The 133,511-nt window shown below is 51.7% G+C and overlaps 23 protein-coding genes across 25 annotated transcripts in view; 13 read left to right on the forward strand and 10 right to left on the reverse strand.

Moving 5' to 3' along the window:
- The first annotated feature begins 11,850 nt into the window (after nucleotides 1–11,850).
- On the forward strand, nucleotides 11,851–35,848 carry LOC131211253 (uncharacterized). The gene is made up of 3 exons (XM_058204656.1): nucleotides 11,851–12,544; nucleotides 32,253–32,554; nucleotides 32,617–35,848. The coding sequence occupies exons 1-3, from the start codon at nucleotides 11,851–11,853 to the stop codon at nucleotides 34,411–34,413; spliced, it is 2,793 nt and encodes a 930-aa protein (XP_058060639.1). The 3' UTR covers nucleotides 34,414–35,848.
- A 771-nt stretch (nucleotides 35,849–36,619) lies between these two features.
- On the forward strand, nucleotides 36,620–40,362 carry LOC131208300 (E3 ubiquitin-protein ligase Iruka). Of its 3 annotated transcripts, none has more exons than XM_058200980.1 (6): nucleotides 36,620–36,925; nucleotides 36,995–37,198; nucleotides 37,280–37,426; nucleotides 37,518–38,156; nucleotides 38,226–38,529; nucleotides 38,608–40,362. In XM_058200980.1, the coding sequence occupies exons 2-6, from the start codon at nucleotides 37,112–37,114 to the stop codon at nucleotides 38,889–38,891; spliced, it is 1,461 nt and encodes a 486-aa protein (XP_058056963.1). In that variant the 5' UTR covers nucleotides 36,620–36,925; nucleotides 36,995–37,111; the 3' UTR covers nucleotides 38,892–40,362. The 3 variants fall into 3 exon arrangements, with proteins under 3 accessions (XP_058056963.1, XP_058056965.1, XP_058056964.1); XM_058200982.1 differs by having other exon boundaries at nucleotides 38,632–40,362; XM_058200981.1 differs by having other exon boundaries at nucleotides 36,620–36,921.
- Nucleotides 40,363–40,493: 131 nt separating this feature from the next.
- Nucleotides 40,494–42,561, reverse strand: LOC131208724 (T-complex protein 1 subunit gamma). The gene is made up of 3 exons (XM_058201558.1): nucleotides 42,471–42,561; nucleotides 42,346–42,407; nucleotides 40,494–42,267 (listed from the first exon to the last, which is right to left on the reverse strand). Exons 1-3 carry the CDS (start codon nucleotides 42,502–42,504, stop codon nucleotides 40,732–40,734), a joined length of 1,632 nt encoding a protein of 543 aa, XP_058057541.1. The 5' UTR covers nucleotides 42,505–42,561; the 3' UTR covers nucleotides 40,494–40,731.
- A 607-nt stretch (nucleotides 42,562–43,168) lies between these two features.
- Nucleotides 43,169–48,279, forward strand: LOC131212073 (DNA topoisomerase 2-binding protein 1-A). The gene is made up of 4 exons (XM_058205802.1): nucleotides 43,169–43,267; nucleotides 43,339–47,065; nucleotides 47,330–47,781; nucleotides 47,851–48,279. Exons 1-4 carry the CDS (start codon nucleotides 43,169–43,171, stop codon nucleotides 48,277–48,279), a joined length of 4,707 nt encoding a protein of 1,568 aa, XP_058061785.1.
- A 248-nt stretch (nucleotides 48,280–48,527) lies between these two features.
- LOC131211477 (probable methylcrotonoyl-CoA carboxylase beta chain, mitochondrial) lies at nucleotides 48,528–50,702 on the reverse strand. The gene is made up of 2 exons (XM_058204959.1): nucleotides 50,522–50,702; nucleotides 48,528–50,451 (listed from the first exon to the last, which is right to left on the reverse strand). The coding sequence occupies exons 1-2, from the start codon at nucleotides 50,651–50,653 to the stop codon at nucleotides 48,835–48,837; spliced, it is 1,749 nt and encodes a 582-aa protein (XP_058060942.1). The 5' UTR covers nucleotides 50,654–50,702; the 3' UTR covers nucleotides 48,528–48,834.
- Nucleotides 50,703–51,144: 442 nt separating this feature from the next.
- Nucleotides 51,145–70,606, forward strand: LOC131209461 (G-patch domain and KOW motifs-containing protein). The gene is made up of 4 exons (XM_058202537.1): nucleotides 51,145–51,315; nucleotides 51,384–52,047; nucleotides 69,838–69,970; nucleotides 70,059–70,606. The coding sequence occupies exons 1-4, from the start codon at nucleotides 51,167–51,169 to the stop codon at nucleotides 70,604–70,606; spliced, it is 1,494 nt and encodes a 497-aa protein (XP_058058520.1). The 5' UTR covers nucleotides 51,145–51,166.
- Nucleotides 52,116–53,397, reverse strand: LOC131209466 (uncharacterized). Its single transcript, XM_058202543.1, has one exon. The coding sequence runs from the start codon at nucleotides 53,343–53,345 to the stop codon at nucleotides 52,116–52,118; it is 1,230 nt and encodes a 409-aa protein (XP_058058526.1). The 5' UTR covers nucleotides 53,346–53,397.
- Nucleotides 56,602–58,254, reverse strand: LOC131209465 (uncharacterized). The gene is made up of 2 exons (XM_058202542.1): nucleotides 57,275–58,254; nucleotides 56,602–57,202 (listed from the first exon to the last, which is right to left on the reverse strand). Exons 1-2 carry the CDS (start codon nucleotides 58,091–58,093, stop codon nucleotides 56,741–56,743), a joined length of 1,281 nt encoding a protein of 426 aa, XP_058058525.1. The 5' UTR covers nucleotides 58,094–58,254; the 3' UTR covers nucleotides 56,602–56,740.
- LOC131209463 (uncharacterized) lies at nucleotides 62,574–64,269 on the reverse strand. The gene is made up of 2 exons (XM_058202539.1): nucleotides 63,352–64,269; nucleotides 62,574–63,289 (listed from the first exon to the last, which is right to left on the reverse strand). Exons 1-2 carry the CDS (start codon nucleotides 64,207–64,209, stop codon nucleotides 62,837–62,839), a joined length of 1,311 nt encoding a protein of 436 aa, XP_058058522.1. The 5' UTR covers nucleotides 64,210–64,269; the 3' UTR covers nucleotides 62,574–62,836.
- On the forward strand, nucleotides 65,476–67,955 carry LOC131209462 (uncharacterized oxidoreductase dhs-27-like). The gene is made up of 2 exons (XM_058202538.1): nucleotides 65,476–67,013; nucleotides 67,098–67,955. Exons 1-2 carry the CDS (start codon nucleotides 65,985–65,987, stop codon nucleotides 67,545–67,547), a joined length of 1,479 nt encoding a protein of 492 aa, XP_058058521.1. The 5' UTR covers nucleotides 65,476–65,984; the 3' UTR covers nucleotides 67,548–67,955.
- LOC131209464 (uncharacterized) lies at nucleotides 68,330–69,694 on the forward strand. Its single transcript, XM_058202541.1, has 2 exons — nucleotides 68,330–69,169; nucleotides 69,248–69,694. Exons 1-2 carry the CDS (start codon nucleotides 68,330–68,332, stop codon nucleotides 69,692–69,694), a joined length of 1,287 nt encoding a protein of 428 aa, XP_058058524.1.
- A 115-nt stretch (nucleotides 70,607–70,721) lies between the features above and the next one.
- Nucleotides 70,722–74,509, reverse strand: LOC131209459 (sodium-coupled monocarboxylate transporter 1). The gene is made up of 9 exons (XM_058202536.1): nucleotides 74,127–74,509; nucleotides 73,894–74,053; nucleotides 72,714–72,779; nucleotides 72,585–72,636; nucleotides 72,387–72,454; nucleotides 72,140–72,294; nucleotides 71,438–72,068; nucleotides 71,179–71,360; nucleotides 70,722–71,107 (listed from the first exon to the last, which is right to left on the reverse strand). Exons 1-9 carry the CDS (start codon nucleotides 74,330–74,332, stop codon nucleotides 70,834–70,836), a joined length of 1,794 nt encoding a protein of 597 aa, XP_058058519.1. The 5' UTR covers nucleotides 74,333–74,509; the 3' UTR covers nucleotides 70,722–70,833.
- A 2,454-nt stretch (nucleotides 74,510–76,963) lies between these two features.
- Nucleotides 76,964–80,227, reverse strand: LOC131209298 (exonuclease 3'-5' domain-containing protein 2). The gene is made up of 6 exons (XM_058202333.1): nucleotides 79,716–80,227; nucleotides 79,158–79,634; nucleotides 78,944–79,084; nucleotides 78,530–78,852; nucleotides 77,936–78,467; nucleotides 76,964–77,870 (listed from the first exon to the last, which is right to left on the reverse strand). Exons 1-6 carry the CDS (start codon nucleotides 79,919–79,921, stop codon nucleotides 77,120–77,122), a joined length of 2,430 nt encoding a protein of 809 aa, XP_058058316.1. The 5' UTR covers nucleotides 79,922–80,227; the 3' UTR covers nucleotides 76,964–77,119.
- A 1,973-nt stretch (nucleotides 80,228–82,200) lies between these two features.
- Nucleotides 82,201–82,860, forward strand: LOC131212662 (small ribosomal subunit protein uS12). Its single transcript, XM_058206606.1, has one exon. The coding sequence runs from the start codon at nucleotides 82,253–82,255 to the stop codon at nucleotides 82,682–82,684; it is 432 nt and encodes a 143-aa protein (XP_058062589.1). The 5' UTR covers nucleotides 82,201–82,252; the 3' UTR covers nucleotides 82,685–82,860.
- Nucleotides 82,861–83,766: 906 nt separating this feature from the next.
- On the forward strand, nucleotides 83,767–85,632 carry LOC131208845 (stress-associated endoplasmic reticulum protein 2). Its single transcript, XM_058201754.1, has 3 exons — nucleotides 83,767–83,914; nucleotides 84,254–84,315; nucleotides 84,393–85,632. Exon 3 carries the CDS (start codon nucleotides 84,457–84,459, stop codon nucleotides 84,649–84,651), a length of 195 nt encoding a protein of 64 aa, XP_058057737.1. The 5' UTR covers nucleotides 83,767–83,914; nucleotides 84,254–84,315; nucleotides 84,393–84,456; the 3' UTR covers nucleotides 84,652–85,632.
- A 328-nt stretch (nucleotides 85,633–85,960) lies between these two features.
- On the reverse strand, nucleotides 85,961–88,505 carry LOC131212228 (neither inactivation nor afterpotential protein G). The gene is made up of 5 exons (XM_058206010.1): nucleotides 88,337–88,505; nucleotides 88,073–88,275; nucleotides 87,768–88,013; nucleotides 86,492–87,702; nucleotides 85,961–86,414 (listed from the first exon to the last, which is right to left on the reverse strand). Exons 1-5 carry the CDS (start codon nucleotides 88,494–88,496, stop codon nucleotides 86,282–86,284), a joined length of 1,953 nt encoding a protein of 650 aa, XP_058061993.1. The 5' UTR covers nucleotides 88,497–88,505; the 3' UTR covers nucleotides 85,961–86,281.
- Nucleotides 88,506–88,660: 155 nt separating this feature from the next.
- Nucleotides 88,661–89,478, reverse strand: LOC131212229 (probable ribosome biogenesis protein RLP24). The gene is made up of 2 exons (XM_058206011.1): nucleotides 89,330–89,478; nucleotides 88,661–89,265 (listed from the first exon to the last, which is right to left on the reverse strand). Exons 1-2 carry the CDS (start codon nucleotides 89,408–89,410, stop codon nucleotides 88,756–88,758), a joined length of 591 nt encoding a protein of 196 aa, XP_058061994.1. The 5' UTR covers nucleotides 89,411–89,478; the 3' UTR covers nucleotides 88,661–88,755.
- A 2,243-nt stretch (nucleotides 89,479–91,721) lies between these two features.
- On the forward strand, nucleotides 91,722–93,565 carry LOC131211742 (E3 ubiquitin-protein ligase TRIM37-like). The gene is made up of 4 exons (XM_058205335.1): nucleotides 91,722–91,802; nucleotides 91,886–92,947; nucleotides 93,009–93,194; nucleotides 93,255–93,565. The coding sequence occupies exons 1-4, from the start codon at nucleotides 91,798–91,800 to the stop codon at nucleotides 93,508–93,510; spliced, it is 1,509 nt and encodes a 502-aa protein (XP_058061318.1). The 5' UTR covers nucleotides 91,722–91,797; the 3' UTR covers nucleotides 93,511–93,565.
- Nucleotides 93,566–103,188: 9,623 nt separating this feature from the next.
- Nucleotides 103,189–103,855, forward strand: LOC131212080 (uncharacterized). The gene is made up of 2 exons (XM_058205813.1): nucleotides 103,189–103,306; nucleotides 103,428–103,855. Exons 1-2 carry the CDS (start codon nucleotides 103,189–103,191, stop codon nucleotides 103,853–103,855), a joined length of 546 nt encoding a protein of 181 aa, XP_058061796.1.
- Nucleotides 103,856–107,211: 3,356 nt separating this feature from the next.
- On the forward strand, nucleotides 107,212–108,404 carry LOC131211743 (exonuclease 3'-5' domain-containing protein 2-like). The gene is made up of 4 exons (XM_058205336.1): nucleotides 107,212–107,312; nucleotides 107,380–107,494; nucleotides 107,580–108,050; nucleotides 108,118–108,404. Exons 2-4 carry the CDS (start codon nucleotides 107,385–107,387, stop codon nucleotides 108,176–108,178), a joined length of 642 nt encoding a protein of 213 aa, XP_058061319.1. The 5' UTR covers nucleotides 107,212–107,312; nucleotides 107,380–107,384; the 3' UTR covers nucleotides 108,179–108,404.
- Nucleotides 108,405–109,735: 1,331 nt separating this feature from the next.
- LOC131212083 (pyrroline-5-carboxylate reductase 1-like) lies at nucleotides 109,736–110,989 on the reverse strand. Its single transcript, XM_058205817.1, has one exon. The coding sequence runs from the start codon at nucleotides 110,987–110,989 to the stop codon at nucleotides 109,736–109,738; it is 1,254 nt and encodes a 417-aa protein (XP_058061800.1).
- A 9,556-nt stretch (nucleotides 110,990–120,545) lies between these two features.
- Nucleotides 120,546–130,103, forward strand: LOC131212085 (uncharacterized). The gene is made up of 9 exons (XM_058205819.1): nucleotides 120,546–122,128; nucleotides 122,196–122,381; nucleotides 122,446–122,700; nucleotides 128,323–128,508; nucleotides 128,568–128,831; nucleotides 128,893–129,162; nucleotides 129,233–129,496; nucleotides 129,567–129,773; nucleotides 129,842–130,103. Exons 1-9 carry the CDS (start codon nucleotides 120,546–120,548, stop codon nucleotides 130,101–130,103), a joined length of 3,477 nt encoding a protein of 1,158 aa, XP_058061802.1.
- Nucleotides 130,104–132,190: 2,087 nt separating this feature from the next.
- Nucleotides 132,191–133,511, forward strand: part of LOC131206862 (histone acetyltransferase Tip60) — a 2,406-nt gene continuing 1,085 nt past the window's right edge. Inside the window, exons 1-3 of the mRNA XM_058199444.1 lie at nucleotides 132,191–132,294; nucleotides 132,558–132,687; nucleotides 132,759–133,511. The exon at nucleotides 132,759–133,511 is cut by the window's right edge and continues 72 nt beyond it. Coding sequence (XP_058055427.1) covers nucleotides 132,253–132,294; nucleotides 132,558–132,687; nucleotides 132,759–133,511 — 925 coding nt within the window. The 5' untranslated portion in view covers nucleotides 132,191–132,252. The remainder of the gene's footprint in view (nucleotides 132,295–132,557; nucleotides 132,688–132,758) is intronic.

The following is a 133,511-nucleotide window of genomic DNA, read 5'->3' on the forward strand; positions in this document are numbered from 1 at the left end:
GGTGTCCGGTGATGGGCGTCAAGCTCGGCACCGAGCGACATTAAAGCGTTCCTGGCCCCTGGTGAAGTTCAAGCGAAGTCGTTCGTTGTTTGTGGAGAAGTAAAACTAATTTTCCAAACCATTTTCTTCTCTCGCCCGTGTTGGTGGCGGTCGATATGTTTCACTGCTTCTCCATTTCATGCCACCAGCATTCGCGCGAAGTTTCACCTCTGCGCGCTTTTTGGCGGCACTGGTTAACCTCGGGGCCGGAAGTGCGCCATTTAGCTCCCTTTCTTCGCCATTTACACGCGTTCCTTTTACGCTCTCCGTGAGTGCGGTCGCTAAAAGCGAAACTAAGTGGCGCTCGCTTTCGGCCGCCGAGCTTGGGAAGGCCGATTCTGGAAGTCGGCGATACTTCCTTTAAAACTCCTCGCTCAAAGTAAACATTCTCCAGCGGAACTTCAGCGTGTGCTCCTCTGGTTTACAAACACACGCGCGTGGCAGAAATCACAACCCCAGCATTCGGCCGACAATCGAAAGCACTCGGGGAGCATAAAAGCATGGCTCTGGGTGCTTATGCTTCGCCCTCGATGGCTCGACACACCACCACCACCTATTAAATTGTTCGGGCAACCAGTAAAAAGGCCCTCAGGGGGCCGAGATCGAGCTGAGAGCAAGATGGAAAAGCAGAGAGAAAAAAGGCGATTGGTCCTGCCAAAGGCAGCGGTCTCGGTTGGAGATGTGCTCGAAATGTTTCCCACGGGCCCCCGGGGGCCGAAAGAATGTTCTGCTGCTGCTGGATGGTTGTGATGGTTGTAGGTGCCGCCATGTGCAGCGATCTCAATCAACAGAGAGAGAGAGAGACCGAGACAGAGAGAAGGTATTTTGATCGGTATTTTTGTTATTTTTGACCACACGGGCCGTCCCAAAACCGGTACACGGCGCGGCCAGTTCTATGGCTGGGCATACGACCGCTGGTTGATGTTATTTTTCCACAGCCGTGGCCAGGAAAACCGGTCTCCTCTCCGACGGTGCGGTGGCGGCGGCGGTGGTCAGCACGCGCGATAGCAAAAACACACGCCGAAAGTGGGACAGCTCGAAAGCTTTGGCGTCCGACGAGTGGCTTTAGACGAGATCGAGAATCGACAAAGAGAGAAAGAAAACGGCAGAGAGCGTAGAGAGGAAACGAAAAGAGAGAAAAACAAAACATAAGGGAAAGAGGAAAATTGTGTGCCGCCGTTAGCATAGGCACATAAGAAGCGGGGTCGATGCTGCAATGAAACAAGTTTGAAAGACTCAATCAGAGGACCGTTAAAGAAGCGGTCATATGTAAACATATGCAAAGAAGACTGGAAAATGTAGTAAAACGTGAGAAGATCATACTCAAAGTATGATGAAATCATTTTTACAACAGTAGAAAGATGAAATAAGAATAAAGTTGACAATGAAACTTGAAAAGAAGATGAACGAAGTGTGTGAAAAACATGCCCCAAACCCAAGTTGATAAAATCACCATCGAAAACAGAACAGTGATCCAATAGACAACATTCCCTCGTATAGAGTTATGGAGAAGCAAATTGGCCCACGAAGAAGCGGAACGGACCGAGACAGAGTGCGGCCATCCATGCCGAAACTGGCCGCTAGAGGTCGCTCCCCACACATACACGGGGGGTGGCAGCAAAACAGAAAAGAAAAGGGCGGCTCGTCCACCGACTCCAACTACCATCATCATCATCGTCATCATCGTCATCGTCCATTTTGTGTTTCCTGCGTCGTTGTTGTGGCGCGCGAACACTACAATGGAAAAAAGTGAAAGTTTGACCTGTCGCGGCGTGGCGCGGCGCGGTTCACATTCTTGTCCGCGGCGGTCGGTGGGGGCTTGAAACAAATTTGTTCACATGAGGAGAGGACCCTTCACGGGCGGAGAGTTGGCGGTGCTTTTGGCGCTGTCAATGAACTTTCCTCCGCTCTCCGACCGAGAGTGAGCGGTTGTGGAATGTGTGCCCTTTCTGCGATTCGGCAGCCCTTTAAAGGGGAGTTCAGTTTACTCACTTACCATCAGTGACTGTCTCTTTCTCTCTCTCTCGGTCTCTCTCTCCGAGTGTGGGTTTAGTCCATCCTTACGGATCCTTGCTGCCAACATCATAAGCATTTTGATTGGAGGATTAATGGAATACCCCGATTGCCCCATCTCGTACTCTGGGTTACTCTTGGCCAAAATTAGCCAATTTGGGATGTTTGTTCTCTTGTAACTGTTACTTGCACAGAGCCATAACAGCAGCAGCAGCAGCAGCCTGGAGCGTGTTCAATCGGGGCCTACTATGCTGGGATATGTGTACTGTCAAATTCAGGAACTGTTCACTTTATTTTATTGAGGTGTCACTTCCATTTCACGTTCGTGGTTTTTGAACTATGAACGTGGGCTCTTCTTAGCAGACCGCAAGGTACACCAAATGGACGGACTTGTTAATAAGTTAATTTGAGGCTCTATTATAAGGTGTGCAAGTTTATGCTCGTTCTAATGGTGACATCTCACTCTAAAAGACATTCTTGAGCTGGTTTTGTTTGCTACATGTTAAACTCAGTACATTTTACAATGTTTACTTTGATAAAGACGAAAGTTCAATCTAAGCCGCTGAAATTTTAAATGGGGTTTTATGGAGCCGGAAATTATTACTGTTAATTACGTGCAATGCTCAAAACGGGGCTCTATGTTTGACGTTTGACGACAAAGATTGTGGGAAAACAATCGTGGTCATAGCTTGGTGAAACAGCTCAACCGGTGACGAAATCAGGACTAACTGTCAGCAAGGTTTAACTGTGAATTTGGTGGAACTTGCAGGGAATCATTTATTATGAGTTGCTTCCATATGGCTAAGCACCAAATTCAGATCTCTAATGTCAATGTGTCAATGTAATGTGTTCCATGAGGACAACGCAACGGCACACACGTATGTAGTAACTCGCCAAAAACTCAGGGAGATTGGTTGGGTTTCGCGCACTGCAGAATTTCCTGACTTATAAGGAATTTGAAGAAGATTGTGGAATAGATTACGATTCATGCAGTTTCAGTTCTGAGATATCTATGTACGAAAACTTGCTCGAGTTCTCAAACTGCTCTAAAGTTCCCATAAACTTCACCAGCTATTGAAGGCAGCCCCGGGTCAAGTTGGTCCACAGTGTCCTTGTCTGTGGGGTCTACGAAATGTAGACCAACAAATCAGTTACCATACAAGCCTACGGACAATCCTCAAGTTTAAGTTCCAACATCAGGTCCACAGTGTCCTCTGTTCTCGGAGGTTTACTAGAGATGGACCATGAGCCAACAACATTGTCCCCGCGTTCAGGGCCGCCAGTTCGTGTGATGTTGTTGGTTTCCTGATCATCATTCGTTTGGCGTCGGTGGTCATCGGCAACCGGATCCTCCGCCTTGAGTCTTCCCGCCCGCCTGCGAGCCAGTCAAGGCAGAACAATAGAATTGCGAAAACAAGCGACCAGAGAATTCCGAACGTGCCGTTTTCGTGCAGCCGCCACCACCACACCGCCTACATCCCGCTATCCCGCGGGACGTGCTGAATTAACGAAATGGCACATCCAACGCCCGTTACATGCGAGCTTCGGCTTCGACTGCGATTAACATTTTATTTACTGTGCACGCTCATTAGCGTACGCGCGCGCGCGCGCCGCCGATGCCAATTCCCGGCACGCCATGTTTCTAGGTTAATCACGGAACATGCAGAAAGTTGCATGCCCTCCCCCTAAGCCTTGGCCACCTGGATTTATCGCCGCAGCTCGCGCCCCTGTGGCCTATGTCCGGTCCGGTCGGTTTTGGGGAGAAACCGGTCCGACCGCTCCGCGACGATCGATTGTCCGCGACTCTGGCGGCGCAATCCCAGGGCGGCCAACGATGGCGACGTTGTTGGTGGTGAAATTTCCTGGAAAAATCCCACCAAGAGCTATCTAATTCCCTTCTAAATCACTTCTCGATTCACTTGACACGCCGCAAACTGCTGCTCCCGGATAAACCGAATAGCACCCGGACCCCTGCGAAAGGGTGTACTTTACCTGGAGTCGGGCAGGAGGAACTACAGGCAGCGGTCGTTGCCGACGTCACCACGCGCGCCGCGTAGTAGTATCAGCCCGCGCTGATTCGTGATTACCGTCACGTACGTCCTCATAAAAACTAGTTACTATTCATACCACCGAGACGCCCCCGGGTCCTCTCCCCGGAGCTCCTAGACACCGCCGGTGATCAGGTCGATCGTGGCGACTTCTCCGGCTCACGTTCCCCCTTTCGTCAGTAAGGCTTTCGTGGACCATTGGCAATTTGCATGCGGCGCTCCTCCGCGAACTGGGGAACTCGAGGATGTTGGCGACTCTCTCTTGCTCACTCGCTCTGGCGGACTGACAGACAGGAAGCACACTCGTGAAGGTTATAGTGCTCATCATCATGCTGCAGGTGATTCTTCAAAATAGCGGAGACACATTCGCGACTCGGCACGATCGTCTACGGCGAACTAGCAGTTTGGTGTCCGGAGTCAAGAATCGCCAAGTCCATTATCCCTCGGGGGGCAGCTCTCATGTTTGACCTTTCTTTTCATGATTTGAAAACCTGATCAGATTACGGAAACGGAGATAGCGCGAGGTTAGTCCGGCGAGTTCACGTAGCGTAGCTGGAGATCCGCCGGTATCCGCGAATTGATATCCGCCTTCGGGATGACCCTCCTCGGAGTCAGGCCATCATCATCCAGCATTATCGGGGGCAGACCCCTTTGACGACTTCCATCCCCAGACACGCACACGCCTGGGCAGCAGTGTTAAGTGAGTCTCAACGTGAGGGCAACGTTGTCACATGTCCAGGAACATGCGCCTCGGCGACGGCGGCGAGCGCGGAAATTTATGGTCTAGATGGCCCACGGCGATACACTCTCGGGCGCGCGAGTCAAGAGGTCGGCCACAGCGCTGTTAGAGGATCTGTTACGGCCACGTGACTGCATTCTCGCGCCGAACGGTCAGCCGGCGACAATTAACAAGATCGAAGAAAAACGTCAGATTAAGACGGCTCTCTCGACGGCGCATCGGCCGCGGACGTGCGCCCAGCGGCCCGCTGATGGCCGCATTTCCTCGTCGTCTCGTGGCAATTGTCAATCGTAAACCTTGGCAAAGGTCGTTGGGATCGTGAAAGATAATGGTGCCGGAACTACCGCCCGGTGCTGCTGCCGTGGCGGAGGTACGCAAATCACTTCCCACATACCCTATCGCGATCGGGCCGCGCGTGTGCAGTCCATGGCGGCGGGAGTCCTCGTGAGCGCCACAGATATCATCTACTTAGCGTAAGCTCCGCCTCACATTTCACCTTCAGCCCTCGAACTCTCGGGCTGCGTTACGTAAGCGCTCGGCCGGAGCCCGAGTCTCGAGCGTCCTGTGCCGCCAGCATGGAGAACGACGCCACGACGACAATGGGCTAACGGAGTCAATTATTGGTAATGATCATGCAAATTGTTGCACCCTGTGTATGCGTGTGTCTAGCATCCATAGAGCACCGTCGTCAGGGTGGTTGTACGCACGTGTACACTACCCCGGTCCGAAGGGGATCCGAAGTTCCGGAGAAAAAACGGACGAATCCAGCTCCTCCGAGACCTCGGAGTTGAAAGTCGTGCGGATTTTCTGGGAACCGCGGCGCTATCAGCCACGGGGAAAGGCTGGAAAGTATCAAGAAATGATTGGAGAAGGTGGATCAGTGATAAATATAGGGTGTTCCATCGAGTGTTTGGATTCCAAAGATCGGAGCGCAAAATATCGATTGTGGCTGTCGCTGTATGGCTCGTGGTGGGTGCATTGGCTTCTCTTGCACGACGTGTGGGTTTTGTGTGCTCATTAACATAACCACCGAGGTGGAAATGGGCTATTCAAATATTGTACAGATTGAGTTGAAGACTCACGCACTTTGGAAATAAGTTTTTAAATATTTCCCAATTTTCTATCGTTGGATCTGGCCTTGAAGGGAGGTCACAATTTGTCCAGGCGATCGTGCGTGGAGATCTCACTCGACGCTGAGACTTGAATCCGAAGAAGTGCCAGTTTCTCCACTTGACTCGCCACCTTGAAGCCTTTCGTGAGCAGTAAATTTTATGGCCGCGCCTCCGAATCGCCGTGTTTCGGGACCAATTTTATGCCTGACTCGCCCATTATCGCCTGCATTGACTAATCGTATTACCCTCAGCACCAATTAGCAGCAGCAGCCAATAATCAATAGAAACACACTCAAAGACTATTGTGTTGGTTTCACGTGCGGCCAATAAATCGGGGCCACTAAATTGATAATGACCGCCGCCGGGTTGGTTGGTGGTGAATTTTAATTACGAATGCTAATTTGTCGCCAAAAATAGGACTACAGCGCAGCAGATTGGTGGCGTAGCAGTGGATGTAGGTGATGAATTAGCGGCGTTCATTAGAGTGTTTGCTTTCCGCACGAGAAGGATGTCCAGTTCGGCATCCTAATTTTTTCGCTCAAACTGCGCATAACTCGCCGGTAATTTTCCATATTGACCGTTCCATCCTGAACTGGTTCCTCAGTTGTTGTTAATGAGTTCTTGTCTTTTGGGACAAATTTGGGTCGGTCCTTAGCAATGTTAATTCGATGCTATTTTTGGTATGAATTTCGCGGTGACCTGTCTCGTGCTCAAATTATTGGTAAAAATTGAATGTTCGAATCGGCCAATCGATATGTTTAGGTCCTGAGCAACTTCTCTAACGGTATCGAATATATTCAAAATTCGCGTAGCTCGTATTTCGCCAAGTGTTGTGGGCTGCGCAGCTTGGTTGGGGACTTCACGACTACTGTCGTGTTGCGACATGTCCTGATCACTATTGATGTCCTGTTTTTTAAATATAAATCTAGCTTCAGTTAACTCGCTTTGAACATTAGAGTTGTGAACAATTGGTTGGGCCCAATGAACGCTGTTACCGCACTGATTCCGCCCTGATTGATCGCCAGTGGCCGTGTCCTATACAGGAGTTTGACTAATGGTAGGCCGCGCGGCATGATAAAGCAACCCGCACCCGAGTGTTCATTGAATGGTGCCGACCGCCCATTCTTCGGCGGTCTCCGCTCTGTCGCACCCATTTCTCTTCCCGAGGACTTCCGCCATTACGCCAGCGCAGCCAGCGACGCCCTTCCAAAACGGCGTCGTCGTCGTCGTCGTCGTCGCGGCCGTCTCCTCATCAAAGCCCTTTTGCAGTGTTAGCGCCGCGCGCTACTTCTTCAATCGAACTTTCCAATAATTATCTCACACGCGGCAGAGCGCCGCCCCTAGTACCAGCCCCGAGCGCCCTAAAATCGAACCGGACTACAAAGCGCGGATCTCGCGTGGGCCGGCCTGCACTGCATTTCCGGTGTTGGGTGTTGTGCTTCGATGATCGCGCGCCACAAAGAGACATGCGCGCCCGCCCGTCAGTTCTTCAATAAAAATTGTTCCAATCGCAGTGGCGCAGGTGGATCAAGAAAGCAGTGGCTTCTTATGCTCCCTTTCTCCCATGCTGGTCCCATTTCCAACGCGAGTTTCTTCCAAAGCGCGCGCGATCAGCGGCACGGAATTGCACAACGTTTCCGGTTGCCGGCCACCGCCTCCCGATGAAGAAGCGATTAGTTATTGGAGAACAATTTTAATTAAAGCCTCCTAAAAGTAATGGGATTTTGCGTTGCGTCGTGCGCCGTTGGCCGGCCGGCCGGTGTTGGGTGTGGCCACGCGAAATGCAGGGCCAATTTTCCCGTTGCTTCGCTTCGTCGGCATTAGCATTGGTTCACGGTGGCCTGCCAGTGCCAGTTTCGAATGGACGGAACCGTGCACCATCGTTCGAAGGTGGTACGTAATGGTCCCTTTGTCAACCCGAGAAAGGGGTACGTTTTGCCTATTCCGTGCACGTGCGCCACCGTGCAGCGGTCGTCGGATGGTGCATGCCACGATTGATTGCAATTTTGAATACTTTATTTGCGTCACAATTCCTTTTTCGCTTTTCGGGCTTTTATGGTTTGTGTGGTGAACGACACCTGACGGTTTGGGGACGGTTTTCTGACGTGGAACTCCTGAAGAATTATGAAGAATAGCCGCATAGTCTATAAGTGGCACCCACTGGTCTTTTTTACTTTGGAACGCTTCTTCAGTAATGTCCCGATGCAACAATTACATTAAAAAAAATCCTTATTCGAATCATCGCCTAATTAAGGACCCTCGAAGCCATGAAATCTTTGCAAACCTTCCAAACATAATCAAAGCTTTGTCGGATACGCCTTCTTTTAAAGTCATAATATAAGATTTAGGTGAAAATTCAAACCAAATTAATTTGTTGCCGTTTTGAAGGTAACGCCATAATAACCTCTCTCATAGAAGGCAAATTGGCATAGATTGGTCATAGATTGGCAAAAAAATTTAATGATCGATTTTCCATAACTTCTCTTGATCTCTTGAAGTTGTGCAATGCGAGAAAAAGATGCTAATCGCTTGGTGCCAGGTCTAGGCTATATCTTACTTTAGTGTTTGAAGCAACTCACAATAAGTGACACCTTTCAAGTCCCATCCAAATACACAGCCATCCTGGCCATTAGTCCTGGTTTCGCCATCGTAAATGCGTCGTTCCATCGTGTTGCTGGTTTGTCATCAATAACTAATCGTAAAATTGTGGACTCGCGCCCTACTCACTGGCGCCAGCCAACCAGCCTGTTACACCTGACCTAATGAGAAATGGCCACCACCAGTCCGGGCGTTATGCGTTCCGCTGCGGTCAATCATGTTTAACACAATTAAAAGCACGAAAATTGGGTCGTGTCGGCTGGTGTAACCGTAACCGACAGCACCGTGGGGCGCACATGTAACTCGTAGCCGGAAGTGAGTGCGGTGAGTCGGTAGAGCACACGAGTTCCATTAGTAGCGTGGTAGGGTGGGGGGGCGATTATGCGATGGTCCCGTCGGTCGGTCGCCCGGTCGGTTACTTTGCAGTGCAGCGACTCCATTACGCGGCACCACCCCAGAGTTTATCTGAACCTCGCGATCGATCCTTCTTTCGAGCATGAATTGAAAATGCTCGGTCGTGAGACGTGTGTGTTGGATAATCATGCTGCTTCTCACTCGCTTCGGATGATGATGCTAATATTCCGTTCCGTTCCGGGATGCCACAAATTATGTTATAAATTCACGATCCCTTACGCCACATTTCTGGGCGGTGCAAGCACGCCGCGAGATTGACGAGCGACAATCAATCTTTTGAGCAATCGGCACTGGTGCGGCTTCGCCTTCGACCGGTTATGATGGCTGAAGGTGGTTATTGGTTTTCGCGTCATTTCTATCCGCCGTCCCCCAAGAACCTCTGCCTAGCACCCAGCACTATGGAAAAAAGGCGGTCATAAATCAACTTAAAAATGTTGGGGTTTTTGGTATATTTTCCTAAAATAGATACGTTACTTATTAGCGATCCGAATTTTTAACCTTTCGTGTTGCGTGTTCTAAGTAAAATCTCTATCATGTATTCGAACAACCGGATGTACCCTTTGCAGGCACTAAGTATTTACCTGTTTCAGAACATAGCAAGTAGGATCAGTTCTTGTCAATTTCAAGAAACTCATCAAGCGAATGCTTATTGTTTGACTACTTACTACTTTCGAGAGAGCAAAAAAGGCATACATCACAGCTGATTACAACAAAAACCGATTTGAACCGGTACTTGTGGATTGTGGATGAACTGTGAGTTGAACGTGAACTGCTTTCATCAAAGTAAACGACGATAGTTGTGAGTTTGAAAATATCGAAAACGATTATCCGAGAGCAGGTGGACACCGCGGAAGTCCTTGGCAAGCGTTAAAAGCAACGGAAAAAGAGTGAAATGAAAAATTCATGCAAAGAAAAATATTGACTTTCGGGGAAGTGTGATTGAGTTGACGAGGAAGGCAGCTAACTTGTGCTGTGAGCTGGTAACTTGTTAGAACGCTTGTTGAGATAGTCGCGAAGGTTCTAAAGATCTTATGAACGAAGAGGAAGCGGTTGGACTTTAAATATTTTACTGTCTATCGAAAGCTTCAATAAATGGTGGGATTTTTTAGCAATGTTTATTATCATCTGCATTTGTCATGCAGATTGCATAGCTTCGGGCGCAAAAATACCCAACATATCCACAAATGGCTAATTTTATATTCCCGAGCGCGTGCATTACACATAAACTGTTAGCCAATATGACCGCCTATTCCATAGTGCCTTAACGGGCTGCCGATGATTTGCGAGCGGCATTCTGGTTTGGCTCGTTTATGGGCATGTTTATTTGCCGCCAGGCTGCGGCGATTTTCACGGTGTGATGCGCGTTTCGCGTGCCCGTCCATGCGTTCCGCTCGACGCGAAGCGAAGTGTCTTAAGTGTCCATTCTTTCGCCCGACGGAAGAAGCACGGACACTGCCGCTCTCTCCCCGTCTCGCGCAACGGCGCAGTTTGTTATTCAAATCTTAATGCATTCTTTGTTGAACTTAATTTCGTTACCTTATTAAAACCGACGATCCGGGCGGCCGGGCGCGCGCCCATCAAAGGGGTGTGAAGCGCAACAGAGAGAGAGAGAGACTGGTTGTGGTGGTGGTGATGCCCTGCGTAAAACGGTACACCCTCTGTCGGGCTGGAGGGATCCATCCATAACTCACCACCGCGAACACAGTGAGTTGAGTAAATGGTCCTGCAAGTGCTGCAGATTAAACGATACCAACGCCAGGCGCGCGCGCGGTCTGGATCATAAAAAGTCCCGGCAACTTCTTCCCGGTGCCAAGGGAGCCCCAGGTTCGGAACACGGAGTAGGATGGGTTTTTGATGGAGCCGCGCAGAGCCGCAATACGCTAATCGCGTATTACGGGTTCGTGGTGGGCCGTCCAAGAACGGGTTCCGCTGCTGGACGTCTGTTTACTGTTTAGCGGTTTGGTCAAGGTCGATAAAGTCCTGACACTACTCGGGGAGAGGGGCGAAAACGATATCACCGGGAACCGGGCCCCGGGCGGGTGTGTTAACCAAAAAAAGGCTTTCAACTTACCGACTTCCTTTTTTCGTATTTTCAGCCCCTACCAGAGACCACCGTCCGTCCCCCACAGGGCAGGCCAGGCGCGGATTTCTTGAGGCCTCTGGCCACAGCTGCGTGGGGTAATTAACTGACCAAAAAGGCGTACGCGGGCCGCAGAAAAAGGAAAGCCAACACGGCCGCCCGAACGGTTAGCTAACTCGCCCAGAACTCGCGCCCTCGGCCAAAAGGATCGCCACAAGGGAAGCGAGCGTTGCAGCTCGTTGCATCACGTCACGAATGGGTGCAACGCACGCAAAGCGACGCTAGGCCCCGCCGCGCGAGAACTTGGCGCGCAATCCAGTTCAAGGAAAGCCCGTGCCGCCGGTGGGCCTCGGCGGTGTCAATGAACGCGCGCACGAGCAGCTCGCTGCAGCATAAACGTGCATAAAACCGATCCGAGGACACCGAGTTTCTAATCATCGCAATCGGCGCCGCCGCGAACGAACCCGCGAGCGGTTCCTCCGGTGTCCGGTCTTCAGTTGCCCAGTCCCGCGCAGCACCGACACTGGCTTCGGTTCGGTTCGGTCCAATCTCCAGTGGAAGTGCCGTGTGTACCTCGTGATCTCTGAGCCGCATTTCCGGGTCCAGCGGGAATGTTTTCCGGATGACACAAACCCGATCGTACCCCGGTGCACTTCCAGCCTAGCCCGTTGGTCCGCTGAACATGTGAGCCCCCCCACAACCGGACTCTCCTTCCTGCTGTCCCGTGTTCTGTGAGCTTCTGTGTTCGTCTGGCGATCGCGGCCACAGTGAATTTGTGAGGTGCGAGTGCGTGAACGAAATCTGGCGATGGCCGCCAACCGTAGGCTGTTTGCGCCGAAGGAAGAGGTCCGCAAGGAAGCGCTGGACGACGCTGGTGGTGGTGGTGGTGACGCCCGGGGCCGGGACGAGGTTGATCACGTTCCGGTCGCCCTGTCCACTGGTCCGAAAGCACTCACCACCGACTCCGGACCCGGACCGGGTGTGGTGACGCTGGACAAGTTCAACATATTTCACCTGCGCCGAAGGCCCAAAAGTGATCCCGGGACGGGACCGATCGCGAAGCACGCTTCCGGTGCCGGTGCCGAGAAACCGGACGTGGCGCCGGAGGCGACGGCCGAGCTGAAGAAGAAAAAGTCGCGCTTCGTGAAGAGTGCGTCGATCGCGCGGATCTTCGGCAACACCTACAATACCAAAAAGTACGACGACAGCAGTGCGCTGCTGAAGCTGCAGCAGTTCAAGCGGAGCTTTCTCAGCAGCGAACGGTTCCACAAGAAGGACAGTGCGGTGGGCGAGGAAACGGCAGAGGCGGGCGACAACGAGCTGCAGATCGGGGACGCGTGCTACGTGAACGACAGCGAGAGCAGCGCCCGGGCGATCAAGTCCATCACGCGCGGCCTGGGCCGGTTGCTGCGGCGGAACTGTCACAGCATCGACATCAGCCGCCCGGACCCGGAGTACAAGGTGTCCTACCTGGGGAACGTGCTCACCGGATGGGCCAAAGGTAGGTCGCATACGCGCTTCGGTTTAGAAATCTCGTCGCGAAGGTCGCGCCCATTCGAACCTGCCCAAGTCCGACCACCGAGAGTCCGATCGAAAGCCCGATATCCGATTGATTGTCCCACGGTCTTTTCGGACAGCTCGATTGCTTAACGCTGACCCAGGTGACCATCAGCAAGGATCGCGGAGAAGGAGCCGATGCGGGATTCGAAATCTGGCTGCGTTAACCTTGGGCCGCTTGATTGACTTCGCTGCTGGCGCTTTGCTGGGCGATCGATATCTCGTCGGCCCGAGCACAGGTGTCGAGTTTGACGTATTTGAGCACTCTGCACTCTGCCGTTCCCCGTTCCGTTCCGCGGACGGACCTCTCGATGGGCCCATACCATAAAGAAGTTTCCGCCAAGTGTGCGCTGCGCGATCGTACAATCTGCTGGTGGTGGCCCACTTCGAGGTTCCTCCGAAGGTTCCACGGCACGTTCCGTTCGAACGCGCGCCCCTTAAGGGCCGTTCGTCGTAATCGTCGTCGTCGTCGTCGTAACTGCAACACATTCCGTTAGGCGCAGCAGCGTTGAGCCCGCCGCCTGATGGCGAAGAATTTCTCGTCCGCGGCACCTCGGGCCCTCGTGGACCTGAAACCCCACGTCGACGGCGATCAGCGTCGACGGTCGTAAAGTGCTTAGCACCCCGCAGTCAGGTGCTTATGATGGGTGTCCAGTCCACGATGTTGATTGGGGTCGTCTATGGGGTTGTTGTTGCCAAAAAGCCTGCCACCAGCAAGTGGTCGTAATAATAGAACGATGCCGCGATGCTTTTTATAGCCAGCACACACGGTCGGTCGGTGTCAAAATTTGCACCTTCCGTAGACGTCCGATCCGCCCGTTGTCGCTTTCCATTAGTTCACTTAGTTGTTAACTTCCTTCGCGCGGTCGTGTGTTGGTGATGGCACAGGAATTCGGGCATTCTGAACCCGGGTCTCGCCCGGTTCAACCGGTTCCGGTTCCGGAGAGCCTCTGTGTAAAGCCGACGATTGATGCGCCGATTGTGGGCCAACTAGCGTGCAGAGAGCTGGGCCATGGCATACATATTGCGCCGTCTTTATCGTCGGCTCATCCGGTGCAGTCGGCGGGACATTCTGGGGCTTTCGGTGGCAGTTGCTAAAACCCCGTTACCTGCAGTGCTTGTGGTGGTGGTACAATTACTGTAGGCAACGTTCTTCCGTGTGCCGACAGAAGCCGTGCTAATGGAGAAGGAATTGAAAGGCCTTACGCAAGGTTTGTGATCGAAGTAGCAGCGCCACGGGTGCCAGTTAACACATGGGTTGAACAATCCCGAGCCTAAGAGTGTCCCGAGTTTGTTCAAAATTAGCAATACTAATTAACGTCAATGTCGTCAACGTCATCAATTTTCTTTTGCCTCGAAATAGGCGTTAGTTTCAGCGGTAACCTCTTCTTTTCGAAATTTCGTACCGGTGAGCATGGTTTAGAGGTCTGCCCAATAACCAGTAGTCACTAGGAGTCAAATCTGGCGAATACGGTGGATTTGGAAGCAATTCAAAGTGCAATTCATGTAGTTTTGCCATTGTTTTGATTGACTTGTGCGTTGTCTTGATTAAACATTTGTTTCATTGCCATATGCGACCGATGTTTCTTTGCAATTTCGGTCTTCAAATGCTTCAGTAACACTAAATAATATTCACTGATGGTATCTCCCTTCTTAAGATAGTCGATGAATATTACACCAAGCTCATCTCGAAATACCGAGGCCATAATCTTTTCTTGGCGAATGTTGAGTTTTGGGTTGCTTTGGACGAGGGTCTTCAGTTGATCTTCACTCAGATGACGATCGTTTTGATTCCGGCGTGAACTAATTAATCTGGCCAAACACTGCACTCCGGCGTGAACTGGCCAAACACTGCGCAGATGCTCATTTGATATCTTTACAAAAAGAGTTAGTTACGCAACCTCACTTTTCAATCATTCAAATCGATTTTGTGAATTTTTTGTAATGATTTTTGGTGTTATCACCTCATTTGAAGTCAGCAAATCGACGTTTTATTATTATTTCTGAGTTGGAGCGGAGTCCTCATAACATTTTTGAAGGCATTGCTTCGCTTGAACGGTGTGTGTTGTTAAAACACTAAATCGATCTTGACTTAGTAGAATCAGACAAGACCTGGGACTTTTCAGTCCATGTGTTAAGGCTTTACGCGGATCGAGTAGCAAGCGCTACGGTGTATGCGCCAGTTGTTAGTGCTGCTACCGATCACTTGTGACAATTGGAACCCCTCACTTGGAATCGACACCACCGGAATCGGCCAGTTGCCATGCGCCTGAGGTAGAGGTAGTAACACCACTACGCCGACAACCTTCACTAGGGTGTATCGTAGGGTGGTAAATAAATTGTCCAATCGACTTGCCGCCGCCGCCGCCATCACTATCTGATGAAGACCCCGTGGATGACCTTTTCTCGAGCTATACACGCGAGCTCTGCCGTGGCCCTGGTTGTTGTCCAAATTAACGGTGGACGTGAATGATTCATCGGCGCGCACGCTGTTTGACACACATGCGGCGATGGCGATCCTCTCGAGATCCATACCGACCGACCGGACCATCGAATTCATGTTTTCTGATGGGTCGATAAATGAGGCACCACCGCGGGTCCCTTACGTGGGGCAACGGATACAGAGGACTCCTCCGTGCCATCGTTGGATCGAATTAATCTTCAAACGAGGACGGGCGCGCGCAGAGCCTCAGTCCCTGACCTCAGATGCGTTGATGATGGACCGATCACACGCAATCGAACCCCCTGAGAAAACCGGGTTGGGGATGTGTGGTAGTTTTGGGACGGGTGTTGGGGCGTTTGGCCCCGTGATGTCCTGATGTAATACCCCCCCTTGGGTTGGGTATCAGGTTACCGACGGTGTTAGACCTGACGCCGCTGCAGTCGATGGAAACCGGTGCCTGGGCAAACCAGTTTCGCGGTGTGCAGAAATCTGTGGCACAACCTGTGCCCAGATAAAGTTCATCGAGCGCCACCGTCGTCGTGGAGTGCCAGGGGGAGGTTCCGGAAAATGCGCAGAGCGAAAATGGGTTAAACTGGGGTGGTGCGGACGTCATGATGACCGACATTCAGGTTCGGGTTTCGGCGGGATTGCTGCGAACCACCCAAGGAGCTTAAAGCCCGGGGTTTCCTTATTGGGAGCTGGACTTGCCAATCGGCCGTTTAGGTGTGTGGCGTGTGTAGGTCCGATTTTCCCGTCATTCCTCGGTCGTCTGGTCGGGGTCGTCACGGTCGTAACAGTAAACCCGCGCGGGGCGTGTACTGGGTTTCTTCCGACCTCCGGGAACTACCCAATCTGGGAGAAGGTTGAAGGATTGAAACTAGGTTGAAACCCCGGGGCGTAGACCCTACCGGTTCGATCGATGGATGATGGTAATCAGGTATGGCTCACCAAAGGTGTGAAAAATCGACCACCAGGTCGATCAGTCGGCGTGAATCGATTCTGTATCCAAAAGTGGATCAATTTGGAGAATGGCAAAATCTTAGTTGAGGTCCGTGTTCGGAAGGGCTACGGCCAAAGTGTGACCCATTGGCCGGTAGCTCGACCCGGGCACTGGTCCTCTGTATGGAACTCGACGATTAAATTAACTACAATTGACATTTTAATTAAAGTCGCGCACATTCTCGGACTCAGCCGAGTCTCGACGGCTGGACGGCTCCCTCGGCACATGTGCCGCTAGGTTCCAACCCAGCCCAGGTCGGAAGTTAAGCCAGCTTTCCGTTTTGGTTCGTCTTTCTCGGCCCGCGTCGTTAGCGGAAGTCACCATTGTTGACTAGCGTCACGTCAGCGTTATGATGACACCTTTCCGCCTTCCAATCGGATGTTTTCCCACCACCGGAAATTTTCCGACCGAGGAAAACTGTGATTGCTCATCATCATCATCATCATCGTCGTGGTCGTTGCCATTATCGGGCCGCGCCGATGGAGGCCATTAAAGTGATGCGAGAGTGTTTGTGGCGTTGCACTCCACGTTTTCCATTTCCCTTCGGTCGGCTCACGGGTGCTGCTGTGGCACTTGTTGTCGTTCTGTTCGGCGAGCTTCACTTCCTCGTTTCTACGCCCAAGTCGCAGGTATCTTCTCGCAGACCACTACCGTTCGGTCGGTCGTGGTCGTTTATGGGCGCAGGAAAATCGAGCGCGTTCCATTAGCACCGTCACGAGTACTGGGCGACTTCCGCGTTGCTGTGACTGATCAGTGGCGACCGACGCCGAGAATGGCGACCAATCTGTTGGCACAAAGATGGCGACAATTGGAGCCCATGCCTGTTCGCCTGTTGTATTATAATTATGATGTTTATTAACTTGTTTCACTAAGTTTTCTATTTCGACCGTGCTTAACACGAGGTTAGTTGTTGGTGACAGCGATCGTTTGAAGTCTGTGGTAACTTTGATCGAAGTAGTACTTGGCTCAGCTCTGGTTGTTGGAAATGCACCGGTCCCTGGTCTCTGGTTGTGCTTGAAGGCAGCCCGTTTAGTGCCGTTACTTTCCAAACAGAAAAGCACTCAGTTTTTTTTCATTTTTTAGTCGCACATCTCAACTGTGAGACGCTCGATTTTTTTCCATTTTTTACGATTTTTTTCGTACTGTAACGCAATATTGTACTCTGAGTTCCTTATAACACAATTACTTAACCTTTGTCGAGAAGAGAGTTCAGCGTGAGAAATCCCGTCTTAGTATGAAAAATGTGCCTTGTTTTGTGTAATTTGAATCTCATAGACAACACTCTTTGTGGGTCCACATACTGTGGGTCCAAAACATATCGGGAATTCACTTATTTACTAGAAAAACCTTTCTTCCTCCCAATCTGTATCGTCCTTAAAGCTATCTCCACTTTATGCAGTGCATCTATTTCTACGTTTGTTCCCATTTTCGAAATGCACCGAAAAGTTATTTTGGGGAATGGCCTTCAACTCGTTCTTCGTTTCGGTTCCTATCTCAACTGATGACTTAACTCAGCTATTGACTTTAGCTAGTAGCCCCAAGTCACACAAGTCAAGTTGAACTTCCTGAAAGTATGAAGTTTTATTTAGCTTTTATATATCATTAGTTTTTATCGTTTCCCTTAATTGTACAACCTATGAATCTTTAATTTATTTGACCATGTTAATCTAATCAATTCACACCTCCCGCTGATCACCCAACGGGTATCCGACAAAAGCTTCGAATTATAAAACTCCATAAATCCTTGTTAGCCACCCCGCCCTGGGGCTGTGTATTTTACATGTTTTTTCCCCAATCAACACACATAGAGCCATTCGAAAAATACTTTGCTAACATCACTGACTAAATTAACCCGCGTATTTTGTTACTCGACCGAAACGAATAGCCTTCAATCGATAATTCATTAAACTAACCGCGAAACATTGACGCTCCACGCTGCTGTCTAACATTATCCTGCTGGTTGGACACTACCGCTGGCTCCCGGAACGTTCCGTCGTTCGAAAGATTTATTGCCCCACCAATAATTCATCGCGAAGCTTCTCGGTTGCCTGCGGTCGATTCGGTTCGCCCAAGCTCGCCCCAAGACAACATGATATCATCGCCCATCCGAAAGTTGCCCGTTCTGTGACCTTTACTTAGGGGCTGCCGCTGGGTGATGATCGTGAGGGTGTCATGCAAAATGGATGACTCCTCGCGATGCGATTGGGCTGTGTGTGAACAGTTTTATTGTCCCACTGCTCCTCTCGCGCTTACATTATGACCTTCTCCGATTCGGGGGCTCTCGTCGCTCCCAGGCGCCCAGGACGAATGGGGCACCGAATCTGGCTCCGGCGAAACGGAAGTCATAAAGTCGGATTTTAACGAGCCAAGTTTCGCTCGCTGGCCACGCGCCCGTAGACCTCGGGATATGGTCGGTTCATCCTTTTTTTCGTGGTCCGGGACACCACTCGCGGGAAGCGAATGTCTTTCCGTTTTTATGCAGCAGCTCGTCCGTTCTCCAACAGCCAGTGTCCAGAAGTGGCGGTCAAGTCCAAGTTTTGCTCTGACCTTCACGCTGTGGGTCCCCGGGAATGGAATGGAGTGGTTTTTGCTACTCCCGCGAACCGGCTGCGACCGGAAATGTGCGATAGTTTGTGCCACGGTTTGTATCTGGAAATGTCGTAAAATGCGGGGAAATGTGGTAAAAAATCAGCAAAACTGTCACCGCAGAATGATTGATGGCGACCCATATTGGTTTAATAAAAGTTCCCGTCCCGAAGGAGGACGTTGCCTTCACGATGTGCTGAAAAGCGTTCCAGTTTCTGGTCGGGGCTCCTTTCGGGATGCTTTTATTATTGCTGCGCTTGACTTTGAGATGTTTTGTCCACTTGAGTTCTGTCGATGTCACCGAGCGTTGGAACGACTTTGATTGAAGCTGCTTTTCAGTATTGGACCGCCCTCAATGGAGTAGCTTTTGTAAAATGGCCCGGCACGGTAAGAGAAATGCTCGAAACACAGGGTTTTTCTGTTGGAACCACGAAGGACAGCCGTTTCAGGGCCACCAGCACCACGTTCGCCTAAATACACTTGGCACTCCGTGGTGGTCTCGGAAAGGAAACAAAGCACTGGAATCGACAAAAATCCAAACAACTCGAAGAAGTGCGAAGGAAGGGCGGGGTACGAATTTGTGGGTCAATTTCACGAGACCCCGGCCGGAATGGCGGGTCCGGTGGTTGCCAAATGGCCGGCTCGGGGACCGGACTTGATGATGTTCGCACACAGATTTGCGCGCCGATTTGCGCCAATTGCTGTGTATTGCCCCACGTGCGACGCGCAACATGATGCCGACCCGTCGCCGCCGCCGCCGCCGCAGTCATGTAGATACAACCCCTTCAGACCCTCGCCGGAGTGCGGGGTGCGTGTAAACGTTACATAACAACACCACCACCACCATCCGTCCCACAGTCGGGTTCGGTTTGGCATAATACGGCCGACTTATTATTTCGAGCTCTTGTGGGGGGGGTCTCTGTGTCATTCACCGGTGGGGCTGGCCAAATTGGTTGCGGCGCTCGAGCGAGAGAACAAACGGAGAAACATAATCGGAACAGTATTATGCGTCGTTCCGAGTGCGCGGCGCTCCGGGTGGCGCAAACTTCCCCGACCCGTCCTCCCGGATGGCCGCATCTCAAACGCATCATGCTGCGCGATCACTTGCGTGATTTTGGAGCATTATTTTGTTACGTGCCTCGGGCCCGGAACTAAGCGTTTTTGGAGCGAGCTCGGTTGCAGAGTTGAGGCGAGCATTTTATGTAATTTTGGATGGAAGGATTGGAAGTGTTTAGTTGAAATGATACAAAAGACTGTTCCGGATAGTTAAAAGCCGCCGATGTAATAAAATTCAAAAATCATTTGATCTGTCTGATCAATTAAGGGCTTTCGGCAGCATAAAACCACTATATTCACCGAAACAATTAGACCGTTGGAAAACAACGAAAAGGGTACATTTGACAGTGTCTACTAGCTCATTCTGGTCGTCTTTCGATCAATGCATTGTTCAAATTGATCATATTTTTTCGGTAGGGATCTGAATTAACGGTTTCCCCAGCTGTTAGAAGCTTATGAAATACCACGCCTTGCTGGTTCCATCGTGTTTTTGCCGAATCGATCTGGTTTTGCAGTCGAAGTTGGTGATTGTAGCGGACTGACCCATGAATTTTTCTTTTTAGGATTCTTAAAATTAATCCACTTTCCATCCCCAATCACGGTCTGTTGGAGAAATGACTTCCTCTTGTACCTGGCGAGCACAATAATACATGTGGTTTTTCGGTTTTCCTTTTGTCTTTGCCTGTTGTTCATGTGGCACCAATTTTCCACTCTTCTGGATCTTTCCCAGGCACCTTCAAACGTTTGTATACGGCGTATTGGGACACATTAAGCTGATCCGCGAATTGTTGTTGCGTCTGCGTGTCATTTTCGTCCAAAAGTACTTGTAGCTCAGCGTCCTTGGCCTTTTTCGGAGTCCTCCGACGCTTTTTATTTGTGAAGTCAAAATCGCCATGTTTAAATTTTTTAAAGCGCTTAAAGCACTGCGATCTTCTAAAAACAAGCTTCGACAACCATTTGATGCGGTTATGTAGCAGTTTTTTTTCAGCAGTTTGGACAAAAAGCCTTGATCGCCGCGAAGCGACTTTTTCAGGCACTAAAGTCGACATATTATAACCTCTTCAAAGATAAGTTAAAAACTTTTTTTTTTTTTTACTTGAAATCATTTATCTGATGATAAAACTAGGCAGTTTCGTCAAAGCATAATTGAAACAAATGAACAAAACCAAAATTAATTTCTTCATGTATTTCATTTATGAAACAAAGATGATGAGAGATGCTTAGGGGACATCCATTACGCCACACGTAGCAACGGTCAGCCAGAGTTGCAATCCTTGCATTCCACAACGACCAGCGCGACCTGATTGTTGCTGAGAGCCCTCAGGAGGGCAAACCAGCGCACATATGCGCAAGGCTACCATAGGCGCTCCATAGGCCGCTGGCCGCCTTTTTTGTGGTTCTCCAAAACCAGCTCCCTTAATTTTCATCTTCTGCCGAAGCCCTCTCGGCGTTCGATGAACCCCCGTACCCTTTCGACGGGGGGTGACCCTATAATTGGCCCCGGGCTATTCACCGCACGAAAGATGATCATCCACGCACACAGCAGCAGCAGCTGATGATGGCCTGATGAAACCGGCCTGGTCCGGTGCTGGTCTGTTGTGGCGCGCTCGCCGATTTTGGCAAGCTTCACTATAATTATGCTACAACTCCATAATTTGGTGTCCCACCTGTGTGTGTCCCCTGTCACTGTGTCCCCGGCCCCGGTGGTGTTGCCATGCACCATAATGCTGCACTGCACTCCCGAAGCCGCCACAGCGCTTTTTGCGCCATGTTTGCGGTCGAACGATCGCCGCCACCCCGAGGCGGAGAAGGGATGAGCATAACTGTTGTGCAATAATATGGCACACCGCCGTCGTCGCGGTGTGTGGGGGCTGTGAAGCGGAAACCGTACGCCATTGATCCATTGGCGTAGTCGTCGTCGTGGAGATTGCGCGCGTTATTTAATACCTTCTGTGAGGCTAATTTTTTCGCCTTCCTTCGCGATACTGGTGGCCGATTCGCGCAGTACTTTTTTTATTTCGAGGAAAATTCGATATCTGCGGCGCATTTCGGGCAGGCTACGGGCGCATAACGGCGCACCATTTATTCAATAATTCATTTCATGAGCCGCAGAGCCGAGGCTCGCCGCGCTGCCCGGTTGCAATCGGTGCACTTTTCGGACTTATGTCAGTGGCACCGATCGGATCGGCCGCCCCGGGGGAGATCTTCAAAAGGAAGCACCGTTGCCTGCAAAGGGAGAGGAACAGGTTTTTGAGCCGTGCTCTGCTCGTCGGAACCTTTGGCTTGCTGGTCGCTCCTACTGGATCCAGTTTTGTGGCCGCGACGGTAATGAGGGCCGACGAGAGACGAGCACACCACAGCACTGGCTGAGCCCCCGGGGGGCCACCTCGTACGCATCTCGTTATTGTCGTGGCGACGGTGGCCAAGAAACGGGTTTCGTAATCGATTTCTTCGTCAACAGCGAAGGAGTGACCACTCCATAAGGTGCCGCTCAGGTGGCCTACCGGAGAACCCGCGTCGTTGAAAATTACCAAATGGCTCTCGTGACGAGAGCATCCTGACTGTCGAGGAAGGTTTCCCCTCGGTGGTGAATCAATTCTGTGGGCCCTACGATGATGTTGCTCGTCATCGTTCGGCTGGTTTCCCGCATTCCCGGGAGTTTTCCCTGCCCCCGGCACCGGCAACCGGTGCTGGGTTGCCCAGTAATTACTTGATTACATATAGCGGTCACGAGCGAGCACCGGAGCAACACCTAACCTATGTAACGTGTTTGCTAAGGCTGCTGGGTAGGGACTTGCCCGGAAGAAACCTGGTTCCTAATTGTTTACACATGTGTCAACCGCAGCGTCTCAAATTGAGAGCGCTCCTCGTGGAGCCTCAATTGACCTGCAAGCTCCACTCCCTGTCACAAACCGGTAACCTAGAACCGGAAGAAGTCAGGCTTGAATCAATGGCACACCACACTCGCTTGACAGAATGCAGCCCAAAACGTGGATTACAAAGAGGACAATCAACCTCCTCGTGGCGGCAGAAGTAGAACGGGATCATTAATAATCGGGAAGGCGGCATGGTCGACGGTGGTGGCCTCTTTACTGTCACCGACGACGACGAAGGCGATGGCGATGACGATCATTAGGCTTCGATTGGTTTTTGCGGCGCCCTCACGTCAGGCGAAAGTTCTTGGCTGAAAGACTTGGCTTGGCTCCGGCAAAAAGGGGGTCAGTGGTGAATAAAATGGCGGCGCCCACAACGCGGGCCAAGCCAAGTGAAACCGAGACCTCAGACCGCTTAATGGTGCGGCGGTCAACTCTTTGTGGTGCGGCGACTCAGGAACGCAGGGAACCAATGCGGATGCCAATGCACCGCGCTCGATGTCCTAAAAGGTGACCTCCTTCCTGTGGGCGCGGTTTCCCCTTTTTTTGCACAACGACCGCCGATCATATCTTGCTGTGGCGGCTTGCGGCTGTCGGTGCTTTCCGATGTCACAAGTGGGGTGAAAGTGTGCGACGCCCTTTTCGAGGACCGCCACCACCCATTGGACGTGACGACCAGGTATGCGCACGTATACTCGCTCGCATTCCTAAACCTCAACAACTGGGGAACGCAGAGCAGAGGGCGCACGACGACCTCACACAAATTAACGACCATCCTTCGGCGCCCATTAGCAGCGGGTTGCGCATTATTAGCTTTCAGCGCAGCAATCTCGGCAGCCAGCGGAGAGCCTGAGTCGCCTGAGTCGCCTGAGTCGCCTGAGTCGGATGATCTCATCCACGTGAGATGATGTAGCGCATCCCCGAGCATCCTGCATGCTTCGTGATAAAACTGACGAGGGCCGCACGGGTGTGTCAGTGACATAAGTGTGTGCTTTTAGGCGGTCCGGCCCGGCACCTTACTGGGGACATCGTCCGGCACACAGAGGGGTTACAACACGCTGTCGGCTGTGACCGGTGGCTGTGCTGTAGAGGTCGATGGGACTGTGCACAGTGGTAGTAACCGAGCGTTGTCTCAATCTGCTGTCTTGTTGGTCTTTGGCCCCAAACAAAGGTGGGCTTTTGGGGGGAAGGTCTATGGAAAGGAAAACAATGAAGTAATTGTTGCAAACAATGCTCCGTGTTGGTGTGACAGTTTTCTCCAGGAATACTGAGTTTGTTCAATAAGTTTTGGGCTTCAATAATAGAGGGCGCTGCTACTAGCCTAATTTGTTTTTGTTATGTCAGTACACTCTTCATATGAACGTATGTAAAGTTTCATTTCAATATGTCTCTTCATTCTTCGTTTACAAACAATTTAATATCACGTTCTGTACAGTGATTTAATTTTTTATTTTTAGAAGGTTTAAAGGCAAAGGAAACGTTTGAACGAATATTGAAAGTATGTAAGAACTCCTCGCGTTTAATTAGTACAGTTATAAGATGGGAACGCCTGGCAACTCCATTGACGATGGGTTACGAACTTCTTGACGGTATCATTTTCTACGGTCATACATTTCCAAGGATAGCTAGATCGTTCACATACCATCACACCTGGGGATTCTTTCCACTTTTGCTGTCAAATCATCCCTAAACAGATGTTTGTTGCATCGAAAAGTAACAGCCACTGTGCTGTTGACCGAAATCGTTGCTGACGAGCGCATTGGCGCTTGGCACCGAGACTGAGTGCCTCTTAAAGAGCGCGGTGGTCAACGCGGCGGCGCAGGTGATCCCAGGTGCAAATGCAACCGTCGACCGATCGCTGCTTCGTTCGGCGGCTTACGCAATGTCGTCACAAGCACGCCGTGGGGACCGGTTTAGAAGGTTGCCATTAGGAACCCGGGTGAGCACTCGGTGGCTGGCGGACCCCTTCGTGTGTGACGCTATGCGCGTACTTCCTTCCTCTCGACCGACATCAGCATTCCATTCCACCTCGTCCTCGCCGCTCGCCCCAACTGTGGATTGTGAATCTTGTTTTCGGTCGGCTTGGAGCAACCTGAAATAGCAGAAATAGAGCAAACAACGATGCAAAAAATCACAAACGAACTGGTTTGAAGGCACAACAATCCGTTACAACTTCCCACCCGACGGGGTGGGCTTGTGCTGCAAATACGAGTGGCCACCGATATTATGACCTATCGCTGGGTGCCTGGCTGCAGCTGTCACCGTCACCAGAACCCGAATTGTTTATTGTGTTGTGTTTGGAGCGCGGCGCGCGATCACCCGACCGCGCGTTACCTAATCAAATATGTTTCCACTCGAAGAAAAGCGCGAGAGACCTCAACGCACAAACAGGCGGGTAACCCAACTTTCACCAGCGAATTCGCGGTTACCACCACCAGAGGGCGCTCGATCGCGATCGCCGAATGTTTCACCCAAAGCGCACGCGCAGGTGAAAGTAAATAATTGTTATTTTTGGTTTTAATGATTGCCTGCTGCTACGCTGGGGTCTGGCATTTTCAGCTTTTGGCAAATTTGCACTTTCGGGGTCGGGCAAAGCGAATTGGGGTTCCAGCTTACTGTCACACACCTGACACACGAATATTCAAACGGGGCCACCATGGTGACAGTTGCCCGGGGAGGATGATGTAAGTCCGACTCCCAGCCGTCTATCCGTTGTTCGTCCGAGTCCAGTAGCTCGCCTTTGTGGTCCGACCTCCTCAGCCATCGATCAGCGCCGTGTTCGGCATGGCGTGTCATAAAATGATTAAACTAAACCGATCGATATTCAATCCCACCAAGAGCGCCCGCGGCCCCGGCAACTCTCGAGACGAATTTGTCGAGGATCGGTGTGTCAGTTGGGCAATGGTTTTCTGGTCCGCCAATGGGGAACCAATCGGTATTTATGCAACGGTCAATAGGCTTTGGATTGGATCCTTCTTCTTCGCGGCTCTGCGTTCGGCCGTGTTCTTGCTTCGCGGATATGCTCCACTTGCGCGGCGTTGTTTTTTGGCACTACGTAGACTTCCCGCTGCTGTCAAAAGTTTGACGCCATTTCGACATTTCGATCCAAATGTTTTTTGTTTTCGTCCAGTTTTCGCAATTCGGACGCGAGTTCCGATTTCGGTTGAGCCGCAGAGCCGCAGTTCCATTACGACACCACCGTTTTATTTGTTTTGGTTGGAACCCCAAAAAATGGGAGCGATTATTTAAGGCCGACCGCTCGGACCGGGGATTCGAATGGCCGACCTCCCACGGGTTGGGACAGGTTGCTTTAGTGTGGGGAGTGGGCCACCGGGACCGACCGACAGGATGCACTTTCCTCGATGACCCGAGTCGCCACCGAGCGAGTTATGTAACATTGGCGTTTTTTGTTTCTGTCGGGTCTAAAAATGGACTACATTTTAATTTCGAACTACCTTCACCGTCATCATCGGCCAGCCGACCATCGGGGCTGTTACGGCACATGGTCTCGGTCCGTCCGTTCGTTTTTTGCCAATTATTGGCCATTGGCAAGATGAAAGTGAACGATTCTTGGAACAAAACTGTAACACACATGAGTGAACAGTTTTGCAATTAGTTTGCCGTGCGCGGATGTTGTCAACGCCAACGTCAACGATGGACACGAAAAGGACTCCCGGTCAGAGGGACAGGGAGGGATCAAAGTGGTGTGTGGTGCATCACTAACGGTGGAACCTGATTGGAACCAGCCCTGCCAGGATCTGCCGGATAATTGCTCTCTCTCTCTCGCTCTCTGTCTTTGAATGGCCGTTGCGTTTGTGTTAATTTTTTATGCTTTCATCATGTAAAGCGCCGCTGCTCGTTTGAAGTGTGTCCTTGGTGCCCCCAACGATACACACGGCCAACGGTCACGGACACGTGTGACGGATGTTTACGGGTCTCTGGAGACCGGCTGGATCGGGCTGATAAAAGTGCAGAGTTTCCCACTTCGCTTGTCGTTGATGGCCTCTCCAGTCCTGAGGCCCTATCGCGCGTGGACGAACGATTTAATCAACCGTAGAATAGAGTCCAGAGACTGAACGGCGCAATGTGTTATGCAATTGCTTTCTCAATTATATTCCTTACCAACGTTATTGTTCAGACCTTTGAGAGACCACGAGCAATAAAGGTGATGATTAATGATTGGCGATCCAGCGGTCCAGTGTTGTGTGGGCCATGAGGAAATCGAAACGAATGGCGGCTTTGGTGCTGCGAAGAGGATCGGTTCGAGTTGAGATCGGTTAGCAATAAGGAAACAGTATTTCATCAATCTCCTCTCGCCGTAATGTGTGTTGTTGTAACGAAAGAGGCCTTTAGGCGTTCGATTTGGCCAAAATTTGAACCAACTTTAATCACTTTTGGCGGAGTTGCGCTCGGGGAATCGATGGTTACGAGGCTGCAGGCATTCGAAGCTGGAGCACCAGACTTGGGCTTCGAGACACCTTCGACCTGATTTAATTGCAGTTTACTGCCTTATCGCGTGGCCGTGGTGAAAGTAGAACCAACTGCCGTTGCCCCTATGAAGGTGCTGAGGTGCCGAGGAGCACTGCAATCGAGGGCAGCCGCGCAATAGAAGAGGATTGTTGCTGTTGACCCCGCCGGGGAGAGTCAAAAGTTCACCGGTTTTTTGAAGGGTTCGCCGGCGCTCATCTCATCTCGCTACTTCATGTACTCTGCGCCGAGGTTAAGAAAGTAACACAACTCGGCACCTGAACTCCGCCACGGCCCACGTTTGCGCGGTGACCCCGTTCGAGGGCGCGTCGTAAGCATTGTTTGCATGCGCCAGGGCGCCGCCCCGGCACGCAACATTAATGTGCGCGCTGTGTAAATAATTAGCCCGGGTGGGAGCTTTCGAGGCCCCGATGATGGCGGTGCGTGCAGATCCGACTCGCAGAAAGTGCCGAGATTCGCCGTAATTGTGGTGGAAAAGTTTGGACCCTCCAATGCCGTACCCTTTCCGACGGATTTCACTTCCGATTCGATCGGCCGCTCAGATGAGGTCCACAACAACGGGACGCGAACCAATATCCTCTAGAACGTTCCTCCTGTGTCAACAAGGGAAACACAATGGCGCAATGGCTGGGTGGTTAATCTTTAGTGTCAGGAATTTGATTCTAATGATTTTGTATTTAGGCAGGCTACGATTTTCGACTTTTTGCGTTATGTTTTGGCTCATGTCACACACTTATGGTGAGAAGTTCGGCCATTTTGAGCGATCAGTCAATTTTTGACAACTATTTTACTGTTCACGTGTCTTGGTTCATCGTCGATTTTTCTCTGCTCCAAAAGTGATTGACCACGAAGGGGTAATATGAGTTTTGGAAACAGGGAAAAGATACAGGGCGGTCAGATCTGAGGACTACAGTGGCTTTGGCATCACTAACGAGTTGTTTTGGTCAAAAATTCACCCAGAAAGAACAATATGCGAGCGAAAAGCGTACATACGATAGCCCGCGTAAATACAAAATTATCCGAACTTTTTGAACAGACCTCGTACTGGCTTCCGTTGTTCCCGCCGAACGAATGCCTGTTTGATGGCGTAATTATCGCCGTACACTGCCAGTCTCTTTGCCAAGTGCGCGGTCACCAAGTCCAAGTCCCTCAACAACATTAGCCAACGAAACGGTCGTATTATTTACCAATCAGACGCACCCACACTATCCACTTCCTGCTCTCCAGGGTCTCCAGGAGCTGGCGGGTAGCAGCCTCCGAAAATCAAATTTCGAACACGGCACGAGCTGTCATCGGGGAGCTCTCCAGAGTGGCATTACATAAATATTTAATTAGTCAAATTACACCGCGCGGGGTTCGGTCGGTTGGTCGGGTAGGCGGGGTAGGAGTTGAGTGGACACTTTGGCATTATTGGTTTTAATTGACTCTGTCGGGCCGACGGAACTGCGGAATGCTCCTCGGAACGCGATCTTCGTTGGTTCCGCGCCCAATAGGTTTACTCGCGAAATTCCTCACATTCCTTCCCTCTCGAGTGCTTTGTTTGGTAAGAACGCACACATACACACGATGTTACGGCTGGGGGCACGTGTCGTCATCCATCAAGCATCTGGAGAACCCCCGGGTCTTGTGTCCCCCCACCGAGCCATTGGGATGTTTTAAGTAATTATCAACTCACGGCAAAAGGAGCAGGATACAATACGTTGTTTGAGTGTACATTTGTGTCCGGGTTTCTTCCGGAGAGAACTATGATCGGGATTTGTTTGCCCCATTACACCCTTGAGCAAGCCACTTTCGCCCCATGGGATCCGACGGCATTTCTGGAAACACATCAAAACAGTCTCAATATCGAACGAGTTCAATTCCTCGGTTTGCCTTCGCCGCCGACATAATCCCCTTGATTGAGGTTATGATAGGTGGGGACGTGGGCCGTCTGACGAATTGTCTCACGTCGACCTGGGGGTTTCTCCCGGCACACGGGGCCCCCTCTAGTAGGTAATGGTGGCGACATAATCGAAAACCCCTCCAGGAGCATATCGGAGGCCGGATCGGAGCGTGTCACGTCCGCGGTGAGGGCTCCAACCCTTTTTCCCGGCCGTAGCGTGAAAGTGTCACAGACGGACGAAAGACGTGCACGGACAGCGAAGCAGGTCGAGATTTCGGACTTTCGGAGGGAACAAATAGAACGTCGTTAATATTGGAAAGAAAAGAAAGCGAAAGAAAACTGGCGGCCGCGACGCACAGGAATCCGCAATTTGTCAAAACTTTTCCACCAAAGCAACCATAGTAGTGGCAACATCGGAGACATCGCTTTCTATCGCGCTCTTTGTGGATGACAAATAGCCAGAACGTGTTTGAGTTCAGGCTGTGTATGCAAAGTAGCAGAGGCGATGTCCCGCTTTGATGGAAGTCTCATGGAACACTGCACTTGGGCAAAAAAGACATTCTGCACAATATTTCGTTTGTGCGGCTTCCACAGAGCCACCATTCGAAAGGAATGGTGTATCCGTGCCGCTGGAGTAGGTTAATTACCGGTACATCGGTCACTCAATCGCGCCGATTGTTGAGAGAGGTCCCCATCGTTGGCCAATGTTTCGACACGAGACAAGCAGCCCTGTTAATGGCGAATTAATCAATCGTGCTCGAGCATCGAAAGTAAAATCGTTTTTTCTTTAGCGAACGACCATTATGTTTTTGTGAGGTTATAAATCTGGCGACCAAGATGCTCGCTCAGATCTGATTACGTGCAGTCTCCGGGCTACGCTCATTAAACAGTTTAACACGCGCTCTAGCCAGTTAATCGACAAACAAATCAAACCGGCCCCCGATTAATGCCGAACGACGGGAAGTCCTAAAGGAAGCTCAACTGCCGAACCGGTTCTAGCTCTCTGGCGTTTGTGTGTGGGTACAGCAAATGAATGCTCATCTTTCTTCTGGCGATCTCCTGCATTAATTTTCGGACAGCTCGTTTTTTTTCGATCCTTCTATCCGGTTGCCCTTTTGCGCTTCGGGTTGCTTGTCCGATTACGTAAAGAAGAAGAAGGGTGTGAAAAAAACCCCCATGAACAAGACACGCAAATTGTGTATTTAGGAAACCCCCCCGACGGGTGAATGCAGTCTCATTCCCGATGACGTGACCTTGGCGGAGCAACGCTACTTAAAGCGTTGGCCGCCTATCTCCCCTCTGTTCCTGTTGTTGTCGCAAACAATACGATTCTTGGATTGTTAGGGTGCTGCAGGTGGTTTCGGAATTGGTGGACCGTTTTTTGGACGGAGAACGAAGGCTTCCGACAATAGTGGCGCACCCAGCGAATGGTTCAATCTTGTTGGAGGTCACAAATTTTGACACCTTATTACTCCAAGTTACACATGTGTGTAAGGTGTTTTTTTTCGTAGTTTAGTGTTTAATTTCGTATTGGTCGAAATGGAAAAATATAATTAAATTGTGTGACTGTCCAAAATTGGTCAAACAAAAAAAAATTTAATCAGTCAAACATTTAGTCAAAAAATCAAGTAATGTTTCTTTTGAAAGCTCAGAAAGCTCAGCTTACAGAATATGTAAAAGAATTTCATTCAGTTTTTTCTTTGAATTCCATCTCAATGATAACTGTTTTACGAGTCTTCTTGAGGTTCCGGTTGACGTTGGCCCAATATTTTTCGATTGGACGGCACTCTGGTGTGTTGAGGGGGCTCACAGCTTTGGGCACCCTTTTTCCCAAACTTACGAGATGCTAAATACAAGACCAAAACAGAACAGAACCTTTGTGTCTTTTTAGGAAAAGCACTCTCGGACATAAATTCCCTGGTTGCTGATCCTGATCGCGATGTAAATGCCACTTTTTAAACTATACGATCAGAGAACCTGCCATACGAGATATTTCTTTGAGAATTTCGATAGCTTAATGTTTTTGCAAATCTCTGCCTCATTTCCTCTTTCACTTGCCGTATGGTACTCCTGTTCAGGAAGCTGGTTAAAGTCTGCCTTGACGTAGGTTTCATCATCCCGCAGTACGCAGAAAATTCGCAGTAATTCGGATTTTCGCTTTTGACGCCATTTCCACAAATGAAGGGCAAATGTACAGGATTTTTTTGATTGGCAGGATTGACCAATTTTGGGCAGTATCACCCTTTCAACTTCGCTTTAACGTATTACCCATACATCTTCACAGAACCTATTGATTACGGAGTAGGGGACCAGAGAGTAAATAAAAAATTAATATTTTCTTTGCTCGAATCAACTCGAAATGGCATAGAGTTACTGATTGCCATTGAAAACTCCATTCGCTGTTGCTTAGACGAACGACATCCCGCAAAAGCTACTCCATCGCAGCAACCGTCGCTCGTCGGGAAGGAACAAAACGAAACATCGAATCACTTTTTTAAGCCCCAGTGACGTCTTGGAACACGCCACCCACCCCTAATCATATGGTGTGGCCGCCGCTGCCACTGAGACGTTGTTTCCGATTTTCATTCGACAAAAAGCCGGTCGTCCCCGGGTTCCCGGTTGCGTGTGGTGCTCTGTCTGTCGGCGACAGTATAATCAATAGTTTGATTGTAGGAAAGATCCGCTCGCGTGCCGAGGGTTCAAGGGGAAAGCCTCACTGTGCCTGTGCCAAGTGAGTCACCCGCCGGTAATCAAACGACACTGCCTAGAAAATGGAAAAAACCGTCCGCCAAAACGTGTGTTTGTTGGGGCCAATTGTCGAGCTCGGAATTGGTATGATAATCTCGTCGTTGGGTGGGCGAGACCCACAAAACATCGCCCAGATTGCGTTGGCAACCCCCGACGTGCCGTCGTCGGGGTCGCAACTTGTGCAATCTGTCTTTTGGTCTTTATTCGGGGGTTGGTTTCCTAATGGGTTGTACGCCGCCGAGTTATGCCAAGGTAGCTTTGGCAAACACTTGTCGCACGCCACCACTTCCTTCGCGTAATGACACGGTGGGCCGCGTTGCGTGGCCGTCCATCAAACGTTTCTGGGGGGACGTCCGTGGGTCCATTCAAACGACAGTCAACGGGGATAGATCGATTGTTCCTTTTTTTCTGTCGGGGCCCGAGGCGACAGTTTCAAGGTTAAAACAGCTGTTGGTATAGGCCGGGTCCCCGTGCTTGACTTGTTCGATCGAACGATCGATGGGTGAGAAGTGATCGGTCAGTGAAGGACCATCGGTTAAAACCGGACTAACGTGCCCCCTTTTACTTCTCTTTCAGGCGATGGTTGTGTGGAGAAACCGTTGGCCACACTGTGGCGTAACTACACGCAGAACAGCAAACCGGACGTGATGATGAAGCTGTGCCTGTGCCCGTCCGGCTTGAAGGCGACCACCCGGCAGCACGGGCTCACCGAGTACTGGTCGCACCGGATCACCTACTGCAGCTCGCCAAAGAACTATCCACGGGTGTTTTGCTGGATCTACCGGCACGAAGGGCGCAAGCTAAAGCACGAGTTCCGCTGTCACGCGGTCATCTGCTCCAAAGAAAACATCGCCCAGGAGATCAGCAGCATCCTGAAGGTAGGTCCGTCGCCGCCATCGCCATCCCCAATGCTAACCATTTCCCGTTCTACTCATTTTAGGAAAACCTAGCCAAAGCCTTGCGTGAGTTCAAGCGCGACAAGCTGAACCGCCAGAACGCGCGCCTGAGTCTGGCCAACAGTGTGTACGACAATCCGAGCATGCCGCGGCGCAAGATCATGCTGAGCGTGGGCGCCAACAACTACCGGCCGCCGCTCGAGCGGTCCAAGTCCGCCCCGAAGCTGATGGCCATCGAAGAGATGATCGGCGAGGAGGACGAAGAGGGCGACGAAAGCCTGCCGCAGCAGCTCGGCGGAAGCACCGGAAGGACCAAGTCGCCGCCCGGATTGGAACCCTGCTGCCGCGAGGACGCCCTCTTCCCGTCGACCACGCTCGGCCGGCGGCGGTGCCGGAGGGGCCACTCGATACGCCGGACGCGGCTACGGAACTCGTTCAAATCGCCCAAAGATCTGGAGGCGAAGGTCCCACTCAAGAACGAGAACATTGTGCAGGCGAGCCCGATGAACAAGTCGATCGACTCGATACTGGACACCATCGGCCAGGAGGATGACGACGAGGGCGAGGCGCATGAGGAAGACGCCGAGAGTGGCCCGATGGCGGACTCTGCCGAATCGGCCGCTGGGCCGATGAAATCGAAACGATCGCATAGTACCGACTCGTCGGAGGACGATTTCGAGACGTTCCTGGCGCACTACAACTACGACTCGAGCGAACCGCTCTCGACGGAACTGATCTCGTACTTCGACATGAAGCTCAACCCGACGGCCGTCTGCAGTATGCACGACCTGAGCCAGCGCCACGACAGCGTGGTGGTCGCCCTCGAGGACACCCAGCGGCTGGCCCTCAGTTTAGACGATCTCGACCACTACCCGCTCGGGGAGGATCCGCTGGCTGGAGAGGGGGACCGGGACGGTGAGCGGGAGCAGCCTTCCGCCGGTGGTCGGTCGCAGAACGGGCACGAGGACGTGCCGGAAGCGGACGAGGTGTTCTTCAACCAGGACGAGGTGCTAGAGATGCTGCGAACGGCTGCCGAATCGGCAGCGGTCGGAAGCCATCATCACCACCACCACCACCACCATCACCACCTTCCGCGGCTCTCATGCCTTCACGCTGAGGATGATACGGCGCCTCCGTCGTTGGTGTGCGTGGCTAACAAAATCAGTGCGGCCGGCGGTGGTGCCACTCACCATCCGGACAGCGACGAAGGGTCCATATCGAGCGGCTGTGAAACGTCCAGCACGGTCACAACCAACACGGACGATTCAGTGGCCACCGCGACCGCACCGTCCATCAAACCGTGCTCGGTGCTCGAGCGTGTCCGCAGCTTCGAGCAGCTGGCCGAGAACCAGGTGATCCATGTGCCGCTAGGCGAGCGAAGCGGTCCGATGGCGTCACTCGGTGGCACATCCAGCACGGGCAGCCCGTCCAGCCCACAGGCGGACGCAATGATCTTCAAGCGCAGCATCACCTTCCCGGCACCGGGCGTCAAGTCGAGCTTCCTGATGCCGATGCTAACCGGACATGGTGGTTCATGTGGACCCGCGGAACCCATCGACTCGCCGTTAAACTCACTGAACGGCACCGAAACCGACGGTGGACCGGAGGACACGCCGCAGGATAACCATAAGCATTACAACCACCGCAGCCGGCAGCACGTGGAGGGAAGCAAACCGAAGGTGCGCCAGATGCGCCTCAAATCCAGCGTGGTGGCCGCCGCCGTCAACACGGAGCTGATCAACCAGCTGCAGGCGATCGATTCCGATTCGGAGTTTAGCGACGAGTCGGGCTATGTCGAGTTTCAGGACAACCAACCGTCAATCAAGTCGGTGACGGCTTGAAGTTGTTGCTCGCCCCAACAGATCCCCAATCCGTGTGTGATGTTTTTGTCCCCTTTGTTTCGTGCCCTCTGTGCTTAATGTTTCGGGCGCGACAGGGATCTAGTGAAACACGACTTCCGTTAGCTTTACCGTTGGCGATCCGAAGCTGTTGAAGAAGATTATTAGTTGTTTACTCCGGCCGGCTACAGGCATACGCCTTCGGCCACCAATGGTCGATATATTGTAGAAAATGCTGCGCCCGGTTGGGCCAAGGATATTCGAGCGTAAAATGGCAACCCTGTTTTGGGTGATGATTCGTACAGAAAAGATAAACCATATGATACATTACTGCAGCGTCGTGCTCCTCGAGGGGGGGTCACTTATGGACCGCATCGAGCCGAAACCGGGACACAGCTTGAGCACGCCCCGAGGGTAGAGCTTTACCGTTCGTTTCTAGGCTAAGCTATCGTTTGAACGTTGATCCTCGCCTACGGCAGTGGTGCATACGCTGATGCTCCTCCGGCGCATGATCAAATGGAAGATGACGAGCCAGAGGGCAGGTGGCAACGGAATACGATAGAGTCGGATACCAAATAAATTATTTGTAATCGTTAAATCAATAGAACACATTAGCAAAACGAACACATATACAGCCAAACTAACAGTAAACCGGCCGTAAGGGCGACGTTTGGGAAAGTTTTTCTGTGGTGTTGTTTTAGGTGTATTGTTTCCCTTACAACCCCACAACGGTAGGGTTTTAGGCACCACCGTGTTGCACCGATAGCCACTCTAGACTTTCCTCAATTACTGTAGGCTCAAGCGAACGCGAGGCGGGGAATGATCATACGTGCGGTGTTAGCGTGTTTGGTTATAAAGTTGTTAAATTTTCAAGGGGGGAAACGTTGGCTTCATTGTAAGTTACCGGGTGACCGGGTGCACTGATCTATAATGCAATCATCTACCACACACGTACTACTGCGGACAGCAGGCGGGGCTGATCTTGGCCCTTGGGCGCCGCGTTGCGGGACTCCTCACCGAATGAATCTAATCACTTTTCGAACCGGAAGTTAGCCGTGTCCCTGTTCAAGCCGGGGAAGTAGACTGCAATCTCTTACGTACAACATGCTGCTTTACATGCATTACAACATGGGAACAAGGGAACACTAAAGTTAGCCTAGTTAGTAAGGGAGCAAAACTGAGCTAATAGTTTGGGTAAGGCGATCGCACGACGCCACAGAATGATGCTCTGCCGACATTGTAGGGACGAGCAAGAAATCCAAACAGCACCTGCGAGTCCCGAAGTGCTTCAGTAAGCAAAGCCAGCGACTGATGAGGATCGGCGATCACCATCAGCGCTGGTGTAGTTAACAGATTTGGGTGCAAAAGAGTATATTTATTGAGGCCCATATTCGAGAATGTTCTTGTACTTGTAATTGTCTACTGTTTCTATGAAAAATAAAACACTTAAGCAACAAGGTTCTTTAATAAATGTTATTATGACCAGAAATGTGAAATCTGCGGGAGTTTGTATGTCGATAGAAACCGATCTTCTTTCTTTGGAAGCCGTGTTTACCGTTGTTTCATACATCCGGATATATCCGAATAACGAAACTTCCAGCAAGACTAACAATTTGTCAATCAGGAAAGTGTTTTAAATAAAAAGGCGTGTGTTGTTGGGCCCTCGTTGGACATGTATAAATACGATGTAGTGTTGCTTTTTTGGCTGCGGTTTTGTTTTATCTCGTGTTTGATAACCAACAGAGTGACTATTGGTTTTGAGACAAACGAAGGCGTCAACTGATGTAGTGCCAACCACATGATTATGCTATCACGACGATTCACGTTTCGTAATAATACTACCCATTTACAGTTTCATATTATTGCTGCTTCATTGAGCACATTATTTTTGTATCCTATTTATTCGGAGGCGTTCTATGCTATGTGTCGTGAATAAACTGCTTGGGAAACGTTTTACAAGAAAAACGGTGATTGGTTTTTCACATTAACATACTGGCGCGTGTAAAACACACAGAATGTAACGTTTCGGTTGCGCTTAAGAACCTCAAATTTCATTTCAAATCACTTCAATCCTCAAAACACCCATTCTGGTATTTGGTCGTAGAGCCCGTGGATCCGTGAAGCTGCCACTATAAACAGCCCGCTCCATTCTGACAGACGGCCTTTGTCACAAGTTATCAATTGAGCATTTTTTCTTCGTGCAGGAAAAAATCCGAATAAATTTCACGGCACGGGATTTGGACCGAGTTTCGTCGCCAGGAACCGTCGGTACGCACAGTACGCTCATCGGGGAACGGTTCGGCGGGTGCGGAAGTGCTGAGCGCAGCCACACAGTGGGCACGATGAGAAAATAATCGTCGTGTCGTGTCGTATGTGTCGCCGGAAGTTGACGGAGGTGTGCGTCAACCCGCAACCGATTCCGAATCGAACCCGAAACGCAGCCGTCTGCGGACGGCTCTTTTCCATCGTGTGCGATCCGTTCGGTGTGAGGGGCCGGAACCTTCGGAAAACGTCTGTAAGTGACCGCCTCTTGGCCACCGTTATGTGTCTATATTGAGCAGCACCCCGCAACACCGTTCCGTAGGGTTTTCGTGTGTTTACGTGCATCGTAGTAGACAACGAGCGGTGGAATAGGGGCCCGTGACAGTTTCCGTAGTGACGACGAGTGAACAACAACCGGCAACCACATACCGGACAGGCGATGGAGGCGATGGTTGAAAATTCGGCCAATCCACCGGCCCGCTTCTACTGTCATTCGTGTTCCGTCGAGATCGACAGTGTTTCCTCGGTAAGAGACGGGCACGGCAAGCGCAGGAAACTGTCGGCGGACAGCTAACGTCCTTTTATTGATCGTTTCTCAATGGTGCAGGAGTTCACCTGTCCGCACTGCTCTAAAGGCTTCATCGAGGAACTGCCGGCCGCGGATCGGAATGGTGCGTCCGGATCGTCCGGTTCCGGACAGGAATCGGAGGGACCAGCAAACGATTACGTCAATGCACAACAAATCAGCTCCGATGTAAGTGTAGGTGTTGGAGACGGCAACGTAGCGTTTGGATCTTGCTCATATCAGTTGATACTTTCGTTTAACCCTCTGTGGCTCGTGGCAGGCAATTGGTAGGTTGGCTGGGGAGTTGTTCACAAACTCTTTCCTGCCGCCGTTTTATCACAACAACTACGATGAAGAATCAGCCGGAGGGTCGTCTGGTTCCGGTGGCAGTAGGTACACCACATTCACGCCCGAAGACATTCCGCCGTTCAGTCAGTCCCCCCAGGCGGCAACTGGGGGTGTCGGTAGCGTAGATGTTGCTACCGGGTCGGGAAATGGCGGCAGTGGCAGCAACACCGCTATGACTAACGGTGCAGGTGGTAGCAGTGGAACTTCCCTGCATCGTGCCTCGCTGGGAAGGCGCGGTGGCCGACGGCATCCGATGCAAAACATCACGCATCTGGATCACATTCTGCGCGAAATCCTAATCTCGGTGACGGACGTCGGTCCGGGTGGAATGCCCATGTTTTTCATGGGAAACCCCGGAGACTATGCGTGGGGTCGTGAAGGGATCGACAGTATCGTCACGCAGCTGCTGAACCAGATGGACAATACCGGACCGCCACCGTTAGAGAAGGAACGGATCGCGGAAATACCGATCGTAACCATCAGCGACGAGCAGGTCGATCGGAAACTACAGTGTTCGGTTTGCTTCGAAGATTTTCAGTCCGGTGAGACGGTGCGAAAGTTGCCATGCTTGGTAAGTGTGCTCCAGCGGGCAAAGGCTTAGGTGGTGGAGTGTTCTTAGCCACGTGTTCTTCCTCCGTAGCACGTTTACCACGAGCCTTGCATCATTCCATGGCTGGAGCTGCACGGTACGTGTCCGATTTGCAGAAAAAGTCTCACACCGGACGGACTACAATCGGGCTCGCAGGCGCAATCACAGCAGGCAATGGAAACCGGGCAGCATCCACACAGCTTGGAAAATGCACATCCACAGCAGTCGTCACCGTCTTCGCAACCGTCGCCACAGCAACAGAATCAACATTCGGCTCAGCAGCAACAACAGCAACCTTCCTCCCAGTCTGCGGCCGGTGGACGACAAAACCCCAATTTTGTCGCCTTCACAATACGTAAGCTTCGCGCCTCCCCGGTGCCCCGGATTTGCCGACGCTGCTGGCACAGTGCTCTTCATTCTACCCTCTAATTAGGTGATTTGCTTCCGATGCTTTCAGGGCCCTCGGTGTCGAACCTGCTGTACGATCTTGGCCAACCGTCGGGCGGCTCGGCCGTCTCTTCTAGTCTACCGGCCGCTGGAGGCAGAAGTGCTGACGGGGGTGCTGCTCCTGCACCACAGGTGCCATCTGGCGGCGGTGGAGGCTCGACCGCTAGTTCTTCTGGTGCCCCCACCAACGGGTCCACTGGTTCGGCTGGCAACAATGCGAATAATCCGGACGACGACGGGGACCTTTACTACACGCTAGATTTAGATTAACCAAAACACAACAATGCAAATGGTGTGCTTGGAGAGCGCAAAAGTAAAAAGGGGAATTGATTGCTAGGGGATGAGTTTTCCTACAGAGAAGTGGAAGTTGAAAGAAGAACTACACACAATTATTTCAGTCGTTTATTGTATGAAATGTTAGGATCCAGATCAAGAACCAGTTGGGAGAACGCCACGTGAAAAAGGCTATTGAAAAGGTTCCCTTCTGAATTTTACTAATATGTGCTTTTCGCTTTTAAGAAACTACTTTTCGTTACAATTTTTCTGTTTGCTTGTTCAGACAACGTTCGTTTCTTTCAGTGAGGTGTGCTGCGTGTTGGTTGGTTTTAGCTCGTTTCCGTTTCCGTGTCGCGCCCTTGCACAATCGACAGTTCCCTTCCTAATCTTAGCAGGCTATTTATTTCGTGGTAACCCATTTCACTCGGGACAAGAGAAACGTTGTTCGCGCCTTACTCTTTTTATTAAGTTTTTGCACAGCAACGTTGAGGTCGCTCCCCGCTACACGCCACAACGAGCCACGAGCAGCGCACATATATTGGGAAATGTGCCGTTGAAGTAGTAGAAGAACCATAATTCGTACCGTTGTAACTCGAAAAATAGTTACCCAAAATAAGGAGAAAAAACATCGCAAAGATGTGATGGTAACGGTAACAGTGATCCTAGACGAAACAGTGAACTAGACGACGTTCGACGTTTAGTTGTCACATTCCTGCAAACCGGTGGCGCTTTGGTTCGATGCAGAGGAAAGGCCCAACCGTAGAACAGGTTGTAGATATGAAAAGTGCGTGGCCAAGATGGATGAACGAGGTAGTTTACAGTCGAGTTCGAAGAACGATTTGAGAGGAAAGCGTCTCAAGATTGACAGCAGAAAAGACGATATGATCTCGCATGCGGTCTAGCCCTGCGGTTGATAAACTAGGGACATGAGACAACGCAGGCGAACACATTTCGGCTTAACGAAAAGGATGATACAAAACAGATCGATAATTATCTAAACTGGTCCCCAAACGGGTAATGAGAAAAACTCGTAAACTGCGAACGATTGCTCAGCAAATTACAGCTCTTAGTTTGAGGACAAAACCAGTCCCATCTCCGGTCTAATCAACAAGCTCCACACTAATGGTGCGAGACAAGGCATACATTTATTGTAAAGTAGGATCTTTTGCTTTCCCATTTTTTCCAGCCTTGAAGCCAGATTCATCGCCACACGTTAAATAGATACGCCCTGTGGAGTGATATGTTAGGGTTTTTGTCTTCAATTGAAGAAACACACAATGTGCTAACGAATAACGATGAGTCGTGTCCTAGAAATCTGAACTGTCCACAAAAGGACAAAAATGAATCCGAACCGAATGGGCCCGAAAATTGCCTTTTCAGGCGAAAAAATAACAAAAAATTAACACGACACTATTATTAATATGATTATTGATGCGTTGGTAATAAAGGAAAGATGACTGATAAATTGGAGCTGAAATGGTAAAACCGTGGGTTGGTGCAAACTTCGATCCAGAGGTGACTGTATAAAATTCTTTCTGAATGAAACACGTGCAGTTGTAGGTCGTTTTATCAACATTTTTAGTATATTTTAGCGTGGTTTGCTTCATCGCTTTTAAAGATGAGTAAATGGTGAAATACGTGACGTGAAAATCTAAACCAAGACACAACGTGAGAGAGTTAAGATGGATTAATCATAGGCCGCGATCTTTCGCTGGAAAAAAGCAGGGTTAGCAGCAAATCAAGGACATTGGATGTTGATGTTTATCCGCCCAACAGGGAAAAGATACTTGAAAAGCCGCAGCGCTCGGTTTCGTCCCTAGGGCGCACCATCACCTCACTCGCCCATACCACCGGTCGGTCCTTGGGCGGCTCCATCACCGCTCCTCTTCTTCGTACCGGAAACGATGTCATCGATGCGCAGCAAAAGAATAGCCGTTTCGACGGCTGTCTTGTAGACTTGCAACTTCACTGACAGTGGCTCCAGGATGTTGCGTTCCTGCATGTCGGCCAACTGGCCCGTTTCTCCGTCAATTCCCCAAGTGCATGGACCAGCGGTTGAGTGCGAAGCATGCTTGGCTCGCAGCGCCGTCAGTGTGCGGATCGTGTTGGCGCCACAGTTTTGTGCTAGCGTACGCGGAATAATCTCCAGAGCCTGGGCGACGGCCCGGTAAGGTCCCTGGATTTGCTTGCTGGTAAGGGCCTGCGATACGGCCATTTCAACAGCTCCACCACCAGCCACCAGCTTGGGTTCGAGCATCAGGTTACGCGCGACGTGCAGAGCGTCTTGCAGATTGCGTTCCGTTTCATTCAGCACATCCTTCGACGCACCGCGCAACAAAATCGTGCACGCCTTCGGATCGGCACACTCGGTCACGAAGCAGAAGTACTCATCGCCCAGCTTCTTAATCTCGAACAGTCCGGCCCCGGTGCCGACGTCCTTCTCCGTCAGTTCTTCCGTGCGGTTCACGATCGTTGCTCCGCAGGCACGCGCCAATCGATTATTGTCCGTTTTGCGCAGCCGTCGGATGGCCGTAATGCCCGCCTTCAGCAGGAAGTGCTGTGCCAGATCCGAGACACCCTTCTCGGTGAACACTATGTCCGGCTTGACGGCAATAATGTCTTCGCACAGGCGGGCCACGTGCTCCTCCTCGATTTGCAACAGCTTGGTGAAGTCCTGATCGCCCACAATCTCCACGTTCGTTTGGCTTTCACCCTTCTTATACTCCAGCGGGCAGTCCAGCAGCACGATGCGGGGCTTCTCGATGTAGCGACGCATTTTCGGGTGCGTAACGTCCTTGTTTAGCATAATACCCCGCAGCACACACGAATCATCGATCGAACCGCCCGGGACCTTCTCCACCTTGGCGTATTTTTTAATGTCGATCTCAGTGCGTCCATTCTCCGTCAGCGTGACCGTCTCGACTGCATCCAGCGCAATCTTTACTGCCAAATCGCCCCACCGGCCGATAAACTTCGTACCGACGCACGATTTCACCACGTCTGCCAGCTTGGCTCGGTCGGTGCGATCCACCTCGATGCTCACCTCGTCTTGCAGGATGCGGATCATATCCTCCAGGGCTTCCCGGTACGCACGGATGATAACCGTCGGGTGAATCTGTTGCTTGAGGAACTGTTCGGCCTCGGCCAGAATTTCACCGGCCAGGACGATCACCGACGTCGTCCCGTCGCCAACCTCCTCGTCCTGGGTGCGCGCAATTTCGATCATACTCTTCGCGGCCGGATGCTTCACAGTGATCTCGCGCAAGATTGCGTTGCCATCGTTCGTCATCACGATGCCACCCATCGGGTCCATCAACATCTTCATCATCGCCCGCGGGCCCAAGCAGGTGCGAATCAAGTCAGCTATGTACTGCGAAACATATTTTAGAAGAAACACCATTAACCTCTCCATCTGTGGTGCCATGCGCCGAGACCCTGTGTGACTCACTTTGCCGGCATTGATGTTGTCCAACTGCACCTTGCGGCCGCTGTCCATCTTGGTATTTTTGCCTGCAGCGATTGAAAGTATTACTTAGGGACTGCTTTACGGTGTAAATAGTCGGTCGCACTTACTCAGAATTAAAATTGGCTGCTGTGGGGCGTACATTTTCGCTGCCGATATTTTACCGTGTGCGCTGAACAGAACCGAATTGATCACGTTCTTTTCGACAGTTCAAGCCGACTAGATTTGACAGCTTACGGCGGGCCGTTAGTGTGAAAGAGAAACACGGTTGTGGACATTTGAAAGAGCGAGACCACATGAGATTCTACATTTTAACTCCACAAAGTTGGCAGCGGACTGTTAGTTGCCTTCAAACAGCTGTACTAAATATGATTTCAAAAGAAACGCTCGTCCTGCGGGTGTGTTATTCCAGTTAAATAATACAAAAACCTATGTTTTTGCTTGGGCACACTCAAAAGCAGTTGCCTGGTTGTTTTTTTCGCAAACGTTTTTTCTGTGTTTAATATCTCATCGCGAAACGTCCTTGACAGCTTCTTCTTTACGTCGCTGTCAAGGTTCCGTCATAGTTTCCCACCAAAAACCGGCCTAAACAATATAAAATTCTAGCATCTCGGCTACCGCGAAAGAACAAACGTGAATCGCAGACTGCTGGTCGACGTCGAGCATCAATAATCCTGTGTGAACGTAACCTGTCCGACTGCCAAACAAAGGGATGCAAAACGTGCCGCGAAAGTAGCAGCAAAACAGGAATATTCAGGACGTGCCTACGACGAACCAACCACCACCACCAAGGATGGCCAGTGTTTCGATGGTGGCCGAGCAGCAGCTGGCGAAGCTTTACTTTGTTCTTCAACACGAACAAATCACGTTCGAAGATGCATCGACAGACATGCAGATGGCCTACACGGTAAGAATGGTGAAAAGTGGCTTTCTTCGTTGGATGCTAACACTCTTTCCCTCGTTCGCTACGGACCGCAGACCGCCCGTGAGCACATCGACGACAAGGAGTTGCAGCAGTGGATCACCGAAGCTGATTGCATGAAACTCAATCAAAGTGACCTGTCCAAGAAGCACGTTTATGTGTTCGAAAAGTTCTCCGGTGCGGCGTTCGAGCGAGCGAAGAAATCGCGATCGACCGTGATTGGACCCCGGTGTCTGATCAGTTGCTTCATGGACAACGAAGCCATCCCGCTGGGAGTGCAACCCGTTTTCACGACGGCAATGCGCAACCTGACCGTGTGCAGCTCGGGGCTAAAGGCTAAAGTAAAGGCCCACGTCAGCCAGCTGGTGTTCTACATGGGCGGGTACTACATGGACGTGCTGAGTACCTCCTGTACCCACCTGGTGACCTGCACCGTCAAGTCGGTCAAGTACGAGAAGGCAGCCGAGCGAAAGGTCATCATCGTGCGCCCTGACTGGGTGCAAGACGTGTGGGAGATCAGCCAGCAGCGGTCTGTCCACGGTAGTGATGTGCAGTTTCTCGAACGGCATCGATTGCCGGTATTTCATTCGCTCACCATAAGCTCGACCGGCTTGACGGTGGCACGAAGAAATGAAATTAAGCAGCTCATCGAATCGAACGGTGGCCATTACGTCGGAGCGTTCAAACCGGAGGTTACCGACATTTTGATCCTGGACAAGGTCGGTACGGGGTCGGCCAAGTTTCAGGCTGCGGTGTGCTTCAAGAAAGAGTGCCTAACACCCGAGTGGATCTTTGACAGTGTGACCCACGGGTATGCACTGCCCATCAAGGAGTACGAGGTGAGAAGCTTGAAAGCGTCCACACCGACGAAGGCTCTCAACAATCCGGGGGCGGGTCGGGTGAGTAGTGTTACATCCAGAGATTTTAACCCGGATTGTACCGAGCTCTCTGAGATTTCGCATGTTAACGTTTCTTCGCGCAACCTGACCATCAACGAGAGTATTATGTCGGTCGGAGGCGACAAAGGAACCCCGATCGCCGCTACCGCAACCCGTTCTGTTGCTAATCGGTACAGAGAGCTGCTGGCCCGAATGACGGTACAGCAGGCAAAAAAGGCTGGCCCTGTTCTCGATGGGTGCAGCGTTTACCTGAGCGGGTTCAGCGGTGACGAGAAGGAAAAGTTGAACAAAATACTGAACGCTGTCGGTGCCGTCCGGTACGATGAACATTCGCCGTCCGTCAGTCACGTGATCGTCGGCGAACAGCTTGCGTCCGAGATGGGGCAGCTTCGGGACGCCAGTGCGCAACTGCTCACTCTCGAGTGGTTGGCAAAATCGATCGAACTGCGGCAAACCCTTGGACCGGAAGAGGCAGCCGAATACACGTTCCGACCGTCCGGGAAAGGAATGCCAATCGAACGGGCTCCGGAACCACCGTCTCCGTCGAGCAAGCGAAACCTCGAACGGCTTCACAGTGGTGTGTTTAAGCGGCCCGATATTCCCAAACTACGCCTCGACGACTGTGCCACGCCGCCGGTCCACAAGCAAGCGTCGGCAACGGCCGCACCGAATGTTCCGCCAGCCTCCAGCGACCAGCAATCGATCGTGATGCAGTATTTGGAGAAGAACCTTGCCGAGCGGTTACCGCCGTCTACCGAGAAGGAAACATCGCGCAGTGGATCCGGGAATGGAACGACCGACAGCCAAGTTGACTCGGAAATGGAGTCACAGGATACCGAGTTTATGCTAGGGAAGACGCTATTTGTGTTCGGGTTTTCCGAGGAGGATGCCGTGCAGATTCTGACCGACTGCAAGTACTGCGGAGGGACGATTGTAGATGAAAGCTACGGCGATGTGGTCGACTACATCGTGTTGCCGACGTCGTGCACGGGAACGGTGGATTTCGCGGTCCGTGGCAAGCAAACGGTCAACGACATTTGGCTCGAAGCATCGATCCAGGATGGGATTTGCTACCCACTCGAGTATTACTTCGCACCGATCGTCCGCGAGGAGGATGATCCGCGACCGCTCGAAGGGGAGACGATCGTGATCAGTTCGTACACCGGGCCGGAGCGATCGTTTCTCAGCGTGATGGGTGGCGTGCTTGGGGCGACCGTGCATGAACGGCTCTTGCGGAAGGCGGCCCCGTTGCTGGTGTGTAAGGAAGCGAGTGGCGACAAGTATAAAGCTGCCATCCAGTGGGGATTAACGGTCGTCACTGCGGAGTGGTTGCTGGAATGCTTTCGCCAGAAGCGAAGAATTGCGGAAATTCCGTATCTTGTGGGCGAGTCCAATTGTTCATCTAAAAATGAGGGCTCGATGCCTTGCCACGTGCTGCCGGCTACTTCCACCGATGAAGTTGATATCGATTCAGTGCACGTGGAGGGTCCAGCAGAGCAAAGTCGAAAAACTCCCAAAATGAAACTATTGTCAAAACCGACGGCCGAAGGAGAGTATCGGTTTATCACGGAACAGAAAACGAAAGAAGCATCCGATCTTCAGTACGGCTTTAATCACGTCACTACGCCCGAAATGCGAAAAATGACCTCCGACGAGCGAATGATTTACTCGCAGGAACTGGATCAGTACGACAACCTAATCGCTGCCCAGCGAGCCCAACGGAAACCGTTCGACCCGAACGAGGGTGCCCCTTCGGTGACGGGTGGCCTAGTCTCGGAATCACCGGCCGTGCCTAGAAATAAACGTCTCTCGGCTCTAACCGTCGCTAGCGGAGGGCCAAAAATGAGCTCACCGGCAACACCGGGTGGCGCCGCTACCAGCACGTCTTCGTCCGCGACCAGTGGCAGTGGAACTCCCCTCGCTATGGATTACGAAGCGCTGAGCGTTACACAGCGAGTGCTGGAGTTCGACACTCCAATCCGTGACGTGCTGTATCGGGCGCTAAAGGAATCGGAGGAAAACGAGCGCAAATTGTCGCCCCGAACGCGTCGTATGAAGGAACTGCTCGCCACGCCGAATGTTGGCGGTGGTGGGCCGGGAAGCTCGGCTGCACACCTTCGCACGCCCACCCTGCCGGAGTGCATGACGAAACCAGTCACACCGTACGGGTTTCGCCCGGATGCCAGCCCCGAGAACCATGCGTTCCACAAACGCAAACTGCAATACTGGGATCGATTTTACAAACCACCGACAAACGTGGGCACACCGGAAGCGAGCAGCTCGCGACCAGATCGCGGTGACACAGGTAAACCGGAAACTCCGGGACAGAGCAACGGGCGTCGTCTGAGTACGCCGCTGAGCGAGATAAAGCGAAAATTTTGGCGTGACAACCTGGGCGACGACTACGTGAAACACATTGAGGCCAAGTACAACACGCAGTTCCAGCGGCCCGATCTGAACCGTTCGGATGAGGAGATTGCGTGTACCGCTCCGCAGGGTAAAGACCCATCATCGAGCCATGGGTCGAGCGGTCATAAACAACACAAGCGTCCCGGTGCTGCGGATGATGCTGGCGCGGAAAGAACATCGACCGAGCGGGGCCCAAATGTGAGCGGAGAAAAACGATCCCGGGATGATGATCACGAAACAGACGACAACCAGGGTGAGTGTGCCGACGACCCGCGGGTCGCCAGTGGTGATATGCTGCCCGCTGCCAAAAGACTGCATCTGCTAGAAGCGACACCGGACGAGAATGTGCGCCGATTGAGCGATTTTATTAGCGCCACACGGGATTCAGCCAAAAAGAAGGCAAGATATCCACAGGACACCGAAGACCACTTGGAACAGGCCTCACAGGGTGCCCAGCCCGAAGCGTACGACTCAGGTAAGCCGAAACTAAGAAAGTGTCGACGAACTCTAAGATATGCGGAACTCCATAAACGACTTTAAACAGTTCTTTCTAATGGCAGAACAAAGGAAATTGAAGATCAATGGTGGCATCTGCGCTATGATGTATTTGTTGTTGAAATATATTACACCGTAGTTTAAAGATTGGGTCATGTTTGAGACTTTGATGAGGAATGGTTTTGCCATGCGGAATCAATTGTACGCAAACATCTTCTAACACTGGTCGGGTTGTCACTTTCAGAAGTGGTGGCGGGCATTGGTGGTGTGATTTGGAGCGATCGTGGCCTCGAGAATGCACAGACGAATCATTCATCAAGACAACGATCATCCACATCCGCGGACGAGGAAACCTCTCCGATCGTTCGTCGAGTGCAGCTAAAACGATCGTCTCTATCGACCGACAACGTGGTGCGTGCGGGACATCACTCCGATCGAATGAAGCACAACGGAACGCCGGTTTTTACCATTTCCAACGTACAGAATGATGAAAACCGTGTCGAGTTGGCGAAACAGATCGAGGCACTGAACGGTCGCCTGGCGGCCGACGTGAACCGCTACGATCCTACGTGCACGCACATCGTCTGCGGTATGCCGAATCGTGGCGAAAAGATACTGGCCGGCATTGCGGCCGGTAAGTGGCTTCTGTCGACCAAGTATTTGCAGGACAGCTACCAGAAGGGACACTTTTTGGATGTATGTACGATCGGTCGATGGTGGTGTCGATGACTAAATCTCTTTTGTTTCGTTTCTTGGCCGATATAGGAAGAAGCTTACGAATGGGGCAACCCGAAGGCAGCCGGAACGCTGGCTGACCTGGCTTGCACCGGAGAAGTTCAGACGATGGCCAAAGCCGCCTATACGTGGCGCAAACGGATAGCGACTGATGGCGGCAAACAGGATGGCGCATTCACGGGTTTCCGCGTGCTGCTGGTCACCCTACGGAAGGAACCGTTTGTGCGGCTCATCCAATCGGGCGGTGGGCTGGTACTGGACTGTGAGCCGCCATTCATTCAGTCGGAGCAAGCGATGACGGCGACGCACTGTTTCGTCGATCGTAAGACAAAGCTGTCGGAAGAAGATCATCGTGCGTTGGGCGAGGCTGGGATCGCGGTACTGCAGATGATGTACCTGAGTGCGTATCTTACCTCCGAGAAGTTGCCGGATTCGGCCACATTTCAGTTTGCTGGCTAACTGACTATTGTACACTGCACAACCCGTGCCGTCACCGGAGGGGGCTTGGGTTTATATTATTTCATTCTTTTGGTTTATTCTTTTCGTTAAAATAATCGTGTAAATAAAATAAATAATTGTGTCTGAGCCCTGATGCATATTCAGATCATCAGAAACAATAAACTGAATGCGTTTTTCTTGTTTTACTTACCTATTTTATGTTATTTTCTTTCAAAATGTTTCCAACTTCAAAAGCAAAAAAAGGTAGACATGTTTTAAAATTTTATTGGCAACGTTAAAACGAGAACAACCTTAATAAATGTTTTTCTACAAGAATATGCTATAAAGGAGAGGTGCCGATCGTTAAACGTCGCATGGAATGCATTAAATGCAGTGTATCTCTGGGAGGAAATCCGTACTCATCACCGTTGCCACCCGCATTCCGTGACCTGTATGTGTATTGTTTCGAATTAGGAGTCGATTTCGTTGTGCTTATTCGTTAGATAAATGCAAAATTCTGGTTTTCGCTGGCGATCATTAGCGGTCAGATCGAATATGGCATCTCGCTTTAACTTTCTACATTCGGAACACACCGAACTGGGTTTCACCGATCGGTCGATTGAGTGCGGCCTGTAAGCTCAACCCGAGCACACGGCGCGTGTCAACCGGATCGATAATGCCATCGTCCCACAGCCGAGCCGTGCTGTAGTACGGTGAGCCCTCCGCCTCGAATTGCTGCACGATCGGTGCCTTGATGCGGTTGCCGATCTCCTCGGTCCACTCGCGCCCGGTACGGCGGTACTGCTCCTCGGTAATTTGCGCCAGCACACCGGCCGCTTGTGAGCCACCCATCACCGAAATGCGACTGTTGGGCCACATGTACAGGAAGCGGGGCGAATACGCTCGGCCACACATGCCATAGTTTCCGGCACCATACGAGCCGCCAATGATGAGCGTTAGCTTCGGCACGTTGGCGCACGCCACCGCCGTCACCATTTTGGCTCCATTCTTGGCAATACCACCGGCTTCGGCATCCCGGCCCACCATGAAGCCGGTGATGTTCTGGAGGAACAGCAGCGGAATGCGCTTTTGGGCACACAGCTGAATAAAGTGAGCCCCCTTGAGGGCACTCTCCGAAAACAGGACTCCATTGTTGCCGACAATCCCGACAAGTTGTCCGTACAGCCGCGCGTATCCGCACACGATCGTTTCGCCGTAGAACTTTTTAAACTCGGTAAATCTACTGCCGTCAACGATCCGTGCAATCACTTCGCGCACGTCGAAGCTTTTCGTGAGGTTTGACCCAACGATACCGTACAGATCGGTGGCCGGATAGCGTGGCGACTCCGGGGCGCTTCCGAACGTCAGCCCATCGTGGGCCATCATCGTGGCCGTGCTGCTGCTGGCCAGTTCGTCGTACTCAGCCGCACCGGGGCGATTCAGATTCTTTACGACCTGCCGTGCCAGATGAAGTGCGTGCTCATCATCCACCGCGAAGTGATCGGTAACGCCCGACGTGCGACAGTGAAGATCGGCCCCACCAAGGTCCTCGGCCGACACCACCTCGCCGGTAGCGGCCTTCACCAACGGTGGCCCGGCTAGGAAGATCGTTCCTTGCCCTTTCACAATGATGCTTTCGTCGGCCATGGCCGGCACGTAGGCACCGCCGGCCGTACAGCTTCCCATAACGACCGCGATCTGCGGAATGCCTCGTGCCGACATGTTGGCTTGGTTGTAGAAAATTCGCCCAAAGTGCATCTTGTCCGGAAACACTTCCGCTTGGCGTGGCAAATTGGCACCGCCCGAATCGACCAGATAGATGCAGGGCAGATTGTTTTCCTGGGCAACCTCTTGCGCACGCAGATGTTTCTTCACCGTCACCGGGTAATAGGTGCCCCCCTTAACAGTCGCATCGTTCGCTACGATCACACATTCCACGCCCTGTACGCGCCCAACTCCAGTGACGATGCCGGCCGAGTTGACCACGTCCTTGCCGTACATTCCGTGTGCAGCCAGTGTCGACAGTTCGAGAAACGGTGTGCCCGGGTCGACGAGACGATTGATGCGATCTCGTGCCAAGAGCTTACCCTTGGAGGTATGCCGTTTGATCGCCTCCGATCCGCCACCCGAAAGCACATCCTCCGTGATACGCTTCAAGTTCTGCACCAGATCGTTCATCTGGCCATAGTTTTCCTGTATCGAAACGAACGTTATCATTACAACGGACCTGTAACTTTCCGCTCGTCCCGGGCGGCTTAACTACCTTAAATTCTGGCGACTCTCGATTCACCTCCGTAGGAAGAACGTTCGCCTCGGAAATGTGCACCAGGCGGAGTTGGGGTGCCAAGTGTTTGGCCACCGATCGGTTGAGCAGCACGCGCGCCTTGGACAACATCGTTCTCGTCTCGATCGGTTGATCGATCGTCGAATAAATGCGAAATGGAACGACGTGTGCGCAGCAGGATTATGTAAACATGCGTAGGAACTACGATTACCACCTTGACATACCCGCAGGATATGTTTACGATAATCATAGGAACTGCTCTAGAGCAGCTTTGATAAGAGAACAACCCGAATTAAACCAGGCACACGTGTGTCGATCATTATTCAACGGAATTAAATGCTGTATTGAATTACCCGAAATTCGACCATTTCACGATAGCTTTGAAGCTTTTTCTTGCAATCAAACATGATTTAAACTCAATCATTCTAACGTGCAATTGAGCACTACAACCATGCATTGTATACAAAGTGATGGTTTGACGTTTCGACGGTCGGCTTGTTTTGGTTCGACGATGATGCTTCTTCAAAACGAGTTTTGCAGGACTACGACACGACGCCGCTCACTGTTCGCGGCATTCGGTGCGTTATTCTAGCTACTGCACCCGGAAGGCAAAACACTGCGACAATGGACGGGAAAAAGATAAGTTTCGCATTTGCTAAAAACACAAAAAAGCCATCTCTACTGGCCGGTCCGGCGTCGAGCGTTTCGCTGAAGAAGGACGACTCGAAACAGATGATTGATTGTCTGGAGGAACAATCGATCAAAATCATTGGGTAAGCGCAACTTAGTTGGTTCTCTCCGGGGACGGCAATTAACTCTCATTTCATGAAAATACTTTTAGGAAAACTGAAAAAGAACCAGCACCGTTAGTGATACCGTTGCGAGAGCAGGATAAAACAACGATTCCGGATCGGTTAGCGAAAGTGCTCGGGATCAAGCAGGAAATACACAAGCTAAACAACGGACAACAACTTTCGGTCAGTACCGACGATACAAATGGAGAAAGCAAGAATGAGATTAATGTGAAACTTGAACCACCGGAGGAGCGTGAAGTGAATGTTGTGCACGAACCGCCCAAAACTGAAACGCTCGAGCAGCGGGCCACCCGAGAGATTCTAGAAGACATACAACAATCGAATGTAAATAGTGAACAATCCAGTAACTTTGTAGTGCCACTACTACCGGAAGATCTTCCGCTCGATGGTGCGCGCGAAAGTTCGATGGATGACTACGAGTCGGTGCCGATTGCAAAATTTGGCCTGGCGATGCTGCGCGGCATGGGCTGGAAAGATCCGGATCCGAAGAAAGTGGACCCAAAAGCGGCCGGTCCCGATTTGGGGCCCGCGATGCGCCCGAAGGGTCTCGGACTGGGTGCTGATCGTGCGATGAAAGCGAAAGCCATCAATGCGCATTTGATACCCCCGGCGCAAGGCGAAACGCTGGTCATGAAGTGCGGTGCCCAGGTGAAGGTGTTGGCCGGCAAGCATAAAAACGCTTACGGAACGGTAAGTGTTTGTTTCTATCTCAAAGTATCTGTCTTTATTATTCACTTCATATGAACGCTGGCGTATTGTTATTCAAACCTGTCAAACGAATCCGTAACCTCGACGAGTTCGCGCATCATTGCGTAGTATTTCTGTAACCGTATGTCGCCCCGATGGTGCTCCGGATTTACGCGAACTTCGTCTGGCAGTTTAGCAAAGTTCGGTAAAGCGTACGTTCCCATCGAAAGTGCCAAAAGTCCGAAACGCTTCGTTTGCTTGTGCAATTCCTCTTGTGGCAGAGTGCTTTCGGGATCACCTCCCAAGCGCCGCAGAGTGGCCGCGAAAGAGTCGTAGAACGCTTGCACGAGGGACGCGAATTTTTCCGCTTGCCGTAACTCTCGCTGACCGCACATGTAGATAAACAGGACAAAGTCCAGCACCGGAGAACTATAGCGTGCTAGCTGCCAGTCAAACAGACAAATATTGGCCACTCGACCGCTATCGCCGTACCCGTACATTACGTTGTTTGTCCAGCAATCACCGTGGTTTAGCGCGGCGTACGGTTCCGCTCGATCACCGCGAATATGTTCTCCCGTACGGCGCCACATATCGATGGCCAGATCGAGAAGTTGCTGCCGGTGAACCGGATCATCCGCCTCGTCAAAAGCAGATGCAGCGAGCTGACAGTGGCGCGGTGTAAGGTGGCGCAACTGTTCCGTATCCAAAATCACCGACAGCAGATCGTTGAGTTGCTGAAGCTCACGAAACAGCTCCGGGCGATGTTGTTTGAGGGCGAACGAACATGCATTCAGCTTCCCGAGTGCTACCATAAGCACGTGCACATGATCGTAATCGATCAATTCGTACTGATCGAGCTTTTTCAGCGCGGCACGATCGCGAGATGTTAAATCTTCCAGCACCAGCAGAGCTTCCTCGCGCTTCGCGTCACAATAAGTATGGTAGCATTTGGCATAGTCACCAAAGTACTGGTCGTCCGCAGGGCTCAAGCCATGCTGGTGCTGAAGTTCCGCATACGCTGGCAGAACACGTTGGTAGATGAAGTGTTCGCGTTCGAATACCAGCATTGCGTTGAACTGCTCCCGCTGCTCCCGGTCAACGGGAGGGAACTTGCAAATGATCGGCAACGAACGCTGCGCATCGATGAGCCAAGCCCGCACGATCTGCCCAATGTAACCATCGCCCGCGCTGGAACCGGGTTCGTAGGTGATCGTCACATCGTTACCGAAGCCTTGTTCCTTTGCCACAGTCAACACGCGCTCGCGTACGTACTCCGGAACCACCACTGTAGTTGGGGACATTTTTCGAACTAAAACTCCGGCGCATCGACCCGGTAAGATATTGCTGAACGCGCTTAAGTCATGTTGTGAAATGCTTGCATCAGCACCCCAATCTTGACAGCAGCAAGCAAAACAAACAAACTTCAAACAGCTGTAGAATACCGATTACCCAACATCCGGAGAATGGGGCATTGCGAAATTTAAAGACTTGTTGATAAGCACCACGTGCTTCCTGTCGCATGAAGCTTATTAGGCTTATCATTTGACATCTTCTTCTTCTTTTGAGAGTCGTCTTCTGTGAGACATACGCACAGCTGGTTGATGCGAAAACGGTACAAAGAGATCGTGGACCCTTCATCAAGCAAGCTTACGGCGTATGAGATGGAGAGCTTTATCGTCATGGCAACAAAGCGTCTGGCCGCCAATACCGGTTTGAGCTTTTTATGACATTTGCTGAGCTTCAACTGGGAAAAGTAGCTATGGTCTTCGAGTCGTTAACGCCATGCCATATCCGTTTATTTCTCAGATTTCTTTTCTATGGCGGCATAATTTAAATGAAGTTCGAGCACTGATGACAATATTAAGTGAACCGTATCATCCGTTAAACAGTTTGCGCATGTCCACGCAACCATTGAAATCTGTGTTCTTCTACGCTAAAGGTACCCGAAGCGAATGATATCACGGATTGTGCCGGACATTCGTTGTTGATATCGGGCCGTAGCCTTTTCCGTCGTTCCCCACGCAAATTCATTGTTTCCCGTTCCGCCCATATCCTTCATCAGGCCTTCCATGGCTGAGTCGGTGTCCGGTAGCTCGTCGTTCGGAGTGCAAATGATCGGCAGTACCAGGAAGGACATTACCAATCCGTACCGACCAAATCGCTTCAGCTGGTCACGGAACGCACTCCTGGGAAACTGTCGTTCAACGTTACCACCCAACCGATGCAGGTGCAGACTGAGAGTATTGTAGTACACATTGAGCAGTCTTTGATAGCTGTGGGCACGTAGCTCCTCGTTGGTGCAGTTGAAGATAAAGTACACGAGATCGAGCACCGGAGAGCCGTACCTACAGAGTTGCCAGTCGATCAGCTTAATGTTGGTGGGCGTTTTGTCCTAAAATGAGGGAACCAGAATACGAGAATGAAACTCTTCGCGGGCGCGCATAGGTTGTAGTGCCGACTCACATCGTCACCATACTGAAACATCATGTTATTCGACCAACAGTCACCGTGTCCAATGATGGCGTACGGTTCTGCTGGTTTCGCGTCGACACATGCCATGATCGCTTCACTGCAGCGATCCTTCAGCAGACCCAGTTTTTCACGACGGAAGGTATCGTGCGGTTCCAGTGTACCAAGTGCTCTTTCCCACAAACTGACCATAATCTTATCGAACGCTTCGAATTGACCATCTGCCATAGCTTTAGCCATAGGATCGGCCAGCTTCGATGCACACTCGGCAAACTTTTCCGGTAACTGTTCCTTGATCGCGAACGAAAGGGCATGGAGGCGTCCGATTGCGGTCACCAGCAGCTCGGCATGCTCCAGGTTAACCGTGTTCGTTTTATCCCACATACGGTAAGCTTGTGCCCTTAGATCCTCCATAATAATGACCGCTTCCTTAGTGTCGACAGATGTCTTAGCAAAGTAACAGCGGGGTATATTGTTGAACTGCGGGAACCCGGCGTCAAGGGCTTTTTTACGTTGAAACTCCAACAACATGGGTAGGACTATCATGTATGCGTCCGTTTCACGGTCAAACATGTGAACACCCTGTTCCCTTCGCACTTCGTTTTCTGGTAGCAGCTTACACAGTACCAGCAGTTCACGATCCGACTCTCGGATAAACACTTTCACCAGCTGACCCACGAAACCGTCACCCGTGTTTGAACCGGATTCTGTCTCGAAGCGATAACTGCCGTCGGTGAATCCCTGCTCCCGAGCTACCTGCTCTAAACCGGCATTGATGTAGCTCGAGAGAGATGTTTCTTGCGGTTCTGGCATTTTTGGGACCGTTTTTTTATTCACACTTCTACGAAAGATGCACTGATCCAGCAAACCTGACTGCCTTACTGTCCCTCACTGAAAGCTGGCGTAAGGGTTGAGGTCAGTTTTTAAATAAATCGGTCAATTTATATCGCTTGCCGATTCACCTACAGCGCCAGGATAAGAAATGGGTGCACTGTCCTTGCGATAAGATAGGTACAATGAATGACGGGCACCACGTCAGTGAACCATTCGGTAATACGTTGGACACACCAGATTTCTTAGCGACACGTCTGTAGTCAATAGAATCGAGGAGAGGGCGTAGGACTACACAAACAATACAAACAGTTCGCCGACCGGTGGTCGCGGGCCGGACGTGCGCCAAACCAAACGGCGCGATTCCATAAACGGTATGTCAATCGAAACGATAAGATAACCGTGCTGTTCATCATTTATTCGACGTACGCGATGTGAGCAAAATGTACAGCACAGCGAACTGTAAAATCAAATTGCGGTAGAAGTTTTGCAAATCATCGTTAATCATTCTGGACGGTGGGAAATGGCGTGGTCTTTGGGTTTGTCCTCAAAATCGCGGGCACACGAACGCGTAATTATCGTCCAAAAACCGTGTCCATATTTTGGTGGTGATACGCCGTTTTCATTGTTTAGGTTTGCAAGTGGTTGATTACGAAATTTTATTGCTCCTAACCTTTCAAGCGTTCGGCCATCTGTAAAAAAATGAAAAAAACACTATCCCAACTGTTGAATGAAGTTGTAATCTTTCTCAAGAGTAGGCCGTATAACATCAAGTGACGTATTGTTGAACGTTCAGTAGGCCTTAACTCTTTACCAAACCCTAGAATCCATTTGAAATCAGGGTAGCTCTGGATGGGAACAACGGTTTGCAGATTATTATACTAGAAATTCATGGTTAGCATGCCTTCGTAAATAGTTTTTAAAAGTGTAGAAATTCTGCGAGAGATTTAACGGCTAGAATAGTGCGACATTTTGTTGATTGTTCTCATCAACAAGAGTAATTGCGAGTGTGTTCTGTTTATATTATTGGAATATTGTTAGAAGATGATTTGATTGGTCATATTTACAGACCAAAAGTTGATTGAGTGTCTTCCTCAAGGTCGCTCTGGAAATGGTTTCTCCAATAATGATCGTTTAAGAAACCGGATTCAACAATGAAGTGGGTTTTGCATGGTCACGGTCAGTGTCATCACCGTTGATTGAAGTCAGTTATTCAGTCAATTTCGCCGCCCACAAAGAACTTAATTGAAGTGTGCCGGGATGTGTTACCATCTCCGCTGCCACCAGATTTATTTTTGGATTCAACGCCTGTTCAACAACATGGCTCAGTTGTAACAGTGAACTGAACTTATAAACAAACCAATTGTTACACGGTATTGGGGTCCAGTAGCATCATTTACATGTACCCCAAACGAATCACATCCCGAATTGTGCCAGACATTCTCTCTTTATATCGGGTTGCCGCTTTTTCCGTTGTACCATACGTAAAATCACCAGTACCGGTCCCGCCGGAGATTTCCTTCATTAGATCTTCTATGGCTGAGTCGGTGTCCGGTAGCTCATCGTTCGGAGTGCAAATGATCGGCAGTACCAGGAACGACATTACCAACCCGTACCGCCCGAATCGCTTCAGCTGATCACGGAACGCACTCCTGGGAAACTGTCGTTCAACGTTACCGCTCAACCGATGCAGGTGCACACCGAGAATATTGTAGTACACATTGAGCAACCGATGGTAGCTGTGTGCACGTAGTTCCTCGTCGGTGCAGTTGAAGATAAAGTACACGAGATCGAGCACCGGGGAGCAGTACCTACAGAGTTGCCAGTCGATCAGCTTAATGTTAATGGGCGTTTTATCCTGAAATGAGGGAACCAGAAACCCATAATGAAACTTTTCGGAGGTGGAACATTGCTTGATGTGTCTACTCACATCGTCACCATACTGAAACATCATGTTATTCGACCAACAGTCACCATGCCCAATGATGGCGTACGGTTCTGCCGCCTTCGCCTCGACGCACGAAATGATCTCTGCACAGCAGCGATCCTTCAACAAGTTCAGCTTTTCACGGTGCAAGGTATCGTGAGGTTCGAGCACGTCGACCGCTCTCTGCCACATGGTTGCCATGATTCTATCAAAACCACCATTATTTTCAGCTTGAATCAACGTTGCCATTGGATCGACAAGCTTCCCAGTGCACTCGGCAAACTTCTCCGGTAACTGTTCCTTGATGGCAAACGAAATGGCATGGAGGCGTCCGATTGTGGCCATCAGCAGCTCGGCATGCTCCAGGTTAACCGTATTGGTTTTATCCCACAGTCGGTAAGCTTGCGCCCTCAGATCCTCCATAATAATGACCGCTTCCTTCGTGTCGACAGATGTCTTAGCAAAGTAACATCGTGGCACATTATCAAACTGCGGACACTCGGATTCGAGAGCTTTATCGCGTTGAAAGTCCAACAAGAAGGGAAGCACATTGACGTAAACCTCCGTTTCACGCTCAAACATGGGTACACCCTGTTCTTTGCGCACCTGATTATCTGGCAGCACCTTACACAGCACGATCACTTCCCGACGCGCTTCGCGGATAAACACCTTGATCATTTGTCCCGAGAATCCATCGCCCTCCTTCGAACCGGGCTCGGTTTTGAGGCGATACTGCCCATCGGTGAATCCTTCCTTTCGAGCGGCTAGCTGCAAACCAACACTGATGTAGGCTGGTAACGATGCTTCCACTGGTTTGGACATTTCGGAAATTTCACACCGACGGAGCAGAGGTGATTGGCTGATTAGCCTAAGTCGGCAAGAATAACAATAGCTGGTGGGCAGTAATTGAGGAAATAGACAAAACCCGTATCGCTAGCCACGCTTGACGCGTTCCACTGCACGGAGGCGTTGTTGGCACGATAAGATACGGCGAGTGACTGGCGTACGATTCGGCGTTGTGCCTTCACGATGAGGTTGGAAAATCAAGTGTCTCTGCAACGTGACCGATCATCACGGGGGTGGCTTTCAAGCATTAAAATAAATAAACGGCATACAGCCATCGATGGTCGCAAGCCAGGGCGTGAAACAAAGTTGCTTTAAAGGACTCGAGCGACTTCCGTGTCCAGTAAGTGGGAGCAGCCACACAGGCAACAATAATTTAGCAACCTCATCACTCATCACTAACCAAATTTTGAGGCACACGACACCCGATCGTAATCTATGGAGCGGGTTGTTTTGGTCCATTTGGCCCAATGATTTTCACTTTCCATTGTGTCGAATGTTTCCGAAAATATAAGCTTACGCAAGCTTTTAACTGTCGCAGATGAATCCAAACAAAACAAATCTGTTTGGGTATGGCCTCAATCATTTTTACTCAATCATGGTATTGTGGCTCGGATTCTGACTATCGAGCCATTTCGGTTACAGGTAGCCATAACGGATGCAGTCCCTCACGACGCCGCGCATTCTGGTGGTGTACGCATCGTGGCTGGACTCGGATGTGCTGAAGAAGCTTTCGTTTAGCTGCTCGTCCGTGTTCTGCATCTTATGTGCCCGCTCCTCAAAGTCGGGCAGCTCTTCGTTTCGGGTGCACATCATAGGAATGAGAAAGGTGGCCATTAGGAAGCCATAACCTCCGTACTCGCGAAGCTGTTCGTCCAGTGCACTCCGGGGAAATAGCTCATTCGCGTCGTGCTGAAGTTTCTCGAGCGTTGCTGATAACGAGCGGTAGTAAATGTCGATCATTTCGAAGTAGTACTTCTCCCTGAATTCCTCGTCCGTACAGGAGTAGATAAAGTACACTATATCCTGAGCAGGTGACACGTAGCTCACATTTTGCGAATCGATCAAGATCATCTCTTTCGGGGATCCATCCTGAAAAGATATTATGCTCGTGATGATCGAAACAAACCACTCAAAGCTCGAACATACCTCGTATCGGAACATTATGTTGTTTGACCAGCAGTCACCGTGCCGGATAACGCTGTACGGCTCGGCCAGTTTGGGGTCACTGCAGCGTTTCATTTCTTGGAATGTGTTCGGCTTTAGTGCCTCTAGTTTCTGTCGCCCAACGTGATCGTGCTCCTCTAGTGCATCGATCGCCATCTGCATCTGCGAGAGAACCATGTTCCGGAAGGGTCCTTCCAGTTCGAAATAGATATCCAACGTGTTGGACAATTTGTACCGTTTCATGGCCAGTGAAACGGCGTGTAGCCTTCCGATGTGCTCCATGAAGAGTTTCGCATGATCATAGTCAATTGGATTGTGTTTGTTCCACATCTGGAAGTTGCGCAACCGAAGATCCTCCATCACGATCACCGATTCTTGCGCCACCTCGTCACAATATGCATAGTAGCACCGAGGTGCATGGAAGAATCCTTCCTCGGGGTTTGTTAAACCCTTCTCCCGTTGATACTCGTAGATCTTTGGTAGAATTTTTGGCATATACTAACGCTTCACGGGCGAAGGCCGTCATCGATTGAAATTTTTCGCGACATGCATCATCCAAAGGTGGGATCTTGCACAGATACTCGCTCTTCCGGTCACTTTCCGTTACGATGGCTTTAAACATCTGTCCCACGAACCCATCACCTTTGTCGGAGCCCAGATCGAACGCAACCGAAAATTTTCCCACCGTAAATCCATCCTGCGGGGCAAACTTTTCCACCGCCCTGTGAAGATGCTGGGGCAGGTGTGGAACAACATTATTGTTCTGCTCAATGCCTTCCTTGCCATCCAGGTCACCGCTGCCGTTTGCCTTTGATGACTGTTGACGAGCCTGCATGGCCTTTAACTACATCGCAGACACTCTGGCGACCAATAACTCTACTCTGGCCAGACTGACGTGACGTGAACGTGGAACGTGACTGACTGGCTGATTGTCCGACAAGTGATTGGGCTAATGCAGTTTAGAATGTAATATTCTCATTGTGTGTGCTTGGCAGTTAACAGAGAGAAAGACGGGGACAGTATATAAAATTAGTTTGAGAGTGTCCTCGACTGTCTTTCGGTTAAGTTGATAAGTGTTCATTCATACCGAATGCGTGAGAACCAAACATTATTTGTAATCATTTTTGGGTAATTACCAAGCAGCGGGAAAACAAAATTGCTTAGAGCGCAGTTCTTCATTTGTTTATTTTGAAACTGTCCTCTCGGAAGCTCGCGCGCAGTGATATTGTGAACTGGACTGGATGTGCACCCGTGAACTGGTTTGTGACAGCAAAGTGAAACTAATATTTAACAATAAGTTTATCGATAATTTTATTTTATCTTTTATCATTATAGAACATACCGTAGGGCCATTGTGGGTCATACATCACATTTTATATCCGGGCAAGCGGTCCATGTTCGTTCTCAGTGTGCCATGCAACAACCTACAATAAATCAACCGACTTGCATCAGGCAATGAAGGCATTTACATAATTTCCAATTTCATTTCAATTTCATTTCAATTTACTCAAACAATGTTTGATTATGTGATAACAAGCTTAGTGCGTTACCAACATAAAGTTTCTGTTTATAAAAGTTAAAAACGAAACCCTTTATGGTATTCAATCTCCAAACGCGCTGCACTTCATAAGTACCCAAATCGAACGCAGTCCTTCACGACTCCGCTCATCCTTTTCTGGAACACATTTTTATCATATTCGCTACGTTTAAAGGAGCTTTCGTCCAAACCTCCCTCCTGCATTCGTCGCGCCATCTCCTCCATGTTGGGAAATTCGTCGGCCTGAGTGCACATTATAGGTACGAGAAACATGGCCCTCAGTAGCCCATATCGACCGAACAGCCGAAGATGCTCATCCAGAGCTTCACGGGGAAACAGCTCGTGGGCCGCATGCTGCAGCTTTTCGAGTGTTACCGACAACGAGCGGTAGTAAATATCGATCATACCGTCGTAATGTTTCCTGCGGAAGTCCTCATCGGTACAGCAAAAGATGAAATAGACCAAATCCAGCACCGGCGACACGTAGCGCATCACTTGCCAGTCGAAGAGGATTATCTCGTCTGCTTTTCCATCCTAGAAACGATCGGTCAGTGGAAAGGCACATCTTTCCAAATTTATATCGCCTCTAATCTTACCTTGTATCGGAACATCATGTTGTTGATCCAGCAATCGCCATGGACGACCACTGCGTACGGTTCGGCTAGGGCCGCATTTCCACACCGTTGCAGTTCTTTGAAGGCGTTCAGTTTCAAATGCTCCATCTTTGCCCGCTCAACGGTGTCCAGCTCGTCGAGCACATCGATCACTGTTTGGAACTGTAACAGTAGACTGTGATCGATACGATCGCCCTCCATCGAAAGCTGATCGAAAGGATTTGGAAGCTTAAATGGCTCAAACTCCTCCGGTCGGGTCCGTTTCATGGCCAGTGAAACGGCGTGTAGCCTTCCGATGTGCTCCATGAAGAGCTTCGCATGATCGTAGTCGATCGGATTGTGTTTGTTCCACATCTGGAAGTCGCGCAACCGAAGATCCTCCATCACGATCACCGATTCTTGCGCTGCCTCGTCACAATGTGCATGGAAGCACCGAGGGGCATGGAAGAATCCTTCTCTGGGGCTTGTTAAACCCTTCTTCCGTTGATACTCGTAGATCTTTGGCAGAAACTTGTCGTACACCAGGACCTCGCGGGCGAAGGTAATCAACGCGTGGAACTGTTCACGTCGTACCTCGTCCAACGGTGGGATCTTGCACATATACTCGCTCTTTCGGCCAATTTCCGTTACGATGGCTTTGAACATCTCTCCTGCGAAACCATCGCCCTTGTTGGAGCCCAGATCGAACGCAACTGAGAATTTACCCACCGTAAATCCATCCCGCGAGGCAAGTTTTTCTATCACCGTGTGCAGATATTGGGGCAGCTGTGGAACAACATTCTTGACCTGCTCAATGACATCCTTGCCTTCCGGGTTACCGATGCCCGTTGCCTTCGGTGACTGTTGGCGAGCTTGCATGACGTTTAACTAATTCACACTCGAGCCACTCTGGTCCACTCGAGCCATAAGTCAACTCTGACCAGCGCGCGGAACGTGACTAGCTGTGGTGGTGATTGTCAGTCAAGTGATTGTGCTGATGTGGTTTAGAATGTAAAAGTGTCGTTGTGAGAGGTTACCGATTAACAGAGAGAATGCCAACAGGACGGTCTGTATATGTAGTGTAAGACTATCCTTGCGGCGAATGTCTTTCGGTTAAACTGATAAGTCTTAGTGCAAAAACAAAATGGTTTAGACCGCAGTTGTTCTTCTGTTTATTTCGAAACTGTCCTCTGTGCTGTTGTGAACTGGAGTGAACTGGTTTGTGAAAACAACGTGAAGCAAATGTTTAACAACAAGCTTATCACTACTTTTATCTTATCTTTTATTATTATAGAGCATACAGTAGGGCCATTTTTGGTCATACTCCACATGTGATGCCTATAATGGCGGTTAACCACAGACAAATTCTGTGTTGGTCTTATTGTACCCTTTTAAGGTCGATTCAATCTCCAAACGCTCTGCACTTCATAAGTACCCAAATCGTATGCAGTCCTTCACGACTCCGCTCATCCTTTTCCGGAACACACTTTTGTTGGATTCAGTAGTTTTGAAGAAGCTTTCGTTCAAACCTCGTTCCGTCTGCTGCATCCGTTGCGCCATCTCCTCCATGTCCGGTAGTTCGTTGGCCTCAGTGCACATCATCGGTACGAGAAACATGCCCATCAGCAGCCCATATCGACCGAACAGCCGAAGATGCTCATCCAGAACTTCGCGGGGAAACAGCTCGTCGGCCGCGTGCTGCAGCTTTTCGAGTGTGTCCGACAGCGAACGGTAGTAAATATCGATCATTCCGTCGTAATGCTTCCTGCGGAAGTCCTCATCTGAACAGCAAAAGATGAAGTATACCAAATCCAGCACCGGAGATACGTAGCGCATCACTTGCCAGTCGAAGAGGATTATCTCGTCTGCTTTTCCATCCTAGAAACGATCGGTCAGTGGAAAGGCACATCTTTCCAAATTTATATCGCCTCTAATCTTACCTTATATCGAAACATCATGTTGTTGGTCCAGCAATCGCCATGGTTGATCACAGCGTACGGTTCGGCTAGGGCCGCATTTCCACACCGTTGCATTTCGTCGAAGATAACCCGCTTCAGCTGCTCCACCTTTGTCCGCTCGACGGTATCCCGCTCGTCGAGCGCATCGATCACCATTTGGAACTGCGACAGTAGCATGTTGTGGAAAGGACCGCCCTCGACTAGCAGCGGATCGAAGGGATTCTGAAGCTTAAACGGCTCAAACTCCTCCGGTCGGTCCCGTTTCATGGCCAGTGAAACGGCGTGTAGCCTTCCGATGTGCTCCATGAAAAGCTTCGCATGATCGTAGTCGATCGGATTGTGTTTGTTCCACAGCTGGAAGTCGCGCATTCGAAGATCCTCCATCACGATCACCGATTCTTGCGCCGCCTCGTCACAATGTGCATGGTAGCACCGAGGAGCATGGAAGAATCCTTCCTCGGGGTTTGTTAGACCCTTCTCCCGTTGATACTCGTAGATCTTTGGTAGAAACTTCTCGTACACGAGAGCCTCGCGGGCGAAGGCCGCCATCGCGTGGAACTGTTCACGGCGCGTGTCATCCAGCGGTGGGATCTTGCACAGATACGGCACGCTCCGAGTGCCTTCCGTCACGATGGTTTTGAACATCTGCCCGACGAACCCATCGCCCTTGCTGGACCCCAGATCGAACGTGATCGAAAATCGGCCCTCCGTGAAGCCTTCCCGCGGCGCCAGTTTTTCTAGCGCGTCGTAGAGATACGCTGGCAACTCGGGGACCGCTTCATCCCCGTGTCCATTGGTGACGTCCGTTTCGGTCACCAGCTTTGCCTGCTCTGCGCTCATCGTCCTGCTTGGGTCCACGGAACGCACGACGCTCTCCGACACAGGTCCACAACGGCGAACTCACCGCACCAGACTGCTGCAACGCAGATTGCCAATCGACGAGTCCGGAACACTGTCGGCGCGAGATAAGTGTCGCCTGTCTCTGTCGCCCGTAAAGTTCTCGTCTAAATTTTCTTGGCCGGAATTGAGTGTGCCGAATGATTGGCGCTTTTTGCGCCCTGTAAAAGATGCTGTTTGAACATTCGCGGGGAAGCACCCACAGCTCTCGACTCGACACTCCCCGAAGGCCCTCCGCTACCCGCGGCCCGACAGGGAATATATTGGTCGCGGTGGCCGTAATAACAGGATCTATTTTTCTTCTATCGTAGAGACGCCCATTAGCCGAGCCAGTTGATTGGGTCCCCCCTATTGCGACCCTTGCAGAAGCTGATGATTGACTCGGCCCCTCGGTGCACGTGAGAAGAGGAAGTCGAAATTGTCGAAAATTACTCAACCCCTGTTATTGGCGGAGACGACCGTGGTCAAGAATTTCACAGCCTTTGGGTGACGTCTCAAATGGCCCCCACCGAACCGGTTGGAACGAATTTCATTGGAATCATTTTTGACGTCGACACCAGCAACTGCTGGATGCGCGCCGCGCCCGTTGCCATCCCGGGGCGCGCACGATAAGATAGGGAACGGGGCGCGCGCGCGCGCGCTCGGAGAAGTGCGCCAACACTCGTGCCCAAGATCAAATAGCTCCCCGCGCGCGCGCGCCACCCCGACGGAACAATACCATAAATGGCTGTCGTATGCTGCCTCGGTGGCCCCCCGTTCGAGCAATGATTAGATTCTGCGCCACGCGGAGCACCGTGACGGAGCGGAATGCGTCCCGGGCGGTCAGCTGGTTTAGCTTTGAATGTGTTCGTTTCGTTTTTAGGTTGTTTTCGCTGGATCATGCTGCCTTTTTTGTGTGTGCCGCGCGATATTTGCTAATGACCACGAGCGTGGTGGGGGAAAAAAACAAGACGCCACAGGACCGAACTGGGTGGCACCTGGTGAGAAAGCGGGAAAAAATCTTCCGCGAACTGCGTATTGATATTTACGCTCGATGATTAGCATCACTTTTTGTCCGCCGATGATCGACAGGATGACGATGATCATGATGATATCACTGTTTGTTCGCGCCAGTTCGCGCTCGCCATTGCCATTCAGTCGGTGTAGCGGTTATTCCGCAACGGAACTTCCGTCAGGGAGCACGACTGCTGCGTTCGAACCGGCACGCCATCGTAATCCCGATCGGTGCCAGTGTGTGATGAGTCAAAAGTGTGTGCGAAACCCCAGATTTGAGGTAGTGGCTCCCTCGACCTGCCGGGTATACCGATAGCATCCGGCATCCCGGTCGAAGATAGGGTGACAAGTCAGGCAGGAGATGATAAGCGATAAATAAGAGCCGAGAACTCACTGTTGCTCTGCTCCAGCGGGCGGCTAACGTGGTGTCTTCGACAGCGACGGCGAGTTCGACGACTGTCGTGATAGGTGGCCAGGTTGTGGACGCGACCACCGCCCGAGTCGCGATTCGGTAGAAATAGGTTGCGATTAGATAAAAGAAGGGATAGGGAACGAGGGTGCGGTATTTCATTGTTTTATCGGTTGCTCACTGCGCGGGTGTGGGGTGTCCCAATAAAACTCACTTTCGATTGGCCGGCCCGGTTCAGTTGGATTCCGGGCGGACCACCGCTAAGAGCAGAGGAGTTACTACAAGTGACGGACACCGCGCGACGGCCTGTTGAAAGATGGTACTTGAAACGCACACGACGACAAGTGACGAGCAGACGACCAGCACCGTCACCCCGTCACCCGTGGTCATGGATCACAAGCAGAATGGAACCGTGGAACCGGCATCACATGCGACTAACGGAGAAGAAGAACCGCAAACAGTGACACGTGAATCAGGACTTGCGGCGAGCACCCCCCCGGAGCAAGCTCAGGTGCCGAGCCCTGCCCAAGAAAGTCCCACCGTCCAGAATGGTACCACTCCCGAGCTACCCAAGTTCCTGTACACCGCCATGGCGCAGGTGGCCCAGGAGCAAGGTTTCGGCGAGGGCAAGTATGCGCTCGAGTTCGACGTCGGTTCCAACAAGGGCGACGGGTTCGTAGGCCAAATGTTCAAGGCGATCCTCACCGAGGGCGACCGGCGGGAGGTGTTTCTGTGCAAGATTCCACCCCTGAACGAGGCCCGCCGCCAGCAGTTCCCGGTGCTGTTGATCTTCGCTCGCGAAACCCTCGCCTACAACAAGCTGCACCCGCTAATGTTCGCGTACCAGCGGGAGAAGGGTGTCCGCGAGGAGGACGGGTTCTTCAACACACCGAAGGCGTACCACACCTACTGCAACACCGAAACCGAGGAATCGGTCATCGTGATGGAGGATCTGCGGCTCCAGGACTACCGGATGTGGGACAAGATGAAGCCGGTCAACTACGAGCACGCGCGGCTGATGATGGAGCAGCTCGGGCGGCTTCACGCCGTCTCGCTGGCGATGAAACGCGACCAGCCGGCGGTGTTCGAGCAGTTCAAGGTTCCCGATCCGATGTCCGAAATGATGCCCGAGGGCAGCCCGTTCGATGCGATGATGCGGAAGGTGATCCAGGACGCGATCGGAACGCTGGAGCCGACCGATACGAAGGAGCACGATAAGATGCAGTACCTGCTGCAGAACTTCCGCAAGGAGCTGGAACGCTGCTCGAACGGTGCCCTGGCGGAACCGCACACGGTGCTCGGGCATGGCGACTGTTGGGTCAACAACATGATGTACCACTACAAGGTGAGGCATGCGCCGCCAAACTCTCCCGAGGTCTCGTCGTTGCCGTAACCCCTAGGCGTGCTTTTTATCCACCCTCCCACACAGAACGGCGTTCCGGAGAGGATCATTCTGCTCGACTGGCAGCTGACGCGCTACGTGACACCGGTGCTCGATCTGGTGTACTTTATCTTCTGCTGCACCGAAGGCGAGTTCCGCAGGCGACACTACGACGAGATGATGAGCATCTACTACAACTCGCTGGAAGCGTTACTGGAGAAGCTGGGCCACGTCCCGCAGTCGGTCTTTCCGCGGACCGCGTTCATGCGCCAGCTGCGCACCTTCGGGCGCTTCGGTGTCCTGATGGCCGTGTTCCTCGTGCCCATGCTGTGCACCCGCAACGAGGATCTGGTCGATATGGACGAGGCTGCCGAAAAGTTTCGCGACACAAAGGAAATGGACATGAGCATGTTCGCCAAGAACGACAACAACCGGAGCGCTTACACCAAGCGTATGCGGGAGGTCATAAAGGACAGCGTTCGGTACGGATACCTGTAGCCGCGACCCCTCCGTTTCTCTGTGCTGCGTAGGGGAGGATTATGCGTATCGCATGTTTGTGTAACCCCGTTCATTAGACGCGTACCGCATCGTTTCCGGCCCGTGCCGTCGCCATCTCCGTCGTTATCTTCGCACAGCGCGCACCGGTGGTAAAATGGACCATTTTCGATTCGTTTTACAGTTTTTGACATATAACAGATAAGGCTCGATAAGCGCGCTCTGCGATCGTCCGTCCTGTCCGCGTGGACGAGAGTATCTTGCTGAAGCCTGAATGACGTGGGAATGAACTGCGCAGCACTCAATGCGAAGTACGGCGAAGGCGAAGATATTCCGCAATTTTTTTTTAATCAAATAAACCCATCACACCGATCTGCAACATAAGCTCCAAACATCGATGATCTACAAGTTACAAAACATATTGATCGATTTTTAGTACAAGGACCGGAATCGATTCAGTGTGAAATATTTCATTCGGAATTGGAATGTTTCACTGTCAGTATAGCGCCATCTCTGGGCAGCTCTCGGTACTCACTATTCGATTCGTTTGTCCAGTTAGGGCTGATGGTGCCCTGTTAATATCGCATTGAAGCATAGAAGTCACCAAACGCCACCTACAAAACTGCCCTCCAGTGGGTCAAGGTGCACGACGGTGTCAACGTCAGCGACGTCCGGTGCGTCACCTTATCTTATCTTCGGCTATCGGTTGCAAGCCACAGCAACTTACTGTAACGCGATAGCGTCAGTAGGCTTGGGACGCTTTGTATTTCGTGACAGCGGTCGCCATGAAAGGTAGAGTGGTACCCGAATACGTGCGCGACGCACTCGCAGGTGTGGCCCAAAAGCTGGGCTTCGTCGGTGGCCTGCACGCGGTGGAGTACGATTTCCGACCCGGCTCCGACAACCGGTCCGTCGTGTCCGTGTTCTACCGGGTGGTGTTCCGCGAGGAGCCCCGCGAAGCGACTGTCCTGTGTAAGGTGCCACCACCCGGTGCCGATGGGTCGGTGTTTGCCCTCTTCGAGCGAGAAGCGTTCGTGTACGGCAAGCTGTTGCCGGCGTTCGAGCAGTTCCAGCGGAGTGCCAGTGCCAGCCACCAGCCCCAGAACGGTGGCACATCGGATGCGAAGGTCAAGGAGACCGCGGAGGACGAATTGTTCTTCGCACCCCGCTGCTACCATGCACACTGTGACGTGAAGAAGGGCGAGGGCATCATCATACTGGAGGATGTGCGCAAACGGGGCTTCTCCAACCGCCACAAGTTTGCCCCGATGGACTACGACCATGCCCGGCTGGCGATGGTACAACTCGGACGGTTTCACGCCATTTCGCTGGCCCTCAAGCAGCAGCAACCGGAGCTGTTCGAGCAGTACCGGTACATGGGGGACGTCACACGGGAGTCGGGACTGCTCGGTATGGACGGCTTCAACCAAACGATGCAGCTGGCTTTCGAGAGTGCAATGGCCACCCTCAATCCGGCCGATGGCAGCAAGCGTGAAAAGTTGACTCGCCTGCGGGATGGGTTTGCCGACGAGCTGCGATCGATCAACGATACGAGCCTCTCGGAACCGTTCTGCGTCGTGTGCCACGGTGACTTTGCCGGCGAAAATATGATGTTCTCCTACAACGTACGGCAGGACGGCTCGGGACGATTCGGAGACAGGTTCGCGAAGTGACGCTCCGTTCCTCTTCATCCCTTGTTCTAGGGAGGTTTTCCATCGCGACTCGCTCTGCTGGACTGGCAGCTGGCAAAGTATGGGTCTCCGGCGCTGGACTTTGTGCAGGCCATCTTCCTGTCGACGGACGATTCGTTGCGCCGCAATCACTACGACAACATGCTGCAGACGTACCACCACGCGCTGATCAGTCACCTGGAGCGGCTGGGGGACGAGAGGGCCACCGAGTGGTTCCCGTTGACGGTGCTCATGCGCCTGATCAAGGTGCAAGCACGACAGGCACTGGTTCTCGGGCTGCTCCACATTCCGCTGGCTGTGGCCAGTGAGGAGGCGGCCACGCATGAAACGGCGGAACCGGAAACGGACGAGCAGCGGGAGGACTCCTGCTCGGTGCGCATCAGCGATACGGACGATGCCAAGTACCAGACGCGGATCAGCGGACTGCTGAAGGACGTGTTTCGGTTGGGATACTTATGAGACCACCACCGTTGCCAATACATACGCTATTTGCGTTCCAATAAAACCAGTTTGCGAAATCATTCTTGTTTATTGTGGAAAGATTTTGGTGTAAAAAATGGTTATTTACCTTCTTACTGACGCTCTTGGGTTTCTCTTTGCAGGTCGAAAGCATCGACGAGGAAACGAGCCGTGTGATCGTGAAGTTTGCGCTCGGCGGAGCAAAGGAATGGCTAAACGAGTACATGGTCATGCTGGTCTCGAAGCAGGAGTACAATCAGTACGCCAAAATTCTAAGTAAGTCTCCCGCGGGTGTCGGGAGTGCTGGAACAATGAAGAACCTGTCATGAAGCTGGCATGTAACGTATGCCCTCGTTTTTTTCAGATGCCGCCAAGTACGAAGAATTTAAGAACCGCGAAAAGCTAGAGGCGGATGAGGCGGAGCGAACGAGCAGCAAAGCTGACCGCCTAGAGCGGTCCCAACGAGGTTCACCCAACGAGAGGAGATCTCGGGATTGCGATCGCAAGGATCGCTCCGTGGAAAGCTACCGAGAGGATCGAGAGCACCCGACCGAACGGTCACTGTCACAGCGTACCGATCGTGAGCGCGAAGAACGTTACGCTAGTCCAGTCGGCGGTAACGATCAACGACCGGACGGCGGAAGCACATCCGATAGTGACGATGAACGGAACCGCCACCGGAGGAAGCATAAGAAAGCGTCCTCCTCGTACGTTCGGACGTCGTCGGGCACGAAAAAGAAATCACACAAATACAAGCAACGTCGCGAGCGGAGGGAAGAGCGTGATGATTCGTCCTACGGCCGGCGTGACCAGCGGCGGCAAGGCTCGGACTCGGAGTCGGACGGTAAGCACCATAAGAAAAAGACCAAGAAAAGCAAAAAACCCCGGAGCCGGTCGCGCAGTCGACGCTAGTGCTCGACTCGACGGACTGAAAACTAATAAACTCTACGGACTCATCCCCCCGATCCGGATCCGAATCAAACTCGTCGTTCACTCCCTATTCGAACCGTTTGTTGTGTCCACTCAACGGAAGTGCGTGATTTATTCGTTGGGTGTTCTTCTTATAATGTTCTTACATCTCATGTGGGCCCTGCGGAGGAGAACTAGCGCGAATGATTGTTCCACAACCCCCCTTACTACTATAATGCTGATTCATGCATGTTTGATTTCCCATTCGTACTGGAACCGCCGGACGCGGTTTGAGGTCGTCGCCGTTCGGCCCCTTTGAACGCCGCGCCGTCCGCTCCGTGAACGTATCGGCTCACGAAACCGGCCAGCAGATCGGGTGAAACGGTTCGCGGATCGATGCGCCCGTAGATGAGCATCGTGCTGAGCAGTGACACGAAGATGGTGACGGCTGCACCGAGGAATGTATACCACATGTAGGACACACGGAACAACGGAAAGATGTCGCTGAAGGTGAAAAGGATTAACGACACGATAGAGGGACATACGGTAGGTCAGCCGTAAAGGCGGCTACTTACTCGGTGGTGTAAAGGCTCGTGCTGGTGGCGTTGATTAGCGATCGATCGAAGTCATAGGAACACCCATCGACTGACATCGGTTTGTGGGGGAACACGATCGTACCGGTGGCGACCCAGTACTGTGCCTTCAGGCTCAACCACGACATGAATGCCACGCCGACAATACCTCCGGTGAGGGCACACTGCAAAAACAGACCGTCCCGTTAGGTGTACCCGTGCGGTTCGTTTTGCTGTAGGTCAGCAATGTAGTCGCACTTACCCCGGAACCGACCCACGGGATGAGAATCCCGATCGTGAAGGTACCCAGCAGCGGCCCATTCGTGATGGCTTCCAGGCTCATTGTCAGCTGCAGGACGGTGCCCATCTTTTCCACCACGAACACGAGCGCGGCACAGAGTGCCCCAACGCCCACCACAACCGAGCGCATGATCCAGTTGATCGATCGCTGCGAGAGTGGTTTGCGGACGAACGGTTTCACGAAGTCCTCCAGTATGACCGCCGACATCGAGTTGAGACAGGTGGAAAGTGAACTGAGCGCCGCACTGAACACACCCGCCACGAACAGCCCCGGAAGCCCGGGCATATCCCGGAGAATGTCCATCACGAACAGTGGCAACAGTTGGTCCTTGGCGCGGGCGAGCTTCGTCGTCAGCGGATCACACTGCTGGTAGGTGGCGTAGATGAGTAGCCCACAGTAGCTGCACAGTGACATCAGCAGGCAAACGCCGAACACAAAGATCCAGAGGGCGCGGCGTCCGGCCGCAACCGACGGGAGTGACAGATACCGCTGGATCATGTTCTGGCTGACGGCATTCGTTTGCAGCCAGTACACGAAGCCACCGATCAGCTGCGACCAGAGTGTGTGCCGTGTGGTAGGATTGAAGTCGAAACTGCGAGAAAACGGATGCAAAGCGAGACTTTAGAGCCGTTACGGGTGGCCACTTGCTGGGGCACTGTGTACTTAGGCCGTTCCAAGCGTCCAGTGTCCCATGCCCTGCTGAACACGACACCCGAGCCACCGAGATCGACGGTACCCTTGACGGCCACCAGCACCAGCGCTCCGAACATGGAAAAGGTCTGCACGACGTCCGTCCACACTACGGCCTTCAGTCCACCCTAAGAGACGGGCCGAACAAAGTGGGGCGATTAGAAATACGTAAGCTTCCGCGAGGACTTCGGAACGGGCAAACGGAATTGGGGACACTCACCACACAGGTGTAGAACACGCACACGACGCACACGATTGGTGTGATGACGTGAATGTTGACGCCCGTCACTGTGGATCGCGACGCGGCACGGGTCAGGGCGACGGACAGGACAAAGGGAAACAGTTTGGAATGAATCGGAGAACGTCAAATTGATGGCTGGGATGGATTTGGATGGAACATCGATAAAAGGGGCCTTACCTTGATTGAATGCCAACGCAGGAACGTAGATAACGATCGGTAGGTAACCAATCTAGCGAGAGATGAGGATCAAAAAGGATCGTATGAGAGGCGATAGATACCAACTGTTCGTTCATGTTGCACACTTACATTCATAATGGTAAACATGATCGATCCGAACATGCGTAGCCGACGATCGAAGCGGGTCTCCAGGTACTGGCGAAATTAGTAAGAGAGGTTAACATTAAACAATCAAAGGAACACACAATCGCATGTTGCGGGTCATTAATGCGCCACGTTACGATAGGTCAAACCGATCGGAACCAACCGTCATTTAATTCCTTCAGCTTCAATTTTAAAATTAGGGAACGCTGGCGCGTTGCATCATACGAACGTAGCCTGACTCGTCTCGTCCATCATAAGTTCTGATCTCCACCGGTAGAGCATCATAAATCTTAGCCCCACATTCGACTCCGACCGGTCCGGGTGTTGTGCGGCCAGTCAAGTTAACGCGATCATCATAAAACATGACGACGAATCTCTCTCGCGCGCGCACTGTACGCGGTTTAAAACAATCAATCTAATTGAGTGTCAACTGTCGCCAACGTCCCCGCAATCTGTCGCAACAGGGAGGATTCTGATTCGGCCACTCGAAATCCGCCCGTCAACCACCACCGAAGGGAGTGCAACGAAATTACAGCAAATAGAATCGACACGCGACTCGCTCCGATCGCGCGCGGGTTCGGGTTTCGATTTTTGCACTCCGAAGGGACACACAGTGCGACGTCGGTGCGGCGACCACGGCACTACGACAGGGGCTGCCGTCTGTCCCTTTGCACACTTTCACTATTTCCGGCTTGGCACACGAACTAGTGTCGATGGTTGGCCGAAATAACAAAAACACGTTGACACGTCGCTTTACTGATGACGTGTGCTTTGGGATCGAGCGCCCCCCCCCCCTCACCGAAGGGCATGTTTCTTAGAATCTAATGTAATTCACCATTCGCCCCGCACCCCTCTGATTCCCCTTGGGGCGCTTCAAACTCCAGGGCCCGCGAGAACTTGCCCGCCTAACAAGGTTTATTCTGGTATCACCTTTGCCCGGCAAACCACTTTGCGCAAACTGCGGCAACGAAAAAGGGTATAAATTTAAATTTGATTCAATTAGATAATCATCGTCATCACTGGTCCACGGTGGCTTTTCGGTCCACTCGCCAGTTCCCGGTGCAGCGCCTGCTCCCCGCCCCACAACCTTCCGGACCGTCATGATCATGATCATTCAACCGTCTGGTTTCTGGTGAAATCTTTTTTAGGAACCGGGAAAACCCACCTCGTAGGTCGACGTGATGTTGAGCCGGTGAAAAACGGGCAGATAGATGTATCCCATCACGAGCCCCATCAGCGTCACGCCGAGCGCCACGTACACATACTGAATGCCGAACGAGTACACTTCCGTCGGAAGTCCGAGCAGCGTGATACCGGAGATGAAGCTGCCAAAGAAAATGAGCAACTTTAAGGTCCACTCGGCGTCCGGCGAACCGCGTGCCGCCCCGTGCCGCCTACCTGGCAATGAGCGAAAGCGCGATCGGGAACACGAGCATCGTGCGGCCACCCATCAGATATTCGGCCTCGGTGTTGGGCTTGCGCTGCACGAACCCAAAGTACACACCGATCAGGATGCACAGGAACAGCATCGACACGAACACCAGGTAATCGGGCCACGCGAACCGTCTCATGTGCTCAACGATATCCTCCAGCTCGGTCGCCATTGTCGTTCCGTTGCGTTACCGGAAGCGGTCGACTCACTCAAAAACCGGACCGGAGTCGTCCCACAGGACATACACACACACACGGATACACGGCCACACGGACACTTTGTTGATCTTAAACACTGGTGTGGCCTACGCCAGAGCCTACGAATACGCGAATCACCGGGCGCGCGACAGCAGCGCGCGATCCGCACGAAGAACAGCTGGCAACTGCGGGTACGATCAGTCCGCCGCCCGCGAGCGCCGTTGGACATCAAATTTATCCCCCGGTTTACTACTAAACGCGAGACCTCGACGGATTAGTGAAACGACGGGCCACCCGAACCGCATCAGCGCGTCGTCGGTATATGTGTGATCACGGCGTTAGTTGGCACACGCCGATTCCTTCGTGCGGCCACAGGACAGGACGTAGCGCCCTTCGGTCAATGAGTAGCGCATCTTCGCTGCCGGCGCGCACGTGTTTATCCGTTGGCGTCGTTGGTGTGGCGTTGCAGTGGCCGGCGCAGCCCTTGTAATCCTGTTCCAATTAGGGAGCATTAATCGTTTAGCTTTCGAATTGTTTCCGTGCGACATTTACGATGTTTATAGTGTTTCCGATCGTGCGTAGTCGAGGGGAACCGAAATCGAAGATACAGTGGATGGCGAAAATAACCTTTGTTCCTGAACATTTGAATAATATGTGAAATATTTGCTATTATTGATATTTTACATGCTTACATATTCCAAATGCAAAATTAAAGCTGAGAAACGCATGGTGAAGAATTCACACGACATTATGCTGTTTCTCAGCTTGAACTCTCGAAATATCTCGGATATTGCATGTATTTTTGACTAAAGCGAGCAAGCAATCGGCAGCAATAACCATGCGGTATGAAAATGAAGGTCGTATTCATCATATTAAAGCTTGTGCAAGAAGTCAACACCAAAATGAGTTCAAAAACGTATTCTTAATATCTCCTTCATAAACCATTTTCAATACGCCCAATATATTGGCCAAAATCGAAAATCAGAAGGTCTACAACTCCCTACCGTGCATATCATTCGACGTAGCCTATCACATATAGATAAATCTGACCTTGTTTTCAACAAATCTCTGCACCCAACCATGGACAATACAATTTTTTTAGTACAGGAATGCTTTGAAACCTCACTTATTGTGATAAAAGCTGCTTTGGAGTGATTAATTTTTGGTATGACTCAACCATCATTACAAGGAGTTGAACTTTCTTGAGTTCTAAATCATCATTAGGAAACAAATTACAACGGCATCATGTTCCAGGGAGGCATTATTTGCATGAATCTTACAAGTTGGTGACCTTACCTGGTCATGGTGACTCGAAAGCTGGCCAGAACTTGGTGAAAGCAAAAACATTCATGAATGAAGAAGTCTTATTGGTGAAGATTTCTCCGTACCACAGGATGTTATGGCAATCCACAAGCCTGAAGTAGTCATGTAGTATCTCGTGGATGATAATATGAAGGTTTTAGGTTATGAACATCTTTGTCCAGACCAGCAAACTACTGATAACATGTGGTTATTCATGAACCTTGGAGTATGCGAAAGTATCCCACTCAATTTAACAGAATTAGCTAAATTAATCAAATCAATCTGCACCAAAATAATAAATGAGGATTGTAGAAAAGACCACATAACAAAACGAGGATGTTTGGCCACAATGTCTGCGTGGAATGGTATGCATTGCGGATACGAAGGTTATTTTCGCCGAAGAGAAATTTGGCTTGTTCCAAATATGTTTGACCAAGATTTGTCTCTTGTATTAATCATCCCTAAATACAGCAAAACTGTAATTTACACATCTTATTTAATTTTTTTGATTGATATTTGATTGACTAAAGCAAATTTTTCATCCTCTTATTTCCTAACATCTTTTGTGTTCTTGAACTAAAGTTATTTTCGCCATTCACTGCATTTATTGAATTGGCGCAATTGAAGATTTCTTGCTCGTGTCAGATATTGTCACAATAACCAATCTTGGCTTTGAGCTGGCCCAAGAGGTCTACAATGTTGGTCCGACGGTGCGGGGCCTGTCCAACAATCTTTTGAAGGTCAAGGTTTGAGACAGAAATGGTGACAAAGGTATCAACCGCGATGCAAACGGCGGCGGAACACAAGGCGGTCCCAGAAGTTTAGGTGTGCCTCTCAATGGGATCTTCGCTAAGACCAGACCATTCCTTGGTGCTTTCGGTTTCTTTCAGAGTAAATGAATGAATTTATTATTATCCATCGTCCGCTGGGATGCGTTTTGCTGACGACGCTTCGTCTCCACCTGATCAGACGGTAACTTTGAATCCACGACATTCCTTTCCCGTTTTCCGTTACGCGCACCGGTGGTGGCCGACTGCATTGCTGCAACGAACATGATGGGGAAATGATTTGGCACGTCTCCAAAACATGGGATGAATGGGTTTTTTGGCAGAAAAATGTTAGACCACGTGCCGAGAGGATCGATCGATCGACCAATGATCGCCGAAAATGTTGAACGCAAAACATTACTCACCTCAAAATCGAACCGGTTAGGGCAATTGGCCCATTGCAAGGAGAGTGCTGTTTTGGTTCAGAACCAACAAAGATTATATTTTATTGTAAGTGTTTGTTACATTTGGGAACCGTTGACCGGCTTCGTCACGCTCGTTACGCGGTTGACTATGAGGCGTGACCTTTTTCCTGCATCACACGCCCAAATACTAACTGAGTAGAGTAATGTCTGCCGCAAGGATGCTACCAACTCCTGAGTGGGATACTACTCCAGTCGCCCACAAGGGGTTTTAGTACGTCACCGTGGCGTTTGACGAGCCGTGACGGGTAGCCTGCGATGGGTCGCTGCGCCGTTGGTGATGGCCTCTGGTGGCGGTGCCAGACGAGGAGGAGCTGTCGGTGACCAAACTGTCGACCGCACTCAGACTCCGTTCGTCCGTGTCGTCCTCATCCTGCAGCCTGCTTCCATTCGAGTCGATGGCGCGATTTACCGCACGAACAGCTTCCACGGCGAACATCTCGTCCTCTTCGTCCGGGAACGTACCGTTTGAGTTTAGCAGCGTCGAAGATGGTTGCGAGAGTGTCGAATTGGAATCGTCACTGTCGTAGGTGAGTTGCAGCGAAGCAAAGTCGCGCTCCGTCGAAAGCTCACTATCCTGTTGCTGCTGTTGGGTGCTGGACTGGCCGTGCTCAGTGAAAGGCGACTGATGGACGGTTTTGAACACCGTCGAACCATCGATCGACGAACCGTCCGAAGCATTCGTCCAACCGTGTCTTTGCTGGAAGGATTTGTACTGTGTCGTTTGGGGTGAAACGCTCGTCACGGTGCTACCGTTCGCGCTGACCCCCCGTGCCTGTAATTCCCTGTTTGAGTAGAAGCGGGTTGATGGTGACGGAACGTCGCTCAACGTTCGACTGCCGTAGGTGTTCGAGTTACTGGAAGGAGATCGGGTCGAGGTCGACGGCGACGACAGCAGGCTGATGCCGGCGATGGCAAGATCCTCCACATCGACTCGTCCTTCGCCGGCACGACTCTCCAACCTGCAACCGAAACGCGGGATTAGTAAAGTGGCACCTCTTGTCAGTACGTGCAGCCCCGGACGCACCGCTTGTAGTTGTGATCCACCGACCAGAGGGAGGGCAGATGTTTCGGGCGCATGGTTTTCAGGAAATGCTCGCGCCACATGCGCTCCAACTGGCTCAAGCCACCCAGCCGTTGCTTAAAGTGCTCCACCACACGCTCCCCGTGCGCACAGTACAGCTCGTTGCGAACCGACACGTCGATGTTGCTGTAAAACTGCAACACTTCCGGTGTCAGCTCCGTTACCTGTACCGCGCCCCACGGATCGTCCTGCGGTGCCGCACTTTCGCTCACCAACTGCAGCAGCCTTTGCTCCAGGTGCTGCCGCCTCTCCGGGGGTATCTGCGCCGCACTGTAGAGCAGGGCTCGGGCCGCCTTACGAATCTCGGCCATCGACTCGAGGCGTATCTCCTTGGAACCGTTCTTCTGCCCCGAAAGCGGGGCGTCGCACGCTTCCGCAAGCTCCTGCCGCAACCGCTCGTCGGTGATGTTGCTGCGCTGGTGGCAATCGGCACAGAGAAGCAGCACATCGTGCGAAACGTGTTCCTTCATTATCACTGTGCGGGAGAAACCGATTGTTTTTATTGGCCTACCGAAACCGGCTAAAATTGACCGTTACCTGGAAAATGCTTCCGATAATCGCGCGGCACAATGTTCTTGCGATTGAAGCACTCGTCCGCACCGCATACGACGCAAATGTTCTCCTTCGCCTGCTGGTAGTACTTGCCGGCTTCGTCGACCGCGCGCCCCGACGGTTCGAAGCGCAGCCGTACGGTGTACGGGTCGAAGCCCATCACGTCACCCAGCTCTCGCTGCACGTACCATTCCGCTTTGCGACGGTCGCACGTGCACAGCAGCTCACCGTCCGGCGCCTCCAGCAGACAGTTGTGGTACAGTGGCTTCGTTCGCGTCGAATAGTTCCGTTTGGCCGCTTTCTGCTGACTGTGAGGGTAAGGTAAGGAAGAAGAAAAGAAAGCCGTCAGCCGTATGACCGTTTTGAGATGCGCTAGCTTGCCGCGCCGCCGACACTTACGGTTGTGGGTTGAGACAGTTCTTTGCCTTCGTCTTGGAACTGCCGGACTTCGCTTTGCGACTGTTGTACGGCTGATCCATGAAGCAGTCCATCTCTTCCAGCACCTGACCGAGCACCACTTTACGGCTCGTCCAGGGGTAGCTAAAATGAGCAACAGTGGCCGTGCCGTGAGTTTCACTACATGCTACGGAGCACACCAAGAGACAAAACTCACTGTGGCACCAGTTTGTAGGCAAATTTTTTGAACAATTCCACCGCTACGTGGGCATCACTGGCGGCGTACTTAATTTGCCGGTCGGACAGCTCGGGTGCCTCCCAGTCGGAGCAACGAATTTTCCAATGTTTGTCGAGCGTCAATCCGAGCACCTCGTTCGCCAATCGTGCAATACCGAACGGTTCCAGGCCGGCCCGTTCGGCCATGAAGCGCAAATCCAACGTGCTCTCTACCTTTAGCATGTAGTCCTCGCGGAGCAACCGCGCATCGTCGTACGGCGACACTCCGACCTTGACGATGTTGTCGTCGTTCAGCAGATCGTACAGTTCCTGGGGCAGTTTGCTGATCGCGCACAGCCGTATCAGCGCGCAGAGCCCTCGGTGAGAGGCCAGCTGCAGCATAGCAACCGGGCGTCGCTTGCCCTGATTGTTCACCCACTCGCAGTCGAACCCTAGCACGTTGTACTCCTGACAGTGTCTGGGAATGGCGAGAGCGGACACACAATCGTGTTAGAGGACGACCGAAGCATGCGGAAGCGGACACCCGCGGGCAACTTACTTGTGCAGCGTACTCACGATCAATCGGCAGTCGTCGGCCGTATTGACGATGTGGACCTGCTGTCCGCGCAACGGATCTCGCTGGTTCAGTCCCTTCAGGCGGCTCATGATGCCTTTTCGGTAGCGCGACAGGACGTAGATTACACCGACACCGACTGCGGCGAGGACAGCAGTAGAGACCACGGTCTTTTCACGCTCGGTCAACATTTATGAGCATCGGTCAGCGGACCGCCAACTGTCCCAACATGAAGCCAACGTTCGTTCCGTGCGCTCCACTGTGCGGCGGGGTTCCTTCTGCACCGATGTGCTGCTTTACCGGAAACGCGAATGGAAGCGGAGGCCAAACCGGAGACGTGACGGTGGCCACGCGGGGCACGAATGTTCCGTTCCGTGCCAGAACAGAAGCACCGACGGGGGAAGAGAAAAAGAAAAGTCTTGCAGGTCGCACACCGAACAGGACCTGCGGAAGGTGGTTCCGTGTGTAGAAATACTAGAGCCAAAGTTATGCGCGGTCCTTCGATGAAAGATTCGATGATCCGTTCCGAGGGTCTCCGTGTTTTGACGCATGGAACGTCGCTGGTGTCAGTGCTGACCCGCCCCGACGCAATCTACGCCACTGACGTTTGTGCGTTCGGAATGGACCGTTTATAATTGAAACACGTTTTATTTTCGGTTTTGTTATTGTATTTGTTAATGTGGTTTATTATTTTATGTTTTGAATAAAATTATGCCGCGCATTAAAGTGATAAAAACCATTTTCGAACGTCTTTTTACTTTAAGTACAGTCAATTGTTAGCCGTGAAAAGTATAGTTAGTCGGGAATGGTAGATCCAAGAAATCGGTCATTACCTCAAGAGCAGTGGATAGGACCGTTGAGTCTGTTATCGTTAAGTGGCTGAAATGATATCATAATGATAGTAAGGCAAAGTTTTTGAAAACGACTCCTTCTTAGACTTACCGGGGGAACAGGAGGCGAACCATTTCTTTACACACTAGGACACCAATGTACGCGTCATCGGCTGCGTATCTTATTTGCTCTTCGGAAAGATTCGCTCTATCCCAATCGGAATTTCGAAGACACCAGTCCTTGTCCATTGTTATATTTAGAGTTTCTTTCGCTAATCCGGCCAGACTTCGTTGTGTGAGGCCGATCCGTGCGGCCAGGAAACGCAAATCATAAAAGCTTTTAACCACGAGACCGTAGTCTTCGCGAAGTTTCAACGCGTCGTCAGAAGCCGCTACCCCCACTTTAACGATACTTCTGTCCATCAGCAGTTTCCGTAACTCCCAGGGTAAGTTACTGATTTTGCGTAGACGAATAACTGCACAAAACCCGTGGTGGGAGGCTAGCTGCAAAATAGATACCGGTTGCCGCTGGCCCTGAAGTGTCACCCATTCGCAATCGAATCCCAGCACATTATAATCTTCGCAATCTCTGTAGAATCAATATCAGAGGACGATAGAAACAGGTGATTACAATTAATGAAGCGAAAACTATCCCCACAGAACCAACACTCACTGGTACAGCCTGTTGACGATTTGCCGGCAACTTTCGGTCGTACTGACCACACGTATTTCTTGTCCCCGCAAAAGAGCTGTGCGATTGGAGGCCGACGGACCAGCTGAGAAATCGGCAAGCCGATTGGTCCTACTCTGGGAGCTTTGACTTTGTTCTTGTTGCTCACTGGAACTACTTTGCATAAGACGCGATAAGCCATACGCTACGCTGACCACGCCCGCAGCAGCAATGGCTGCGGTGGTCCAAAAGTTTGATTCACGTTCTTCCCCCATGGTAATTAAAAGAAAAGTGCGGAGTTTTCTTCGATGGTTTGCACAATCAACGATGGATACAACGGTCGTTATATGAAGAAATCAGAACTCGAAACCGTTAATTTCCACTTCACAAATTTACGATATTCATTAGACGTGGTGCAACTCAAGAGTGTAACAAGAGTGCAGCAAACATTGCAGTTTCCAATACTTATAGGCTCACTTTGCAATCTGTTATCAGTCAATCTGTTATCAGTTAATCTGCAATAGTTTACCTTATCCGCCAAAAAGATAAGCAGTGCAAGTGCAACAAGTAATGCAGCAAATACTGGGTTCTTCCATAAGTTTTGCGTTTCAATAGCAGACGCCGCTCTTCAAATCATTCGCTACAATTAAGTCGTTTAGTAGCGACAATCAAGTATGTAGTATCTTCATTTCATTCAATATCGACGTGTTGCCGTATTTTTTACAAGTTCTGATTTGAAGTGTAAATTTTCCAAATGGAGCTTTTTCTGTACGCCAGGAATAACATTTCGTTTGAATCTATTAAAAATTGTGGTTTTTATTTTGGAATAATTAAGGCGCTTCGTAAATCCGACATTCAGCGCACTGCCGGCGAAAACGTTCACAGTTGACAGCGAAATCCTGCTTGCTGTCAGTTTTCTGAGCGTTCTTCGCCGGCGGCTACAACCCTGACCGTGCAAGCTGTCACCGTGTGTCAGGCTCTTTTCTTCGCAAGTTTTCGTTCGAATCGGACGCCATTACAGAATGGGTAAACCACGTGGAATTCGTACCGCTCGCAAGCACATCCGACACCGACGCGATCAGCGCTGGGCAGACAAGGATTACAAGAAGGCCCACTTGGGAACGCGCTGGAAGTCCAACCCGTTCGCTGGAGCGTCACACGCCAAGGGAATCGTGCTGGAAAAAGTGGGTGTCGAGGCCAAGCAGCCCAACTCTGCCATCCGCAAGTGCGTCCGTGTGCAGCTGATTAAGAACGGCAAAAAGATCACCGCGTTCGTGCCGCGGGATGGTTGCCTCAACTACATCGAGGAGAACGACGAGGTGCTGGTTGCCGGTTTCGGTCGTAAGGGTCACGCCGTCGGTGACATTCCCGGTGTCCGCTTCAAGGTGGTGAAGGTGGCCAACGTTTCGTTGCTGGCTCTGTACAAGGAGAAGAAGGAACGTCCCCGGTCGTAAGCGCGATCGAAAGTGCTTCGCAACGCGCAACGGTGTCCTGGCGTTTTCGAACCGAACCACCAGGATGAGGTTGGAGTGAAAAATGTGAAACGAGTGGGAAATGGACGCATTAAAGCGTGACACATCAGAAGGAAGAAATACAAGTTTGCCCGGAAGGATCTTGTACCACCCATAAACGGATTTTGTGTAATTATTGTCGTGTGCTGCGAGCACGTTGAGAAAATTGGTTTTGTTTTAGGTACTTCGTCTGGAAAATGGTTTACAGCCAGTGGCAGGTCAACGTTGCTGCTATATTCACCGATGTCAACACGGATAATCTACAAAAAATCATCTACATACATTGCAACGATGACCACGATTGCTGAGAATGCGCTACGATTTGCGCCGGAAAATAGGTGCCAATGCCCCTGACCGTCAATGGATAGTCAACTGTTCCGATCATTGCACAGAGATCCTTATTTTGGGCATTTTATTCCAGGGTAAACAGCGTCTAATCAATGCGTTTCTTTCAACCTTCTGTGTTTATTAGACTAGACCCAATTTCACCTTTTTTGTTACCGAAAGGGTCAATTGTGTTGATGCACAGTATGTTTACATTTTGCTATTGTTTGTAAATGAATAACCTAATTATGTCGCCTTGTGGGGTTCCGTCTGCGGAACATAGGGCCGCGTAAATGAATAACCCCGGGTTGGAATTGGAAGTGTCTGTCTCCAAAATGGGGTGCAAACCGGCTATTGGTTCAGTTTTGCGTTTAACTGATGCGCCCCAAACATCTTGAAATTGTAATTTTCATGTTAAATAAAGTGTTATCGGAACAAGTGTCGATAGTTGACTAATTACATAATTATAATTTATTGTTTTTGGAATATTTTTCGTCACTCGCAATTTCGTATCAGTAATTTCAATACATATTCGTTTTGTAGTAAAAGTTTTTGTTTAACTCTGCTCGCTGACTGGTGTAGCTTGCAACTGATGTTCGTGTAAATTGCTTTCTTGAATAAACATAATCGCAGCGCAAACGTCAAGCTTACGCTGACATTTCGCGGAACTCAGTGAGATTTGATGAGGTGTCAAAAAGCGGTCGGTCGTTTTCTCGTTTTTCCCGTGTTGAGTGATACGTGTTTGGTTGGCTAATTGCTGCCCGAACGGCAGTAGTAATTTGCCCAGCCGCCCAGAAAGTTATCAGCGAGCCAGTCCGGTCGAGCCTTCGCCAGTGTTCCGGATTTTGTGTAAGCAAACCCGGAGGAGTTTTTTGCCCAACTAAATAGGGACTTTCGTGCGTTGGGAGTTGCCTTTTTCCGATTCTAACTGAACCCGCCAGAAGATCTCTCGCCCGTGTCGCAAACGCTATTTGTTAGCGCTCAGACACACTTTGTACCACGTCGGCACACGCTCTTTCAAGGTGTACCGATAAGAGCCAGACACACGAGATGACGGGAGTTGCTACCCAATGACGACGTAGTGAAAGTATCGGCGGACCAGCAACGCACATTTCGGGCACTTTCTTTCACTTGCATTAATTTTTCGTTGGCGAAACTTATATGGTACCGTGTCTTTGTTGCTTACAGAATTTGCCGTCGCCTGCTTTTGCAACGCACCTGCCAAACAAACCACCACGGACCGGAGAGAGGTAAGCATAAATCGCAGGGCTTTGCAACGAGGCCAAAAGACATGCAGCATAAATTTCGCATTTCCTTGTGTTGGCAGACGCTTTTCTCTTTGCTCGCCGAGTGAAACACGCACAACAGAACCCCCACAAACCTACAGAGAAATGGCTCCCAAGCAGCGAATCAAGCTCGCCAACGAGAAGGCCAGCAAGAACATCACGATGCGGGGCAATGTGCCCAAATCGACGAAAACTGCTGAGGAGAAGTACCCGGTCGGCCCGTGGCTGCTGGCACTGTTCATCTTCGTCGTGTGCGGCTCGGCGATATTCCAGATTATTCAGTCGATCCGCATAGCGTAAGGAACCGTGCGAAGGACAACGAGAGGAGAAGGAACCAACCAACCAGCCAGCAGAGCTCACTGCAACGTAATTTTGCATCCTTTTCCCCACTTCCACTATCGATATGGCCCTTACTTTTTTGCACTTTTTGCTTTTACGTCCGCCGGATGCATAACGGGGGAACCCCTAGGTAGGATTCGTTTTGCTCTTGGCGCATCAGAGCTCGACGACCGCGCCCGATGATTCTGAATGTTGTTTGTTTTTTATTCCATTGTTTAGTGTTGATTCCATGTAAAGTCCCCCGTCTAAGCACCACGGCAATACTGTGACTATCATTAGAGCGTCCCATGCACTGACTGAAGTTTGGAAATTTCAGTTTTTGTCACTCACGATTGTTCCGTCGCGTTAGTTAGGTTGTGAAACGTTGGGTTTTTATTTCCCGTTTCCACTGGACAGTGCCGGATACCGAATGCCTTGCCGCGAGAGGCAGCAAATGAGAGAATCTTTATCTTTACAGATAAACGTGAAAAACTCCTCAAACTCCTTTCCACACGTCGGAAACTAACATACGTACATTACTCGCGCAAATAGATTGGGAGACGAAGTTTGAGGGAAGTTTAAACACCACGGCAGGATTCGGTCCCATCAGGAACCCGTTAAATCAACAAACAAAAAAACATGTATAAAACCTAACACAAAACCTCCTTCTCACTCAGCTTGGTTGCGGTGTTTGGTTCTCTTTTGAACGACACCCAGCCTAATCCGCTTCTTGACCAACCGTGTATCCGCCTTGTGCCGTCGCCAAATAGCCGGCAATATCAAGTATAGCGCATGGAAGACACCCTTACAACACTCAGACTCACTTTTCGTACACTTTCGATACCGCAGCTTTCGCGAGACGCGCGAGACAAAATTGCACGAAAGTTGGCGGTATTATACATTAAGAGAAAAACCTGGAAAAAGTCGACAAAACTAATTTGGTGAACATTATATACTATCAATGTAAAACTGATGATACTTTCGTGCCCTTTCTTCGTATCCGAAATGCCATTCGGCGGCGGGGCTAACAGGGTCAGATTTTCGGCTCGCAAACATCGGTTTCCATCATCGCCGTGTTTTCTTCAATAAATTGCGTCTCCGTTCCCGTCTCTTATCGTCCAGTTTAACTCCTCTTAAGACGCAGTACAATCAAACTCCGTGTATCGCACGGATCGCATCCCCGGCAGCGCGGTGACATTGAAATGATTCGCACGCCCGCGGGCTACCTGCGCAGTTGGTATTTGGCAAAGCCGCTGCCGTGTTATTTATTATTTACCTTGTGGTGATGAATTTTGTCGATTGTTGCGGACGGCGTCGGATTGAATTGACGAAAATGGTCGTCGAGAAAATGGTGATGATATTGTTTGTTTTTAAATCGCATAGCCAGTATCAGTGTGTTATCAGTTGCCAAGTGCCAACACGCACAAAGGTTATTGGCTTGCAGATGCAGTTTCGCGTTAGCCACGCGGGAGGCCGGGGTTCGATTCCCCGTCGGGGAGGAATAATTTTTTAACTTTTTTTTTCATGTTTCCACATTTTTGCGCCATTTTTCGTTTGATTGTTCAAATGTAAAAGGAAGTAGTTTTCCATAATCATGTACATTAATGAATGATCAGTTGTTACCAGTCCGTATTAAAGCACTTGCTCTCTCAGCGACGGCTATTACGACCGAGTTGGGTGTTCCGGACACGGGCGACGGAAATACACTCGCATCAACGACGCGCAGCCTTTTCACCCCGTTGACCCTGAGACACCATAAAAACGGGGTGGTCTTTAAACGGAGGTTTCCGAAGAATATTGCTTCAAACAGTAGTGCACTCACCGTAGCTGATTGTCCACGACCGCCTCCGAAGAGCGCCCAATGGCAGCCGTTCCTCCCGGGTGGTGTCCCGTGAGGGCAGACGTCCTCAAAATACATTCCAGATACCGATCCGAGGGTGCCAATCCGGAATCGCTTTCCGGGGGGCCAAAGTTGGCGCACCGCTTGATACGCGGCCAGTGCAGCTGTGCCCCAATCTTGCGGAACGCGTCCGTGGCAACGGTCCGGGCAGCGAGACGGATCGCTTCCATCATACACTCGATGTCGGCGCGATCCTTCAGATAATTCGGATTGAAGAACGGATCACTGGTGATGTGACGATCGCGCAGAAAGATCGCCCCCCGGCTCCGTGGCTGGTGGCAGGTGCTCAGAAACAGGAACCCTTCCTGGCTGGCGTTGCGGTAAAACGGAAAAAAGGCCCGGAACGTTTCCTGCTTCATGTTGGACACGTGGCGCAGTGCCTGCTCATCGACGCTGCCCATACCGAACAGGATCACTCCATGGCGGCCACCACGCTGTCCACCGATGCCCGCGATGGCCGTCGTGGCTAAGACACCTTTACCGTGGCGCAGATATTGTACGATTGACTCGACCGACAGAATTTTGTCCACCGTCACGCTCGCGGTCACATTGATCGTCACAAACAGTGGCAGGTTCAGATGGTCGAAATAGTTGTGACCAACGGACGGCGAATCATGCACCACTCCGATCCCGTGCCGTTGAAGCTCCAGTTTTGGTCCGATGCCGGACAGCTTAAGAAGCTGCGGTGTTTGCAGGGCACCGGCACTAAGGATGACTTCACGCCGCACACTGACCACAACCGGGCGCGGCACCTCTGATCCGCTCGTTTGCAACACTAGGCCCTTGGTTTCCTTGGTCGTCTCGTCGAACAGTACCTTGGCAGCGGTGGTCGACGTGAGAATGGTTAGATTCGGACGTCCAAAGGCGGTCCGCAGGTGGGCGTGATAGCTGCTCCAACGGATGCCATTACGAATCGTGTATCTGGCCGGTTCGAACACGTAATCCTTGCCGAGCTCAGCCGGTGCTTCGGTAAACACCTTCGCCAGGAGTGACTCCTGGAGGTTCACTTCCCTCACGTGTAGGGCCGCATCGCCTGTCCGGGGATTGCGCTGCGCTTGTTTTTGCTGGCAAAACGCTATCGAGACACCACCATCGTCGCTCTCTGGCAGTAACGAAGTGTAATGCTGTTTAAGCTGCGTAGGGAACATACAAAAAAACGGTTGGACACCGTTACGTTACGGATTAAGAAATCACTCACCTCGTACAGCTCATCCGACGTTCGGTCCCGCATACACTCATTCATACCGTCCTGGGTAGGCCCGTTCTGCTCAGCTTGTCGCCATTGCCACAACTGGTCCAGATACGGCTTCATTGCTTGCCAGCTCCAATCGATGGCTCCCAGCTGCTCCCATCGATCGAAATCGCTCGGTATACCAGTAGAGTGTAGCATGTAGTTCAGCTGCCCCGATCCGCCCAATCCTTTGCCACGCGGCAATAGTTGTTGCTAGAAGCACAAACGGACCATAACTGCCCGGACCGTAACACGTTGACCCAGTGTCTCACCTGGTCCCCTAAACCGTGTGAGGAGTACTTTTGTGGTGTGGTCCGGAAAGACCAATCATACTTGGTCCCTTGCATAGCGGTACTCATGATCGGGACGATCGAAGCGGCCCCAAATGTACCGCCGGCTTCGACGAGCAGCACGGATACGTTGGGATCGCTGGACAAGCGATTGGCTAGCACGCAACCGGCAGTTCCGGCGCCAACTGGTTAACGATGGAGTCAAATTAACCGGCGGAGCTGCCTCGCAATCCGATCTGCACTCACCGATAATGTAATCAAACGATAGGCCCTCGATTAGCCGCGGATCACGTATTTGATTCGGAATGAGCTCTACACCCAGCCACAGCCAAAGGATGAGCAACACCGCGCAGCACACGGTGGCCACAAGCGTGACGGTGAGGAAGAGCTTCCTCAAGCAGCCCATCGTGTGTGCGTCAAGCTGCTGACCTGAAACGAATTCAACGGCAAACTGAACACCTCACGCTAACGAACGAGCTTCGAAACGGCAGGGAACGCGTTCGGGAGTAATCCTATTAAAGGCGGGTGACCGCCGACCGACGCGGTGGCAGCGTAATACATCATAGTGCATTGCTTTAATCACAATCGATAGACGCTTTTTATTGCTTGTGGCCGTGTTTGGGCCACAGCATTCCTTCCTTTTTCGTTTCACAACATACACATATCTAGGCCTTCAACATTTCCTCGTCATCCTCGAGCAGTTCGGACGACTCTTCGAGCTGCTTTTCGAGCGCCCGTGCGTCCACGTACTGAATCGCTTCCTCGCCGTCCGCTCCCTCTACGTCCATCAGCAGGGCGGACTCCTGGGCTTCCTCTCGAGCGCGCCGTTCCTTCAGTCCGATGGCGGGCGAGCGGATGAGGGCAATGTTCTTCTGCACGTCCACAATGTCGCGATGGATTTCGTGGTCCCGTGCCTTCCGCAGCCGCTGCATGATGAAGTGGCACTCGCGCCGGTGCTTGATTTCGTTGATCTTCTTCACCGCCTCGATCGTCTTCGACCACAGCTCGCGGTTGTATTTGATCGGCACGTTGCGCCGCTTCTCGAACTCGAAGCTCGGGTCGACGGTCAGCTCCTTCTCGTGCGTCTTCCGGTACGCCTTGGTCCAGCGGATCTTGCGGGGGTTCTTCTTTTTGTTGAACGCCCGGCGGCACTTGGAACGACAGAACCGGAACACCTGCCGGAGGAACGTACTCGAAAGTGAGTCACATGCGCGCGAGACCGTGCCAGCGTTCGCTTACCTTGCAGTCGTTTCGAACGAAAACCATCCCGTGTCCGGGAAAGATTTTGCTCGAGCAAAAGAAACACGTTTCGATACGCATTTTGCGAGCGTCTGTATGGCGATTTTCGACGAATTTCGATGCACGATGTTTGGCACCGAACACACCACGCGCGCCGTAAATAAATAAAAGGCTCCTGTCAGAAAAAGCATGCTTCGCGTTTCGCTGCCGGCAGTGTTGCCAGCTGTCAACCCGAATGCGAATGTCAAACGATCTGACTGTGGAATGAGGGTGACCAGTTTGAACAATGAATTTAAAATGACCGTTTGTAAGGAGCGGATACAGTGAACCGAAATGCATGAACATCGAATCATGTTTACAGCTTCAGCGGGATTGCAACACCACGGAAACAGGAAGAAGCACTTGCAAAACACGAACGCTACTGCCCGACGCCCGAACCGGTTGAGAGTGTTCAGCGCCGAGATAAAAGCATCCCATGGGATGGCTCGTGTGTGGATCTCTTTTTCCATCTTTTTCCTTACATAACATAGTGCGCACACGCAAGTGGAGGAAATGGAAATGGAGTGCAATAAACATAAAACGTGTAACTGGATTGGGTACCCCGGGAGGGGCTCGTTTGATTTGGAGCAAATTAGGTGTTGGTGCCTTGTGCTCTTGTGCCATGAACTTGTGCTCGCGATCAATTTCCCGTCGATTAGACGTCGATTAGCTTCCACATCCCACTAGAATTGACTCATCAGACGTGATTTGAAGCATATAAGCATAAGGCAACTGAAGACCTTACCATTCAACAATGCATCCCAATGATCAAGTACGAAACACCTTACGCAATCGCACTGCGGGAAAATACTATATGTAATGTCTCATTTAACGCACGCCCTGGATGTGGGTCACCGAGTGGAAAGTGTTGGCACCCCAAAGAAGCTCCAACAAAAAAAAACTAAAACAAGAGCACGGTACTGTGTGAAGCACCGGTGGGCACAATGCAACGAATTGATCATCACCGCGCGACATCACCGTGCTGGAGAGCTTTTGATTGCTAAGGATCCGCGGCGCTAACCATGGCTATGGCGGGCGCCCTTAATTCCCCTTTCTTTCGGTTGGTGCCGTGGTCTCTTTCAACATGGTTTAATTGTAGCTCTTAAAGTTTATTTCAAACCGCGAGCCCCAGCTGGACGGCGCATTCTTGTCGCAGCATCGCGCACAGAGTCGTTTGATTAGCGAGCATTAGAGTGATGAAACGGGGTGATGTAAATGATCTGCTCGGTACGATTTGCTGACTGGTTTGGGTTGGTGAGCCGATCTTCAAACTCGGGAGGAACCAGCGCCATCAGAGTCGCCGTCGATGATGAAGTTGTTCCTTTCACTTTCCACCTTCCATTGCCGATCGTCCAACTTCTTATCGTCCGCCGGAGCCGTAGTGTAGTAGCGATGATGAATGGCTCACCTTCGTGCCGATTGAAGGGAAGTTACCTTTAAAGCTTTAAAGCGCCTTCCGAACGTCGCCGGCCCGCTGGTGTCTAGGTCTAGGTTAATTAGTGAAATTTCGGAAGCGAAGCGAATTTCGCACAAACCGCCATTCGGGGACTCTCGAGAGAGCCTGCGCTGCGCTGGTGAATCACTCTGCTCATTTGTAGCGGTCGAATAATTTGTGCCACAAGACAAGGTTTATCGTTTGGCGCTAAACGGCCAAACAACACCACTGGCTGGCTGGCTGGCGTTTGTGGAGGTTTCGTTTCGTTTTTTTTTCGGACAATAGTTATGATCGCCACTAGCCGAGTCGCCTGTCCCCGAGGGAGCCATTGAGCAACCAAGGATACACAACTGGCGTACGGAAATTTGCAGCTTAAATGTCAAGCCGACCACGGCCACCGGCAGAAGCGCCGGAGTGTAAAAAGCATTAAATAATTACCATTTGGGTGATGTGGCTTGCAAAAATAAAACACATTTTGTTAAATTGTAAGCAACGAGTCGACCGACGGCCGACGGCCGACGGTACGGTCAAAGCTCGGTCCTCGGAACAGGACTTTTTCAACTGCATCTCAAAACATTGATCAGTAGTGGAAACGAAAATAATCTACAGAAAGTCGAATAACTGAATAGCAATTAAAACCCACTCAACTTCGCTCAAAACTAGCCGGAAGACTTATCGGACGCCCCAATTCTTGCCTTTGATTAACGGTGCTCTAAACTTCTCTGACTTTTTCTCTATGTCCCTTTCACTCTAACCTAGGCCTGTTGATCCTTGTTGTTCAATGTGGCCCAAATGCCCGCAGAATCCAGTGCAAGTCGTTTGTCGTTCCGGTGAGAACACAGGCACCTCCATTTCACTTTCGCTGGCGTGACTGATCACCGTGGACTGTGGAGCCGTGCGAACGATTATTGTGTGATTACTGTCCGTGTGCCGTACGATTACCCTTTCAAGCTGCTTTTCGCGATCGCTGTGGCCGAGTTAGAAGCGAGAAAGAATGAGGTATAGGTTTTTTTTTCAGTCCGTAAGCCATGTCGGGAGCGTTCTTCTGCGTCGCCCTAATAACACCGGTTTCGTTGTTTCAGTGAAAGTCGCACCGACCCGGCGGAGCAGATCGATTCTCCCGATCGCAGTGATCGGATCGATTTGGCGTTTCTCCGCACACCGCGCAGCTACAGTCCCGAGCCGCCGGCTGCCGGCCCTAGTCGTTCGCCGAAGCCGTGTTGCTCGAAGTCCGCTTCGGTTCAGTCGTCCACGCGGTTCACTGAACCCCGGGGCGGCTTTTTTCAGGTGCGATTCAACGGGTTCTTCAAGTGCACGATCTGTTTCGATAGCCTGAAGAACCCGCACCTGTGCCCGCAGTGTTCGAAGCTGTACTGCGCGCACTGCATCACCGAGTGGCTCGAGCTGGGCGACGAGTCGTGTCCGCACTGCAAGGTCGTGCTGAAAGCGGAGCAGCTGGTAAAGGTGCGTTGGTTCGATGATCTCGTGCGCGAACTGCAAGAGATGTCCGCCGGGCCCGACAGCCCAGCGCCGGAGCATCCCGTATCGACGGGGGTCGCCGTCGGCTGCGAGTCGGCCGCCGGATCCAACAACCGGAGTGTGCCGTGCCCGCGCCACGGTAAGCTGCTGAACTTCTACTGTGCCACCTGCAGCCAGTGTATCTGCGAGCAGTGCGCCACGGACGTGGACGAGCCACTGCACCGGGATCACACGTTCAAGGCGCTCGACGTGACGTTCGAGCAAACGCTGAGCCTGATGTCGGGCGAAATCAATAAAGTGCACCACCACCGGGAACGGATGGTGGTGCGGGCGGAGCGGATCGACCAGAGTGTACAGCTGTTTCGGCGCCTGAAGATCGAGACTCGCCGCGCGCTGGACGCGATCGCCGAGGCCGCTCTCGAGAGTCTCGATCAGCAGCACAACGAGAAGGTGCTGGGGCTGATCAAGCAGCGGTTCCAGATCACGGACGAGATAGCGCAGATCGATCACGAGCTGGACGACATGTGGTACGACCTGGTGCACGGCAACAAGCCGCACGTCATTCACCAAAAGTCGCAGATCTTGAGTATCTGCGATGGCATCCTGCGGAAACCGGTGCCGTCGTCGGACGAGGCACAGGTTCCGGGGTCCGTTGCCCTTACAATGTAAGTGCCCTCCGGGTAACGCAAAGTTTGATTTGAACTGATCCCGCTCCTCATTTTGCAGAGACCTTCCGGGCAGCTTTGAGACGGGAATGTTTACGATTGGCCGGTTTTCGGCGCTCCATCGGGAGAAGTATCGGCACGAGTTCATCGACAGCCGTGGCAGCATGTGGCTCATCACGGTCTGGTGTTCGACCGTGGCGGACCATATCGGGTGCCACGTGCAGCTCATCGAAGGAACACCGACGAGGTAAGTGAGTCGACTGGCGTGGACTGGCCGATGCGTCGATTGAAGCACTTTCGTCCACAGGGTGGAATGTACCGTGAAGCTGTTGCACTGCGAGCACCAGAAGACGATTAGCAAAACGTTCCACAAGAGCTTCGATGGGCGGAATGGGCGGCCGCCGTCGGAAAAGGTGTTCGGTTGGGTCCTGGCGCCCCGCAGCACGATCCTGGACGGGAACTATTTGCGGAACGATACGCTCGAGCTGCTCTACAGCATGCGGGCGGGTGGCCCCGGTAGCGACTGGGAACAGCCGGTCCCATCCCCCACGGAATCCCGTTGATACCTTTCTCCGTCTCGCTTCCGCTCGCTCTGCCACTCTCTCTCTCTCTCTCTATTTGGGGCAAATTATTTTTTGTAGGCAAGAAGTTCCTTTAAACTGTAAGATGGGATAGTAAATAGATAGTTCAAATGAACTGATCGTGAAGGACGTGATCAAGGACAATTTCTCATTCAGTCTCATAGTGTGAAGATCGAGCACAGACACCACCAGGGACAAGATTGCCGATCACATGCACCGAAGATGTGGCCCCGAACGGGAAGAACGCCCGGAATGCCCTCGGTAGATTCGAAAGTGAATGTTGTACCGGCTGGCGCTACCAAAGAGTGCCATTTTGGAGGCCGTTCCTCTTGGAAGGTCTTGGTGAGTTTTGCTTCCTGGTTTGTGCAGCATCTTCCCACCTCGGTCGCATCGGGAAGATGTTCCTCGCCAAACCGGCCCAAGCTCAAAGGCAGGACCAAACCAAAGCATCCGCAATCGGGCAGGTACGCAATCACACTTCACTCCGGCCTTCCGCGCGTAACGTAGCCCCGCGCCGGTTTGCGGTTGGTAGGTAGTGAAGGTAAATCCCGGGAACGATACGGTCTTCGGTCGGGTACCGGGTGAAAGGAGCTGCAGATTTATGTGCAATGTTGTCCGGTTGGCTTCTTACGTGAAGTTCAATCGCAGACCTTTTAGGAAGCCTCCGCGTTTCGGGAACCACCTGGCCCGGGTGGTTTTGGGAAGCAATGAGTGAGGGCAGCCTTAACATGGCCGTGGAATGTTCGTTGGAATGGCCGGCAGCTGGGCTTCAGATTGCTGATATGTTTATGTCGTGTCGTTCGGGTCGGCGTGAAGGAGTGCAATAAAGTGCGTGCGATCTTTCGGGAAAGTTTCTAATTTTCTCTAACGCAGCACCGGGGCTCACCGGAACGAGCAGTTGAGTGAACGTTCCAGATCAATGACATCGTGCAGAGATCTCTTCCGTTTAAGGCCGTTCTTCAACACTCTTTGAATTCGTCTTCCATTAGCGGGGCTTATCAGCCACCACTATCCGCGTGGCGTGCCATAACGTAATGCCCCACAGCGGGGCCGACGGCACCACAAGACCCCGTTCCCCGGTGCGCTAGTGACATAATTTTATTTACACGGCCCCACGGGTACCTTCTTCGGAACGGTACCGTGCAGCATCAGCGGCGCTTGATTGATAGAAGCGGCTCATTTCACCGTACCGTACCTGCTGCGCCACAGGAGGCCAACCCCGGCCGGCAGCCAGGCAGGCAGGCAGGCTGGCTGGCAGGAGTAATAAAATTAACGATCGCACACGAGCGCGAGAGGATGCACGGGCTCGGGCTCGGACTCGTGGCTTGGGATGTTCCTCCGAACGGTCCACTGCCATTCACTTTCAAAATAAAAATGTCATTGTCGATCATCAGCATGCCGTGGCAGTGGTCAGTGTGGCCAACGAATGCACAGTAATAATGCGGCCTAACGCACACAAACCCTCCCCTGGATACTACTAAAAACTACTGGAGCAAATTAATTGCACTGTCCACAGGCGAAACGAGCCACTAAAAAGCTGTTAGCTTTCGCTTGCGAAAACCGAAACGACCGCCGAGTTTGGCGAGTATTGGCCCGCAAGCGACGAACCCCGATTTTCACACGCATTGAAGTCTTTCGTTCGGGTCGCATCGGACTTAAAAGGTACTACTAAAATTGTACCACCGAAAGTAGTACCCTTATTTGGATATGAGCAGCCTTCAAACCTTGCACCAGATGGGTGGCTTACGCTTTTCCCGGCGATTCGAAGATTTTCTTGGTCAAATCGATCGAGCTGTGTTTGGCTCCTGCACTGCAATCATCGTTCGATCGTACACCATTCATCATGCACCGAGACCCACTGCCGGTGGCGTGGTGGCCCTGTGACACACTCTGGCGTACGTGCGCACACTAATGACCGGCCCCGCGCAAAGGTTGTACCCTCTACGGCCAACAACGTCGTAGGGGTTGCCCGTTTCGCAGTCCGCGATTCCGTACCGTTGTGCACCGTTTTTCCCGCTTATTTCCTTTTCACGCCACGTGGCGCAACGAGCGTGCGCTTCGCCGAATGGAAAATGCACCACTTTTCCGTCGTCGTTCCGAGATTTCGCTCCAGATTTTAGCCCACGGCCTGATGTGCTGATTTGCGGATCGCGCGCTCGCGCTCGCGAAGTGATATAATTTCTGTTTCATTCTTTTTTCGTTTTCGTTCGCTCCGCTATTTGACTTGTCGACGATCTTGCGTTGGTTGGTTAATTTATTTCGCCGCCAGCGGGCTGGCTTCTTCCGGCGCTGAAAGGCCCCGCTCCAATCGCTCATTGTGTCGGCCGCGCGCGGTGGAGCTATGCTATGCTTTTGGGGTATTTTTATTTTGTGAAATGCTCGCTGATTAATTCGCCCAAGAGGTTTACGGAGTGATGCTCACAGTGGGCTTTTTGCTTTCGTTGGCCGGAAAAAAGCGTGGAGAAAAGAAAGAAAAGAGAACGGGCGAAAAACATTGAAATAATGAATTCATATAATTATGGAGCCCGTTTATGGAGCGCCAGATGATGGGAACCAACCTGTGCGGTCGCGGCACGTGGTGGGCCTTACCCCGCTGCAGTGGCTACAAAAGTGATTGGTTTTTTCCTGGCCGTCCGGGCGGACCGGGCGGAAATCGACTGGTTGGGAAACTTTAATAAAATAATGTTCCCAATAAAACACGGCCGGTCAAGAATCGGCCCACTTCGGGCTGGCGGTGCTCCAGCAGCAGAACGGGATCGCTGACGTAACACCAGGCACCAGGGGTTGATAGTGATATAATTTTCATCGCCAGCGTTTCTATCCGACCGAGATGATCCGTAATCATTAAGATCGGCCGGATTAATGCCGGTGCAATGCGAGGAAGCCGCGGCAGCCGATAGGGATCGCGCCGTTATGCATTATGGCGCTGTGCCTAAATTATGCACTGTTGAACCAACACAGCGGCCCCAAAACGGCAATCGGAACGGAGTTCAAACAGTGTGGTGTAAAAGTAAGTGGCCAGCGCGATTGCCGGGGGCCCCAAATGATGCACTTTTAGAAAAGAGAGCACGCGATAATTGCGTGGGACCGCGCGACAGTCGAATTGACGACTAGCGAGCCTCCCGATTGTTTCGCCCTCCGAATCTATTGTCGTTTGATTTATCGCTTACGCTCGCTGCCGCCCGTAATTAGGTGCCATTCACCGCAATCGGTCGCGTTACGCCGACAGCAATTAGCCGATGTACAGGGTTCCGATTTGTACATCGCCGTCCGGCTGCCGAGCGATGCCGATGCCGAGCTTACGAATCCCCAACTGTACTTCCCTGGCGCAGGTCTGGACAAGTTTGGAATTCCTTTTAATTACAAAACCTCAGGAGGGTAGCAGTAAGGGCGGTTTTTTGGTCCAAGAATTACGCTGGAGATGCTGTCACAACTTGGCTGCTCGCCGTTACGGTTCCCTCATCAGCACCAGAGATGCTGATCTCTCATCACAACCCATCCGACTTCATACTAGCAGGTTGTTTCATAAGTTTTGCGTTTCGATAAGAAAAATCTTGTTAATTTTATGGTAGGCCAAATCTAGTGTATAAGGTGAATGCTCCATCAATTCGAAGTTTAATTCATCGATTTTTGCTATTGTCAAAAAGCTTTTGTCACACTGCATTTTCCTGATTAAAAAGGACTTTTTTCTTCTACAAACCGGGATATTTTTATAAATTCACTTTTTTCTCCTTCAGCTGGTCGAAAAAGTTACAAGAATCAGAATTTATTGTTTTACAAGATTTCAAGTAATCCACAAAGAAAATTCCTTTCGCATCCCAAAAAATTGATGCCTGGACACGAACTCGTTTCGGAGCCGAAGAACCAGGTTCACACCACTCTGTAGCCTCTTATTGCTGTCTTTGGACATCCTTGACATTGATCGTCTTCAAATTTGTACGATCACGTTTAAATTCATCAACCCATTTTCTACTGTACTAATTGAAGGCGAAGAGTTCTTATATACTTTCAAGATTCGTTCATAAATTTCCTTTACTTTTAAACCTTCCTTTGCACTAAATTTGGATTTTTTTTCCCATTGTAAAAACTACTGTGGCACATCGATACTCAACGGCTGGTAACCAATGAATAAAGTGACAGAATGACAGATATACGTTCATATGAAGAGTCTACCAACATAACCAATAAAATTATTTTAGCAACATGCACTCTTTTATTGAAACTCAAAACTTGTTGAACAGCCTGGTAGATCACTGTTGGCCCACTCAGTGGACCGTGGAGTGAATGGAACTTTCAGTTCCACCTCGACGCCGGGACTTCGCATCCTTTGGCTTATCACCACGTGCTGGTGCTCATCGAAAGCGTTCGAGCTGCGGTGCCTCTGCCCGCGGTGCGTTCTTGACCCGAAAAAGCGAACCGAAAGTCAGCTGCATCGCGGCAATGTTCGCCTGTTACTTTCGTACGTTTTGTTTGTTTCGTGGTTTTGCCAGAAAGATTGTCGAGTGGTCTGTCGACCAGTTGTGGCGGCTACCGCCGGCTGGGCTACACAGAACTCGGACTTCCAGGTCCGTCTCAAGATCACCGCGTGGCTTGATTGGCGAAAGCGACGAGCCGGTAACGTTTCGAGTGACCGGCAGCCGGATGCTTCCGAAATCGGGCTCTCGGCGGTTGCGAAAAAAGTTAAACCTTTCCTTCCTGGAGTCGGGCGCTTTACACAGCGTCATCGAGGAAGCGCGTCGAGTGTCAATCGCGCGAACAAATCCATTGTCCGCTTTACGATACGGCGGTCACTACAGCCTTATTTGTGCGGCCTACCCTCTTCGGCTCATTAGCGGCTGCTTCAGCGTGGCTCGGCGCAATTATGCAACCCTCGGTGCGCCGAGAAAGAAAAATCTTCAATTTCATCCGCTCCGGCCACCGGCCACCGAAGTACGCTTAATCCACTTCCTGCACTCTGACGGCGGCGGTCGACATTGTTGTCGAACTCTCGGTGGTTGCGGCGGATGTTGTGGGGCAGACGCACACGCGGTCCAAAGTGCTGACGGCGACCTTGGGGCCCCGGCCATAAGTTGAATTTAATTTGTTTTCTCTCCGTCTTTTCTAATCCTCTCCGTAACGTGTGGATGTGTCGTGGCGCACGTGACACCGGCCAACCGATGCCCTGCCAAGAGCTGAACACTTCGACGGGGTCAGCACGGACCAAAAAAAAATGAGAGCACCGCATGAGGACCTCCTCGTATCGGGGTTTCGATCTGCACGATGACATCCTTCAATGGCCGCCACCTTTTTCGGGGCAACTCGCCCCTTGGCATAACACTCGGCGCCGAGGCCAAGGTGAGGACAGCTAGGGTGGGCCCCTACAAAGAGGCACTTAGCACGCGGCATCGATCCAGCGATCGATTTATGTCACCATCGAACGGGGAGCGACCCCGAGCGTACTTCTGAGGTGCTTGGGACAGCAAGGTGCCCGCGATCTTGACACGCGGCGGACCACGGAGGGCCACGGATGCTCGCGTTTAGCTAAAGAGCTGCCGTAATTGGAGTGCGAGCCCACGGATAGATTTTCGGTTCGGATCGGTTCAGGAATGCGCGCACCGGGCCGCGTGTGGTTCTGTGGGCCACGGCGTTCGGCTTTCGCGGGCTCCCACCCGGTGCACCGAGAGTGAAGGGAACGCGCACTTCGCACGCCGCGAAGGAAGGAAAAATAATAAGCACACATGTGCACGCGCGCGCGCGAAGAAACTCGGAGTCCGCGGGACCGTTGGCTCCGGAAAATGGCCACCGAACGTAACCGGCTTCGGCCGCGGCACGGTAGGTAATTATGCAAGGTCAAATGGTTAAGACTCTCGCTTTCAAACGGCAGCCACCATCATCCATGATCATGATGATCATCATCAGACATGACCTAGTCGTGTCGTACGGCGATGTTCGGATCCCTCCTGTTCGGAGCGGCTCGCGCTGTGGAAGATTGATGGAACAAAGTGATGATTTGCGTGGCGGATCAGAGCGGTCCGGCCAAATTTGTCGATCCGAGGGTCGACTCCGGGCTCCGAGGGGGTTTTGTTTGCTTGCCCGGCCCGCAAAGAGTGGAGACCCAAATCACCTGACGCGCTCGTAGCGGCTCGAAAATCAGTTCAGTTCGCGGCACTCGAACGTCCGACCCATAATCCGGCATTAATCTGGGGGGCTCTAGAAACGTCATGAGCGGTGGCAGGCGGTTATGTAAACGTTCCGAGTTCGAGCGGACTTCGGGGCATCCTTCGTGGGCATCGCTCTTGACAGGCGCCGGGGCAAAAAATCGATTTATTCTGCTTCGGATCTTGCCTTCGGAGTGGCCGGCGGGTCTTCTGGCCGGCAACTGACGACTGCCGACGTTTTCTTCTGGCGGCGGTGGTTTGCGGCCAGCATCATTCGCCTCCGACTCAATTGTTGCGCGATGCTGGCAGCCGGAACGCGATGCGACTGACAGTTTGTGCCAGCGCCAGCCAGCCAGGTTATTCAATCCGGTCGATTTGCGGATGGCCCGCACGAATCCGGCGGTTTCAGGTTCGCGATCGCGATCGCGGGCATATACTCCCGGCACCAGAAGCGTGCCATCAGGGCCCGGCAAAGGGCGCCCGGGTGAAAATCGACGGCGAAACATAAATCCTGTCCCGACTCCGACGAGCAGAGATATGTGCGGCCGGTGGCCGCCACATTGGCAGAGCACATTGCATTTTCCGTCCGTCTGCGGTCCGTTAAAGGGCAACCTTTGGCTTCCAACTTTTCCCGGCTGGCGGCTGAGGACGCTCCGCGTGGTCGCCGGAGTCACGATAAAGATGGACGCTCGTTTGCATAACACCGCACAGGAAGTGGCTCATCTAGGGGCTTTTCGTTCCCGGTCCCGGGGAAAACTAAGGCAGCCATTGTGTGGGGCCATTTATTAGACCGCGACCGGTTGGAAATGGGATTGATTGGCGTCGAGAGGGCAACCCGAGAGAGAGCAGGGTGTAATTGGGGATCATCGGGCTGCTTGCCGGTTCAGGCCAGTCCGGTACCCTTCACATTGTTACAAAAATGTTGTACATCGTTGCAGTGGAAAACTCAGATGGCTGTGCCTTTTTCTTCAGCCACTCGTGCTCATTTGGTGTACTTACTGTTTTGCTTGTAACCTAATGTTGACTCAGAACTTTTGCTTTTTCGTTGCAAATTTAACAACACAAAGAAAGCATAGATTGTGAAGGGATTTTGAGTATTTAAATTACTTCTCTGTTGCAGAAATGGAACACTTTTGTTAGGTAAACACCGGGAAGCTTCATGCCAAACTATAACTTTGACATTAGTTGTCAGATTGACTAATCGCGCCGCGTCAATTTGGTGCAATTTTAACCAATGGCAACAGTAAACACCAAAACAACGCACTGGAATTGTTCAGATGAACATTCAAAAAGACTTCTCAATCGCGATAATTACGAAATTACGAAATGATATCGAAAAGTGGTGATTAGGACTGGCCCCTGAGATCACCAGAATTGACGCCACCAGAATTTATTATTTGTAGGGATACGTGTATGTGAAACCCATGCTATGCGCTAACCAGCCAAGGACTCTAGCTGCCCTCAAGAACAATATTTGCCGAGAAATTGTCGCCACATCCACCGAAACATTGGCCAAAGTGATGGAAAACTCTTAAAAAAGGTTGGAAAACATGGATGGAAAACACTTAAAAGCAAAGGAACGCAACTTAAACTTAAACTTACCTAGGCCAAAGGCACGCAATATCGTTATTAAAAGGTGATTCAAACAAATCTGCTTGGACCAAACTAACAAAATTTTCAAATGAACAACAATAAAACATTTCTTAATGTTTTTCTTTTAAGAAACAGATGCTTCCACTTACCACTTACATTGATATATCGTTGGTCTATTAGTAACTGTGTTATTATATGAGTAAGTCTAACATAATTTTCTCATTATTTTTAACCATATTTTTTTTCCGCACAATAAAAATCCATCGTAACCTTAAACACCTCTTCAATTAGGTTGCAAATTGTTTAGTTTGCATCAAGTAAAAATGTTATTTTTAAAATGAATTTATGCAGCTAACATCCTAGTGCACAAACATTCGTGGATCAAGGGAAATATGCTGAGTTTGAAAAAAGATCTGCGATGCGGCGATGCTGATCAGGACTGTCTTGATCACCTAGCATTCCTGAAGGAATCGGACATCATGCTCAGAGCAATCGGAATCATCTCCAGGGAAACCACTGAGCTTACAGTCCAATTGCTTCCAGTGACACGGAATAGTTTAAAAAATTGGGATATAGCTGGATTGATTACTGCGCGCGGCCAAGCGCAAAAATTGGGGCCACCACCTCGTTCGGTTTAACCGAATACCACGAATCAACTCGGGCCCGGCTGGGCAGGACTTTCTGGCCAACACTCGTTGGCTGGTGAATGTTGGCTAAACGCGCGTAAAATGTCCCAAACAGGCGTACACAGAGCATAATCTCGACGCACGGATTGAGGATGCATGGCATGTGATCAATCAAGCACCACGTCAACTCGACTACCTCACCGAGGGTCCCCGGGTACCTTGGCGGAGTCTTATCGCTTAAGACAAATAATACCCCGACGTAGGGAGCCCGGGAGTGATCAGAAGACTCCGGGCCCGGCCCGGCCAGAGTAACCCAACACACATACGGGGAGCTGTTCAATCGCTATTTCGTAACATTAATGGCACTTTTTTTTCTTTCTTTCTTCACTTTCCGCGCCATCAACACGGGGTCGTGGCGGCGTTTGCCCAATCTTAACTATGCCTCCGTCGTGGTCCTGGCTCATAACGCACATTCTCCGCTCCGGCAACGGCAACTGGGGGGAATCATCTGCGAGATGGCCATCACCCCGGTCGGTCGGTCGGTCTGGACGGACCTCTGGACGGCCGCACGGAAGAGATTGGTGTTACCTTTCACCGTGTCGACCGGGCGGACTCCTACGGCGGCGACGACGGCGGCGCGGAGCCGAGAATCCCCACCCCACCGCGGCCACTCCGCGGACTCGTCCGCTGAGGCTGAGAAAGTGAGAAGAAGATTCCCTTTCGTTCGCGCCTCCCCGGGCCGGCTACCGTTTCGACGCCACCGCAGGGACATGCTGGCGGCAAGGCCTTCGCCTTCACCCGCGGCGGGGGATCCCCTTCGGGAATCAACACGCACAAACACGCACATTATCACATCTGTCAGTGGCGATTAGCAAAACTATCGAATTGATTCCGCCTCTGCGCCGACCGAAACTGGCTGGCGGCTGGCGGCAGATTCCCGTCGCGCGGGGACGGCTCAGTGACTCAGAGTGGAGGCTGCGCACGCGAGAGAGAGAGAGGGGGGCTAGCGTCGGTCTCGCCGTGTTCGCGCTTCTTCGCGGGCTCATCTTCGGGCTTCGGGCCTCGTCTTCGTCTGCGGATGGCTCGGGCTCGGCGTGGAGGTGCGTGGCGTGGTGGGCCGCTCGGCCGCGGTTGGTATAAATAATCATTGGACTTCAAGACGAGCCAACAGTTTCGAGTAGTGCATTGTTCCAGTAACATACCTTGCGAGCTAGCAGCAGCGGCAGAAGCCCTTCGGAGAGTGCAACCTTGTGGTCGGTCGGTTCCGTTGCGTGGAGAGTGATCCAGAAACTCGCAAGTCCAAGATGAAGTGCTTCGTGGTGCTAAGTGTGGTCCTGGCGTGCGCCTCTGCGCGCCCCGAGGCAGGCTTCTCGTCCTACTCGTCGGCACCGTCGTTCACCTCGGTTGGTGACTTCGGTGGCGGTCCGTACGCAGGTCCGTAGAGCGCGCGGTGCCCGGTGGTGCAAGTGCGCGTCCCGTTCCGACCCCTTCCGAGATCTGAGACCTTCCCTCCGCTTTCTATCCCACTCTCCGTACCACACAGGCAGCAGCAGCAGTTCGAGCAGTAGCGGCGGGTACAACTACGCCCCGGTGCCCCAGATCGTCCAGAAGCACATCTACGTGCACGTGCCACCGCCGGAGAAGGAGGAAGTGTACTACCCGCGGGTGCCGACGGTGGCGCCGGCCCAGAAGCACTACAAGATCATCTTCATCAAGGCACCGTCGCCGCCGAAGCCACCGACCCCGATCATCCCGCCGCAGCCGCAGAACGAAGAGAAGACACTCGTCTATGTGCTGCATAAGAAGCCGGAAGAGCCGGAGGACATCGTCATCCCGACGCCGCCACCGACCAAGCCGAGCAAACCGGAGGTCTACTTCATCAAGTACAAGACGCAGAAGGAGAAGTCGAACCCGAAGCCCGAGTACGGGCCACCGAAGCCCGAGTACGGACCACCGGCCGGACAGTACTAGGACGCGCCGCGGTCAGCAGTACCCCACGTTACCCACTAGAGCCAGTGACCCACGACACGACCCAGGACACACGATGCATTTCTACCGTCTACCGACCGAGAGCGGGAACGAGAACGAGATTAGCCGATTGCGATGGCGGCGTCGCCCTCGGCGTGCGGCCACCAGAGGGTGTTGCACCGCGGGAACAGGGATCCCCACCCTGTGTGTATATAGAGAGAAAGAGAGACGCGTGCCGCAGTCGCTTCCGCTAGCGCCTCCTGCCGGTTCGAGCAGTTTCGAGCAGTGGCCCTGCGCATCCCGGGAAAGCGCATGGGCGCAAGCGGAAGCGTCCCATAGTCCGTTACCAATACCCTTCTGTTATTTGCTGTTATTTATTACTGTAAGGATATCGCATACGGCCGAGGCTGTGGCGACCACGGGGCCACCTGCGCCCCCCGCCTGCCTCAATTAGAATAAAAAAATCAACGGTGACAAATTTTTTATACAAAACACAATGGCGTTTGCGTGTTGCCTTACACAGTGTGCTCCACTTCCGAGTTGAAGAATTTCCAAACTTCGAGAAAGAACCGTCGAGGCCGAGAGGGGTAGTATTAGGAAACGCCATCAACGGCGGGTCGCCCGTCAAGGAAAAAGTGTTTAACTCCAAAGAGTGTGTGTTGGTCAATTGGCCACCACTTTGGCGCGTTGGCCAGAAATCTGATGTCGCTGATGGAAGCTCAAGGTTTTCGGAGGATGGCGCACGGGGAAAATTGGAAAACCCCCCGCACGGTGCGGCACGGCTCGCCGGGGTCAAATGGCACGCCGCCGTGCGCGGTTGCGCGATTCGCGCGCGCGTGATCGTGCGCGCTACTGCGATGGCCGTTTCGTGATGGCCATTACGATGGCGGTTACCGGCCGGGTTGGCGGCAGAAGAGGAAGAGAAATGTGTTTCCTCATTGGTAATGCAAACTCCGACGATCCAACGGCATCCGATTGCCGTTGGTTCTGTGGCCGGGAAAATCTTTTTCATACGCCGTGTTCGGATCGGATCGGATCGGATCGGATCAAGGGATCTGATCTGAGGACCCCAACATAACTTTTATTCCTGTTCGGCCACCGCAAGTACGGCGTCTTCTCTAGGTAAAATATTATGGTCTCCTGTTATGGTGTTAAAGAACTGAGAAGGATCTCGATTTCAAGGCCGCATATGATAGCAGCGCCCAAGTAAAATTGTGTGGTACTGTGACGCTCTACAATCTGAGGAAACTAATTCACTTTTTCGTTATCTCAAAACAAGCAGAAAAGATCGTGTTTATGGTGACAAACACACAGCTTTGTAGCATTTGAAAAATAATATTCGCCTAGTTATGACCGAGGTAACACTCGAAATGTGCAAAACAGTCGTTGAAAATTATGTAATCAGAATCGACTGTTGCCCCAGATCCCGGGGCGGCCATCTGAACGTGTTTCTCGCATAGTATGGCAAAGTACAACGTTTATGATAAACAGAATGATTAAAAACTTATTTTTTCATGTATTGTTTTTAAAGCTCTTGTTTGAAACTAGAAAATGAATAAACCTGTTTCTGAATCTAGTTTCGGCATAATTCGGTAATTCGGTAGCCATTGCAATCGACTTGAGAGACCGATTCCGCGAACCGGGAACACATTTCTAGTGCACCAGGAAAACCATGTTATGATCGTGATAGTTAAAATCCTTGCTAAGATTACGTAGTTAGAATCATTGAAGCGCAAAACTTGTTGAAGAACCCAGTATTCACTGCAGTAATTGTGCTCTTCTTTTTACGGCTAAAGTGGGCAGATGGCAGATTAACTGATAACAGATTGCACCATGAGCCTTTAAGTACAGGAAACCGCAGTATTAGCTGCACGCTTGTTGCACATTGAGTTGCACCACGTCCTACGAATATCGCAAATTTGGACCATACAACATTGTAGTGTAAACAAAAACCCAACACCCTCTTTGTGCGAGGAGTGAAAATTATCTGTTTCGTGTTTCGATTTCTTCGATTGATTGTAAAAAACTTTATTTAATTTAAGAGAAAACTCCGAATTTTTCTTTTAGTTATCATGGGCGATCAAGGCATGATCTTAAATCGTGGAGCTAACGAATAACGAAAGGAATGAATAACGAATAACGACACAAAACCCTGTGGGAGGAGGCTATCTGCAAAATAGATACCGGTTGCCGATGGCCCTGATATGTCTCCCATTCGCAATCGAATCCCAGCATATTATAATCTTGGCAATCTCTGTAGAATCAACATCAGAGGACGATAGAAACAGAGGAATACAATTAATGAAACGAAAACTATCCCCACAGAACCAACACTTACTGGTACAGCCTGTTGACGATTCGCCCGCAACCGGCGGCCGTACTGATCACACGTATTTCTTGTCTCCCTAGCGGACCTCCACGGTTGAAGGTCATGCGTTGTTCGCCCATGGTAACTAAAAGAAAAGTTCGTAGTTTTGTCTTTACTGCAAGTTTTTCACAATCAACGATGAACTTTCTCACTATCGATCGTATAATGACCGCTATACGAAGAAATCAGAACCGAAACAGAACAACGAAACAATTAATTTCCACTTCAAAAATTAACGATATCCGTAGAACTCTATGCGCAACGAGAGTTCGGCAAATACTGTGGTGTCCAACACTGGTAGGCTCGCGGGGCACTCTGTTGGTGATACAATATATCTGTGGAGAAAGCAGAACCGTTGCGAGAAACAATGAAGCAGCGCGAACGCTGTTCTTGGAAAAGAATTGCTTTTGGGTAAACAATAAGAACGAATATCCACTGCGACCACCCGAACTGCATCTTCTGGGTGAAGAGCGCTAAGCAGTAGTTGATATAAACATTGGACTCAACATAAACGGGATTACGTCACCCGGGCGACGATCAATTATGCTGAGCATAGCAGAAAAGCAAAAAAAGAATCATTCAAACCCGTAACGGGCTGCGTCATTACACGGAGAACAGCGTACAGGGTTGTTCAATAAGCTTTGCGTTTCAATAATTAATTTTTTTGTTATGTTGGCACACTCTTCATACGAACGTGTGTGAAGTTTCATGCCAATCTATCACTTCATTCTTTGTTTACAAACCATTTAAAGATTTAAGAGTAAAGGAAATGTATGAACGAATGTTGAAAGTTTATAGGGACTCTTTGTCTTCGATACGAACAGTAGAAAGATGGGTTGCTGAAGTTAGAGGTGCTCGTACAAGCCTTAAAGGCGATCCTTATTGAAACGCAAAACTTATTGAACAACCCAGTATTTGCGTTATTTGTTGCACTCACTGTTCTTTTGGCGTTTGAAGTGGGCTACGACGAATTAACTGAGCACAGATTGACTAGTATTTGTTCTGCATTCTTGCCGAACACGACAACCGCTTTGTGCGAGGAGTGGAAATTATCTTTTTCGAGTTCTGATTTCGGTCGTTTTACGCTTGATAGTAAGAAAGTTCATCGTTGATTGTGAAAAACTTGCAGTAAAGAGAAAACTATGAACTTTTCTTTTAGTTACCATGGGTGAACAACGCATGATTTTCAACCGTGGAGGTCCGCTAGGGAGACAAGAAATACGTGTGATCAGTACGGCCGCCGGTTGCCGGCGAATCGTCAACAGGCTGTACCAGTGAGTTTTTTGTTCTATGCGGATAATTTTCGCTTCATTAATTGTAATCCCCTGTTTCTATCGTCCTCTGATATTAATTCAACAGAGATTGCCAAGATTGCAATGTGCTGGGATTCGACTGCGAATGGGAGACCTATCAGGGCCATCGGCAACCGGTATCTGTTTTGCAGCTAGCCTCCCCCCACGGGTTTTGTGCCGTTATTCGTCTAAGCAAAATCAATAACTTACCCTGGGAGTTACAAAGTCTGCTGATGGACAGAAGTATCTTTAAAGTTGGGGTAGCGACTTCTGCTGACGCTTCGAAACTTCTCCAAGACTACGGTCTCGAGGTCAGGGGCTGTTGTGATTTGCGTTTCCTGGCCGAACGGATCGGCCTCACACAACGAAGTCTCGCCGGATTAGCGGAAGAAACTCTAAGCATAATAATGGTCAAGGACTGGCGTGTTAGTTCTTCCCATTGGGATGCAGCGTATCTTTCCGAAGAGCAGATAAGATACGCAGCCGATGACGCGTACATTGGTGCCCTGGTCTTCGAAGAAATCTTTCGTTACCTCGGGTAAGTCGAAGAAGGAAAAAGTTGTTTTCAAAATCATCTCGTAACTTTCATTACGATTGCATTACAGCCACCACGATGCAAACAGAATGACAGTTTGGTTGGATAAACCGTACCCGCACCATAACTAACGCCTAACGCCTAACGCCCCTAAACTGTCACGCCGAACAAAGATCGATTGGCGAATGGTAAATATTTCATGTCAGATTAACCAGATTACATTCGTAAGGACTTGGCGGAAATGAGTGTAAAGATTACGCTGCTACTACAGGGTAATCCAAACACAGGGCTGGCATTTTCACGTTTTGGAATGTGTCTGTCAAACCTTAGTTGAAGGTTTGACATTTTGGAAAATAAATCGCTTAACAGCAGAACAACGTGTCGAAACTATTAAAGCTTACTGCAAAAACGGGATTCTGAAGCGGCCATCTGAACGATACGGTGTTTCGCGCTTAATGGCACAGTACAACCTTCATGGTTAATTAAAATGTTATTAATTTTTGATGTGTTGTTTTTAAAGTTCTTTTTTGAAACTAGAAAATAAACAACCCTGTGTGTGTCCAAGCGTTTGAGATCGCCGTTCAGATCGGCCGGTAACGATCCAAAATTGAGGAATCGATTTGTGGGCCCACATTAATGGGCCCATTTATGCTCTAAGTACACGCGCCGCCTGGCCACCTATGCACAGACACGGGCGGTAAACGGCTGCCAAATTCCAAAATTGGCCCATCAGCCCGACCAACAATTACTAACCCGTGGCCGTGAAACAATTTTCATTCTCTCTCTCTCTCTTTCTCTCAACAGAGAGAGAGAGAGTATTTTTAATTTTCACAGTTCAATTTAATAACCAACATAAAGGATCGGCGATCGGTGGTCGGCGGCAGTTGAGTCTTCTCCGATTGCCCTTGCCAAACAACGGCAAACCGCAAGCCGTTCACCTTCGCCAGAGCCGTTCCTCAACACCTTTCCTTCTCCGCCGTAACACTGCTTAGCCATTTTTTGTTTGTGTAATTGAAAACATAAAATAAAGGCCGCGTTAACGTTAATGGCCGCGACCAGCCAGGGCTTTATTATCGCTGCCACCCGGGGGGGGAAGGACGCTCGAAGGACCGAGCTGATGCGGTGGAGCTGCACGCCGGAATGTGGGCACCTGTTGCGCGTCGAGGCGCTCACATGTTTTGACGATGGCGACGGAGCGGCAAAGATTAGCAAATCCAACCCGACCGACCGACCGACCAACTCTAATCTACTCGCCGGAGAACCGGACCGACGACGGATAGTGGTGTGGATTGAGTGGCTCCACTTGAGCCGGGCGACAATTCGTGGCCAATTCCCGCGCACGCTAATTGCATACCGCTTGAGCCACCCGAGCGCCGTTCGAAAGAAAGTCTTCACAACGAGACAGAGAGACCCTCGCAGATGGTAGACATTTATCAACAACACCGACCGATCGAGAGGATGATCGTGGGGCCAGTGAGGGGCGACCCTTTCACAAGTCGGTTTCGGATTGCGCAATGATGATGCTCCTGGGAGGCAGGTGAACGAAGCCCTCCCCCCGGGGGGGCTTGAATAGGAGAGCCTCTGGGTGTGTGTTTACTGATTTTATTGGCTATTGGGGATTGGCTAAGGGGGGATTACTGCACGCAGAACCCGGGGTTCTAGGACCCAATTGTTGCTACCACTACCGCTCAGAAGTTGTTCGACACGAACGCGTCCAGAGTGCCACCGGCGCTGACCTCTAGCTGGCCACTAGTCGTGGATTTGCTACACTTTCGGCAGGACTTTTTCGACCCACGTCCGGTGGCCTTGGCGGTGGAGGTTTGGCTGGTGGCCGAGGAGTAACCGGACAGACCGCTGTTGGTGATGCTGATGTCTTGCCCCCGGTGGTGGCTCGCGACGGCGGCGGTGCGTGCCGTGCTGCTGACGTAGCTGGAGCTGGAACTGCTGGATGGTTGAAGGTGGTGGCCAGCGGCGGCAGTGGTCAGCTTGACGGGTGGCGCTGCCGTGGTGCTATGCCGCTGGTGGTACGATCCCTCCGTCACGACTATCGGGGCGAAGCTGGGAACACCGTACCCGGTCAGGTCGGAAGTCTCGTATCCGCCGTAGCTACTGCTACCGGTCAACGATTGGTGGTGTTCTTCCTGGTGTTGGTGCTCCTTCTTAGTTTTGTACTTGATGAAGTAGACCTCCGGTTTGCTTGGCTTCGCGGTGGCCGGCTGGGGCACCACAATCTCCTGCTGCAGCTCCGGCTTCTGGTGGAGAACGTAAACGAGCGTTTTCTCCTCGTTGGCCGGCTGCTGCGGCAGGACTACCTTGGCCGGGGTCGGCGGTGACGGTGCCTTGATGAAGATGATCTTGTAGTGCCGCTGCTTGGTGTAGGTCGGCAGGATCACCTTCTGGTGGATCTCTTCCTTCTCTTCCGGCGCCACATGCACGTACACGTGCTTGTGGACTTCCTCCTTCACGACCGGCTGCTGGACGTACTGCACGGTCGCCTCATGGTGGCCGTGGTGGTGCTGCTGCTGGTGCACGTTGGCGAAGTAGTCAACCTGTGGTTCGTGGTGGACCTTGTGATGCGTCTGTTGGGGCTGCTGGTGATAGTACGGGAGCAGATCGGGTGACGTTTCAACCGCCGAGTGCGAGTGCTGATGGTGCCCCAAGGATGCACTCTGGTACGAGGAAGACCCCGACTCGGAGTGGCCTCGAGAGGATTCTTGTTGTTGGGGAGCGAAATAGTTCACGTGGCCGTGTAGCACCGGCTCTACACAGTCGTCTAGTTCGTGCGATCCGCCTCCCGATCCGGCTCCAAATACTAAACTAGCACTAGAGGTCGCTGCACCGCCCTCGGACAGCCCGAACTGGGGCGTATGGTAACTGTACCCTTCGGGCCTTGCGCTGACGGCCGCCACCAGACACGCGCTTAGAACTGTGAGCCACCGCATCGTTTCGCTTTCAACGTCTTATCACACCCGCACACACATACACAATAAGATAATTCCTTGTATTGGCCTACACAGGCTATGATTCACAGTACGAGTTCCGAGCACTTCTGGTCACCTGGGCGAAAAACGCGATCGGCGAGTTCAACCTCTACACCGTACGGACACTCCCTGGATACTGTCCAAAAAAAGACCGGACTGCTCCAGTTTTATACCAGCCACCGTCAGACCTCGAAATGTTGTCCTCGCCGTCATCGTCGTCGGCGTCCTCGGGCGCCTTCGAGGGACCGATTATCAGCGACCGGGTGAACTGGGGCGATTTGGACTGTGCTTTTGGTGTCTCCGTTTTTTGGTCGGTTTCTTCGGAAGGACACCCTGGTCGGACCTCGGCCCCGGCCAGAGCGGTTGCATAACGCGAACGAGAGACAGTCACGAGCCGCGAAGGAATCGAGGAACGAGAAATGGTATCAGGTCTCGTTCGCCGGTTCAATTGGTTTTCCGTTTCTTTTCTGCACAAATCGCACAACATGAGGAATGGCCCAAAACGAACCGATCGATGGAGCGAAAGGTCCACCGATCGAGAAGACCCCCAGACTCGCGCGAGATCAGGGAATCGACGCCAGCGTCTAACGGCTCTACGAGAACGCATTCGGTCCGGCACTTGATCCGCGCCGCCAGGTCTGGCGATGAAAGCCAGACGCCCGATGGGCTCCACTACGGATTACGGGCATAAAGAATCAATTATCTTAAGGCCACCTGAGGTGCTCTGAGCTCTGATCTCTGCCCCCCGGGGGCACGGAGACTTCGGTGACAAATCGACCGGGGAACCAGTTTTCGAGGTGAACCTCTCATCTGTCAAACCAAACAAGCTATCAAATCTCGGTGGCAGAGCGCATCGAGCAATCGAGCGAGTGCCCGTCAAAAATTATGGCCATAATTTGGGCGATCCTCCGGACCGGACTTTTCGGGTTACCGAGGGCCGAGATTGGAAAGGAAAGTACTTTCTTCTCCGCAACCCCACTGTGCAGGTGCGTTCGGTTGCAGGTGATGTAACACCGATGGTCGATTGTCCGTTCTCTTTTCTGGACACCGGGCAGAGCGGCCAAGAACGCATTACATAACACGCTCAGACCGGGACTGGCAGACCCAGCGAACCCGCCGGTCGGATAGACTTCGAAAGGGACGTCTTTCTTCGGCCGCCGCCACCAGCGAGAAAGGGGTTACGATTGGTGGCCTTGGCCGAACGACGCAAGTGGTGTGAAGCCTGATTCTCCGGTAAAAGTGGTTCGTCAACATACGGGCGCCCGACGAGTTCGAATACGCGTATTTTAAGACACAGACCTCAGCGATTGTTATGCGATTGAACCTATTAGTGTTTTTTTTTAATATAGGGTGATCCATCTTGTGTTGCGATTCCGAAACGAAGGGGTGTTGGCTATCTAACTATCGATTGTGGCTATAGCTGTAAGGTACGTAGCGCCGCCGTCCTGTTGAAACCAAATGTCGTCCAAGTTTTCTGCTTCAGCTTTCGTCGAAGAACCGATCAGCAAAGAATTCTACAAATCTGCACCAAACAGTCACTCACCGTGGGTGCATTGGCTTCTCTTGCACGACGTGTGGGTTTTCCAAGGCTTTAATATTTCCCAATTTTCTGCAAGCATCTGGCGTCCCATTTCGTAAATGTCAAAGTTTTTGGGAAATGCTCACAACTTCCAGAATGAAGTTTGAAGTTGTAAAAGTTAAAATGGATCACCCTATAGTAGTCATCGATTGGAAGCTTGGAATTGGAGCTGACGCCCTATACAAGGCGTATCCTTGGAGTGCCGTACAGAAAAGGGACCAATCAGGTCCAGGTGATCACAGATGGTGAACGAATTTCTCGAATTCCCTTTCTGTGCCAGTTCGCCGGCCAACCCCCGATGATAAGAGTGACCTTGCCCCGAGCAACTCGGGCTCACGATGTGAGAGAAAACAGAAACAAGCGCCACGGACGCCCAACACTTCCAGAATGGGACCCAATAATTGGCACCGTCTGGAAATATAGACAGGTCCACAGATTGGCTGGCTAATTACACGGACGGCCACGATTTGGGCACGTTGGCGTAAGCACGTGTCAATTGGGGCACAAATAGCTGCCCGCTGCTCGCTAATGGCACGCTCACCCAGGAAGCTCACCAAATCTTGACCACCCACAATCGCCGGGCCTCGCGGATATTGGAAATATCTCAACTTGGTCGGGCTTGGCGGATGACGCAATGACGGATCGCTCCCGCGGCGACGATCGACTTGCGTGAGCCAAGAATAGCTCAACCTCGTTCTCCTCGTACGACGGACGATTGTCTCCATTCTCGTGTTTTGGCCCAGTTTTTTTTTCGTTCGGGTCCGGGTCCGGGTCCGACGGTGTTTTTCGCGGCCCCCGGTGACACATAACCCTCACGCAGGCTGGGAAACATAATCCGGACCCGGGTCGTCCGGTGCATCCGGTCGTCGCCGGCGCCAGTGTGCCGGCGATTGCGAAATGGTTGTCCAACGGTCGTGCGGGGGCGATACGAAACCGAAACCGGTCCTGCCAGTCCTTTGCTGCTCCGTCCAATGGCCTAGGAGCGGCGATGGAAGCGAAGCGACGCGTTGTTGACCCTTCAAACGAGCCCAATCTGATCATCGCTTGATCGATGATCGCTGATGAGGAGCCGTTAGGGGCATTTGTCTGTGTGTGGCGCACTGGCCAAGAGCCGGCTCCGTCGGCGACGGAGACCGCAGCCGGCAACCGGTGGCGGCAACTGAGTGCAGCTCGGCGTGAAATGAAAATATCATCCGCAATATCTAGGTTATGGTTTCCGCGCGTTTGGGCGGCATGCGGGAAGTCAAGGGCCATGCATTTTCCGCACCCAATTTACATTGGCTCGCACTCCCGGGGGCCAACGGCGGGAAGCGGACACTTGACATTTCGGACCGGCCGGATCGTGTCACGCCGGGTTGCAGCAGCACTGAAACCGGGATGCGATGTGGCGCCGTCAAATTGAGCGGAAATAAAAGATTGTCATCGGTCGCAGTCGATGACCGTGCCAGGGAGAGCCTCGAGCAGTCGGTTTCTAACGCACTGCACGCAGCAGGCTGTGTAGCAATGCAAGTCGCGACATCCGCTGCTGTCAATCCGACTGAGTCCGACCTGCAGACGTAGTGGAGCCGCGGAATTTGGATCAAAACTGGCTCAAAACCGTGGTGGCAGGCCGTGGACCGTGTACGAGCGAGGTCCTCGCCATCAGTGCGACAGTTGAATGCATCGGTGAAAGGAAACACGAAGATGCAGAACAGTTGGTCTGACAGCAGAGCAGCCAAAGCCGTCGTCGTGATGTCCGCGCGCTGGGTAAGTAGCGAGTTGAATTGGCAGAGGACGAAAGTTGCGTAACGCGGACCTCCGAAATCGAAAGTACCAAGTGCCAACAAGTTCCGAAAGTACCGAAAGTCACATTTCGGACTTTGGCTTTCCGCGACGATGAACTTCCCACTCCAAGTGGGGCCGAATTGCCAAAACCGCCACCGCCAAGTAGATTATCTCGGGCCTGACGTATCGATAAGCTGCCGGTGCGTCTAGTAATTTATGGCCCCATACACAGGACCACGGCGCAATCAGCGCCGCGTTGGATGTGATCCAGCGGCGGCTGTCAGCGACAATAATTGAATTGTTATTTATGTGGCAGTTTAATTTAAAATCCGAGCGCCCTCCGGCAGGTTCATTCTCGATCGCAGTACACATACGCTGTGTACTTTGGTTGTGAAAAATTGCTCAGAAGCAAATTTTATTTTATAGTACCGTCAGGTACAATACTTTATAGTTTTTTTGTACAATTTTATAGCGAAATCAGTTTATCAAGATCTTCACATCAGAAAGGATGCGTTCGATGCAAGCTACTGTCTGGACCGAGAACGTTGGCCGTAGCGCCAGTGGCAGTGAGAGCGTCCCTAGTTGGGGAAACTGTACCGGTTTCGTTTGGTGTCCATGTCAAGGTCTCTACGGCAGGTACCATCGATTTGCCACCGACTTGAATGCCATGCACCGTGCCGTGGACAAGCAGAATCGTGAGATATGGAATTCTTTAACCGCGGAGTCATTCTGGACGACATTCTGTTTGCTATGGAACTGGGGCATTTGAACTCCGTCCAACTAATGGAAGAAATAAATCGAGAATAAACCGGCTGAGGGAGCGACCAACGCAGAGTGTAGATTTATATTGAAACCCCAGAGCAGAGACATAAGCGGTAATGGTCTCCTCGCCTTTATTTACACCGCCACCGTGAAAAGTGACGAGTGAGATGTTTTAATTTTTGTGGGTCATTTGTAGACTGCTGCACCACCGTTCGGGAGCGGCTCAGTCGGCGGCATTAACAAGGGCCATAAACACCGAGCTGTGAAGAGCGAGCCAGTGGCGCCAACAAGCTGTGAAGATGTGCCCGATTTTATGGTGGATTGACCTGTAGTTCAGCGTTCGAGCCTTCGATCGCGATCGATGCGGAGACGATCGCGCGCAGACGAAGATGTAATCGCACTGGACCGAAGTGGCCGCTAATTGACTGGGTAAAGTGAATCGATTTCATTTAAGTAATTAAACAGCAAATGTAGGTTTATGCGGTCTAAAGGCAACTCCGCCTGGCACAGGGAGCTAAGTAGCGAATGGTGACGAATGACTAATGACCGGCAGCGGGCAGACAACAGATGCACGTGCAGCGTAACGCGATCTGCTGCACGACCAATGTGTCCCGCAAGGCGAAAGGAGTCTGATCTCGGGGACTCCGTGGGGTCTCCGGCGAAGAACCAGAAGGTCTTGATACGCTGCTACCGGCAACAGATCTTCGCAGAGTCGAACTTTCGGAGAGCATAAAGAAGAGAGCGCGATAGAGAGAGACAGAACCGCATGGGCGAACCGCAGCCGCAGCGGACCACAGTAATCGACGTATTTATAGAATCTCCAAAACTTATGCAATCGGAAATGTATACCCGTCCGGCGGCGATATTTTTAGCGTCCAATGGGCTACGGGGTGTGTCAGATCGTATCGGGCCCACATTACTTGGCCGCTTGGCGCTGGTACTCCGCGATCGCCGAGAACTAATTTGTACCGGCATTGGAACAATCGGCTCAGAATGCCTTTTATCTACCGGCGCGCTTATTACTGCGTGCCGTTGCGTAATATTCGGGACCTCTACAATCGTGATTAATACCTGATTCCAATAATTATGTGGCGTGGACCACTGGACGCGTGGAGCAATCGGATTGGATTGTTTTTTTTTTGCGAAGGATGATAACTTAAGCCTGATTGGTCTGAGACTACGGGTGCCTTGTGTAACTCTATCCGCGCCGGGATTCCGTCGGCAACCCTGTGGGCAGCATGATCGGACCGGTCACAATGCACGTCGATGGAGTCGTGATTGTCCTATTAATCACCCGACCTAATCGGATCGGGGGCCGGTACACTGGGAACGGAATGCTAAAAAAAAAGGCAAGCAACTGGAAAGAAAAGGCCGAAATTATAACAATCCGCCGGTGATCGGGGCCGGATTGTGCAGGATTTGGTGCAAATAACTAATGATCGTCGCCAGAGCTTACGGTTAGCAGTACCTGTGGGGTGTGCTCCTCGGTTTGATTCCGGAGAAAATTCAAAAGCCCCCTGACCGGGGCGCGGCTTACGTAAGACCGAGTCTAACATGCCGCCCCGTTTGTTTTCGGTGACTGCCGAGACCTCATGCATCGTGTGATGTGTGTGATGGGTTATTCGCACTTTCTCCTTAGAGCTACACCGTTACGCGATGGTATCCGCGTGTACCCCGTGAAGTCAGCGCTGATCGTAAGTCGTGCGTAAGGGATCACTGTCTGTTTTTTGATGTAGTATTGCTTATCTGTTAGAATGTTTAGAACGGTATTACTGGGTTGTCCGATAAGTTTCCTATTGGGCAGTGTCTTAGAGTCTTAGGACTATCATCATGATCCTTAGTTAAAACCAGAGGCTAAAGAGTGGTGTGAACCTGGTCATTCGACTCCGAAACTAGTTCGTGTCTAGATATCGGCCAAGAAGGTGTTAGCATCAGATTTAGCGACTAGCGACTTCCATCTGTTTGCGTAGAAAGCGTTTTTCAGCAAATGATGAGGTCATAAGAGCTGTGGAACCTTGGGCAGCCCTTCCAGATTCTCACTCTCAGACGGATGATGTATGGACGAGAGCTGCATTGTGGAGTAGTTAGAGGGATCACAAAAACGGACTCCAGAGCATCGTTCAGTCCCACACGATCTGCCACTGGAGCTGGGAACCGGGAAGTCCGAGACCGGGCCGGGGGTGGACCAGTGAAAGAAAACCAAAACAACGCCCGGCTGGCGACACCGTCACACGCACGAAGCCCTGTGACCGGCAGCAGCGCAGCGCGTTGGGGAACCGCCGCGCAAGCCAACCGGTGTGACGTTTCGTTTCGGGGGGAAGCCAAAAATAGAACTTTATTAAGTATACACTATCCGGGGCGGCGGCGGACCGGCGACGAGAACCCTGGGGGCCACCGGTTGCCGGTTTGGGGTCCGCTGGCGTCTCGTAGGGTCTTCGGGTTGAGCTCCTCCCGGTTCCTCCCGGTGTTGTGTGTTATTCTGCGCGCGCGAGCCGGCAACCCTAACTGCCGGTGGTGGACGCCGGCGATCGTGATTGATTGTTACGAACTGGCGCTCCCAAAAGGATTCGCCTCACTCGCGCCGCTCGCTGCTGAGTTCTGCTGCGCCTCTCGCAGGGAACTCGTGGAAAACCCTCACTGAGATTTTCGTGAGTTTTTCTCACCGGATCCGATCAGTTCTCGGTGGTCGTTCTACCGCAGCGGTTCGGGCCTCGAGCGCGCGCGACCGTGTAGTTTCGTCGATTTTTGGTCCCTTCGGCGGACATCTGAGCTGGCCGTAGACCCTCGCCTGGATGACGGACGGACGGGCTCCCGTACTGTGCCTGTGAACTTTTCCCATCTTTCCACGGCTTCCGATCCAGGGCAGCGATGCAGCGAGCAGTGAGCAGATTGGCGTGAAAAACCACCATCGTCAACCATCGTCACATCGATGAAAAGTGTTAGTTAACCGAGCTCGGAGGTGTTGGGAAGAAGAAAATTCTCCACCCTTAGGCCCCTCATCATCGTCATCGTCATCTTCAGTCAGTCATCACTGCGCATGGAGTGTGACGTGGAAAACCACCTGAGGGTGCGAGTGGAAAATGGTCGCATGAGTCGGTCAGCACCTTTCAAGGCGGTTCATTGAATATTGAGTAAATTTGGTGCGATCCGTGTCCGTGTGTCCCCGTGTGTGTGGTGTGAATATTTTCGTGAGCGTGCGTGTGCGTGTGGACGACCTGAATGTGTGCGTAGCTCGAAGTTTGCAGAGTTCCTCCCATTCTTACACGATCGCCTCCGAGCGATCGTGCGTGAGTGATCGTGCGTGCCCTGTCGGTGGTGTGCGTTTCTGCTCTAAATCCTAATAATAGAGAGCGTGAGGAAGTGAGTGAGTGAGTTGGAGCACAGAGCTGTCAACGGAAGTGGGCGGCCGATTGTGACATTGTGCATTGTGTGCGGTCGGCCGCAGCGGTAACCCCATCTTTATCGGGCGCCATTACGCGAAAGTCCTGGTTTACGGGTCGACTCGGGATCTGATCCAACGGTGCGCTCCTCATTCATATTCTGCATGCGTGATGACTACTTGCGCACGCGGCGCAAGTACCGTCACTGTGGCACACGACAGCAGCGCCATCTGCGTCGACGGCGATGGAGCCGCCGAGTTGCGGTGGAAGTTTTTCGATTCGACGGTCCTCTCTTGCGAGAGTGAGAGAGATCCAAACATTAGCGTAGAGAGAATAGGAAAATGAGAGGTCGAATGAAAATGAGTGCCTCAATGAGTGCTTGAGTGGCAGTGGAGACGCAAGAAGTTAATTTGTGGACAATGCATCATAGACCAAGAGATCGAGAAGGCTGCGCTGCGAGGCTGTTAATTTTGACTCAAGCTTCCGTCAATTCAATTCCGGCAAATTACATTTCAATATTTCCTCTCGATAAACAACTTGAAGCAACCCGATTGAGCGGCGTTCGATTGAATTGGGAAAACCGCACATTAAAGTGGCTTTCCGGTTTGACACGGGGAGTAGAAATCTTCAAGGATCAAGGGTTAGAAAATCTTTCTTCCCCAGCTTCGAGTAGGTGTGGTGTGCGGAACCGATACCGCCGCGAGCCACACTGTCTGCCTGCGTGGCCTACGTGTCCCCGGACGTCTTAATTAGCCATTCCGCAGGAGGGGGGCTTCTGAGCAGCGAGTTGTGTGAACCCGCCGGGACCGGGGCGGCGGCCCGCGGCTTGTTGTTTAATATAAAATTTTTGCCACCATGATGACGACAACGAGCGGCTGCAACGCTTCGCCAGAACATGGCACAACTATTTGTGTCGAGAAGTCATTAGTCTCGTCTCGAATTTCCACCGACCCCTGGGTTCGTGGCGGGGACACCGGGCACCGCTTACCTCCTGCTCCCCGGGTGAAGGATCGGATTTAGTGTCACTTACCGCTAGCGGCCAGTAGCTTCTGTCTTGCCCCCCGGTTGGTCTGGTCTGGCACCGAGACACGTCCTGGTTGCTGAAATCGCAACGCACCGCTTGGCAGGCTCTCCGCGACGACGGCCGGCTAGAAGGGAGAGATAGTGTATTAAAACGGAGCGGAGTAGCCGGAGCCCGGGGCAGTCGGGCGGAAGAAGTTGGGCAATTTATTAAACTAAACCGTTTCCAATTTGTCCAAATGTACACATGAGTGAGAATGACACGCTCGGTGAACCAGTGCCAGGAGCCGTTGGTCAACGTACGGGGCTACGCGGCCGGAATACGCGGTGGGCACGAAGGAGGATGCTTACTGCATCCGTTGGCCGTGCAGGTTCTTGTGCAACTGCACTGTGAGCTGCGTTTGATGTAGAAGTAATTAGATGTGCCTTGGATCGGGATGACAAAGGAACACACAGTCTAGGATCAAGTGAGGATCGGGTTCTTGTCGAGCTCTCGGACTGTACTATTCCAACTATTCGGTTGTTGAATTTTAATGTCCAATGTCCAATGTTCGCCGGGTGTCGGGGTCGGGAGCGATGCGCCTGGTTTGCACCGGATGCGGTCACGAGCCGGTTCACGGTATGGAAGCGTTTCGCGAGCTAATGTGAGGTAAATTGTGCAACGCCAGCAGAGCAATCTCTTGGTCTCTCGGGGCTCGATGATGCAAACGGTTAATGAGGATTTTACAAATGAGTCGTGTCGGTCCAAGGGTGCGCCAACCAAGCCGAGCTCATGGATCATCTTGCGCATCGGCAGCGTGATCAGCAGTCTAGCACCTTCTAGCCACTCTCGTTCCACCTTAGCGTTGCTGATGATGGCGCGCTGACGTCGTGTGCCCCGTCGTCGTGTAGTGTGCCGGAAAGTCGTTAGAAAGGTTGGGACCTTCGCGTAATGTGCCCGGCCCGGCCTGCAGTGCGTATGTGTGTCTAGCTGCGAAAATCGATATCAATAAATTGTGTGCTCCTCCCGATGATGGGAGATTGTGTTGAGCGTGCGGAAAACAGCAGCAACCGTAAGTCACCGTCGTCGCCACTGATCGCCGGAGTGCCCACGGGTCGTAAGGTTCGAACCGCCGCAACACGCGCCACCGAGTGCCCACTGTGCTGGAAGCTTCCGCGGCGAGAGTCAACCCACTGCCCGAACTGTGCTCGCCAGTACTGCCTCCAGTGTATCGAACAGTGGTTCGGCTCCCAGCTCGCCGGGAATCCGGGAAAGCCGGGTGCGATCGTGCACTGCCCGAGCTGTCAGTTCCCGTTGTCGCCGGATAACCTGATCGAGTGTGCGGCAGATCTGGACAACGGGCTCACGGTCACAAACGGGCATGATACGGGGCCGGACACACCCGTCCCCGAAACAGGTACGCTGCGGGTCGTTGTGAAGGTGCTCGAAGGTGGCGTGGATGCGCGGACCAACGGAGAGTGCCCGCCGGGAACGGGCGACGAATCCACCGCCAACAACAGCGGAGGCACGCGGGGTCGCCGGCTAACCCGGGTAACGGCGAATGGTTGTGGCCCGGAGAAGATGCTACTACACGGACCCGTCAACGGCAAACAGCATGGCGGCGGCAAACGCAAGGACCACGGAACGGTCACCCGAGCGCCGACGGTGCTACCGAACGGTGGGGCCAGGTCGCCTGAAAAGTCCCTGGTGGGGCAGAAGAAAAAGGAACACACCCCGATGGAGAACGGACGGCTCGAGCAGTCTCCCGGTCCACCGGCCCCTGATCCGATCTGCAATGGCGTTCACTTGGAGGACGATCCACCGGAACCGGTTGTTGCGTGTGTGAACGGTCCGATCGACGGATCGAACCGACAGTGTAACGGCAAGGAACCACAGCTCGAAGAACTAAAACCCTCGCCGCGAAAGAATGGCTACCGCAAGCACGCGGACGAAGTGACAGCTGTCAGTTCCGAGCAGAGCGCACTGTCAACAACGACGGGGGCCGAAAACACGGACCCCCCAACAGAAGCAGCTCCAAAACAGAACGGCGCGCCGGTGGACACCGGGAATGGAGACAACTTCTGTGCGATCCACGCACTGCCGGTGCTGTTCTTTTGCCTGTCCTGCAACGGGTGTATCTGCGAGACGTGTGCCCTCCACGATGACACGCACGCGGAGCATACGTTCAAGAAGATCACCACCATGTACGACAGCAAGATGGAGAAGATACGGCACGAGTTCGGGGGCATCCAGACGTACCTGGCCGACGTCGGCACGGTGCTGCGGGCGATCGAGCAGAACATCGACTGGGTCCGCGGCTCGAAGGCCCGCAAGCTGCAGGAACTGAGCCAGCTGCTGCACACCGAGGCCGAGAACATCGAGCGCCAGATACAGGCCAAGCTGACGCTGCTCCAGCGCCAGAAGGACTCGGTCACGTCGGAGATCGCGCGCGTCACCGGGGCGTACCGGCGGCTGGAGAGCGAGCTCCAGTCCTGTCCGAAGCCGGAGCTGCTCTTCAAGGACGACGATTTTCTGCGGCGCTGCAGCCGGCTGATCGAGCTGCCGGCCTCGAAGTCTGCGTTCCGCCACGAGCATGTTCCCGTCGACTTGGACTGGTAAGTGCCTAAGTGTTGCGGTTGACTACGGGCTTGACGACTGACGACGGCTCTTCCGGTTTTTCAGCGAGTTCGTTCCGGAGTTCCGCTCGGAGGTGTTTGTGGTGAAGAACTATCACGCGATCGAGCCGATGGAGGAGTGCCGGACGTCGGATGTGCTGCGCGACGTGGTCGGCTTCAGCTGGCGGTTGCATATCTGGAAAAGTGATCACCTGTCGGTGACGCTCATAATGACCGATGGCATCAATGGACGGTGAGTGGGTAGCGGCGTGTCCTGCGTCTAGTGCCCGTGCCTAACTTCTCTAATGCTAACACAGGTACGAGTACTGCATCGAGCTGATGCACGAAGATCCGACCAAAGCCATCCGACTGACGCAGGTCGAACACTTCGAGCTACACCAGACCGGCCCGGTGCACGATCTGATCGAGAACGAGCAGCTGGAGGTGGAGCGTTTCCTGAACGCCGAGGACGACTCGCTGCAGATCCGGTTTTCGGTCCGCCCGCCCACGATCGTCATGGTCAGCCGTTACCTGCAGGAGTTTATCGACCGGTTCATGAAGCACAACATCAAGTGAGTTTCCGGTCGGTTGTCGTTCCGGTTTCAAATTCCGCTCCCCTTTCGCTGATTCTATCTGGTCATGGCTCAATTCGTCCCGAGCAACGCAAACTCGGTGACCCGGCCTCACGAGATGCCGGAAACTAATTATCCAATTAGTTTGGCGACGCCGGGCTGAGTGTGCGCATTCCTTCCTCGCATACATAAACCAGACAGATACTTATCCGTGGCGTGCTTATTAGTGGCCAGCACACCATCCGGACACCATCTTCCGGAGAAAACTGCTTTTTCGCACTAGTGGCCGGGGCTGAACCGACCGACGGCTGCAGCGTTTCGATTCTGACACACGATCTTTTAAAATGTTTTCCCCCCCGGCAGAACGTGCCGGCGGGGTACCGCGGTGCTCCAATCTCCGGGCCGAGCATCTGGGATCTGGGGTGGCTAATGCGCGAAAGTGCACCCAGATCAATCATGAGCAATTTTAATTGGTCCCCTCGGATGCAGCGAGAGCATTCCTCAGAGATTCTCGGCCGGACGCTGGCGGCCCTAGCGCGGTGGCAGCCGGTCACTTGTGGCGTAAAAATAGTCCGCACGACCCGACCCGTCGGTACGAGGCATTTGAAGTGGGTATCGGCATGCCATGCGGATCACGTGCCTCCCAAACACGTGTGGGAGTGCACCACCGTTGGTTGGTTCCGCTCACGGATACACGGCAATGATTCACGTCATGAGGTCATGAGGAGCTCGCAAACCCTTTCCGAGAGCTCACGGTCGCAAGAGAAGACTCGCAGCCAGCTCGACAGGCTCGGGTCTGCCGCCGTCTGGCGCAGTTTAGAATAATTGAAGTCACCAATTGGAACATATTAATTTGATGTAACGCTAATTGCCAACCCGAGTCTGGCTGGCCCCATCCTGAGCGAACGAACGAACGAAACGCAAAAAACAATGGCGCAGGACGCAGGATGAAAGTAGTAGTTTTCCTCGCGATCTCGACCCGATCCCGACCCCGCCGATCACCGGTTCTGCTTTGGATCTGCTTGCCTGCTGTTTAGAGTGGCAGTTTAGAGAAGCACCTGCATAGGCGCGCGGTGGCCCGAGTCGCTGTGACGTCCGTTCGCTGACTAGCGCTCGACGTCGTTGACGTGCGTTGTTGGCGTGAAGTCAATTAGCGCATACTGGGCCACCCGCGGACTGGGCGCGGTTTTTCGCGCGACCGACCGAAAGGTTTTTGGCCAACCCGGCCAAGAACCTTACACACAAACGAAACCATTCGCAAACACACGGACGGCGAACAATGTGAGGCTTTCTGTGGTCCGTTTGGTCTATGCGTTGTGTTACACAGTGGAGTGTGAAACACTACGTGCAGCAGACAGTGGGGGGAAAAAATACAAAATTCTCGTCCTCCAAAAATCTGGCCATATGGTTGATTGTACGTAAAATTAAAGTCGAGTTTTGAATACGATTTGATAGCGTAAGCGACTTCAAACGGGGACCGTGACGAATCACTTCGATGTTCGCCGGCAGCACCTATGGTCAATGTTTCCTTTGATCAAGTGTTTAGTACATGATGGCATTTATGCATTGGGATGTTCTTCTCAACAAAACCGATTCGTACACAATAAATGGAGATGAGATTGTCTTGAAATTTGCATAAAGTTTATACAGAAATCCTTAGCTTAAATAGTAGAAGTAAAATATTTAACCATAACTGCTCAGTATCTGACGAGTAAGGTGGACAAGCGTAGCTGGACCTATTAAATTATTTTTTTACTTGTATTACTTTTTCAAAGTATGGTTTTTGTCTAAGCGGTCCTAAATATTTCATTAACTGTCCCCAGAGTATATGAATTATTAAGGTATAAGTTATTTATTATTGAACCTTAATACATTCGATTTATGAATTTCTATTCCTCTTGAAAAACCCTATCAATAACTTTTATATTAGAACTCATAAGAGTACGGTATAATTTGGCGTGCTGGTCGTGGAGTCGAATCAGGAGAAATGAACTCCATTCCGAGTACTTTTAGAACATATTTTAGAACAGACAATTTGTAGCCGCTCAGAAGTTGTACAACAAGAGTTGAAAAATGATCCACGTGAAATGAATGAAAAAAAGATCCACCTTCTCTCAAATATGTGCTGCTGTTACTGCCCGACGGACAAACCGGATTTTATAGTTGAGAAGAAAAAAGGCAAACAACAAGAAAAATGGAAATTAAAATGACACAATTAACGCACCAAGAATACCAACCCACAGCTGTGTCCTATATCAACCGGCGGCCAACAGTTTTCCTTTCGCCTACAACTTTCTCCTTCTGCGAACGGCTAGCCCCGAACGCCTAGGATGCCCGTTCGAGCATTATTACGAGGCGCAGCTGTAAATCATTTTTCTACCTCCCGCTCGGCACCGACTTTACAACGTCGTCCTTACGCCGCCCAAAGTATCTCAAGTGGTGCGATTTTGAGGAACGGCCAGATTTGAAACTTTAACTGCACGCACCTACACCACCGCTCACCGTGGGTCTGTGGGTTATTAGTGGAGGCCACTCGGCGTCCTGAGTACCGCGGGGTGCTTTAAAGTAGATAAAAGTGTATGGCTTGACTTCCTTTGGGTTTCCTTCGGCGTAACGGAGCCGTGTCAGCCGCGGTGTGCTTTCAAATGGTGTGTTAATTATGTTCTATTTACACTGGGGATGGGCGATGGGCCCACGATGATGCAGCAGCAGCTGATGGCGGTGTTGATATTTCGGCGGATCCCTCTGAGATGCCGTTTGATGAATGTTTGTTGCTTTAATTTTAATTGCACTCCGTGGTGCCGTACAGCCGTTCTGATCGCGATGGAGCACACAAACGCTAATCATTTCTATGCTTCGGTTGGCCTCTGCCCCGTGTCTAGGGAATGGCGCAACCGTAGCATTTATGCAAGGATCCTACAGAAGCCCGTGTTTAGAGAACTGGTGACACAAGTTTTTAATATTCGCTGGTTGCCATTGTGCGTCGATCGTTCGATAAGCATGTCCTCTCGAGCGAAGACGGTAGTCTGCGCCGGTTCAAGTGAAAGCCTGCGGCGACCCGAAGGTTGTTTGCTTTCCTGTCAAACGGTCTGCTCGAGAGGCTGCTCGAGTGGCTGCTTGAATCGCACTAATTTGTACAAAACGCTGTTCCTCGCGCTTCACGACAGCTTCTTTTCTTGTTCTCTCTTTCACGGTTCATTCACGATCCCCGGCACCGCACGTTAATGCGTTACCCTGTTTTCTTTCCGCGCCGCCCCGGGGGCTGTTGGCCCGATTTTTCGTGTTCGGTGCATAGTGCACGGTGAATAGGTCGAGCGGCTCGTAAACGACGCCGCATAGCTCGAACCGTTCGATCGTGATCACGCACGATCACGCTGGTGGCTGTTAACAACATGCCCCACAGACAACCATTAGCAGCGCTGCGTTTGGCACAATTTATTCTTTTTTTTCACTCAACATCGCACACACAGTGGCGCCATTGTTGGCTGTGGTGTCTTAAGGGTCCCACATTTTTGGCAAATGCAAATCAGAAGACGGCGAAAGTTTTTTTCTCTTATGCGAGCTCTAATGGGATTTGATGAAGTGAGAGTTTTGAGCCTTTTTATTTGATTTTTCATGATTTTTTTCTTAATTTAAACACAGCTTACGAAAGAGACAAACAAAACCGACCCAATGCAGACACCCATTTGTAAAGTGCTTTGTTGGGTCCAATTAACCACAAAATACTCTTGAATGATTTCTTGAAGCTCTTCACATGGTCAGGGCAACAAACAAACGATGTTTAACGTTTTGGATGCCAATCCAGAATTGAAACATTTTCCCAACAACTGGCAACTTTCCATTAAACCATTTTTAATATTGTCGGTGAAGGATCTTTTACCCCTTAGAACACTAACTAACGATTAGACCCTGAGCTATATTGTCTTCTATTTCAACAAAATGTGACCACATGAGATGGGAGAAAAAATAATTAAAAGTAATAATTCAAAATGGTCAGCATAACCACCGATTTAGCTACGGGGGGATATTACGGACCTAAATCGCGCACTCGGACCCCAAACGGCCAAATATAGCACGCTGGCCCCAGCAACAACTTGTTGCTAATAGTTCACTCTACAACCATAATTTGCTGTGTTCGCCATTTCGGGACCGGATAATTTGGCCGACCGGATAATCGATCATTCAGCTCGATCCCGCTAGGGATTTAATTGGTCGCTCAATTGAATGTTTATGAGCTTTTACGCACATACATACACGCGTGCCCGTAATGTCGCCTGTCTGTCGCAGCATCGGGCGCGTGCAGCATACTTGACCCACTTCGCTGCGTGTCGGCCGTCCGAAAACGTGGCTAACGCGGCCAGATGAGAATAGAGGAGTGAAAAATCGACTTTGGACAATCGCGCCCGGTATGTGTGCCGCGGTCCGTGGACGCGGACTGCGGTTGTACAACATAAAAGCCCTGGTAACCTCGCGTTAATTGAATGCTCCAAATCGGGCACTCGTCGTGCGGAGAAGATGATCCACAGTGTGAGCGGTGCGTATTACCCTGGGGTCCCTGCGATGCCGGATCCCATCGGACCCCTGTAGCCTCGGGGGCCACCGAAACTGGCCCGCTGTATGACGCGCGAAATTGGTCCAAAACCCGCGGGCATATCTATGACGGGAGGTTAGCTGTTGGTGATGGTCCACTGCCAATCATCCGGCCGACCGGTCCGAACTGAAACCATCAATTTGATGCTGTAGAACCCCGCCGTCCGCCCCGGGTTTATTGAGCCACGTTCAAACAATGAACCGTTTGGGTGGCTCATCTCCATCCGCGTGGTCCGCGTAACAATCGCCCTGAACACTGCACGCACACCCCGGTGCACTCGGCGAGCTCGGGGCCATTTACGGGTTACAGGTTTGCATCATAATTACTACCACCCTCTGCGCGGGTTTGGACTGACTCCGGCCAAGATCTCCCGCCAGCTCGGGTGTCATTTAGTGTCTTTCGCGACGGTTCCTTGCAGCCCGCGCGGCCTCTCACAAAGTGTGGAGCTTTCCATGGTCCATTAAGATCGTAGCCGAGGGTGTACTGTTGCCGTCAGACAGGCAGACCCCCCCCAACAGAGTCCCTGGCCCCGGATCGTGGTGGTAAATTGATATTTTCGGTTAGCCCGGGTGACGTGTCCGGTTGAGCGGCTCACTATCGGACCGGGTCTGGGGCGTTTGAAATTGGAAACCAGCGCCGTCAAATTTTGGTAATTATGCGTCGCGATCGCGGTGTTTTTCGTGCGGTTTGTGTCGCTGACAAGGTGATCGCTCTTGTTGCGGTAAAGACAATCATCGAGGCGTTTAGTAATGGTGGCAATTAGGGCGTTAGTTCGGCAAAAAACGCTGCCACGCACAGCGGTTATGTGGAGCAAGGAGTGTAGCTCGCGGCGTCTGGAGACAATTGGATGAGTGATTAATCACGCGCTTGATAACCCGATGGTTGGACCGTTTGGTCCGACGTTCGCTCTAACTCAGATCGAACCACGGATTGCAACAGGAACGGACCAGATGTGAGCAGCGGGACCACATCGCGATCGTATCGATGGTGGTCTGGTTGTCTGGAATTCTGATTTGTTTACCTCTCGGCAGCGAATACGACAGTAACGTCATCACGATCGGCAACATTCGCGACCCGACCACGTCGATCGTGCTGTCGAAGCAGTACACCGACACGGTCGGATCGCGCTGGCGGCTCAACGTGTATCCGAAAGGCAACAACACCAACCAACGGTACCTCAGCACGTACGTCGAGCTGTGCGACGGTATCGCCGGAAGGTAAGCTTGAGCGTCCCCATATCCTGCCCTAATTGATGATCACTCTCGCCCGCCCGCAGATATCACTACACGGTGGAGCTCCTGCACGATGACGTAACGCGCCAGGTAAAGTTCCAATCGGAGGACCACTTCCAGGTGGGCGAAATTCGCGGCTACCAGAAGTTCATCCACGTGCGACGACTGCTGGAGGAGGGCTACCTGAGTGAGGATGGGTCCATACTGATACGGCTCTCGATCCGACCAGCGACGCTCGCCCTGCGCTGCCAGTACCAGGAGGAGTACCAGACGGTCAAAGAGGAGAAGCTACGCACTCAGTTCACGGGGTATGTTCACACTTTGCCACACTCTTTGTCCCGATCCCTAACCTATTTTTCACCTGCGCAGTCAACTGAGCCAACAGCAGGCACGGATAAAGAGCCTCACCGATGACAGTGTGGCGCTGCAAGCCCTCTCGTATCCCGAGTACGCGTCCAACATCTTCGTCGTGCGCAACTTTGCCGAACTCCGGGCGGCCCAGGAAGACATCTGTTCGGACAACGCGTACGACGATCTGGGTTGCTGCTGGCGGCTGATCGTGTACGCCAACGGGGACAAGGATGGGCGCGACGAGTGGCTGAGCGTGTACCTGAGACTGCTAGAAGGCATTCCGGGAAGGTGAGGAAGATCGTGCTCGTGTTAGGGGTTCGGGAGTGTTTTCACGGTTCCGGCTTCCATCCATATCCAGTTACGAGTACTGCGTGGAACTGCTGCACAACGATGCTGCCAAAACGGTCAAAATGGAGGGCACACAGTCGTTCGACATTCAGGAGCGGTTCGGCTGGACCCGGTTCGCGCGGCTCGACTGGATCTGCGCCAACGGCTTCGCCAGCGAGGAGCACGACGCGCTGTACTTTAGGTTCTCCCTGCGACCCCCGAACTACAAGGCCAAGTGCGAGTACCAGCAGCTCCTGCGGGTGGAATCGAAGCGAGAGTGTGAGCTACTCAGACGGTAAGCCGGGTCCCCTCGGGTCACTGCGGTTCTCGGGCTATATTATTCGCTTTCTTCCCCCTTCAAACAGAGAACTGATTCCGGCGTACAGCACGATGACGTACACGCTGCGCAACTTCTCCGAATTGCAGCGGAAGGATAGCTTCATCTACTCGGACCCACTAGTAGACGATCTGGGCTTCACGTGGCGGCTACTGATCTACCCGAACGGAAACGGCGAGGGCCGCGGGAATCACCTGACGGTCTACCTGATACTGTTCGAGGGAGTGTCCGCCAGGTAGGTACCGGGAGCCACACTACACTGGCCTGGCCAGCGCTGACTACTCTTGCGTTTCCGTTTCGCAGCAGGTTCGAGTACCGCGTGGAGCTGTTGCACCACGGCAACCCGACCGCCAACATCAAGATGGAGGGTGTGAACGTGTTCAAGCTGAAGAAAATCTGGGGCTGGCCACAGTTCATCCACCACGAGCGGTTGCAGGAGGAGGGCTACCTGGACCAGGCGGCCGACACCCTCGAGCTGCGGCTGTCGATGTGCCCTCCGGACATCAAGCTGAAGTGCGCGTACCAGCAAGAGTTTATTCGCAAGCTCAAGGAAACCCAAAAGTAGGTCTGCCCCCTGCTAGCGGTGGAGTGACGCCACCCGAAGGGGAGCAGCCGGTGGCCGAACGGCTGCTTTACGACCACTGCGCGTCGGTGTCGGGTCGGGTCGGTCACCTCCAACGTACTGCCATATAGTAAACGGTGTGCTAGGGAACAGGGAACACGGTTCGCGGCCGGTTGACAAGACGTCATGTTTCCGCTGAAACATGTACAAAATGACCGCGACCACTGCGAGAGAGAGAGACAGAGAAAATGAGTGAGTGAGAGTGAAACCAAAGCGAAAACAAACCAAATAACAAATCGAAACCGAAATCGTGGCTAGAAGTAGTGTACATTAAAGAATCACTCAATAGTGCGTGCACCCTGGAACACTGGGGGGCCCCGGGGAGCCCCGGTCAAAAAGTGCGGACCCACAACGGCGGAGCCGGAATTAAACACGGAATGCGTCGACGAACCGAGCGGTGTCCGCGGTGGATTTGGGTGTTTAGAGATTTTTAATACGATTTTTCATCTTTAATAGCCGTGCCATGCGGTCGGAGAGGCAGAATAAATCAAGCGCCGCCGGTGCGCCGGTGTCGCTAGAAGAAGTCGGGCCGCGCGAGACGAAGAACACTGGGCGCGAAAAAGAAAGCCGAACAGGAATAGAGTAGCAGCACCGCTCCGCCGCCGACACGCGTGATGCCGTGTGATGATCATGATCGAGGGGTTTGTAGCTATATTTTTAGCATAAATGTGTAAGGAATTCGATACGCGGGTCGGGACGGCGGCGACAAACGATGCGCGAGATGGATGACAGACAGAGCGAGAGGGTCACCGGGCAAACGAGCGACGCGTTCGCGAATCTCTCCCGTCCCCCGGCGATCCGCGAACGCGCGAACTTTGCTGGGTGGCCACCGGACGCCACCCGGCGAAGCCCGGGGTGAAACAGCAGAAAGCAGTGGCCGGAAAAGAAAAGAAAATAGAACTAATTTTCCTCTAAGCTGACACGGATCCGGAACGGAGCGAAACAGGGCCAACGCGGCCAGTGCGGGTGACTTCTCACAAGCGTCAAACTTACAGGAAGCGCATAAAACGCGCGTGCGACTGCCTGAGTGGCTCGGCGTGCTTTACGATGTTCCTTCTTCTTAATTCACCCGCACCAGAACGAGGATGCGGTGACCTCGCGACGGCAGAATGGTCCGCGAGGCCGCGTAGCCCCTGTATGTAGAATTGTATCGGATTATCGGATATTTGTTTGCCCGATTTTCTCGTTGTTCGCGACTCGTTGCGCCGGCGGAAACACTGGGCCGTAGAAGAAAGATTGTTTTGTTGGTGGCCTACCCGCGTGCCCGTTTTTTGTTCGTTCTGATTTTTCTGTATATTATGGTTTTCGAATGCTTCTTTTTTTTTGTTAACATTTCATAATCCTTGACTGGTAGGGTTCGTTATGGCCACCTTTCGCGCGGCACGGTTTTGGGTAGAGAGCGAATAGCGAAAGCGATTTTTGTTAAATAAAAGAAAAATCCCCCCAAAAGATCCGTGTTTGAGAGTGAAGCGAGAACAAGCATTAAAAACAGGCCAACCCGGGGGAACAAGTGGACGTAAAGTTGTGACTATGATTCGAACGTCGCGTCAACGGTGTGCGGAAGATGAATGGCTCAACGGCGTAGAAATTATGATGCTTTGTGGTCTGACCTGCGCCGGAAGGGTGCGAACAGTTGTCGTGAGTGAAGAATTCTTTTGGTCGCTCTCTTCCAATTGTGCACTACACGGCGAAGAACATGTTTTATTTTTTCGGCGACGGCGACGGCGACGAGCGGTTAAAGGTATAATAAAGCGATATTTTGAAAATACTTACTGGGTAGGTTCTTTATTTGGGGTGGCCATTCGAAATGGTTCAAATTTCGAAGGGAAACCCTGTAAAGATTAATTCTACTCATTCATCACTTCTTTTCCATTCCAAACGGTCATTCGATGATTACTTTTCGGTTCACCCTCGACGTTCGATGCGGCTCCGGAGGAAAACTGTCGCAACTGGCAACACTGCTCGGCGACGCGCTTGTTGTCAAAACCCGTTCGCGGACGCGAACTGTCAAAACAAAATACAGCAAAAAGTACAAACTGCGGCTCTTGCGGGGCGATTTGGGATTGTTTTTCAGCGAAATATTCACAGAAAAATGGATTCCGAAGACGCGGCGCAGACGATTTACGACTCGGCGGTAAGTGGGGTACCGCTTGCATGGTGTAACAATAATGTCCGTCGTGTCCGTGGCCCCGAGCGGAGCGTTCCCGTCCAGTCGTCGATGGATGTAAACAATGCGCTTCCCGCTGCTCCGGTCGCACTGTGTCCGATGGCGGGGAAACAGTTTCGTTCGGATTTCGATTCCACCGACCGACCGGACGTAGAGCGCACGCCACGTTGGAACTGATCGCGACTACCTGAACCGGAACCGCTTTTAATTTCGAATCCCTCCTATTGCAGTCGTCACTGGTCGAAGGCTGCCGGTTGCCGGTGCGGATGAGCGGAACGAACGATTGGCCATTAGCGGAAATAATAAGCATACGGGAGGGCTCGGACAAGAAATGCTATTACTACGTACATTATGTAGACTGTGAGTATGGCGCGGGGTGCGCATTCCGTTTCCGGAGCACCGGATTCACCGGGAGGGTTCGTTCGTTTCAGTTAACAAACGGTTAGACGAGTGGGTGACGGAAGAGTATCTCGATATGCGGAAGGTGCAGTTCCCACGCAAAGACGGAATGACGACCGGACAGAATACGGGCGTCACGACACCGAAACGATTACCACCCGCCCTCAGTCTGTCCCGTCCGCCCAGCCCGGTGCAAACGCCCGAGATCGTGAATGTGAACGGTGGCGCGGTGCTCGAGGCTGCGCTGCAGAAAAAGATTAGCCGCAAGCGGAAAGCGGTTTCCACCGAAAACGAAGACTCCGAGGACGTACCGTTGACGCCGACGCCCCGCCAATCGGGCAGTATGGTGGCGCACCACGACGACGTAGTGACGCGCATGAAGAACGTGCAGCTGATCGAGCTCGGGCGGCACCGGATCAAACCGTGGTACTTTGCACCGTACCCGCAGGAGATGTGCACGATGTCGTGCATCTACATCTGCGAGTTCTGCCTCAAGTACCGCAAGAGCCGTAAGTGTTTGGAGCGCCACACGAAAAAGTGCAACCTGCGGCACCCACCCGGCAACGAGATCTACCGGAAGAGCACGATCAGCTTCTTCGAGATCGACGGGCGGAAGAACAAAAGTTACGCCCAAAACCTCTGCCTGCTCGCGAAGCTGTTCCTCGACCACAAAACGCTGTACTACGACACGGACCCGTTTCTGTTCTACGTGATGACGGAGTACGACGCGAGCGGGTTCCACATTGTCGGGTACTTTTCGAAGGAGAAGGAAAGCACCGAAGACT

Source organism: Anopheles bellator, chromosome 2 (assembly GCF_943735745.2).
Source record: "Anopheles bellator chromosome 2, idAnoBellAS_SP24_06.2, whole genome shotgun sequence".
Classification (NCBI taxonomy): domain Eukaryota; kingdom Metazoa; phylum Arthropoda; class Insecta; order Diptera; family Culicidae; genus Anopheles; species Anopheles bellator.

Excerpts from the sequence above, each read along its gene's own strand:
- LOC131211253 (XM_058204656.1), top strand. The coding sequence starts at position 11,851 with ATGGCCGCCAACCGTAGGCTGTTTGCGCCGAAGGAAGAGGTCCGCAAG. Across the intron at positions 12,545-32,252 it reads GCTCACCGGATGGGCCAAAG|GCGATGGTTGTGTGGAGAAA; the intron begins GTAGGTCGCATA and ends CTTCTCTTTCAG. Across the intron at positions 32,555-32,616 it reads AGATCAGCAGCATCCTGAAG|GAAAACCTAGCCAAAGCCTT; the intron begins GTAGGTCCGTCG and ends TACTCATTTTAG.
- LOC131208300 (XM_058200980.1), top strand. The coding sequence starts at position 37,112 with ATGGAGGCGATGGTTGAAAATTCGGCCAATCCACCGGCCCGCTTCTAC. Across the intron at positions 37,427-37,517 it reads CACAACAAATCAGCTCCGAT|GCAATTGGTAGGTTGGCTGG; the intron begins GTAAGTGTAGGT and ends GGCTCGTGGCAG. Across the intron at positions 38,530-38,607 it reads TTTTGTCGCCTTCACAATAC|GTGATTTGCTTCCGATGCTT; the intron begins GTAAGCTTCGCG and ends CCCTCTAATTAG.
- LOC131208724 (XM_058201558.1), bottom strand. The coding sequence starts at position 42,504 with ATGTACGCCCCACAGCAGCCAATTTTAATTCTGA. Across the intron at positions 42,408-42,470 it reads GCAGCCAATTTTAATTCTGA|GCAAAAATACCAAGATGGAC; the intron begins GTAAGTGCGACC and ends CAATCGCTGCAG. Across the intron at positions 42,268-42,345 it reads ACAACATCAATGCCGGCAAA|TACATAGCTGACTTGATTCG; the intron begins GTGAGTCACACA and ends TATGTTTCGCAG.
- LOC131212073 (XM_058205802.1), top strand. The coding sequence starts at position 43,169 with ATGGTGGCCGAGCAGCAGCTGGCGAAGCTTTACTTTGTTCTTCAACAC. Across the intron at positions 47,066-47,329 it reads GCCCGAAGCGTACGACTCAG|AAGTGGTGGCGGGCATTGGT; the intron begins GTAAGCCGAAAC and ends TGTCACTTTCAG. Across the intron at positions 47,782-47,850 it reads AGAAGGGACACTTTTTGGAT|GAAGAAGCTTACGAATGGGG; the intron begins GTATGTACGATC and ends TGGCCGATATAG.
- LOC131211477 (XM_058204959.1), bottom strand. The coding sequence starts at position 50,653 with ATGTTGTCCAAGGCGCGCGTGCTGCTCAACCGATCGGTGGCCAAACAC. Across the intron at positions 50,452-50,521 it reads GAGAGTCGCCAGAATTTAAG|GAAAACTATGGCCAGATGAA; the intron begins GTAGTTAAGCCG and ends GTTTCGATACAG.
- LOC131209461 (XM_058202537.1), top strand. The coding sequence starts at position 51,167 with ATGGACGGGAAAAAGATAAGTTTCGCATTTGCTAAAAACACAAAAAAG. Across the intron at positions 51,316-51,383 it reads CAATCGATCAAAATCATTGG|GAAAACTGAAAAAGAACCAG; the intron begins GTAAGCGCAACT and ends AAATACTTTTAG. Across the intron at positions 69,971-70,058 it reads TCAGTACGCCAAAATTCTAA|ATGCCGCCAAGTACGAAGAA; the intron begins GTAAGTCTCCCG and ends CGTTTTTTTCAG.
- LOC131209466 (XM_058202543.1), bottom strand. The coding sequence starts at position 53,345 with ATGTCCCCAACTACAGTGGTGGTTCCGGAGTACGTACGCGAGCGCGTG.
- LOC131209465 (XM_058202542.1), bottom strand. The coding sequence starts at position 58,093 with ATGTCCAAACCAGTGGAAGCATCGTTACCAGCCTACATCAGTGTTGGT. Across the intron at positions 57,203-57,274 it reads TGTTTCAGTATGGTGACGAT|GATAAAACGCCCATTAACAT; the intron begins GTGAGTAGACAC and ends CCCTCATTTCAG.
- LOC131209463 (XM_058202539.1), bottom strand. The coding sequence starts at position 64,209 with ATGAGCGCAGAGCAGGCAAAGCTGGTGACCGAAACGGACGTCACCAAT. Across the intron at positions 63,290-63,351 it reads ACATGATGTTTCGATATAAG|GATGGAAAAGCAGACGAGAT; the intron begins GTAAGATTAGAG and ends GATCGTTTCTAG.
- LOC131209462 (XM_058202538.1), top strand. The coding sequence starts at position 65,985 with ATGGTACTTGAAACGCACACGACGACAAGTGACGAGCAGACGACCAGC. Across the intron at positions 67,014-67,097 it reads ACATGATGTACCACTACAAG|AACGGCGTTCCGGAGAGGAT; the intron begins GTGAGGCATGCG and ends CCTCCCACACAG.
- LOC131209464 (XM_058202541.1), top strand. The coding sequence starts at position 68,330 with ATGAAAGGTAGAGTGGTACCCGAATACGTGCGCGACGCACTCGCAGGT. Across the intron at positions 69,170-69,247 it reads ATATGATGTTCTCCTACAAC|GGAGGTTTTCCATCGCGACT; the intron begins GTACGGCAGGAC and ends CCCTTGTTCTAG.
- LOC131209459 (XM_058202536.1), bottom strand. The coding sequence starts at position 74,332 with ATGGCGACCGAGCTGGAGGATATCGTTGAGCACATGAGACGGTTCGCG. Across the intron at positions 72,637-72,713 it reads TCATGTTTACCATTATGAAT|ATTGGTTACCTACCGATCGT; the intron begins GTAAGTGTGCAA and ends ATCTCTCGCTAG. Across the intron at positions 72,295-72,386 it reads GCGTGTTCTACACCTGTGTG|GGTGGACTGAAGGCCGTAGT; the intron begins GTGAGTGTCCCC and ends CCCGTCTCTTAG.
- LOC131209298 (XM_058202333.1), bottom strand. The coding sequence starts at position 79,921 with ATGTTGACCGAGCGTGAAAAGACCGTGGTCTCTACTGCTGTCCTCGCC. Across the intron at positions 79,085-79,157 it reads GCCTACAAACTGGTGCCACA|CTACCCCTGGACGAGCCGTA; the intron begins GTGAGTTTTGTC and ends TGCTCATTTTAG. Across the intron at positions 78,468-78,529 it reads TTATCGGAAGCATTTTCCAG|TGATAATGAAGGAACACGTT; the intron begins GTAACGGTCAAT and ends TCTCCCGCACAG.
- LOC131212662 (XM_058206606.1), top strand. The coding sequence starts at position 82,253 with ATGGGTAAACCACGTGGAATTCGTACCGCTCGCAAGCACATCCGACAC.
- LOC131208845 (XM_058201754.1), top strand. The coding sequence starts at position 84,457 with ATGGCTCCCAAGCAGCGAATCAAGCTCGCCAACGAGAAGGCCAGCAAG.
- LOC131212228 (XM_058206010.1), bottom strand. The coding sequence starts at position 88,496 with ATGGGCTGCTTGAGGAAGCTCTTCCTCACCGTCACGCTTGTGGCCACC. Across the intron at positions 87,703-87,767 it reads CGTCGGATGAGCTGTACGAG|CTTAAACAGCATTACACTTC; the intron begins GTGAGTGATTTC and ends TTCCCTACGCAG. Across the intron at positions 86,415-86,491 it reads GTCGTGGACAATCAGCTACG|GGTCAACGGGGTGAAAAGGC; the intron begins GTGAGTGCACTA and ends ATGGTGTCTCAG.
- LOC131212229 (XM_058206011.1), bottom strand. The coding sequence starts at position 89,410 with ATGCGTATCGAAACGTGTTTCTTTTGCTCGAGCAAAATCTTTCCCGGA. Across the intron at positions 89,266-89,329 it reads TCGTTCGAAACGACTGCAAG|GTGTTCCGGTTCTGTCGTTC; the intron begins GTAAGCGAACGC and ends TTCCTCCGGCAG.
- LOC131211742 (XM_058205335.1), top strand. Across the intron at positions 92,948-93,008 it reads GGGTCCGTTGCCCTTACAAT|AGACCTTCCGGGCAGCTTTG; the intron begins GTAAGTGCCCTC and ends CTCATTTTGCAG. Across the intron at positions 93,195-93,254 it reads ATCGAAGGAACACCGACGAG|GGTGGAATGTACCGTGAAGC; the intron begins GTAAGTGAGTCG and ends TTTCGTCCACAG.
- LOC131212080 (XM_058205813.1), top strand. The coding sequence starts at position 103,189 with ATGAAGTGCTTCGTGGTGCTAAGTGTGGTCCTGGCGTGCGCCTCTGCG. Across the intron at positions 103,307-103,427 it reads GGTTGGTGACTTCGGTGGCG|GCAGCAGCAGCAGTTCGAGC; the intron begins GTCCGTACGCAG and ends CGTACCACACAG.
- LOC131211743 (XM_058205336.1), top strand. The coding sequence starts at position 107,385 with ATGGGTGAACAACGCATGATTTTCAACCGTGGAGGTCCGCTAGGGAGA. Across the intron at positions 107,495-107,579 it reads ATCGTCAACAGGCTGTACCA|AGATTGCCAAGATTGCAATG; the intron begins GTGAGTTTTTTG and ends TTAATTCAACAG. Across the intron at positions 108,051-108,117 it reads GAAATCTTTCGTTACCTCGG|CCACCACGATGCAAACAGAA; the intron begins GTAAGTCGAAGA and ends ATTGCATTACAG.
- LOC131212083 (XM_058205817.1), bottom strand. The coding sequence starts at position 110,989 with ATGCGGTGGCTCACAGTTCTAAGCGCGTGTCTGGTGGCGGCCGTCAGC.
- LOC131212085 (XM_058205819.1), top strand. The coding sequence starts at position 120,546 with ATGGGAGATTGTGTTGAGCGTGCGGAAAACAGCAGCAACCGTAAGTCA. Across the intron at positions 129,163-129,232 it reads CTAGAAGGCATTCCGGGAAG|TTACGAGTACTGCGTGGAAC; the intron begins GTGAGGAAGATC and ends ATCCATATCCAG. Across the intron at positions 129,774-129,841 it reads TTCGAGGGAGTGTCCGCCAG|CAGGTTCGAGTACCGCGTGG; the intron begins GTAGGTACCGGG and ends TCCGTTTCGCAG.